At 34.0% G+C, this 144,179-nt stretch overlaps 7 protein-coding genes and 1 long non-coding RNA gene across 39 annotated transcripts in view; 4 read left to right on the top strand and 4 right to left on the bottom strand.

Moving 5' to 3' along the window:
- Nucleotides 1-3,791, top strand: part of LOC131595723 (uncharacterized) — a 5,035-nt gene extending 1,244 nt beyond the window's left edge. Inside the window, exons 2-5 of one of the 2 annotated variants that reach the window (XR_009282027.1) lie at nucleotides 8-149; nucleotides 529-604; nucleotides 1,699-1,876; nucleotides 2,101-3,791. This is a non-coding gene — a long non-coding RNA (uncharacterized LOC131595723). Of the gene's footprint in view, nucleotides 1-7; nucleotides 150-528; nucleotides 605-1,698; nucleotides 2,034-2,100 lie in introns of those variants that run through there. The other variant, XR_009282026.1, reaches the window with a different exon arrangement.
- A 13,350-nt stretch (nucleotides 3,792-17,141) lies between these two features.
- On the bottom strand, nucleotides 17,142-21,433 carry LOC131595722 (abscisic acid 8'-hydroxylase 2). Its single transcript, XM_058868175.1, has 8 exons — nucleotides 21,091-21,433; nucleotides 20,677-20,995; nucleotides 20,432-20,581; nucleotides 19,257-19,514; nucleotides 19,070-19,159; nucleotides 18,786-18,971; nucleotides 18,441-18,559; nucleotides 17,142-17,452 (listed from the first exon to the last, which is right to left on the bottom strand). Exons 1-8 carry the CDS (start codon nucleotides 21,315-21,317, stop codon nucleotides 17,353-17,355), a joined length of 1,449 nt encoding a protein of 482 aa, XP_058724158.1. The 5' UTR covers nucleotides 21,318-21,433; the 3' UTR covers nucleotides 17,142-17,352.
- A 1,656-nt stretch (nucleotides 21,434-23,089) lies between these two features.
- On the bottom strand, nucleotides 23,090-26,558 carry LOC131595721 (uncharacterized). The gene is made up of 4 exons (XM_058868174.1): nucleotides 26,373-26,558; nucleotides 25,144-25,238; nucleotides 24,591-24,865; nucleotides 23,090-23,982 (listed from the first exon to the last, which is right to left on the bottom strand). Exons 1-4 carry the CDS (start codon nucleotides 26,400-26,402, stop codon nucleotides 23,180-23,182), a joined length of 1,203 nt encoding a protein of 400 aa, XP_058724157.1. The 5' UTR covers nucleotides 26,403-26,558; the 3' UTR covers nucleotides 23,090-23,179.
- Nucleotides 26,559-71,152: 44,594 nt separating this feature from the next.
- On the top strand, nucleotides 71,153-72,559 carry LOC131600121 (uncharacterized protein At5g23160). The gene is made up of 2 exons (XM_058872341.1): nucleotides 71,153-71,668; nucleotides 71,963-72,559. The coding sequence occupies exons 1-2, from the start codon at nucleotides 71,345-71,347 to the stop codon at nucleotides 72,374-72,376; spliced, it is 738 nt and encodes a 245-aa protein (XP_058728324.1). The 5' UTR covers nucleotides 71,153-71,344; the 3' UTR covers nucleotides 72,377-72,559.
- A 17,283-nt stretch (nucleotides 72,560-89,842) lies between these two features.
- LOC131595720 (myosin-7-like) lies at nucleotides 89,843-99,967 on the top strand. The gene is made up of 41 exons (XM_058868173.1): nucleotides 89,843-89,983; nucleotides 90,100-90,243; nucleotides 90,342-90,487; nucleotides 90,662-90,818; nucleotides 90,949-91,007; nucleotides 91,106-91,415; nucleotides 91,512-91,654; nucleotides 91,739-91,885; nucleotides 92,000-92,101; nucleotides 92,443-92,500; nucleotides 92,601-92,702; nucleotides 92,803-92,840; nucleotides 92,980-93,106; nucleotides 93,197-93,367; nucleotides 93,460-93,591; nucleotides 93,682-93,791; nucleotides 93,981-94,041; nucleotides 94,199-94,376; nucleotides 94,464-94,669; nucleotides 94,873-94,992; nucleotides 95,105-95,203; nucleotides 95,324-95,524; nucleotides 95,762-95,866; nucleotides 95,961-96,065; nucleotides 96,165-96,269; nucleotides 96,368-96,472; nucleotides 96,558-96,697; nucleotides 96,793-96,895; nucleotides 96,985-97,005; nucleotides 97,128-97,187; nucleotides 97,302-97,472; nucleotides 97,593-97,727; nucleotides 97,838-98,017; nucleotides 98,105-98,203; nucleotides 98,305-98,375; nucleotides 98,471-98,570; nucleotides 98,680-98,736; nucleotides 98,853-98,909; nucleotides 99,114-99,200; nucleotides 99,293-99,375; nucleotides 99,577-99,967. The coding sequence occupies exons 1-41, from the start codon at nucleotides 89,843-89,845 to the stop codon at nucleotides 99,695-99,697; spliced, it is 4,857 nt and encodes a 1,618-aa protein (XP_058724156.1). The 3' UTR covers nucleotides 99,698-99,967.
- A 9,153-nt stretch (nucleotides 99,968-109,120) lies between these two features.
- On the top strand, nucleotides 109,121-123,928 carry LOC131595719 (protein HUA2-LIKE 1-like). Of its 4 annotated transcripts, XM_058868172.1 has the most exons (14): nucleotides 109,121-109,561; nucleotides 110,572-110,648; nucleotides 111,292-113,538; nucleotides 113,638-114,139; nucleotides 115,146-115,254; nucleotides 115,417-115,529; nucleotides 117,553-117,740; nucleotides 119,620-120,226; nucleotides 120,311-120,536; nucleotides 120,678-120,806; nucleotides 121,017-121,112; nucleotides 121,227-121,337; nucleotides 121,660-122,951; nucleotides 123,542-123,928. In XM_058868172.1, the coding sequence occupies exons 1-12, from the start codon at nucleotides 109,451-109,453 to the stop codon at nucleotides 121,295-121,297; spliced, it is 4,476 nt and encodes a 1,491-aa protein (XP_058724155.1). In that variant the 5' UTR covers nucleotides 109,121-109,450; the 3' UTR covers nucleotides 121,298-121,337; nucleotides 121,660-122,951; nucleotides 123,542-123,928. The 4 variants fall into 4 exon arrangements, with proteins under 4 accessions (XP_058724155.1, XP_058724153.1, XP_058724154.1 ...); XM_058868170.1 differs by having other exon boundaries at nucleotides 120,311-120,806; nucleotides 123,690-123,928; XM_058868171.1 differs by having other exon boundaries at nucleotides 120,311-120,806; nucleotides 123,633-123,928.
- A 3,048-nt stretch (nucleotides 123,929-126,976) lies between these two features.
- On the bottom strand, nucleotides 126,977-129,698 carry LOC131595718 (uncharacterized). Its single transcript, XM_058868168.1, has 3 exons — nucleotides 129,372-129,698; nucleotides 128,448-128,578; nucleotides 126,977-128,032 (listed from the first exon to the last, which is right to left on the bottom strand). The coding sequence occupies exons 1-3, from the start codon at nucleotides 129,546-129,548 to the stop codon at nucleotides 127,285-127,287; spliced, it is 1,056 nt and encodes a 351-aa protein (XP_058724151.1). The 5' UTR covers nucleotides 129,549-129,698; the 3' UTR covers nucleotides 126,977-127,284.
- Nucleotides 129,699-135,524: 5,826 nt separating this feature from the next.
- LOC131595716 (uncharacterized) lies at nucleotides 135,525-139,736 on the bottom strand. Of its 28 annotated transcripts, XR_009282022.1 has the most exons (9): nucleotides 139,348-139,736; nucleotides 139,189-139,253; nucleotides 138,300-138,546; nucleotides 137,603-137,672; nucleotides 137,117-137,179; nucleotides 136,639-136,668; nucleotides 136,366-136,550; nucleotides 136,090-136,249; nucleotides 135,525-135,761 (listed from the first exon to the last, which is right to left on the bottom strand). XR_009282022.1 is itself a non-coding variant. In XM_058868164.1 (7 exons), exons 3-6 carry the CDS (start codon nucleotides 138,402-138,404, stop codon nucleotides 136,094-136,096), a joined length of 630 nt encoding a protein of 209 aa, XP_058724147.1. In that variant the 5' UTR covers nucleotides 138,405-138,604; nucleotides 139,189-139,253; nucleotides 139,348-139,736; the 3' UTR covers nucleotides 135,525-135,761; nucleotides 136,090-136,093. The 28 variants fall into 28 exon arrangements, 5 of the variants coding, with proteins under 5 accessions (XP_058724147.1, XP_058724145.1, XP_058724148.1 ...); XR_009282008.1 differs by having other exon boundaries at nucleotides 136,366-137,021; nucleotides 137,117-137,182; XR_009282011.1 differs by having other exon boundaries at nucleotides 136,366-136,668; nucleotides 137,117-137,182.
- Between the last annotated feature and the right edge of the window lie 4,443 nt (nucleotides 139,737-144,179).

The following is a 144,179-nucleotide window of genomic DNA, read 5'->3' as shown; positions in this document are numbered from 1 at the left end:
TTCCCAGATACTCAAGTTGCACTGTCGAGATACGTATCAGCACCAGGCATTGTCCAACAGATATCAGCCCTTCATTCAGATTTAATGACACTTCAATCAGACCTTGAAAATTCTCTTCCAGAAGAACGAAATAGGTGTATTAATGAACTGTAAGTTTTTTGGTAAATATTTATGAATCGTTTGTTATGATATTGTTTTTGGGCTACTTATTCATAAGCTTTAATGGCCTCATGTAATCAAAGTGCTCTTTTATATGCCAAAAGTTATTATTTCTATTGTAGTTAGATGGTTATGGTTGTTGACATGGGTGTAAATAGAAGTCACCTTACATTTATTTGCACTGCATGAGATATTTTCTTTTTCTTGATCAACTGCATTATTATTAAATTCGAAGCCCATGTCCTAATCGTTTCGTATATACAATCATATTTGATATTGTTGCTTGTTTTAAGTGACATAGCTTTCGCTCTTATTTTCCATAACGGTCAAGGTTTGAGTGACATTTTCGTTGTGGATTTTTCGATACAGGTGCGACCTTATTCAAAATATGCAACAACTGCTCTTTGCATCTTCAACAACTGCAAAGCCAATATTGACCCCTCCGGTATGAATTCTCATTTCATCTATAGCTTTGTGCTATCGCTATTACAACTGTTTTTCCTTTTTTCTACTATGGTTTTAGCTGTTACCGTTAGTTGATTGACCCCTTAGTACTAACTACTAAGACCTCTCTTCTTCAAGGTTGGGAAGTAGAGAATCAAATTTGGTAAGTTGTTCGATTCACTTGCAGCATAGTGGAATGCCTGTGTAGTTGTGACAAATTAGGAGATAAGAGTGGGAGTTTTTGGTAAGACATTGTCCGAATGTTTTAAGGGTCTCTGGGCAGAGGGAGGTTGGCAGACCCTCAGATTTGTAGATGTTTCTATCTTTATTTTTTTACTTTTCAGTGTTATCAAGAGAGATTTTAGATTTTCCCCTAGTGAAGAGCTATACTCTGTTGTTCCCTATTGATAGTAAATTAGTACCTATCAAAGTTTTTTTTGCATGTTTATTCAAGGGTAAGAATGGTATTATTCAGTACAATACCTATGTAACTTGTAAGATTCTCTTCTCTGTAGACTTTGAATATTTAGGCTCCATTTGACGAGAACATCTCGGGCTGACTTGAATTTGTATTAATGCCATCGTATATTTGTGTATGAAGGGAAATATAGTTCAATTAAAGGGGGAAAATGAAATCCAGAGAATGCTCTATTTTGAAGCATTAGAAGACGTGTCATTAAATGGTTTAATAAAAAATTGTTTTTCAGTAGAGTTCGGTGACATTGATTGATTCACAGAGCTGGCCCTACCTAGTGGTATAAATGGTTACTGTTATTATTGTAGGGTTATATAAGTTTTTGGCACCTTTTTCCTGTGTTGTTGTATATGTCTTAATTAGCCATTGATGAAAGAGGTCGATGAGATGGAAAAGATTAACGCAAAGTTCTCTGTTGCCGTAGAAATTTAATAGTATAAAATATAAATCCTTGTTGGTTATAGCTTGGATTATGCAGCGGATTTGAAATGTGGCAAAGTTTACTACCGCTGCTGATACATATTTAATTTTATGACTAAAATCATTGATTGTTAAGTCTACTCTGGCCTCTTTACCCATCCAAACAAACTCATTAACATTTAAACTGTTTTTGTTTATAGGCAAGTTAGTTTGTTCGGAGGAGGGGGGAATGTTAGTAGCAGAGATTTAAACCCTGGACCTTCTTGCACATGATTCCTTCAGTATCAAGACCCGAACCACTGGGCTACTCAGTCAGGGACTTTAAACTGTTACTAAAATTACTGAAGAGTAGTTTATGTCTCCGATATTTCTGTTCAGGTGATCACAGGCATAAAGAAAACTGAAAGAATAACCCGGCTTCACAAATTTTCAGTCTTAGTTTACAAAATAGTGTTTTAATTTTGAGAGTGATACAATATACTGTATAATATTTGTTTAATTGCACAATACAAACTTCCTTGTGAGATTTTGAATTTGAACTGGGAATATGATGATCATTTGATAGTACTAACTACTAAGTCTAAGAATTTATGTTTTTGCAGAGTAATTTCAAGTGAAATTATTTGCCACTTTTTGATTGCTTGGTGGCTTTGTGTGAGATAATATGATGTAGGAGCAGGCAAAGAGTTCAGAATTCAAAGGCTTCACTGGCAGACTCGAATACTCGGTCTTGTAGTTGTTGCCCAAAATGTGCTTTGTTAGATGAAACGAAACGACTGTGCTATTGAATCAGTTTATGGAAAGCACAGGTTGTTGCAAAGTGGGTTGGTTTCAAACAAAGCATTTGAAGATGCAACACAATCTTGTCTTGTCCATTGCATTTTGTAAGTGTATTTACCATTATGTATTTGGCTTCATAAGTTTGGAATCGCTAAAATGCATTATATATTGCTAATTATAAGAGATGCTATGCCAGCATGGTTTTATTGGTTGAGTTGCAAAATAAATTTGTGAGTCGGATCTGATATTTGAAATCCATTTTATCAGCTATACTAATCAATAGTTGGTTCCTTAAACGGTTCAGATAAAAGAAGGAAGACTTGTACTACGCTTTTTATTACATGAACTAGTATTACAAATTTTCAATTAGGGACATGGATGACATTTATGTATTATAATTCTTAGTAAGTACACAAGGAGTAGTCAAAAGAGATGTTAGAGAAAGAAGGTCTGATTTCTCTCTAAAACTTTTCACAAACAATCAATCCTAACCATAAACCACCAAACACATATAATCAAATCCTAAGCTCAACATAAGCTATTCACCATGATCTATGATAAGACGAAGAATAGTACAAAGGAATGGATTTAGGTCACGAGAGGTAAGAAGCATCAGGACGGGAGAAAGCATGCATGGGACACAAGCAAAGGAAGAAACAAAGACTAAACGGAGAATAACAAAACGAGTAAATTCTTCTTCACGGAATTACCAGAAGACTTCGGAGCCAAGGAAATGTACATGATCTTCAAGGAGTTTTGTGAGATAGACGAAGTTATCATACCACCGAGAAGAGACAAGAGAGGCAAACGATTTGGTTTTGCAAGATTCTTCAATGTCATGGATGAAAAGTTGATGGCTAAAAAACTTGACAACATTATCATTGGGTCAAGGAAAATTTACGCAAACATACCAAGGTTCAGCCGTGAAACAAGACGAGAAACTACTAGAGAAAAAATCCAGCAACGACTAAATCAAGGTGGTATGGTTGAGGAGATGGAGGGAAATCAGGATAAAAGGAACATAGTTGATGGAGAAAAGCAGCATGGAGAAAAACTTGCAAGATTGAGCCTATATTAACCAATTAATACCATTTTCTGTAATTTAACTTTTTGTATGAAATAAAATTTCTTTTTTATTTATTTTCCGCTTTCAGCATGAAGAAGCACTGCTTCCCTCCCAGTTGTCTACAGGTATCACATGGATTTGAGGTTCTAGTCTTGAAGCTAATGGTTGCTTTTTTTATCCTTAGAGAGAATTCAAATGGAAATCGTGTCGAAGTATGAGATTCCAAAGATAAAGCATTCTGCTAGAGGATTTTTTGTTGTGTGGAAGTTGCTTAGTATTCACTTGTAACGAGAAAGTTTGAAAAGATTTAATCTCTAATCTAATGGTTTAAATTAGATTATTAAAATTGTCATTAGAATGAAACTCGAACAATAAAATCTCATTAGTTACCATTCAATGTCATTCAATTCCATCTTATATCATTAATTCAAACATACTCTAATGTGAATCAACGTGGTTCGGGGTAGCTGTAATACTCAAGAAATGTGGGGATGGATAAATTTTGAAGTTCTGCATGAAAATGATGGATTTGTACTCGGTCTGATGGTTTCATACTCGGTTAATATTTTGTCCTAAGTGGGTGGTGTATCATGTATGTTAAGTTTAAGTGATTAATTAATTATGTGTATGGATGAGAAAAGATATTATATTATATAGCCTATTTTAAAAAAAAAATTCATTTTTTCGAAAATAGACTATATTATTAACCGAACGAAGAAATATAGTCTTTTTGCCTTGTTACAACCTAGCATTTTTTGTGTCGTAGTGAGATGAGTTGTTTGAATATCCACAATTGAAAATGCAAAGTGTCAAGGTTGTGTATCATGTGTGTTTCATAGGTTATCGTAAATTTTAATGAGACAGAACATAATGTCTTATCATAGAAATAATTGGAAGATGATTTATGTCCAAACAATATGTATGTGGAGAACTGATTTATCGTTCAACAAATGAACAAAGCCAAGTTTTTCTCCTCGTGAAAACGAAGGACAAGAGAAATTTGAATAGGTTAACTTTTGTCATTGAACTACAAATTCAAGGAATCTTTTACGACATGGTAAGTTGGCCACGCAGCCTTTTTTAGGTGTTTAGACACTGACCACTTATTACTATGGAGTGATTTGAAAAAGAAAATTAGTTTCGCGTAGGAAAATTTACACATTCTTTTAATGTTAATATAACGAAGGTAGTTTTTCCTTTCTAAGGCTACTAGTAAAGGACCCGTGCGCCCGCACGGGTCACGTAAAGTCGGTATAAATATTAAATAAATATAATATGGTTATGGTTAAAGAATTATATTAAAATATATATTAATTAAGCGAAATAATTTCTTCAATGATGATTATCATATCAATATTAATTTAATTTATCAATTTGTAGTTGTTTTCAATAATGATATTTATGTTGGATAAAAATTAAAATAATATTAGAGATAATTAATTATTATTGTTGATTACAATTTTAACTCTAAAAAAATATAGTTCTTGATAAAAAGTAAAAAAATAAATAAAAATTGAGATAATGTAGTTATTATGTACTATCATTATCAACAATTTTTATGGGCTCCCACCCCTAGTATGTCTACCCGCATTTTTTTCCGCAGACGCACATTATCAACAATTTTTATGGGCTCCCACCCCTAGTATGTCTACCCGCCTTTTTATGAGCATGATTCAAATTGCAAATTCAAATTATCAAAATAAAAAATTGCAAAAAAATTTATAACATCTATATAAGTCAAGAAACAAAAAATAATGAAATGACATATTATAATTCAATGCAACACATTTAAATCTCATTATTTAACTTTAAATATATATATTTAATTTGATTTACCAAAGAAATATTTGTACAAAAGATGTATATTATTAATATTAATGTTACTTATCACATATATGTCGTTAAATTCTCATATTTGTGTTAGCTACTCATACCGAATCAAAAATACTAATGTAATGAAATAAAAACAGCAAAAATATTTAATTCAAATTGCATATCTAATAACAAAAATAGAACATTTATTAAATAAAAAATAACGTATAATTTTATTTATAATCTTGACAGAAAAAGATTTATATACCAACTCTTTCTTTATATTTGATATATTTAATGAAATGAATATAAATTAGAATTAATGTCAAATATTTTTTTTATAGATATTAAAGAAATGAATATAAATTAGAAGTAATGTCAACTATTTTCAATGGGAAAGATACAATAATGCGTATTGAAAGGTGTTATATGCATTTAATTTTTAATTTTTAATTCTATACAAAATCTTACAAAATCTTTTTTGTATGTTTATTTACAATTATTTTATATTGATTCCTCTATTTGAATTTGAATTATGTCAAGTACTATATATTTGTTGATATTGAATGGAAGGTAGAGAGTTATATAAATTTCACTTTTTTATGATTAATTAACCGTAATGATTACTTTTAGATATTGGAATTGATTGGAAAACTTGTAGCATGCAAAAGAAATAATGATTGTTTTTAGATATTGTCAAATATTAAAGACATAAGGCATGCTAATATGAGTTGATGATGAAAAAAAGACAATTGAAGGCATGAAAATCGGATTAAAATATTTGTTTAAACTTGGACATGAAATTAATTTTGGTAGACATCGATTTTCTTATTATGATAGTAGTTATTATAATAGTAGATCAATTATTTCTTAAAAAATATTAATAATTGCAAATGTTAAAAAAGAAGACTAATTATTATCACCTAAAACTACATATTCCCAATGACATTTTCTTCAAACTTCTAATTAAAAAAGACTATTAATTATTATCACCTACAACTAAAACCTACTACAACTAAAATCTACCTCTATTGGGTCCTTTATTGCGATAAAATAAAATAAAACTATTTAATATTTTATTAAATAAATTAGGATTGGAAAAAAAAAGTTAATCGTGTGAATTTTTTTAGCCATAAATAACTTTTAGAGATATTATCATTATTATATATTAATTTTAAAGTAATAATGCATTTAAGACTTGTTAGCTACCATTAACATTGAGAATCAAACTAATTAAATTGGAAAAAGAAACAAAGCATGATTGAATTATTTGAAACATAAATATTTGGCACGTAAAGAGTCACATAATAAAAATGGTAATAATTTAATTGGAACTTAAATATTTGGCACGTAATAATTTAATGCATTTTATAATTATTTGTGTGTAGTTAATTTTTAATTTAGATTGAAATAAATAAATTGAAAAATCATATTTAATTTATGAATTAAATCAAATCCTAATCCTTTTTTAACTCTCCATTGAACTTGAGTGAATCATATATTTAATTTATTGGAATTTAAGATGGTCCTCCGAACTATGAAGACACTTTATTTTTGGTGAAATTTTTATATGAGAGAATCGTAGTCAAACTCTCCTGTGAAATCGTGAGAAAATTGCAATCCCAATTTTAAACTCTCCCGTGAAATTCATATACCCATTTTTTTTCAATTAAATATATTAAAAGTTTTTTTTAAAGAATTAAATATGAGGATGTACACTACTTATATATAATATTTTTATAAATAGTAAATAAATATATAATAGTTGATATCTTGGCCTTTTGTTTTAAATATAAAAAAGAAATAAATTTGTGTCTTTCATAAAAAAATTTGTTTATTCATCAATCATAATTTTCTCATGTTTTTTAATAAAAACAAATATATGTATCAACTTTTAGAATAAATGTTAACATCTTATCATAAATAAATGCTAACATTTTTTCATGTCAATTTTATTTTTATTTGTATCATGTAATAATAATATATATCATTTTTTATCAGGTATATGATATCTTTGCTTAAAAAATTTATAAAAGAAATCATACTTAATTGATTGAAACAATTTTTATAGAAGCAAATTATTGTTGCCTATAAAATTGACACTCTAAATCAAAAACAAATTTGAAAATCAAAATAAAATTGAATTAATTAATTTAACATTTTATTAATAAGTATTTATATGAATTACATATATAAGAAAATTAAAAAAAATATGGATTATACCATATTATATTTTGGTAATGTAAGAATATTCCAATTATTTTAAGATAATTTAGATCAAATATTAAATAAATATTTTTTATCTATTAGTTTGAAATCAAAATTAATCATCAGAAATTCTTATTAGAAGGAGTTAAGTATTTTTTTTCTTGTATTAAGTCATAATATTAAATATAATTATTTTCTTTTAATTTATGATATTTTTTTAAGATAAATTTATAAAAAATCATACTTAATTTATTAAATCCATTTTTATAGGATCAAAATGATCTTGTGATTTTTGTGTATTCACCTATTGTTATTGTCCATGTAAAATATTCATTTATAAAAAATTATTGTCTTCCGATTTCTTATTATCATTGAATAAATATTTTTCTTATTATCATTCTATTAATATTTTCATATTCTCATTCAATTATTGTCTTTTTTTTCATATTCTCATTCATTTTTCATATTCTCATTCAATACCAAAAGACAATTGCAATTTTTGGAAAAAAACAAATAATTAAGAATGTTAATTATATAGCCGTAAAAAGAATCTCTGGATTAATGTCATTATTGATATAGACCCTAAGAATTGTTTAGAGATTAATGAGATAATTAAGGTATGAAAAATGACCTTAAATCGGCTATTGATTTTCTTATATAAATAGTAGATAATTTGATGGTCTTATATATTAAAAATTAATATATATATATATATATATATATATATATATATATATATATATATAATAACACCCTAAATTTTTAAAGCAATATTTAGAAGATAATACTCATTCTATACTCATATAATATAACAAAATATTTAATAAAAATAAAAAATAAACAAAATATATCTCTCTCTCAATGGAATGCTCTGTAATTAAACTTTTCCACTTTCTATTTCTCATATGTTTTTTTCATTCCACTTTCTAATGTAGAAAAATGAAAAGTCAAGAGTTTAGAAAAATAAAGTGGGAAAATTAAAACCTTTCACTTTATTTATTAAAAAAACTAAATCTTAATAATTAAAACTAACGACTCTTAATTAACAATAATAATTAATAAAAATAATCTTAATTATTTTTATATTGAATTTTTCAAATCAAGTAAGAAATGACATTTCACCATTTAATTAAAAATTAAAGAAAAATAAATAAAAGAAGTAACCATGAGGAAGGAAAGAGAATGCAGTGATGTAAATTTTGTGTGCAGCAACGTAAAAATAACTTTTTATCTCCAAAAACACTTATAAAAAGTGCTTATTTCAATCCAAAATCATTTTTTCTTTCTTTGATTTATGTCTTCTCTATTGTAATAAAATCAAGTAAACACCATACTCTCTTTCTTATCTCATTAAATCAACTCCACGTTTCTTTGTGGTCGTTAATATCCTTGATGCAGTCAAATTTTCCACTCTTTGTCACTGCAAAAAAATACATTAATGAATTAAAGGTAAGGAAACTGAATGCAGATGATGGTGCAAATCACAAATCTATTATAAAGCAAAACTTTTGTCTTCACGTATCTGAATTTAAAATCCTGAAACAAACAAAAATTATATTAGAGAATCAGAAATTAAAATTAAAAATCAAATTCGTAGATATGCAGAATAGTAAGATCTGAAGTTAAGCAGAGCAACTGAATGATGGCAGAGCAGTGAATGAGGAGCAAACGAAGAGAATAAAAAATTGAGAATGCAAAGAATGAAGAAGGTGGAAATAAATAACAGAGAATGAAAGAAGAAAAGGTGATGCAAAGAGATAGATGGAGGGACTCATACAATGGTTCAACAATTCCCAATACACTAAACCGTAAAAGCAATAAAAATACTGTTGTGTAGAATAAAGCAAATGGGTTTAGGGTTGAACTTGTGGATGAGAGACGCATTATGTAGTTATTATAGGATTCAAGAGGCAAACGAAATTGAATGAGAGGAATGGAAAAGGTATGCAAATTTGAAATTATGCAGACTTCACTTGGCTCTATGTCTGCATGACCCAATGAAAATGCACCCATGCAATAAAAAAGCATGTTCCAATAAAGAAGTTTTGCATTAAATTGGATGTTGGAATGTAATCATGATTAGATGTAAAATGACGCTCGGGGTATGTAAAACCATGTTTAATTGATTGTGATTAGGGTAATTAAGGGAATTTGGTGGTAATTGATTTTTATATATTAAAATAGATGTACAATGGTTGGCATATTCAACACTTTTTTTCACTTTTTATTCTCCACATCATATTCTCTTTTTTCCATATAATAATTCAACACTCATTTAATTTTTACTCACTACAATGGTTTTGTTTAATAAAATTCAACACCCAATCCCATAATTTTAAACAATCACAACAACCAATAAAATTTTGCAAAATAATATATGTGGGCCCACACTTTCTCATTCAACATGTTAAATGTTTTCAACATATATTAATCCACATCACTTTCAACTCTTTATTCAACACCTCATTGCACCTATTCAACTATTGAATAATTTTTTTCAACACCCCAATTGTAAATGGTCTAAAGGATATAAAACTTTTACGTGTAGAGATAAAGAAATCATTACTAACACCAAACGCATCACTATTTAGGGTAGACAAATTTAAATTGCTCGATTGAAATCGGCCAACCAATTTTTTTTAACAAATGCGTCGGATCAAGTCGGGTGTCGGATTAATACAATTGCTTAATTTGGAAAGTATATGATATTTCGGTTGATCTCGAATGATTCTTTTAGATTTGTCAAAAATCAAAACTGACCGAACCTAATTAATATTTATTTTATTTATTTTTATTACTATCTGACTGACTCAATATTATGGCATTGTGTACTTACAAGAATACATATGCAATATGATATTTTGAATGATATTTCGTTTGTGGTTTAAAGTATGATAATGGTTAAATTAATGTCAATTGATATTTGAAATATTATCACGTAATAATAACTTTTTTCAATAATAAAAAAATAACTTTTCTTTAGGTTATTCTAAAATTTTGATAGTATTTTTTAAAAAAATAAGTAAATGTTTGTGAATTTTATAAAAGATGAGTCATTTTTATAGATTTACTCAATAAATATTAAACTCATTAAACTGGTCTGATTTATCCGTCAAACCGATTTAACCGATATGCTAAAAACAGAAATTTTATTGGTCAAAATTAGGCCTTAAAAATGAAACTGCAATTTACGTCGGATTTAAATTTTGGACCCCATATCAACTGAAACAGGCCGATTGTCCAACCTACCACCACTAACATTTGGCTTGGTTAAGGTCATTACTTGTGGCTAGGTTTTGTTATGTATTATATTTTGGTACTTAACATTTTTTAAAAGAAAAAATATTTTTAAAAGTTGACAGGTCATCCCCTCCGCACATGCCACTATGTGTTTTGCACACGCCTTTATCATTACGCGAGCAAGTATTGTGCACATGTTTGACTGAATCTTCCATTATTTTTAAATTCAGATCGGTCATTGGTCTAGTCAACCTATTGGATAATTAGGTTATTGGTCGGATCACATGACTTCTAATTCAGTTTATTATATATATTCATGAAATAAAATTCTTGGCATAAATTTTATAATTATAAAATCTATAAAAGAAAACCTATGAATTTATTCACGTTGAATAACAATCTTAAATAAAATTTTCACCTTACAAACATAAAATCCAACCATAATAATTTGTTGATGCTCATAAATTAACAAAAGTTGAAAAAATAATTATATGATATAATAATACAATAAACTAATGTAGAATATAAACAAATATTATGCTTTATATAAATAATTAAAAATATATGATAGAGTGGACAAATAAAAATTTATAAATAAAAAAGTTAGGAAAAATAATGTGAATTTTATTTAAAAATAATGATTTATTATGTTTGCGTTCTTCCTAAATATTTCATATTTCACTTTTAGTCCTTCAAAATATTTTTTAAATAAAATTGTTCTTCTAAAATTTTTCATCCACAATTTTGTCCAGAACATAAAAACATTATGATGCAGTTGGTAAAACTACAATCCTAATAATTGTGAAGGTTACAAATTCTTAAAATTTGACAATTTTATTTTTGTGATTTTAATAGTAGTTATTATAAATAATTCAAATAACTTATTTTTGTAATTTTAACATTAGTTATTATAAATAATTAAAATAACTATACATATTAATCATTTTAAAGCACGGCCACCAAAACTTAAGGAAAAAAAAGGAATCAAAATAGTAATTAAACTAAAAAAACATAATAAATAAAATCAACCTGTGAGATCAAGAAATCCATCGGTTCATATATAGACGAAAGAGTATCAAACAAAGTTACACTATCAAGCCAGAGAAGTCATTACTCTAATCCCTTTAAAATTTCAAGCCTCTTATTTATGTACCAAAGAAATTGAAGAATGGTGGTCAGCTTATCGTCTTGATGTTTATGTGGATCATTCAAATTTTCTACAATGCTTAACAAACGTTTTTTCCTCTTTGTAGACTAAATTCAAAAAAAAGTCGAGGTACCCACATCAAGGAAATTCAAGATTTTCAAAACTACTTTGAAATTGTGTATAAGCCATGTCAACTTAGTATAATTATCTATGATGCAACCCTTACTTTGAAACACAATTACATAAAAATCTCAAAACTAAAATTGCCTCCTTATGTGAAAGATTTGTATGATTTTGCTTTAAAGTTTTATTTTTCCAAACTTCCACCATTAACAACATGTGAATTTGGATTGGCTTTTTCGTCCGCTATTTCCAAAATGGTACCCTTGTGGGTCTCTGAGAGCCCTAGAAAATGAATCTAAAAAAACTTTCTCAAAGGGTAGTTTCGACTAAGTATCACACACACAGTTAACGAGAGCACCTCCATGTCAATATTAAACATGTTTGAGTCTTATCCGCCGGTTCAGCAGGTGAAGTACATGACTCTTAGGAACCTCTCAACTTTATTTATGTTTCACTTTATTTACTTATGTCAAACTCTTGTGGCTATACCCTTTGTTCTGAAAGAGTCGAAGAATAAGAAAATAGAAACAACTAACAATAATGAGACGTCTAACCATCCACGGGAAACAAAACAAGTAAAATTTCCAAACCTTGGACCTTTGCCCCTATTTTCAGAGTAAAAAACGAAGAAACGGTTCCACCACTACCCCACTTATTCAGAAGAAGGCAAAGACAAACAAAGCAACTTTCATTCCTGATAGTGAATAAACTCGAGTTTAACCTACTTTCTGACTATCTTTTATTTCTTCATACTTATTTTATTATACTAACAATTTTGTATGCTTCAATCTGAACCAAAAGCTTAAGAGAAGAACCAAGAAATCGAGTCCACTAATTAGAGTGAAGGAAGTTTGATCTCTACTCAACCCATATCTCTCAAGTATCATAAGGACATGGCAGAAAAAGTTGCAGCTTCATATTTTAGATATGCCAATAAGAAGGTTTCTAGTGAAACTTTTGGACTTCAACATGCCAAGAAGAAAAAGAAAAAGGAAACCAGACTTATGAGGATAGTACACAAATCGAGGAAGGAACATGTTATCACTATTGATGATAGAGGAAATGAAGAAGAAGAGGTTCCTTGGCTAATTGGAAAGAGGACAGGGAGTTGAAAAAGGACAGAGCAAGCAAAGTGCACTTTTCTTACTAAAAGCTCAGAAAATGCGTATTCAAGCCCTAGCTTCAAGGAAACTGGGGTATTTGAAGTTGTTTTGCATCTCGTCTTTGACCTTTATCTCATATTTTTATAATATGATTCAAATTTTATCTTCATAGGAACAACCCCGTTCTGTTGTATTTCCGTAAACAAACAATGAGGCACATGTAGACTCGCCACCACCACAAACACCACCTAACAATCCAGTCGAGTAAAACATTGTTGAACCATCTGATGGTCCAGATAATCAAAATCATGAACATCACTCTTCTGATTCTGATGATCCTAACCCTAACCATCAATCGACTAGTCTAGCCAATAGCATTGTAGCAGAAGAAAATCTAGATCATGTCAACCAACCACAGGGGGGTCAAGATGTTGTTCATACCCAAGAAATTCCAAATGTTGGTCTAACCTAAGAAAAGCAAGTTTAAAATGAAGCTCAATGTGTTGTGGTCGAAAAAGAACAACCACATGTGTCTTCTACTCTAACAACTTTGTCAATAGCCAATGAAAGTTTGATCTTGACCTTTTCATCTACTACTTCCAATACTAATCTCACTCAAGAAGCATTTAAAGATATCAAATATAAGAACCTTGCAGAGGCTATTAAGATGCCCATGGGCAGTCGAGGAATTTCGGTTGAAAAATATCCAAGCTCTTCAACTGTTACAGGCAATGAGCCTTCTGGTGATTCTTTTGCTGTGTTAATCCAACAATTGAAAGTGTAAATTGTCGATGTGTATCTATTTCAGACCATCGATATAATCCTACCTCTATCTATGAGATTAAGTCCTTGTTGAAACAGTAGAACAATCCAGACGCATCTGACTCCATTATTGGCTTCATTCTTGAGTTCAAACCAATTCTTGAACAATCCGCTCAAAATATCAAGTTGAAGAAAGAGTTTGTTACTATACTCGAACAACACACCATTGCTATGTCTCAACAATGAGACTTAGGGTCCGTTTGTTTTGGCTTTTTTTAAAATGATTTTTATAGTGCTACATAGGGCCCGTTTGTTTTGGCTTTAAATAAAAATGATTTTTATAGTGTTACCAAATTTTTGTGAAAAATTTTTTTACAAAGAAACTTTTTATAAAAGCTTCAAATGAAAATTTTGTTTGAATAGTTATTCTTAAAATGTGATTTTAGGTATTTCATCTATTTATGGTCAAAAAAATTGGATATCAAAGTTTCAAAAAATCACTTAATTTTAAAGCTATTTCAAATAGATTTTCATAAAAGTCATTTTTGAAATACAACTTTTTGAAAAAATTATGATTTTGACTAAGTTTTGGTCTTCAATTATGTATGTTTATGTTATAAGATGTCAAAATTAATGTTTCATTTTAGAAAAAACGAATATAAAAAAACTTGTAATATTTTGAAAAACGGTTTTAGAAAATCTATTTTCAAAAATACAAAGAAAAAATATATTTTTTTAAAGCTGAAACAAACTGGCCCATAATTTTGTGTAAAAAAATTTACAAAAAAACTTTTTATGAAAGCTTCAAATGAAAATATGGTTTGAATAATTATTCTTAAAATGTGATTTTAGGTATTTCATGTATTTATGGAGAAAAAAAATTGGATATCAAAATTTCAAAAAAAAATCACTTAATTTTGAAGCTATTTCAAATAGATTTTCATAAAAATCATTTTTGAAATACAACTTTTTGAAAAAATTGCGATTTTGACTAGGTTTTGGTCTTCAATAATATATGTTTATGTTATAGGATGTCAAAATTAGTATTTCATTTTAGAAAAAATGAATATAAAAAAACTTGTAATATTTTGAAAAACAATTTTGTAAAATCTATTTTCAAAAATACAAAGAAAAAATCCATTTTTTTTAAAGCTGGAACAAACTGACCCTTAGTCACTCAATCTTTGAGGTCGAATCAATGGTGGGAAACAAAGGCTAAAGATGATAAGGATCAAGAGGCCACTTGCAATACAAGCATTTTAATTTGGATGAAACAAATGGACGAGCTGCAACAAAAAATTGAAAAAGAAGAGCAAGAGAAAGCTGAGATTGAAACTTCACGATTAGCTTCTGTTGAAGAAAAACTGGTTTAGAAAGCCGTGATTGGTATTCAACATGTTGAGGCTCCTCGTGCCCTGGAGAAGGAAGTCGAGAAGCTAAAATCTAAAGATTATATCTCGAATTACTAAGACACGTCTTGAGAAGATGAAATCTGAGTTTCCATTTTGAATTTTTTACTTCTATTTTCTTTTCTGTATGACTGTATTAATAACTATTTGCCATTTTGGAATCTCTTGAGTTTTAATATATGCCATTTTAGCACTCTATTTCTTTATGAATTACTCTCCTGCTATTTAAACCTCTTGCAGCATAAGCTTGTACTTTTTTTTAAATACTTGCCATTTATCCTTAGAATTCGACCTTCAAGAGTCAATTCTTCGATTTTATAGGCGTTATTTGAAAACACCTGGATGATGCGAAATGGATTTTCCCAATTCGGTGACCATTTACCTAAAGTCATATCTTTTTGATCCATAGATAAAATAAATTTCCAAACATAGTCACCAACTTTTACTTTTTTTATTGTAGGCCTCAATTATACGCTCTTTATGTCTTATGAGGACATTTGAGGCATCTAACCTCTCCTCGTCTAAATCAACTAATTTGTATAATATCATATTTCAATGATGGTCATGAGGAATTTCAACTTGTCTTTGAATTCTAGTTGATTACAAATAAACCTCAATGGGCAAGATTGCATCTTAACCAAATGTAAATGGAGTATAGTTAGTTGCCTCTTAAGGAGAATTTTGACAAGCTCATAATACTTGGTCTAAAATCTTGTGTCAATTTTTTAGTTTTGACCCACATGTCTCTTAATTAAACATATTATAACCTTGATGGCTGCTTCGAATTGGCCATTTTCCTGAGCATAATAAGGAATTGATGTTAACAATTTGATTCATGATTATGAAGCAAACTCAACCTTTCAACCTATGAAAATTATACCTTGATTAGTGGTCAGAGTTTTAGGAATTCCAAACCTTTAGACAATGTGATTTTGAATGAAGCTAGTTATTTTTTCTTGATCTATTATTTTTTCTTGATCTACATTGATCAAAGAAACAACTTCGACCCACTTGATAAAATAATTTATACCAAAGAAGATGTACCTATGACCTTTGGACAATGTAGGTCGGATTTCATCAATTAAATCCAAAGCCCAACCTCTAAATAGTCAACGTTTAATAATTGAACGCAACTCACTTGCAGGAACATGTTAAATACCTGCATGTCTTTGACATTTTTTACAGTCTTTTCCAAATTCAATACAATCCTTCAACATGGATATGCCTAGTTTCTACATCGTTTTAAATGCGACTGGTGTAATAAATGGCTATCTTGACACCATCATCATCCTCTTGGGATAACAAACTTCCTATTGCCATTTCAAATGAAAAAATATACAACTTCATAGAGTTGTTTCTTATAGGAGGTAACAAAATAGGAGGATTCATCAAAAAAATTATTACGTCAAAGGCCCTTTGATGTTCAGATTCCCATTTGAGTCCTTCTTCTTTCTTCGAACGCATCAATATACATTTTTCTTTAGTTTTAATCGTGTAAGCGGAAAATTTTAAAAAAACTATTATCTCCTATGGATTATTATGAGAACAAAAATTATATTTAACCCTTAAAAATAAAATTGTATCCAAAATATTATTATAAATCTTTCATTTTGTATTTATTACATTTCTCCCGATATTTTCATAAATAAATTAGACATTCATGAAAAAATTGTGAATAGTTGCATTTTAAGAAAATCATAAATTTTTAAGGTTGATTAGTTGGTGAAAACTCGACTCTTTAAAATATGTTCATATCAAAGTCTCATATTTAAATTATACTACGTCCAGAGATATGATCGATCTTTATAGAGATTTGTTCTAACTTTAAATAAATCCTTGCTAAAAGTGGAATTTGTCTCTTTGAATTAGTTCCTGGTAAGACCAAATATCAAGTGTTTTTTATAAAAAAAATCATGAATAAAATATGGTGTAGCTAATGTGAATTAGATTTGTTGACTTATAGGGAGTGAGGGAGAAATAAGATGTTTAAGAGTGGAAAAAGAAGTCACTTAACATTTATACATTTTTTTCTTCATTAATGTTTTTACAAATACATGGTCATGCATAGTGTGACCAATGTGAACTAAATTTGTCTCATAATGCCTACAAATGGGAAAAGAATCTATACAAGAAAAGAACAAAAGAAAAAGAAATGTAATGAAATGCTACAAATTGGCTAGCCCCACTTCGATGAGAAAATATATCTATCTCTTGTTTATAGTAGTTATTTTTATTGGTAATCCGTTTTTTGGCACAGGAAAAGGACCATATTGAATTCCATCTCCATTTCCCACAACTTCCCACCTAAACATACACCATAAAAATAAAATAAAAAATCATCAGAATTTTAAGAGTAGAGATATTTTATTTTGCATGTGAAAGAAAGTTTATCCTTGTTTGACAAATCATGTTGTGTGTGGTAAGGAGAAGGTGAAATGTAGTGTGGTGTGTGATTGTGCAGAGGTACTTGTGGTGTTGAGTAAAACTTGTTGTTTTCAAATTTTGACTACAAATGTTGGAATTTGTCTTGGTTTTCAAACCGGGTAATCCACACATTTCCTTTCATTATTTTGATAAGGCTTCCTCTATATGGTTACATATAAAGATAGGAAATACATGGCATTGATGTTTTGCTTAAAGGCTCTATGTAATTTGCATTTGAATATAGTTAAACTTTTTAAGATACTTAGTAGTATCAATTAAGTGTAATGCTAACATGTGTCCCACTTGACTTACTGGTTAATAATTTTAAATAAAAAAATATCATATATTCAATGTTTGAATATATATTATATTATTTAAAAAATTAATTATTTATATTTTCAATACATTAATACATATATTTTTTATAAAATCTTTTAAAGAGTACCCTCAAAGAGGGCATTTTTCTAATAAATAAAAAAACAAATGTGTATACTATAGCTAGCCTAGAGAAACAACAACTTAACAAACTTCATGTGCAATAATGTTAAGGAATTATTAAGGAAACAGTTACATGCATGTATGCCACGTATGCTTATGATCATTGATAACGGTTCCTACTCTACTCACTTTTTTCTTTTTTTGAAGGACCAGTTCCACATTTTAAGGAACACCATTAGGACCACCATTGTGAATAAATGTTACTAATGTGGACCGTCATAAAGGGCGTGTAAGACAGAATACCATATACCATATATCGTCTTAAATTTGTCACGATCAATCCATGGTTAAACTTATATGATTGAATAGTCTCTTTTAATGATTAAAAGATTAATCTAGACAGAATCTAAAAAAAAAAACATGATATTACCTGTATTTAAGGGTGAGATGATGAAGAAGAACAAAAACCTCAAGCTTAGCAAGCTCACTACCTGGACAAGAGTGGACTCCACTTCCAAATGGCATATATGTGTTTGGTCTTGGTGGAATCTGAACCATCACATAATTAAACCAAGTCAACCACAGTACTATATAACAAAAAAGGATACAAAAATGAATTATTGTACTAGCCTACAAATGTAAATCACGTGCTCTTGATTCCACTAAGATTTTTAAAAAACACAACACTGAATCATCACCGAGTTTGGTAGTGTAAGATTCAGATCATTCATCTACAACCTTATGTTTCTCACATTAAGGATAAAATATTCTTTACCTTGAATCTTGAAGGGTCAAACTTGTGTGGTTGAGGGAAGAAATGAGGTGAATGATGAATGGATCTAAACAGTGGAAGCACTTTCCAACCTTTTGGAATTGTGTAGCCTTCAAGTTCCACATCTTGTACTGCTTCTCTAAATGTGAAGGATAATATACTTGCACTTCTTAATGTCTCTTGAATTACCTGAACAGAGAAAATTGAATAATCAATGTATCTGAACGAAATATAGAATGTATCTTAACGAAATGTAGACCAGAGAAGAAGAAAATGTACTATTTTACCATGTTAGTGAAGGGCATTTGCCTTGTATCCTCCCATGAAAGACCGCGGTTTTCTCGAACAAGTTTGTTTTTTATTCCTTCATGTTCTTTCTACAAAAATAAATAATAATAATAATAATAATTAGTCATATAAATTAAGATAAAATCACAACATTTATAAAAAGAAAAATGTTGTATATTGTATTACTCTGACAGTTTCCAAGAGATTGACATTGTCATGCAAGTACTTAAGAACCCATGTTAGAACACTGGCTGTGGTATCATGTGCAGCAAATATCACACCAATGAGATTGTCAGCAACCTGAGAATCAGTCAGTTGTTGTAGTTGTTGTTGATCACCTCTGCCTCCTCTCAACAGAATGCCCAACAACCCTCCTCCATAGTTCCTGCTCTCCTTCCTTCTTTCTATTATCTTCCTTATAATCTCATTCAAAACCTTCCTTGCCTTCATCAATATTCATTTCACAAATAAATTAATAATTTATTTATTAAATATAATTAACACGCAAAACAATATTTTAAAACCAGACCGAATTATCTGATTCAACTACTTGACCTAATAGACTTATTCGTTAGTTGGTTAGTTGGTTTGATCCTGATTATAATGTAGTATTGTTGAACCAGATTAAACTGCTGGTCGAACAATATTTTCAACCCAGTTCAATTTGGTTCAACAAATCAAAACAGATTACCAACGAGATTTTTACTGAGGGACAGAGGTATTATTGTTGATGATTCTGATTCTGTGTGTGTATTCGGCTGCCAAATGGGGGAAGATATTCATCATTTGTTTTCGGGGTGTCCTAAAACTCGTGTGCTGTGGGATTTGATTCAGTCTTGGTTAGGAATTAACATACAGTTCAATGCAAATTCTGTATCTTTTTATTGTAACTTTATTGAGGCCATGAAGAGCATTTGCAAGGAGAAAGCTGCTGGTGGAATATGGGGAGCAGCTTGTTGGGCTATTTGGAAACAAAGAAATAATATTGTCTTTAATAATGCTGTTGAGGATGTTGATGAAATGTTCCAGGATGCCAAAATTCTAAGCTGGCAGTGGCAGGTTCTTAGCACCAAGGGGGTTAGATTGTGTGCATTCTATGATTGGTATCACTATCCTAAAGAGGTTTTAGTTTTGTAATTAGGCTGGGGCTGTTGGAAAAATAGGCTAGGTGGTGCATAGTTTTAAGTTCTTTTTTATGAGTAATTCAGACTTGAACTATCTGTATGTTTGCATGCCTTTGAAGCTTCTTTTGAGCTTCACTTGTTATATAATAGTTTGCTTATCAAAAAAAAAAAAACTTCTCCATCACGATTTTTCAAAATAATTAGTCCTATACTATAAAACTAGAATATTAAATTTACCTTGATTGCCTTCCAATACGAAGTTCCGGGAAGATTTAAAGGATAAGAATTGTAGCCCTTCTCCAAGCAATGATACAACACTCTTATTTCTTCCATTTCCATTTCCTTTATTTCACCAAAAGCTGAATTTGCAGCCACTTCAAAAGCATACTATATAACAAAACCAACACAAGAAATTCATTTTATGTTCATGAATGTTACACTAATTAATGTAAAAATGAATGTGTAATTATAATGTAATGAACCTTTTTCATCTCTTCCAATGTGTTGATGGTTCTGTTAGTCCAAGATGGGACCATTTTTTGTACAATTTGGTCCACAAGAGAGACAGAGTTTTTAATTGTGGAAGGTAAAAAAGAGGCTTGAACCATTTTCTTGAGCATGGAGTGATAAGCACCTTGTTGAAAGAACAAAGCTTCTGGTCCTATCATTTTCTCTTTGCTTGGAGGGTATGTTGGTTTAAAAAGATGTGCTTGAGTCACAAGCACTGTTCTTGTTGCCTCAGGACTAGATATCATCACACAAGGACAACCTAGTATGTGTGTCTTGAATATGTCTCCATACCTATGTTCCATTCATTCAAAATCATCAATATCAAATATGCATATCTAGTTACATAACTAGTTACATGTTAATATGTAACTATGTATTTTGTATACCTTTTCTGCCTTGTGGAGAAGAATGAATTTGGATTTTGTGTGTAGAGTTTGAGGGTCTCTCCAAAGTAAGGCCAGCCCATTGAACCAGGGGGTAAATGTTTGTTTTTATGTCTATGGTGTTTCCACCATTGAAGGAGAAGAGAAAAGGAAGAGAAAAAGAGGAGGAATATAATGAAGGGGAGAGAAGAATTTAAACAAGAATTAAGAAGTGATGTGAACATTTGCATTGTGTAATGGTTTAAGGTACAATGCAATAAGGCAAGATATGGCGGTTGTGTTAGGTATTTATAGAGGGAAAGGGAATGAAAATTTGAGTAGATAGTGATGAAATTGAATATATTGTAGAAAGAATGGGAGTATAGATAGTGATGTATTTATATAATGTATAGTGAAAATTAAGGGGTGTAGGTGTGGGAGGAATAGGATATTTTATTACATGTGTGATGGTGTTGATTTAGGAAGAAATGTTTTATAGAGTGGCAAAAGGAGGTTGGGACATGCGTCATAAAGTTCCTTCTCATGCTATAAAAAAATATTAAAATAATAAACATGTGTGCTTATGATGTACTTGAAAGAAAAAAGAAAAAATTGAGAAGATTATAGAAATTTTATTACCATCTCTCCATTTCTTGCATGTCCCAAATTAGGTGGTTAGGTGTATTGAGAAGATTTTGAAACATTGGTTTGATCTTTTAAAGAGTTTATATAAAGCCGTCTTTCTATAAAAGACACTATTTACCTTAAAAAAAAAATTTTTTTAAAATGAGTTTGATCAAATTTTTATATAGTATTTAGAGTTTATCGATTAAATTATGAGTCGGCCACATAGCATGCACATAAAATAATTTATATAAAGAGATAATTCACCTCCCAAGTTTATTTTATATTTATAATAGTAGGTAGATGATACTTCTTCGTCCCAATTTATTAATATTCATTACAAATTTTACATATCTTAAGAGATTTTAATATTATGGTTAAAATGTATTTATTTTGTGTGGGTAGGCATCATAATGGGGCGTCGGGGACAATTTTTACCTCTTTCAAATCTAAATTCGAATCTTCAATCAATCCCCGTTCTCTGCTCCAAACCCAAATAGGAATGGATAATTAAAACCTAAATTCGTCTCAAACGGATTCGGTTTGAATTTGGGTATTCCCGCCCACCACCATCCATTTAATAAAATTAATTTTTTAAATAAAAATATTTACTTTTTTTTAAAATCAAATTACATAATAAATAATAAAATAAAAAATCTCAAAAATTTCCATACATAAATTTCAAATAATAAACACAAATCAAATTATCAAAACTTCATCCACATATTTAATAATATAAATTATAAATTATAAATATAAATAATAATATACATAATAAAATAAACGGGGATGAATTCGGGATGGTACTAATGTCCTCATTACCCGACTCGTCCCTATATTTTATAATCAGAAAAAACCTAAGCCTGAACCCAAACCCAGTCAAAACAGATTTTCTCCATCAACTTTGAGACGGGTTCGGGTAGATACGCGAGTTTTTTTGGCCATGCCTATGTGAGGGATGACTAAAGTGTTATTTTTGTATAAAAATATTCAATATTAACTTTTCCTATCCAAGATAAATTAGTAATATTAATTAGAGTTGTGTTTGAGAGAAAAAAACAAATGTATCTAATAATTTGAAAAGAAACTTAAACTTTAAGACAAATTTCTTTTCAATAAGTGCTTACAAATATGACCTATTACTTTATGAAATTACTAATAATTAATACTACAAGAAAAATCATAAAAAATAAATAAATATGATATGGATTATAATGGGAAAAACAACATTGATAAGACAACAAATTATTTTTAGCTAGAATGACTTTATATCCTAGGAAGAATTGAGGATATAACCTCACTCACACATACTGTTATTAATCATTATTCAGTCTAATTGAACTTGGATTCCAGCACATCTCTTTGAGTTGAATTTTGATGTTTTAAAGAACCAAAATCATAATAAGAAAGAGTAATAATTTCAATTTTCAAATAAGTATTGCAAATAAGCTTTCTATGAGTATGAGACAAAACAAGAATGATGGATTGGCTAGCTCCATCTTCTCCTATCCTCTTCTTCATCCACGGGAAAATACCATTCCGGCCTCCTCTTAGTGTTGCTCAGCCTGTAATTCAGAAGAAGTTCCTCGTCTTGAATGGCTCTAGTAGCTACTAAAACAAGAGATTTCAGTGTTGGAACATTCGATCCGCTATTCTTCGACCCTCCTGATTTGAACCAAAAGCTGCCAAATCTCCTCATTTTCACCTCTGCATTTCCAAACAATATATTTGGGATGTAAACTCTTAAGTTGTTTTCAGTCAATGGAAAGTCATAGGGGCAAATCATGACATTCGGTAACACCCCTTTTGAAGGGTGATTCGCAAAATGAGCTAATGCTAATGGATTTCGTCGCTCAATTACTTCACTGTTGTCTCCTTTCCCTTCCAATGGCTTACTCAGCACTTTCCAAACCCTGTCCGAACCTTTCTCTGCGACTTTTGTATCAGGCTTCACTTCTACGGTATTTCTACCATTCCATAGTTCTCTCTTGTCCCCTCCAGAACCCCAAGGTTGAGCATTGATTACATTCCCATCGTATCTTGTAATCAAATAAGGGTTCTGCGCACCAACCTTCGGATACCCTGGAATATAACGATAATAAGCCGGAGAGTAGACTACACCAGGATAAAAGGCCACCACAGAACCAACATCCGCGGTACCGTCTAAGAAAAGACCCTGACCAGCATCCTTGTGAGGTATTTGAGAAGGTTTAATATTGAGCGTGTAGCCGAGTTGATCCTTTAATTTCTGAGAAACTTCGGTTTGGCTTAATGGTCTTGTTTGAAGGCCAGCTGCTCCAAAAGCATATCAATGACAACGGCTACATTGAACAGGCTAAAGGGAGAAAATTTCCCAATAACATGAAATTTAAAATAGATAAATAAGCATAGAAAAAGTGTTACTAGAACAGGATATTTTCTGTGCCAGTGCAAATCTAGAAGAAAAGTTTTGCAAGAAAAATTATCACACTGCTATGAAGCACCAACGCTTCATTGAAAGTGTGTCTGGTGTTTGATACAGACACAACGTTGAAACGTGGTTGCATTCAATCAATTCCGTTTTATCAAAGGATTATTGGTGTTTACGTGTCACGATGAAACAATAGTACTATGTTTGTGGCTGTGTCAGTGCTTCGTAGCTAAGCTGATATTAAACGATATATTGTGTTAAATGAGTTGGTCCTATAGTGGTTATGTATGGAATTTAAAATATATAGAAGTTTGAGTGCATCTTAATTCTTGAAGAGTAAAATTTCCAGTATAAGATAAGCACAAACAATTGCATTTTGTTGGCTGCTAGTTCCTATGGTTCCTTCCAATCACATTCGAAGTAAACAAGAAAAGTTTCATAAAATAAAAAGATTGTAAAAGGAAATTGAAAGAAAGGGCTGAAAACTCACCGGAATTATCAGGAGATGAACCATTCCTACCCACAGCCAAACTAAGTCCACTTCGACGAGGCAAAACACTTTCTTGTTGAGATAATCCAAGAGGATCATTCACTGTCTGTTCATTTGGAAGAAGAATTTCATCCATGAATGCACAAAATGTCTTAATTTGTGAGTGAACATTTTCCTGCACTTGTATCGTTTGATCAGCAAAAGAGGTTGTACTGGCTTTTTCAATAATCTTTTCAGCATCTGATTCATCCGCACTTTTCCCCAATTGATTATAACTGGATATTTAAGTATTCGCATGAGCAAAACAATTGGATATGTTACAAAGGAAAAACGTCACACACACACACACACACACCAAATTTGAAACAGTTGGCATGACATCTATGTAGCTTGAACTGAAAAAAGCATGCAATATACAACAACAACAACAACAACAACAACTCATCTATGTAATGTTAGCATTAAAGATCTACCATAATAGTAAATTTCAAACTTTAGTTAATAAATTCCACCTCTGCATAAATATGAATGCAAACAACACAAGACTACTAACCTGGAATAAAGGAATAAGCGGTTAACGTCAGCTTCAAATTGCAATTGTCTCGGATCCTTACTCAAAGAAGGGCGTTTTGCAAGGGTTTTCACAGCCTGAAAACAAATTCAGAGTAATATTAATAAGTTTAAGATGCATTGCATTTTAGCACAGCATAAAAATTAAAGATCCCTACAAGAGTGCTTCACAAAATCCATCACATAAAGAGTCCGTCCTTTCAAAACAGAAATATTCTATCAATCAATATGAAAAAAATGGAATGAACTCTATCAACTAAAAAGCTTACTCTTATAAGCTATAGTATACAAACTAGATATGAGTTATAGCAATTTAACTTTCTAATTGGTCTTTTTTACACCATCTTTTGTTCTGTTTCATAAAGAAACATTAAGGCTATGTTTGGATTGATGGAATAAATAGAGTAGAGCGGAATGAAACGCGATGGAATGGAACCTAGATTTCATTCAATTGTTTGTGTATTTTTTATTATTTGACGGAACGAAACATAACAAATTAGTTCATTCCATTGCATACACCCCAAATCCGATAGAATGAAAATTGAAGAGTTGGATGGAATGGATTACATCATGTTCCATTCTGCTCCATCAATTATTTGCAAATCCAAACAATAGAATCTCATTATTTACCACTCTATTTCATTTCATTCCATCTCATACCAAGAATCCAAACATGCATGTCTGGAATTTGAATTGGTGGAATGGAATGGAATAGAATGACATATAATCAGATTTCATTGTTTGGATTTGCAAATAATGGATACCGAGGAATGGTACATAATGAAATCCATTACATCCTATTTCATCCAATCCTACAATGTCCATTTTTACCAAATTAGAGAGTTTCCGTAAAATTATAAAAAAAAATAAAAATAAATAGTCCATCAATCTAAACATAGCCTAAGATCTATTAGAATAACCAATTTAATTAAGCTACAACACCCAACAGAGTAGCATCCTTTCATATAAGCTATATAAGATATAAGTTGTTATCATAAGTGATACTAGAGAAATAAGCTGAAAGTAGGTTATGAAAATGTGATAAGCTCTTCCAAACATTCTCACAAATGCTTATATGATACACAGAAATACATGAATCCAAACAGACCCTAAGTTATACAAGTGGTTGGACGAAATGCAAGTAGGTCAATTAAGGTCAAATAATTCAGGCAGTAATCGAGTTCAATCTGTAATTGATCTGACATTACTTACCTCTCGACATTTGCGGAACAAAGATGCCATTCAGTGATTTTGGTGCTGAAAACAAATCAATTCCAAATGTATATACAAGTTTAGAAATCGTAAGAGAGAGAGAGAGAGAGACGCCGCAGAAGTTGATGGCTGAGGCAGTGAGAGTGTGAGGGGAGAGGACGGCTGAGTCCATTCACCGACTGTTGGTTTGGGCTTTGGACGTGTTACTTTTTGTACATCCATTTTTCTTATACACGCCCTTGGACTATAAAATGTGTTTTTTATACTAGTGTGATAGTGTCCCATGGGACATGTCACACTACTACAAAATATATCTTTCATAATACCATATTACTACGGATATTTAGTCGGCCATAATAATATCTCATTTTTAACGTTCTTGATTTTTTTATTTTAATAAAAGACTTTTCATCACGGTTTTTAATAACAATCATGGTCATAGATTAAGGGCTACAAACTTTGAATCCCATCATCAACATTTTACCATTTTTCGGTAAAAAAAAGTGTGTCCCTTAACATGTATTATTAAATAAAAATTGAAAAACTTTTAACTATTGTTGTTTGTATCAATTGTGGTTATGTGACATATTTCACTGCGGTTTGTATTTGCAACGGTTGTTATATTCTTTTCTACAAAATTAAAACAAAGCAGGTTCTTTATTTCCTTCATAACACATGCCCTCTGTAACGCCCATAAATGTGTTTTTCTGATTAATTGTGATGTTGCTACATTTTCCTAATTTTATCGTTTTCGAATCGAGTCAGTCGGTAAATATTAATTATGTTAATATTTTACTTATTACTTTCTATGTGTGTAATTATTATGTTTTGGGTGTTAATTGGTTAGAATTAAGGTTTAGTGACATTTGGGCCAAAAGTAGAATTTATGAAAGTTGAGTGGGGGAAAATGAGAAGTAGAGAAATAGAAAGATATTTTGATAAAGAGAGAAAAAGAGATATTTTGAGATAGTAAGAAAGAAAGAGAACTTGGGGGAGAGAAGAGAAAGAAGAGAAAAACAAAGAGAAGAAGAGAGTTGTAGAATCCAAACCAAGCTAGAGCCAAGAATCCAACCAAGGTAAGGGGGATGAATATAGTTTATCTTGATTGTATGATTCTTGTAGTTTTGTGTGTTTTGTTCTTGTTCTTACTCTTTTCCAAGCTTGTTCAACAATGGCAACTTGTGTGTTTTGTGAGTTTTGAAGATATAAACTTGATTTTATGGTGTGTATGTGTACTATGATGATAGATATTCCCATGGATCATGTTTGTTTTTCATTTCTCCATGTTTTCTTGCTTATGAAGAAATTTAGGTCAAAGATGATATGTGATGATCCAACCATATGATAATCATGGATTAGGTGTATATATAGCATGTTTGTGTTGTATTGGTGTTGGGATGAAGGTTTAAATGGGTTTTGAATGGTTTAGAGGGGGCTGAGACGGTCTGTTGCAGAACTGGTTTTTCTGGGTTTACGCAGGTCCGCTGAGCGGAGGGGGTCCGCTGAGCGGAGGTTCTTTTGCAGGAATCTCTGTCTGGGTCCGCTGAGCGGAGGTTCTGTATTTTCGTTTGGTGAATTCTCTGTTTGGGTCCGCTGAGCGGAGCTCAAGCGGACTGTGTAGAATTTTGTTTTTCCAAACTTTGTTTTGTTGTATCTTTTGAACCGTAGGTCGTTTCTACGCGCCGTTTGAAGTATTATGAGAACCCTTGAGTATGCTTTAAGATAAAGAGGAGTGTGTTGGTGGTTGAATGATTTTTCATAAATGTATTTTGTGAAATGATATTTGCTAATCAAGTATGTTTTGACGGTATACGTGTGCTGTGTGAATATGAACGCCTGAGTGGCAATTTTGATGATGTATCCGTATAGAATAATATAACCGGTGTGATGTAGATATGTGACCGAGTTATATTGTTGTTGTTGTTGTTATGTAATTGAGTCGTTTGTATGCACAGCATGACATTTCATTACGTTAATGGCGGAATGCTATTAACAGGTGGCCTGAATTGGCAATTATTACCAGTGGGAGCTTAATGCTCGGTAAAAAGGTGTATTTGCCCGAGTGGCAAGAGGTCATCAGTGGGGGCTAGATGCTCGATGACGGTTAGTCGTAGCTTACTGCTCGACAAAGGTGTATTTTCCTTAGGGAAAGAAGTCCCAGCATAATGCTCGGCAAGGTGTATTTGTCATAATGACAAGGAGGAGTTTTACTCCGGATTTGGTACCACATGCATACGCATAGTCGAGTCTCATTCATCATCTTCGGTCTTTATAATTTATGTTATCATCCATGTACCGCATTATTTATATATTGATTGTGGTTGACTTATTGGATTATCTTGTTATATGACTCTTAATGATATTGTTGGAATTACTATATTGATCATGCTTTCATTATGAATTGTATTCTCACCCTTCTGCCTTAATGTTACCTACTCGTGGGTAATGTGCAGGTGATCCGCAAGTGTAGGTGCTCTCTTTGTAGTCGTCCGTTTTGGTGTCGTCCGCTCGTGATACGTAACACCTAAGGGGGGGGGGGATCGAACACTTATTTTGTAGATAATGCTTATAGGATCCTTTTGATGTATATTTGATCCTTTTTATGTATTCGTATTATGTATTTTAGATACCTTCTCATGCGATGTATTTTGGAAGGATGTTGTGGATATTTTGTTTACCGATGCATTTATACAAGTATGAATATATTCAGGTGTTTATGTGTATCCGTCCTCTTGATTATTTGTGTTACGCATCTTTTGCGAGTATGTTATGTTTGGTTATGTGGTTACTTAAGTGTAACGCCCTAATTGTTTTTATGAATTTAATTTTTATACTCTGATATTTGTACCTATATGCCTGGGTAGAATTGGGGTGTTACACCCTCCTTCATAACACATTCCCTAGCGAACCAGACGATGGCGATAGCGGAATCTTCATCTTCACCATCTTCATTAATTTTTTGGAACGTCCAATCTTCACCATCGATCTTCATTCATTTATTGGTATCTTCCTCCTTTTCGAAGTATAGTATGACACCTTTCTCTGTTTGTTGTTTATTGTTCATTATTCATTTCTTGATCTCTATCTCGTGTTATGGTGAGGTTTTCCGTCATGTGGTGTGGATTTTTCATTTTGTTGCAATGTGATGTCGTCATGTGTCTTGTTCTCACGCTATGATGATTTTGTTGTTGTAAGGATATGTTTTTATTTTTCGTTTTATTGTTATAACTCTATTGCAAATGAAGAAATAAATATGGATATGAATATGCTTTAAGTTTTGGTGTCCCAAATGAAATTATTGAGTTGTTGATTGATGTCATGAATTATAGAGGCTGGTTATGAATATGCTTTAGGTTTTGGTGTTATATTGTTGTGATAGATATATTATTATGCATATATTAGTATGTTATGTGTGTAGCATTAGTGTGTCTTTCACATTAGTCTTTTGATATAAATTTTAGAATTTGTTATAGATCGTAGTTAGATGAAAGCTATTAGATTAGGCTCGATGTATGAGAAAGGAGTTTTTTAATTCCATGAATCGTGGAACAAAATCCCGGCAATAACAATCTCTTTTATTGTCCTTGTGTTAATTGCGGGAAAATAAAAAAGTTCAAAGGAAGAAATATTACAGCACCTATGTTGTGATAGAATATATCAAAACTATACAACATGGATGTGGCATGGATAAATGGATACAAATTGAAGTGTGTCGTCACAAATGCATGAAACTAATGAAGATATGGATGATCGACTAGAAGATATAATATGTGATATTGGAGAACTTTTATGAAAGCCCATATTTATGATACTTTATGTAGTGATAATGACACGCCTTTATATAAGGGATGCACAAGTTTTACACGATTATTTGCGTTGTTAAAACTATTTAATTTGAAGGCAAAAATTGGGTGGCCGGATAAAAGTTTCACAGATTCGTTTGATTTGTTGAAACAAATGTTACCAGAAGATAACACTTTGCTAGATCATTACTATGAGGCAACCCGAGAGGGTTGGCCTAGTGGGAGGGTGCTTGGGTCTCAAGGATTTGCTCCCCTAAGGTCCTGAGTTCGAATGAGCCTAGGACCAACTTTCGGAGGCTACGTGGGGCAGTAATGCTATCGAGTGGATTAGTCGGTACGGAAGGAAGGAGACCATTCTATAAAAAAATTGCTATGAGGCCAAGAAGATATTGTGTTCAACGGGTTTGGAGTATATCAAAATACATTTATGCCCTAATGATTGCATATTATACAGGAAAGAGTATGAAAATTTGGATCAATATTCGGAATATGGTGAGTCATGCTACAAGTTGAAGGACAATAATAGTGATGACAATGACAATGTTAGCAAGAAGCGTCATCCAGCTAAAGTGTTATGGTACTTGCAAATAATTTCAAGGTTCAAGAGACTTTTTACTAATGTTAATTATACAAAGAATATTATATGGCATGCAGATGAAAGAAAATGTGATGGAAACATTCGTCATGTAGCTGATTCTTTGCAATGAAATAAACTTGATTTGTTGTTTCTGGATTTCGGCCTTGAGCCAAGAAACCTTAGACTTGGGCTTACCACATATGGATTGGACCCTTTTTGTAATTTGAGTATCAACCATTCTTCGTTATGTGTTCTTCTCACGATTTATAACCTATATCCTTGGTTGTGCATGAAGTGCAATCAACGACTTTCCGACATATGGTAATTTGATGGATGCAGTGTTAAAGGACATAAATCATGTCATATATGTGAATATAATACATGTTTTCACCACTTTAGTTTAGAAAAAAATTATTTACCTTGGGCATCACAAATTTCTAAAACCTAATCATCCTTATCGTAGATTGCGAAAGGCTTTTAACGGAGATCAGGAGTTTTAAATTGCTCATAAACTTTTAATTGTAGAAAAATGTGTACGATAGTTTGATAGGAACACTTCTAAATATTCTAGGAAAGAGTAAAAATAGTAAGAATTCTCGTTTAGATATGGAGGAGATGGGTATACGACAATAGTTAGTTGCAGAAGATAGAGAAAAAAAGAACTTATTTGTCTCCGGCATGTCACACTCTATCTAAAAAGGAAAAGAAAAGTTTTTGCGAGTGTTTGCATGGTATCAAATTTCTCCAAGGTTATTCATCAAACATTAAGAAACTTGTATCAATGAAAGATCTCAAGTTAACTAGCTTAAAATCTCATGATTGTCATGTCTTGATGCAACAAATTCTATCAGTGGCTATCTGTTGCATCCTTTCGAAAAAAAAGTAAAAGTAACAATAACTAGATTGTGCTTATTCTTCATAGCTATATGGAATAAAGTTCTTGATTTCAAAAAATTAGATGAATTAGAAGATGTGGCTGCAATAATCTTGTGTCAATTAGAGATGTATTTTCCTTTGTCATTTTTTGAAATTATGGTTCACTGATTTGTTCATCTAGTCAGAGAAATCAGATTTTATAGTCTAGCTTATTTAAGGTGTATGTATCCAATAGAGTGATAAAGATCGTTAAAGGATGTACGAAAAATCATCACCGATCAGAAGCTTCGATTATTGAAATGTAAATCACAGAAGAAGCTGTTGAATTTTATTCGAACTATTAGTCAGAAACAGAATTTTAGGAATTCCAAAGTCTTGTCATGCTGACATATATAGAGGTAAAGGTACTCAAGGTTTAAATGTTAAGTCAATGACTCAAGATGTAGTTCTTTAAGCACATTTCGACATTTTTAATAATCTTGTTAAAATTAACCCTATATATCTACTCACAAAAGAGTTATGAAGAAAAAATATCCTCGAATGAGTGACAAGTGGTTGTTGACAAAACATAATAAGAAATTCATAAGTTAGTTTAATCAAAGGATTTCTAATGATGATATTGCATCCAGGATAATTAAATGGTTGTCGTACATGTCAAAATTTAATGTGATAATTTGAACTGCATACGACATTTCTAGTTTTTCCTTTTATACAAAAGAAAAAGTCATAGTACAATGCAAAATAGTGGGGTTATGGTTGAGGTTGGATCTATGTATTTCTCAAGTTCGAAAGATAAGAATCCTATACTAGCATATAAAGCGTTCTATGGTGTCATTTAGGAGATTTTACAGATTGATTATGTTATTTTCAAAGTGTGTTTATTTAAATGCAAGTGGATTTCCAATAACAATGGTGTACAAAACTAATGAGTTAGAATTCACACGGGTTGTTCCTAACAAGGCAACTTATATGACCGAACCATTCACCATGGCTACCTAAGCAAAACAATTTTTTATGTGACAGGCCCTTCGGACTCATCGAGGAGATGGTCAATTATTTTCCAAGGAAAATACATTCCTCATATTAATGAAAATTTTGATATTCCTTCCATTCCTTCATACACAACACCAGTGCCTACTTCAAATGAAGAAGTTGATAGAGATGATGGGCATGTTATTCGTAAAGATCATCAAGAAGACATATGGTAAAATTACAAATAAGTAGTTTCTATTCTTAGTTGATAATTTATCGTAAGTTATAATTTCTAAGGTTAACAAATATTATTATTTGAAAGTATAGGTGTTTAAAGTCAAGACACCAAGAGACAAGACACCAAGAAGTTATTAGTTGATGTAATGATGGGTAAATAGTATGTTGTTTTGTGTCATTTTAGTTTTGATGTAATATAATTTCTGGTCTGATACGATTCACAAATGGGTGTGTTATTGTTTTCGTTCTGACACGACTCAAAAAAATTCAGGTTAAAATTGGGAATTCTGTAAAATAAGAAAATATATATTTAAAAAAACAAATAATTTTACAATAGTTATTTAATACCACCGTTGTTATAGGAAGCGCGCTTTCCAGAATAATAAACGTTAAAAATGGCGTTGATAGGCATATACCCATGACTTATAAATAACTTCACAAAGATTGTTTAATACATGTGTGGTTACAGATAGCATGCTTTCTAGTTTAATACAGTAGGCAATTGATCGTGGTTGTAAAATACACACTTACAATCACACCCTACCTCACCACGGTTGGTCAAACGTGATGCTATCCCTTTTTCAACCATAGTGAAATGACTTCTATATAGTAGTGTCATAAGTCATAACTCTTGATTCACTAAAAATTTAGACACAAGATAAGATTTTGAAGTCAGTCGAAGAAAAAGGATGAGTTTGCGGTGACCGACTAAGAAACCAGTTTCAAACCAAAAAAAAATATTTTTATTCTCTATCTCTTTCGCTTTTGTTGACGAATTAGAAAATAGTTTGTCGTTACAAACAGACCAAATAGTCCACACCACTTAATATCAAATCATAGCAAAATCTCTCTTTAACTTAGCTTTAGATCTTATAAAAAACTCAAAAAGACACATAGGTTTCCTAAGGATATCTGGTTGGACCGCTAACCCTTTGGTTTTATATAAAAGAAAAGGGGACAACTTCTCTACCCATCACAAAAAGATGGGTAGTGTACATTCCACCAATCAGATGACACCATTTAATTTGTATGTATTTAATTATTTATCATATAAAACAATTATTTAATATTTTCAATGCATTTTACACTAAAGGTAACTTTACCCACCTTTCTGAGATGGATAAATAAGAATTCACCAAAAGAAAAAGTTTATTTTTAAATTCATTTAATAACTAATGTATTTGAAAGATCAAATACATTCATTACCCAAAATCTAAAAAATAATTTTTTTTATAAATAGAATCAAATAAATCTAAAAATTAAACTTTTTTATAAATAGAATCAAAGAGAATATATGTGCAACAAATTAGTTAATGTTATTTCATTATATATTATTGTATTATATTTAATATTTATTAAATTATTTAAATTTGCATTTTTTACATGTATTTTAATATATAGTTACGCGCCTTTTGTGGTGAATAATTAAGAATTCCCCACAAAATTAACATATTTATATGTATATGGGTTGTTTCAAAATATATTCATATTTATTCTACACCAAGTGTTACAACTAGTTATGCAAAATTTAAAATAAGTTTTCAAGCACATTTTTTCCGATTGGTGATATACTCATATAAAATTTGATCGTCCAAACGAGACATATAATAATATATGCTCAATCCATTCATATTGATCTCATGCATTACGTACTAATACTATTTTTTGATGGAAACAGGTTAGATCTTCTGTTTTAAAAGTTTGACAGGATGAGGATTTTGTACAAATAATGTTATATATTCATAGGAGTATTACATATGTTCATGAATGTCTCAACACTATCTGATTTTGAGAAAACTTGTTTTGTCATTTTACATTTTTATAATCCACTAATTATGTCTTAATCGACAAGGCTATTCCTGGATTAATTGTTGTCCAAGTTTGAGATTAGAATTACAATAATTTAATGTTTTGGCATAAGCAACCAAAAGAAGCTTTCACCTATGGGAGCCGCCGCTTTCCTTTATCAAAACGAATGTTCTAATTCAAAGAGTTTTTTTTCATTTACAAATATTCATATTCATATGTTCTAATTCTTTTTGTCAACTAATCTGGTAGTTAGAATTTACTTCTTAAAGTTGAATAAATAAGATGTCGCAAATTCGCACAATCAGTGACATATTGCCTCCCAAATTTTTAGATGCAAATAAATATATAATATTACTTGCAAAATTTAATTAGTGCATATAATAAATATAAACGTTTAAGTGGATCAGACCAAAAAAACCGAACAAATCAAAACTATAAATCAAGTCAAATTGAATAAAATTGATTTTATTCGGTTTAGTTCAAAAACGAACAAAAAATCAAATTGAACCCATAAAAATCAAATTTATACTGTTTGTTCTCGATTTTCATTTTTAAAAACCACAAATTTGATGGATTGAACTGATGTGTATAATCATCTCGTGTTTAGAGTCTATAAATAGTTGATCCAACACAACACACGTGTTTTGCTTCACAACACTATGTTCATTCACTAATTAAAACAAATCCAATGATGAAATTTGACGCCCGCCACAAACTTTAAGTTTTACCATTCACCGTCTCTATTCTGGTCTCATCTGTCATTCCATTCACCACCATCATTCTTCTAGCTTCCATTTCAGTTTTTGTCTTTGTGTTTCATATTTTATTGATTAATTATTTATCTCTTTTCATCTCTTTCCTTTTCATTTTCATATTTGAAAATGAATTAGAATTTTATTTTAATTGAATGTTTTGTGGTTAATATTTACTCTAAATATTTGTTGTATGATAAAAGAGTTATGTGGGATGATCTTTGTCTTTGTATGTCTTCTTAAAGCGATGAGGTTTGGTGTGTTCTTGGAGACTTTGACTTAGTCACCTCGCCCTCTGAGAGAATCGGAAGTAATGGTTCTTCTAACCTCTCCAGTAATGATGAGTGTGTAGTTTTCTCCTTTTTTATTTCTCAGGTGGATCTTTTAGATATTCCACTTTTAGGTAGGAAATTTACTTGGTTCCAACCTAAAGGAGGGTTGTTAGCAGGCTTGATCGGATTTTGATTTCTGATGGTTTGTGGGGTTATTGGAGATTTGTGGCGCGATGGGCTCTCCTTAGAGACGTGTCTGAGCATTTTCCAATCATTATGAAGTATGATAATCAGCTATGGGACTCTAAACCGTTATAGTTTAATAACCATTGGTTGTCTCATGCTGGTTTCTTTGAGGTGGTTTTGGAGTCTTGGTTTGCTTCCTTTGTATCTTGGTTGGAAGGCGTTTGTGCCCATGGATAAGCTTACATCTTTTAAAGGCTTTTTAAATGCCTAACGTAAGGAAGTTTTTGGAAATCTTGATTTCCAAATTGATTCTCTTAGAGAGTTCATTAGGAATCTTGATTCTTTAGCTGATTAAAGAATCCTTTCTAAAAGGGAAGTGGAGTATAGGCCATCTCCCTTTGTAGACCTATGGGCTCTTCTTAGAGATAAGGATTCCCAATTCTTTATTGTAAGATTGAGTCTCTTTCTTTTAGGTGTCTAGGGTTTCTAGTTGGAGTTAATCCTAGGTCTGCTACTACTTGGAAACCTCTAGTAATTTGATCTCGAAGAGACTCCATTCTTGGAGCCATAGGTTTGTCAGCTCAGAGGGATGAGTAACCCTTTTCAACTTGGTCCTTAATGTTATTCTTGTCTTCTTCCTTTCTTTCTTAAAAATTCTTGTGAAGGTGTGGAAAAGTTTGGTAAGGATTCAAATAATATTTCTTTGGGGTGGGGTGAAGGGGGACACCAAGATCTCTTGGGTGAGGTGGGCTAATGTTTGTAAGTCTAAGAAGATTGGGGGATTAGGTGTTAGAGATCTTCGGTTAGTTAATCTTTCTCTTTTATCCAAATGGAGAAGGAAACTTCTTTCGAGTGGTTCGAGTCACTGGTTAAAACAAAGACAATTAAAGAGAAGATATTTCGAAGAAGAGACATGAAATCCAACTTATAAAGGGCTATTCGAAATATCATTTATTTGAAGTAGTTTTTATCTTGTCGAAGTACTATCAAAGGTTATATTGACTTCGAATATTTTGGAGCTTTTTAGAGAACAAGCTTCGACAACCACGTTGGTTGAGTTTGGCGCCTCAAATAGGAGAAAATTTAAAATTCAAATGATGTGTCTTATCCAAAAAGGACGCATGGAGGCCTTAGAGACCGAGGAGCAAGCAGACGAAGTATGTGGCATTCCGTTAGGAAAAGGCTGTTAAGGTCGAATTAGTATAAATTAGAATCTTAGCATTAGATTTTAGTGTGTTTAAATATGTACAAAACTCTATCATACTCAAAGTATCAAAGTGTATCGAGAAACGAGTGCTGAAAAATGTACATATGAATTACCATTTATTTTCAATCGAATTACGAAGTCTTTTACCACTTTACATTTATCTTCATTAAATTCCTTTTTTTTTACATTTCTTTACCTTTTTGAGTCAGAACCTTTAAACGTTTATGAACTGTACTTCGTATCTTTTAAACACATTTCCTGTTTACATGCAAATTAGCCATAAACAAAACAAAGAATGAACACAATACAACATCAAAATCTCGAAACTTAGACTATGTCCTAGGATCAATCTAGCGCTTGTTTATGAATTTCCATTGTAAACAGTATGGTGCCTCTATTGTATCCTTCATGCAAGGGGGAGGTCCTTTAGTCTTCGTTCATGTTCAACATGGTGAAAAGGGATTTCCCTTCTTGGTTCGAAAAAGGATGATCCCCTTAATTGGTTTGAGTTAGGTTTTATTAAGAAGGTGGGAACAGGTTTTCAGACTTCTTATTGTGAAGATCTTTGGCTAGGCGAAACTCCTCTTAAAGTCAGATTCCCATGTCTCTTTTCTATTTCTCAAGTGCAAAAAAAGACCGTTAGTGAGGTAGGGAGGTGGGAATATGGGAAATTTGTGTGGGATATTAGGTGGAGAAGATCCTTCTTCATCCAGGAAGAACCTCTGAACTCGGCTTTTTTCTTGGCCCTTTGAAATGTTCAATTTAGTGAGGAGAGTGATAGGTGGATTTGAAATCATTCTAGGGATGGGATTTTATTTGTGGCGTCATCTTATCAAGTCCTTCATGTTCTTTGTCAAGGCTCTAACTCTTTGTTAGTTAGGGATTTCCCATCACTTCCCCTCATTCGGGATAGTGGGACTCACTCTAAGGTTGTGATCTTCTCTTGGAAACTTCTCTTGTATAGGTTTTCTTCTAGAGAGAATATGATCAAGAGACTACCTTTTGCATCCTTTGCAGAGATTGGATTGAATCCGGCTCCCACTTATTTGTTACTTTTTCTCAGTCCTCTAATGTTCGGTATGAGATTTTTGGGTGGTTTGGGATTTGGATGCCTCTTCCTAGGGACTTTAGGACTCTCTTTGATTTTTTCATATCTTTAGGAGGTAAGTCTAAATCTAGGAGAGTTTTTGCCATGATTTATCATGCGGCCATTTGGTTTATATTTGGTTAGTGTGTAATGAGAAACATTTTTCTGGTAAGATAACATACGTGAAAGAGTTGAAAGTGAAGAGTATTATATTGGATTGGAGTTGATTTTGTAGTCATGTATGTGTGAACTCCTCCCTTTTCTCCGACTGGTTTTAGAATCATATCTAGTGTCTTAACCAATAGTGGTTCAAGAGGTCTGACCTGCTTTGGTGTGTTCAATGGTTCTGGTTTAGCCATGGTATTTTAGGTTTGTTGTTTGTGGGTTTAGTGGTCGGAATTCTAGCCAGTGTGCGGTTGGGTGGAGGTTTGTAGTGCGACTATTATTTTAGGGCTTTTGTTTTTTTGTTTGGTGGTGTTGGGTTTTTCTGTGTAACTTATTTTACCTATTTCCTGTTTTGTTGTCCTTTGGTTGATTTTTTGCTTTTTGATACTTCTTATATCAGATAGACTTTTGTACTATTCCGAGGTCGGGTTTTTACCTCCTCGTTATTGATATATTATCTCGTTATTGATATATTATTTTGCCATTAAGAAAAATTAGTTACTATAGATTCATCTCCCTATTAAAAGAAGTGATATATTTTGTTTAGGATGTTAATGTTAATGGGACATTTAATATGAAATTATCCATATGACTGGTTCTTATGAATTTATCAATTATCTACTGCTCCATCCATTTAAATTTATCTCATGTCGTGTAATTGTCAACTTAGCACAGACTTTTTTGGTGAAAGCAGGTAGGGCTTCTGTTCTAAACGTTTTGCAAAATGGAGATTTACATAATGCCAAAGCAAAGGATTGGATACATTGTTCCATATTTGAATACCTCAGCTACAATCATATTTTTTGGAAATTTTTTTGTTTTTCTATTATATTTCTTTATTTTTGTTGATTCTTAGGTCATCGTATTAAATTTGAAGGAAGTAAAACGTCGCTTGATTGCATTCTAAATCCATGTTTGAAAATAAGTTCTTCTTAGACTAATAATAATTTAATTGCTTAACTAGTAAGAAACCCATGCTATCGCACGGGTCCCGTTTGGATTTATATTACACGTCTATTAGATCACTATTTATAAAGTATAAATTAATTCTTCAATTAGTTGGCATTCACATAGTTACAAATATAAGGCTAATAATATGCACCAACTTTTAAACATTGATTCGTACTTACAATAAATCGTACAGTCGATTCTCTAACTTCAATTATATAATACAACAACAAGAGAAATATTTATAAGATGAACATTAAAATGAGCAGTTTACAGTTGATATCTCATAGATACGTTTACATCTACCCGTGAATCTAGATGAGTTAACAAAACCCAGTTGATTCTATATGAGTTAATTTTAAAACTACATATTTGAATAAAATCGTTTTTCCAATTCAAATAACATTAATTTTTAGATATTAGTCAATTTTTCCAAACCTAAAATTTATAACAGCTTCCCGTCAAATATCAATTTTAATTCCTTCTTATTATATAATATTTATGAATTTTACAAACCTACAATATATGACAACTCCTCGTCAAATTTCAGTTTTAAATGAATATCTCCACTACAGCTGGTATCTCATAGATCCATATGAGTTAATTTCAAAATTACATATTTGACTGAAATAATGTTTTTAGTTTAAATAATATTATTTTTTAGATATTAGTCAAGTTTTCCAAACATAAAGTTTATAAGAGCTTCCCGTCAAATATCAGTTTTAACTTTATGATTATTAACTTTTTAAGATTCCATTATGTTTTATTTTAGTAATTTTATAAGTTTTATGATTAGTATTTTATAAGTTTAAAAAAAATTAATTTTAATTAAAAAATTAAACGTAGTATAAAAAATTGTTAGTATAATTTTATATATGTATAAATTTATTAATATATATTTAAGAATATTTTTAATAGTACAATTTTTAAAAAATTTTAAAAATATTTTGAGTTTTTAAAATATTAGTGTAAGCAATTTTTATTTTTACAAAAAATTTAAATCATTAAGCTGATTATTAATTCTATGTTTAAAAAATATTATGTATAATGAAACAAAAAAAAATTATATAAAACATATAAATTTATTATGTATAATGCCTAATGCATTTATAAATATAGAAACTAATGATGAATAAAAAGTGATAAATATTGATTAAAAAAATATGTATAGGTTAAAAAAATTATTTTATGACATAAATTTATTCTATAATCATATCATGTAATTATAAATGTAATTATAAAAGAGATTAATTTTAATTACTAAAGGAGATTTTCTGGATTTTTTTATAAAAGGTTTTCTATATGTTTTATATTTTAAAAAGATATCAACACTAATTTTGATTTATCTTTTAAATATACTATATTAATAAATTTTTTTGAAACCCTCTCTTTATTAGATATGATTAGATGAAAATCAAATAAATAAAAAATATATATTTTAGTTAAAGTTAAATTATGTTGGAATCAAAGTGGAGCCATAAAAATCTCATCATTCAACGAATTTAATTATTCCAGCAACCAATATTAATGTTCAAAAATCATAGTAGATTTTTCCATAGTGTCCATGAAGTCTAACAGATACCTAAAATTTAAATAGAAATTAAAATTAGAATATAAAAAGAGGAGTTTGTTTTCACATATTTGTAAATATTCTAAAGACATCTGAATTTTCAGAGAAAAAAAATCATATCTTAAGAAATTAAAAATAGTATAAAAAATTGTTAGGATACTTTTATATAAGTTTAAATTTATTAATATATGTTTAAGAATAGTTTTTATAGTAAAATTTATTAAATTTTTTTATAATATTTTGAGTTTTTAAAATATTAATGTAATCAATTTTTATTTTAACAAAAAAATTTAAATCATTGAGATAATATCTGATTATTAATTCTATGTTTAAAAAATATTATGTAGAATGAAACAAAAAAATTATATAAAACATATAAATTTATTATGTATGATGCCTAATGCATTTATAAATATAGAAACTAATGATGAATAAAAAGTGATAAATATTGATTAAAAAGGTATGTGTAGGTTAAAAAAAATTATTTTATGACATAAATTTATTCTATAATCATATCATGTAATTATAAAAGAGATTAATTATAATTACTAAAGGAGATTTTGTGGATTTTGTTTATAAAAGGTTTTCTATATGTTTTATATTTTAAAAAGATATCAACACTAATTTTGATTTATCTTTTAAATATACTATATTAATAATTTTTTTTGAAACCCTCTCTTTATTAGATATGATTAGATGAAAATCAAATAAATAGAAGTCCGTGAAGTCTAACAGTAACATTTAACTGAAAATCAAATCAAATAAAAATTTCATCATTCAATGAATTTAATTATTGCAGCAATCAGTATTAATGTTCAAGAATCATAGTAGATTTTTCCAAAGTGTCCATGAAGTCTAACAGTAACATTTAAAAAGAAATTAAAATTAGAATAAAAACTAAGGAATTTGTTTTCACATATTTGCAAAGATTCCAAAGGCATCGAATTTTCAGAGAAAAAAATCAATTATTGCCCAAAGAAGTCCGTCCAAAGATTCATGAGTAAGTTGCATCAAATCATCCAAAAAGATAATCAATAAATCTCCATAAATTTCCAAGTTGAATCTTCTAAAATCATCAAATTAGGATCCTCATTAAAGATATAAACAAAGTAAAATCGGATTAAAATCTACAATGATCTCAATCGAGTAAAGATCCTCAAATCCTCTCAATCAACATAAAATAAAATAAAAGTAATCTTTTCATTATATAAAGAACACGAATTTCACTTAGAAGGGACCTCATTGGCCAGTAAAAACTTCGCAACAACCTTCATAACCTCTTTCTAATGCATATGTTAAAAAAGCTACTTCAATATCACCATCTTCATGGAACCCCCCACCACAAAAAAATCAAAATAATAAAAAATAATATGAAAAAAAACTTGAGCTTCCAATACTTCTTGCATTAGACCAAAAATTATGATATGCCAAGACAATGTTGATTGAAGCAGCTCCAACGACCAACAGCCACGCACGCCACCATTATCTTCGACCAGCAGCCACGCTACCGCACAGAGACCCCGCACAGAGACAGTATATGGCTCTAACCAATTCCATAGAATCTTCGGATAAATATAACATCCCATATAGATAAATTCAACCTATTAACAACATAAAAAATTAATTTTGATGAGAAGAAAATAAAAGGATCAAGAAGGATTGGAAGTGAAACAGAAATAGAACAACACTATAACATTTAAACAAATCTCTTGCTAGTGAAATTCAAGTTGCTTACGCTGCTTCCACAAATCTTTTGCAGCCAACGCCATTTCAAAACCATCGACAACGACAATGCTTGTTTTGATATTACCAACGGAAGATGAAAGAGTGTGCTTGCTTTGGCAAAAATTTTACGGTTAATTTAACAGATCCATCAACTGAGACGGCTTTTGGTGAAATGGAGAAGGTGATTTAAATAGTCCAGCAACTAACTTCCCACAACATGTGTTAGTCCAACCTTCAATGTGGCCTTTGAGTCCTGTCTGCATAGAGGAGAGTGAAAATTCAAATTTTCATTGAAACATGTAACATGGCTATTCATTTTTGCATTGAGAACGTGAAAGCAGCAAAAACATTAATTGAGTTTAGACGAAAAATAACTCTGTAATTAGGAGAAAATGAATTTGGATTAAAAAGGCTTAGATATACACAATATTATGATAATGCTTTGAAACTAATAACTCAAATTGGCCACACACCATTTACTAATTATGTTTGATAAAATTAAATTAAAAATGTAGGAAAAAATAATGGTATGACACATCAGCCATATTAAATGCCAAATGCATGTAAATGCAGCATTAATGCATTAAGACTTATTTGTCCTTGAAATTAGATTAGTTTAAACTTTTATTAGTGGGGTTAAACTTGGATTTTCCAGGTACTTTTGTTTTTATATATTTATAATAGATATAATAGATATAAGAAGTTGTCCATTAATGAGATAATAGTCCAACTCTTGTAAAAATATTAAATTTTCACTAAACACGAAGAGAAATTATGACTGCATACTCAAAATGAATTTTAACGGGAGTTCTTTGTTCTTTTAAGTGTTTTTAAAATCTGTAAAGAGACGGATAGACATATTATTTGTATTCAATTTTAAATATAGTGTCCATTGTCCAATGTTCAAATAACATAATTGAAACTTAAATGTCGTGGAGGAACAAATCTTATATTCCACGTGTTAATATTAATTAATGAGAATGAATATATCTATTATCTATTATAATATATAAAAAGTAAAGTACCTGATAATTACACTTTAAGCCCTCTGATTAAATAACTAAAACCGTTCAAATTCCATGGGTAAATTTGTCCTTTTGATAAATAAAGCCACCATATTCATTTGACATTAAATGCTATCTATTGTGTCACTTTTTGATTGGTTGATTTCATTTTTATTTATTTGGTTTTTCCTTTTTTTAATCTATTTTATATAATATTATTTTATATTATAGGTGAAATAATGTCAAAAGTTGCATTGAGAATATAATTGGGTTTAAATATCTAAGCAACTTAATGATGCATTGAGGACTGAAAGGTCTCATTGAGCTGAAAAGTTACACGGGTAATTGAACTATTCTACAATTTTAAGAAGCAAAATTTTATTAACCACAAAGCACCAGAACTATTCTCTCTCTTTGTGATCCTCCCCTTTTCTCTCTGAACCCTTTTATTAACCACAAATTTGTTTTAAGCTTTGAAGCTCTGAATCCATAACCCATGGCTAATCGAGAAAGGTGAAGGATGGGACACAAACCCTAACGCAAAAACACGAAACCGCACTGATTCCATCACCAACTTCAAAAGCGAAGCCGTTGCAAGGTACTACACCATATTTCACTCTACTTCTCTTCTTTACCATAGTCACCGATTCCTTTTCTCTTTCCATCCCAAACCATCACTCTTAGATTCACACTCACACTCTTATTCTCAATTACAAACACAACAACAACCTTTCTCTTTTGCAAAATCAGTATTTCTTTGACACCTCTGTTGCAAACCACCACCGTCGGAGCCGCCGCTGTAAAAAATAACACCTATGCCTCCGTCGCCAACATATCCGCGTCAACTGCCGCTGACCATATGCATCAAGGCCCCTCCAATAAAATGCAAGGTTTGTGTTGTGAAAGCTACAACCAGATCTGAAACCACAGAGTATAAGTTTGCCATTTTTTATCGTTTCTACACATAAGTATAAGTTTTCCGTTTCAGCACATGAGTATAAGTTTGCCATTTTTTTTTATCATTTATACACATGAGTAGAATTTTTTAATTTAAATGTGAATCTAATATCTATCTTGATTTGTATGAGTTTTATGATTTTCTTTACAAGTTTCTCTTTTGGAGACTCACACAAAGATATTTTTTTATGCAGTTGGAAAGGGCTTATTATGATGGACTGCTCAATCGCCTCCGTAAACACGCATTAACACCGCGTGACTCTAACCAAACTGTTAGAAAATTTATAGGCTGAAAAGTTTTTGTCAGGTTCTATTTAGCTGCATAATTCTAACTTGGATTATTGCATGGTACATGTTTGTATTTTTGCTTCAACGAGTCTCTTGCAGGAAAATTATACCCTGTCCATCTACTAATCCGGGTTGCTGTTAGCTGAAGATTTCGTTTTATATTGTTTGTCCTTCGAAGGAGTTGAGAATCGAAGGAAAGATGGTTACTGATGGCCATCCCTTAAGAAGTAAAAGAATGGCTACTGATGGTCATGCTTCGAAAATAAAGACTTCTAAGTTCGATGAAGATAACTGAACGCTGAAAGATTAATGAAAGCATATGTCTTCGGGACTTAGACAAAATTCATAGAATATGTATTTAAGTATTACTACTTAGCGTGTTTTCGTAATGTTTTTAATACACTGCCACGCGTCGAAAACGGACTCAGGCGGGAAGATTTGAAATTCGAAGACGGTTTCGTAACCGTTCAATAACAGATGGCTTCGCTGGAAGTTCTGATGAGAAACGTGGCAGCAGATTAGTATAGGACCGTTAAGGTCGAAACTAGTATAAATAGGAGTCTTAATGTTAGGATTCTGGGTGTTCATTTTGTACAAATCACTCACATATTTACTCAAGTATCAAGCGTTAAGAGAAAGAGTTCGCTGAGAAAATGTACGTATGACACCACCATTTTAATACATGCGTATTATCTTTTGTTTTTATCTTCCAGAATTACTGCATTTCATTTACTTCTTGCCATTTACATTTCTGTATCTTTATTTTAACGTCATTTATTTTCGAATTACTTTCATGCTATTTACTTTCAAAGTCTTTTACATTTCTGCAGTTTAAGATTCTTTACGTTTCAATAGTCTTTTTAATTTTCTATATTATGTTACTTATCTTTCCATTGAAGTCACATTTATATATAACAAAGTGATTGTCAAGACTATTTGTTCTTTAATCGAACAACGCTTATTGAAGAAGACAAATAATGAATATGGTTCGAACAAACATTGATAACAATCTTCTTGACTATGTGTCCTAGGATCAATCTAGTCGATCCTGCAAGTAACCAAATCATATTTATTATAGTTTGGAAGACTAGCGGTTGTTTACCGGAAATCACCGTAAACAAATTGGCACGCCCAGTGGGACAGTGTCAAGCAGATTGTTTTAATCAATTGCTTTATTTTTGTCTAGACAATATCAAGATCTTGTATGAACCTTAGGAACGGTAAATTAAAGAACAGTGCACAACCGATTCCCAAACGAAGGTACAACAGGAAAATGGTCGTTACGGCCAGTGCAAGGGGTAATCAAGATCCCCCACAAGGTTCAGGATCAGGAGCGGAAAATTCGACTTCTACTCAAGAAACACGAGATGCAACGGGTCCAAATGGATCGAGACCTGCAGATAATTCCCAGACTATGCCTGAAAATAATACAGGACCCTCAGGGACTATTCCAGTTTCAGCGTCGACAACCGCACCCTCATCCACAAGCGCAGAGGACGTATTGTTTGCCTCGACAAATGCTGCAAACAATTTGTTTGGTCAAGGCGCGAATTCTGCTTTCGAATGGAGACCAAATAATCCATACGGAATGCCATACCAATATGGAACAGGCGTACGAGGGGCAGGACCTATATATGCCCCAACTAACAATGCGACATTTTCACCAAATGTTAGTTCAGTGGGTCGAAGTGCACATAACACTGGTTTCTCTACCCAGATGCCTCACTTTACCACAAATAACCAAGCAGCATTTCGACAAGAAATGGATGCAAGCAACCATGATATGGTAGGGGTTTTGGCCAGAGAATTGACTTCAGTTTTAAGCCCACTAATGGCAAATGTTACTACTACAAATAGAGAAAACATGGAGACTTTCCAAAAGATATCATCTCAAATGAATCGAATGGCAGAATTCATGGGAGTAACGCCACCTAAAAGGAAAGATAAACAGCCTTCGAATCAGGAAGAGAGGCCCATTTTAGAACGTGTACAAGACATAGTTCCATCATCTAGGACGGCTACTAGGGATGTAGGCCCCTCACGAAGAACGGAGGTGTTCGAAGGAACTCCAATAATTAACTTAGAAGCTTCAAATCAAAGAACCGTCCCCGTTCGACAAGAAACGAAGGAGGAGCAACCCAGATTAAGGATTGTGGGTAGGAACGAACACCCAGATGAGATTGTTCAAAGAGTCAGAAGAGAAAATCTGGCTACAGAAAATAACTTAACTGCCATGATAGAAAGGGTTATGGCTAATAATGGCCTTAGTACTAGACTTAGACGTCCAAACTATACATCCCCAATATCAGATTATATCATGCAGACAGAATTGCCTAGGGGCACTAAGGTACCCAAATTTACAAAATTTTCAGGCGAAACGAACGAGTCAACGGTGGAACATATTGCTAGATATTTGACAGAAGCAGGAGACTTAGCGGGAAACGAGGATTTAAGGATCAAGTATTTCCCTAGTTCACTGACAAAAAATGCCTTCATTTGGTTTACTACTTTGCCACCAAATTCGATAGATGCATGGGCATACTTGGAAAGACTTTTCCATGAGCAATTCTACATGGGTCAAACTAAGATAAGTTTGAAAGAATTGGCCAGTGTTAAAAGAAAATTCACAGAAACAATTGATGATTATTTAAATAGGTTCCGTCTGTTGAAATCAAGGTGTTTTACAACAGTCCCAGAGCATGAACTTGTTGAAATGGCTGCAGGTGGTCTAGATTATTCAATAAGAAAGAAACTAGATACCCAATACCTTAGGGACATGGCCCAATTAGCAGATAGGGTTCGACAAGTCGAACGCCTGAAGGCAGAAAAAGCTAGGGCAAATAAAAGTTATAAGAAAGAAAGAGTGGCATACGTCGAAGCCAAGGATGCTGAGGATGAGTCTTTCGATGACTCATATAGCCCTGAAGAAGTCGAAATAGACCTAGCTGAATTGAAAGAGGCGCCACCTTATGCTTGCAAACTGCTAAATCCTGCCAATGGAAAAAACCCAGTAGAAAACGATAAGAATGATAGGTTCCCTAAGAAAACTTATACATTCGACATTACCAAGTGTGATGAAATATTTGATTTATTGGTAAAAGATGGCCAAATGATACTACCTCCAAATTCAAAAACTCCTCCGTTGGAACAACGGAAGAAAAGAGGTTTTTGTAAATATCATGGATTTTTAGGCCATAAAACTTCTCAATGTTTTCTTTTCAGGGATCTAATTCAAAATGCTCTCAATGATGGAAGGTTGAAGTTTGCTGACAAGGTAGAAGATATCAACATGGTGGAGGTTTCTGAAGTCGAAGTTGTGGAGACTAAAGCAATGTTCAATGGAAAGCAGGCTACTGAAAGCCTAAATGGTGACATAATCTTCGATACTGATGTTGAAGAATCTTCCAAGGCAGAGATAACTGAAGCCTCGAAGGAAGAAAACAGCGAGGCCACTGATGACCTCAGGATGAAACTCCAGAAAATTCAGATCTCTGAAGTTCCTCCAGCAGCGGTTAACATGGTTAGCGCCAGACGACCAGTGTCTGAATTTGGCGAACTAGAGACATGGTTGACGAGGCGAAATGGGGGCATCGAAGTTCCTCCAAGAACCGAAAGCCTCAAAGAATATCTCTGGAATTGCCACGAGAGAAATGGTGGTAAGCAATGGATGTTTCCAAGGTGTTCGATCATGCTGAATCGAAGGGTCGAAGCCAACTTCGAAAGGGTTCGACGCGAAAGGTGGGATCACCCAGGAAGAGAGCCAAATCCCCTACTACAACTGTACCCAAAGATGGAGGAAAGCTTGGTAGGATTTTTGGTCAGATGCCACAAAGAAAACACTGAAGTTGCTCTCTGCCCAAGATGTGGGGCAGTCTATGACGAAATGCTAGCACGATCATTCGAACGTGTGTATTGCTACATGAGTCAAGAAACTCAGGGGTTGCGTCCCAACCTGTACGGTTTCGACATTTGGACTCCAACAAAGAGGCCTGATAGCCCACATCCTAGGACTCGAAGGGTGACGTTCAAAGTCCCTGCAAATGCACCCAGGGATAGGTGGGTACAAGCTGATGCAAGAACCAACAAATGGCGAAGTTGGGACCAAGGTGGAAGAACTGCAATGGCATATAGGAAGCAATTCCAAAGACCAAATCGAGAGGCGTATCGATTGGAGAATTATAAAGGAAAAAATCCTATGTCTCGGTCCCAGTGGAGAAGGCATCAGAGAATAAAAAAGGCTCAGAAGGAATACAGGCCAAGAGAAGCTGGAGACTCTAGTAGCAACCAAGTCCCATACCAGGGGGCAAAGTCGAACAAACCTCCGGTGGAACGCAGACTATTCGAAGCTGAAAAACTCTTGGATGAAGAAGAGAAGATGCGTTCAAATTCTTGGAAAGAAGAGGAAAGAATGACAAATGATTTTGACTCTGATGGAGTGTCATCTATAAACTTGAATTGCAATGTTGTCTCTGTACTCCCTCACGAGTTTAATCAGGAAACTGAAGTAGAAGACTGTGAAGAGGCTGATATCGAAGAAATGGCAAAACACAAACCTGTGTGTTACTATGTGCTGAATAACGGTGCAGTAGAAGAACAGAATGCTTTCTTCGAAAGGCCTGATGAGGGTATGCGAAATCATTTGAAGCCACTCTATATCAGGGCTAAGATTGAGAACGTGGGCATAAATAAAGTCCTAGTTGATGGGGGAGCAGCAGTGAACCTAATGCCTCAATACATGCTAAAAAGAATTGGTATGTTCGATACGGATATAAAGCCACATAACATGGTTTTATCTAACTACGAAGGCAAAATAGGACAAACTCTGGGAGTTGTTCAAGTCAATTTGACAGTAGGCTCAGTTACCAGGCCAACCATGTTCATGGTTATACCAGCAAAGGCAAACTACAACCTTTTGCTTGGTAGGGAATGGATTCATGGAGTAGTGGCTGTGCCCTCAACAATGCATCAGAGGGTGACAATTTGGAGAGAAGATGGTATAGTGGAGAATATCGAAGGTGATCAGAGTTACTACATGGCTGAGGTCAACCAGGTGAACAAAAACAACTTCGATAGGAACTTGGCAAACATAGGCCCTTGTCATGCTGCAGAAGAGATGTATACCCCAAATAAAAATGCATTATACTATTTAACTTTACACCCAAATGGATTCCAATGGGATAGATAGATCATGGATGGTCCACCAGATACAGCACCATTGGAGAATTATCCGACAGTATGGCCAACAGGCTGGGACGATGACATTAATCATGTCTGAGTCTTCGTTCTTCGAAAAGATTTCGGCCTATGTGGACGAGAACAAAAGAAAGGCGGCTCTCGAAGCCGAACTATTAGATACAAAGATAGATGCAGTTTCAACCAAAGAAGGAATAACAGAATTGGAAATACGTACGAGTTTCGAACTCCCTGAAGATACGGTTCCAGTTGAAGAGATCATAGGAGAAGAACCAAGTCAAAGGTTAGATGCAATATACGACGAAGAACCTTTGGGATTCGAAAAAGACCCGATTGTTAGAACAAGATTTGTTCTGATCAATTATCTTAGTTTTGATGATAACAATAATATGAATTTTGCTTAAGATAATATGGTACTCTAATCCAATGCAATTTCCTTTTCAGGAAATATATAAAGAGTACGCATAATTCAGCGCTCAGAAGCTTTGTCTCAAAGGGTTCAGCATGCAACATCAGAACATGGTCTGGCAAGACATCAGAAGATGGTCGAAGCAGAATCAGAACATGGGTCTATAGAAGCATCAGAAGAACAAGAGAACAGAAGCACTGAAGTACTGATGGTATCACGCTCAGAAGCACTTCAAGGTCAGAAGATCAGAAGATGCTATGCACCAAGCTGTTTGACTCTGATGATATTCAAACGTTGTATTCACAAACATCAGATCAGAAGGAAGTACAAGTGGCAAGCTACGCTGACTGACAAAAGGAACGTTAAAAGCTACTAAAGGCTACGTCAGTAGACACAGCGTGAACAAGGCTCGAGGTAGTTGACAAAAGCGTATAACATTAAATGCGATGCTGTACGGAACACGCAAAGCATTAAATGCACTCAACGGTCATCTTCTCCAAACGCCTATAAATATGAAGTTCTGATGAGAAGCAAGGTTAACGATTCTGCACCAAAACAACTCAAATCAACTTGCTTAAACTCTGTTCAAATCAAAGCTCAGAATCTTCATCTTCATCAAAGCTCACTACATTGCTGTTGTAATATATTAGTGAGATTAAGCTTAAACGTTAAGAGAAATATCACAGTTTGTGATTATCGCTTTTAAGAAGCATTTGTAATACTCTTAGAATTGATTACATTAAGTTGTAAGGAACTAGAGTGATCGTGTGGATCAGAATACTCTAGGAAGTCTTAGAGGTTATCTAAGCAGGTTGTAACTAGAGTGATCGTGTGGATCAGTAGACTCTAGAAAAGTCTTAGAGGGTATCTAAGCAGTTGTTCCTGGAGTGATCAGTGTGTGATCAGAAGACTCTGGAAGACTTAGTTGCTGACTAAGTGGAGAACCATTGTAATCCGTGCGATTAGTGGATTAAATCCTCAGTTGAGGTAAATCATCTCTGCGGGGGTGGACTGGAGTAGTTTAGTTAACAACGAACCAGGATAAAAATAACTGTGCAATTTATTTTTATCTGTCAAGTTTTTAAAGCTACACTTATTCAAACCCCCCCCCTTTCTAAGTGTTTTTCTATCCTTCACCGATGGCGTCGAATATAAAGATGTTGGCCCAAGATCCACTTGAAGAAGTAAATCTTGGAGACAGTAATCAAAAAAGGATAACGTATATCAGCGCGAAGCTAGAACCGGAATTGAAAGCAATGGTCATCAAAATGTTGAAAGAAAACAGAGATTGTTTTGCTTGGGACTATGATGAGATGCCTGGTCTAGGAAGGGATTTAGTCGAATTAAAATTACCAATTAAAGAAGGGAAGAAGCCCATAAAGCAAACTTCCAGAAGATTCGCGCCAGAAATTCACTCGAAGATTAAAGCAGAGGTCGAAAGACTCTTACGGTGCAAATTTATCCAAACTACAAGGTATGTTGAGTGGATTGCTAATATAGTACCTGTAATTAAAAAGAATGGCTCATTAAGAGTATGCATAGACTTTCGTGACCTTAATGCAGCTACTCCTAAGGACGAATATCCCATGCCTATAGCAGAAATGTTAGTAGACTCAGCCGCAGGTTTTGAGTATTTGAGCATGTTGGATGGATATTCGGGATACAATCAAATTTTTATAGCGGAAGATGATGTATCCAAGACAGCATTTCGTTGCCCAGGGGCAATAGGCACGTACGAATGGGTTGTGATGCCTTTTGGTTTAAAAAACGCTGGGGCAACTTATCAAAGAGCAATGAATTCTATATTTCATGACTTTATAGAAACATTCATGCAAGTGTATATAGATGACATTGTGGTAAAATCTACCTCGGGTATGAGTCATCTGGATCATCTGAGCCAATCATTCGAAAGAATGAGGAAATATGGCTTGAAGATGAACCCCCTTAAATGTGCTTTCTTCGTGCAGGCAGGTGATTTCTTGGGGTTCGTAGTCCATAAAAAGGGATAGAAATCAACCAGAACAAGACGAAAGCCATTAGGGAAACCAAGTCCCCATCCACGAAGAAAGAACTACAATCATTATTGGGCAAGATAAACTTCTTAAGGAGATTTATCTCTAACTTGAGTGGACGTACGCAAGCTTTCTCACCTCTACTTCGGCTTAAGCAAGGAAAATTCGAATGGCGTGCTGAACATCAAGAAGCTTTCGATCAGATAAAGCAATACTTGACTTGTCCACCAATTCTATCTCCCCCAAATGGGAAGAAGCACATGCGCCTATACATTTCAGCATCAGATAAAACAATAGGCAGCATGCTTGCCCAGGAGGATGAGAATGGCATCGAAAGAGCCATTTATTACTTAAGTAGAGTACTCAATGATGCAGAGACTAGATATACTGATATAGAAAAACTCTGCCTTTGTTTGTATTTCTCCTGTATCAAACTTAAGTATTATATAAAGCCAGTTGATGTTTACGTTTCATCTCATTGTGATGTTATTAAACATATGTTATCTAAGCCAATACTACATAGTCGAATTGGCAAATGGGCTTTAGCCCTTACTGAATATTCATTAATATTTCAGCCTCTCAAGGCAATGAAAGGTCAGATTGTGTCAGACTTCATTGTTGACCATGCAGTGGTTGAGAATCATCAGCATTATGTGGACTTAAAACCTTGGAAGTTATATTTCGATGGTTCAACGCATAGAGAGGGAACTGGTATTGGAATGTTGATAATTTCTCCTGATGGAATTCCAACAAAGCTCAAGTATAAAATCGAAGGTCCATTATGCTCCAACAATGAAGCTGAATACGAAGCATTAATTGCTGGACTTGAGGCTTTGTTAGAATTGGGGGCAACCAGAGTCGAAATTAAAGGAGACTCCGAATTGGTCATCAAACAATTGACAAAGGAGTACAAGTGCATCAAAGAGAATTTGATCATGTATTTTATCATCGCAAATAGGTTGCTCAAGAAATTCGAATACGTGGAATTAAAACATGTACCAAGGGTGAATAACCAGGAAGCAAACGACTTGGCTCAATTAGCTTCAGGATATAAAGTATCAAAAGAAAAGTTGGAGGAATTGATTGAAGTAAGAGGAAGAGCAATGTTTACTAAACTTTCGCCAAGTGATCTAGAGAACTCACAATTGGGTTATGCCAACAAAGAACAATTCGAAGTACTAAATATAGACTCATTGGCAGACACAGATTGGAGGAGTCCAATTATTAACTATCTGAAAAATCCTTCGACGGATACAGACAGAAAAATCAAGTATAGAGCCCTGTCATATTTTCTGATGGGAAACGAATTGTTCAAGAAAACTCCTGAAGGGGTATTGTTGAAATGCTTGGGAGAAGCAGAAGCATACTTGGCTCTGTCGAACGTACATAGTGGGGCATGTGGTGCACACCAAGCAGGGCACAAAATGAAATGGCTCTTGTTTCGTTATGGGATGTATTGGCCTTCGATGCTAAAGGATTGCATAGAGTTCGCGAAAGGGTGCCAAGAGTGCCAAGAACATGCAGGTATCCAACACGCTCCAGCAAACGAACTAAGTACAATAGTAAAACCATGGCCTTTCAGGGGATGGGCATTAGATTTGATTGGAGAGATTCACCCCAAGTCATCTAAAGGTCAAAGGTACATTTTGGTAGGAATAGACTATTTCACAAAATGGGTCGAAGCAATACCTTTGGCAGACGTGGACCAAGAGGCTGTGATTGAGTTCATTCAGAAACACATTATATATAGGTTTGGAATCCCAGAAAGTATAACAACTGATCAGGGATCAGTCTTTACTGGACGAAAAATGCAAGACTTTGCCAGAGAAATAGGTTTCAAGTTATTTACTTCCACACCTTATTACGCCCAAGCAAATGGACAGGTTGAAGCAGCAAACAAAATAATAATTGGCCTTATTAAGAAACATGTGGGAAAGAAACCTAAGAATTGGCATAAGACTTTAGATCAAGCGCTCTGGGCTTGTCGAACATCTCCAAAAGAAGCTACGAATACAACTCCTTTCCAGTTGACGTTTGGACATGACGCAGTACTTCCAATTGAGATATGTTTGCAATTAGTAAGGATACAAAGACAAGCAGACATTCCTCCCAACGTATACTGGGAGTTAATGATGAATGAGTTAGTAGATTTGGACGAAGACAGACTTCGAGCACTGGAAATGATAAAAAGGCAAAAGGAAAGAGTGTCCAGAGCTTATAATAAAAAGGTGAAAGGTAAAACTTTTGTTAATAATGACTTAGTCTGGAAAGTTATTTTACCTATAGATTGAAAGAATCAGACACTTGGTAAATGGTCCCCACATTGGGAAGGACCCTTTCGAATCTTAAAAGTATTCTCGAACAATGCTTACGAAATTGAAGAATTAGCAGAAGATCATAGGATCTTGAGAGTAAACGGGAAATATTTGAAGAGATATAAACCTAGCATGCATGAAGTAAAGATTGCAAAGACGTAGATACTCAGGGTACTACGAAAAGCCAAAATGGTCAGGCATGTGTCAAAAATATACTTCACATTGATCAAAATGGCTTCACAATCAGAAAGAATTATGGAAAGAAAAATCAAAGAAGACACCAAAATATTCTTTTCATTTCAAGCGTAGAAGTACATTCATTACAAAAAGATCCAAAGAATAGGATCTGAGGTTACAAAAAGAAAGGAAGGCATATATATATAAAAAGATTAAACCTAAGGTAAAAACTTGCTAGTCAATCCTTTGGTTTAAATTGTCCAAAGACAACACAGGAGAAGGTTCAGCCTCGAACATATCTCTGGCTCCAGAATCACGCATCCTTCTCACTACGCCTTTCTTAAGAAAAATGTAACTAAGGAGTCTCCCGTAGGGAAGACAAGTCACACTCCCTCGACGGTCAACACCGACAGAGACAGCTTTAACAAGTCCCTTGAAGATCATCAAAGGTATGTTAATTTTCCTCCCTCGAAGACCACAGAGGATGAACTCCAAGTCTTCAACCATGATGTTGTTTTCGTCAATCCGCCGAGGTTGGAAGTTCCCCACGAGCATCTGGTGCCAGATCCTGATGACTTTGGCACTGAAGCGATCATTGTCCATAAGAGTTCTCAGCATGAGATGAGTAGTCATGCTGAAACTGTTGTCATCAAAAGTTTCACCAGAGTTATTGCATTTTATCAGATTGGCAATAGTGGTGGGAGTAATGCTGAGACGAGCGTGTCGAATTTCAGAATCAATGGTGGTCCTACCTTCAGGATCTATGCGTAAAGACGCATTCATCCAGAATTCTGCCACCATGTTGGGGTAAATAGCACCCTCCAGGACTTCCTCAAAGTAGAAGTTTAGTTCCTGGTTAACAAACAGGGTTTCGATGGTGATGAAATGGCGAACAAGTTCATCCTCAGAGAGTCTGAACTCGCCTCTGATGAGGGCTTTGATGTCGTTAAAAAAGAGGGGTTCAACCATTACAAGACAAGAAAGTTGTTCTGAAAGAGAAGTTGTGTGTTTTTCTTTTTTCTGTGTTTGGTTTGGAGAGAAAACGCATGAATGAAGAAATAAAGGTGATATTGGACCCTTTATATATAGAAGGGGAATACTGAAGGGTGGGTTTCAATTTTTAATGAGTGATTGGACTGCGGTTGGTTTTCCAAAGAAAGAAGTTATGGCTTCCGCCGTTTCCCGCCCTTGGAAGTTGAGAAGTAATCATTAAACTGATGCACGCACGTCTTAAAACCGACGTTTTGGAGAAAGTGACGTCACTTTTTAATAATGATTATGGCTAGAAGAAGTGGAAACGTCAAGTCTAGAGGCAAGAGTGCTGCGAAGGATGTTCAGGTTCTACATGTTGCATTTAATAAAAGCACTGTAGGAAATCTAAAGATATATTTTGACAAGAAATTGAAAGATTTGCTAAATCAACACTGGCAAATATGATAGAGATAAATGGGAGTCAAGCGTACAAATATTATATGTCTACAGTGGTCTCGATTACAAAATAAAGGTGCAATAAGTAACAAGATCGAAAACATCTAGTTGAAATCCTCAGGGAGATCCTTTTTGATCTTCAAATATTGAGTCTCCCATGAAGACATGCGAAGTTCAATTAGTGCCCGGTGTTTCTTCAACCTTTCGATTTCTGGCACTAACTTTTGTGCAGTCTCGAAATGTTTCATTCCTGACTGCACCACTTCGAGCAAGTCTTGTTGATTAGACTTTTGTAGGACTGCTTGACAACTTTCAGCCTCCTTTATCTTGCCCTCGAGTACTTTGATTTCTTGTTTCCAAGAGCCGATTTTCTTCTCATAATCATCAATGGCCTTCTGATTTTCTGAATGTTTGAGCCTGAGGGCCTCACCTTGTTTCGTTGCGTCCATAGCAGAATTCCATGAAGAGTCACGAGAGGCCTTTGTCTCAGATAGCTCTTTTTCGACATTTTGCCTTCGAAGGATGTTAGCTTGGAGTTGCTCGAGTAGAGAGCCCAGCAGAACAATTACCTCTGAAACTTCTGTGGAAACTTGAAGCAAATCTACTTTCTTTAGAAGTTGATTTAAGTTGTGGCTCTTAATAGGGTCCCGGTTGAGAACATCTACAAGATTGACCCCAAAGAATCTTTCTTTTATTTGTCGAAGAAGACTGGGAATATCTTCCTTGTCACTAGAGTCTGCAGTTACAGCTGGTGAGACATTAAGCTCCGGAGGCGAAGGAGTATTCACATTCATAATGGCCTTTAAGAAACTAAGAGGATCAGTTTGCTTAAGTTGTTCAAGCTCTGAAGGAGTAAGCTTTGCAGGGGCAGGCGTCGAAATCGTCTCAGGAATGGTTTTTGCGTCAAGAGTCGAAGTTCCATGAGAAACTGGTTTTTCAGGCTGAGAAATCTCTTCCATTTCATCTTTCTCCGACGCAGAATCTTCGTTGTCATGTGATTGCTGGTTCACATTGTCGCTGCCTGAGAATGGATGATCCTCTTCCAAATTTTTGCCTTGATGGGTAGGTGGGGATTCGTCAGTAGCGTGGCTTTCTTCGACTGGTTCATTAGGCAATATGGTAGCAATTGGCCTAACGTCTTCAAAGACTGGCGAAAGAACACGAGTTTGATTTTGAGAGGTACCTATGTTAAACAGAGCAAAGTTAGTCATAAAAATAAACTTTTGAGGAGTTTAGTTAACGAAAGTTAAAGTTTGACAATTACCATAAAGTTTGTCAACATCAATGGTGAGGCCAGGGTCTTTAAAACCGGAAGTAGCAGTGCCAGCATCATCCTGCAATAACAAGGTAAAATGTCAGTACAATTATTTAGTTAAAATCACAAGATAATATGTGGGACAAACCCAAAATACCTTGGGTGGAATATTGTCTGGACTTGAATTATGGCTTTCCACAACGAAAGCATTACTAGCAGCTTTCAAAGGAGACTCTTCAGAGGACGCTTTATCACCAGGAGAAACAGCTTTGGAAGGACTTGCCTTTTTCCCTTTTCTTGAAGGGGTAACAGCTTTGTGTTTTTTCTTCTGTCCTTGTCTAGTTTGAGGAGGGGATTTATCTTCGCCATCCAAACCAGTGGTCGAAGAAGCTTTACGCTTCGAACCCGTTGGGGGTTTCGAACTCTGGCAAGTGGAAAATGAGAAAGATGAGTACTAATCACAGATTGTACAAGATTGAGAGTATGAGATAAGTATGTACCGTGGGCTTCTTATCAGTGACGAGGGAGTCACTCCCACTTGGTTTATTGCTTTTAGATGTCCCAGAGTCTTTTGGGGCAGAAGCTTCCTTAATCTTCCTCCTTCGTGCAACAGCTGTAGTTGAGACTGAAATCAGTATATCAATAAAGAAAAGATAAGTCAGTCGAAAAGATTGTCTTAATCCAGACCTTCAGGTATTGGAGTCAGGACACGAACATGTTTAAGATCTATATGAAGATGTCCTTTGAAAGTATCCAAGGTATGCTTAGTCGGAACCACTCGTTCAGCGCGTTTTTTGGTACTCTCTTGAAGAATTTTGAGAGCATTCCCACACACGAACCAGTCTGGGAAAGGAGGACTTAGAGCCATACCAAAATCAGCACTTGGTAGTGGGGGGAATTTTGGAGGATTGAGTTTGAAAGCCACTTCATAACGTAGTTCTGGTCGAACATACGAGGGCAATTTCAACTTATTTAGTTTGGCGGAAAACTTTTCGCGCAAAGTAACTGCAGCCTCACGAACGGTCCGACTAAGATCATCAGGCCTATAAATAGTTTCAAAGAATTTTTGAAAAGCTTGGATTTCTTTAATATGAGTGGAAGTACCTTTTTGGAAGTTCTCCTGCACATCATTGAAAGCTGCAGTTAGTTCCTGAGCAAGGCTATCAGCATCAAAAATTTGAGAGCTATAATACTCTGTCCACCATTGATGAAAATCTGGTGTAGAGTAAAAAGAAGGTTCAAAAGGAATAGGAGAAAGATTGGTGACGTCAACGTATTTGTCGATTTTTTGTTCACATTCTTCTTCAGTCAAATACAAAGTGTGGAAACACATATGGTTCCTCTTCTCATATAAGCACTTGGGTGTTATTTGGGTTAGCCCAAACTGTCTCGAGACCAAATTTGGTTGATAACACATGAGGATACATTGACCCTTTGATGGTCGAAGACGGTGGGAAAATAATCTTGGAGTCAGAAAGGCTTCCCAAATTTCCATAGATTCAGTTTGTTGATCCTGAGATGTTGGTGGAAATTTTCGAGTAAACCATTCAGGACCTATTGTTCTGTGTACAAATGGGGCCATAGAAGGATCGAACTGGTCATGCCGAGCAAACATCATCGAATATGCCAGGAAATGTTCATGAAGCTTTCCCATTTCCTCTTTTGGAGTTAGGTAAGCTAACCTGGTCCCCTCTATAGTTCGATTTTTGATTGTGCTATCCTCCTCATTGACATCTCCTCGAAAGGGAAGATGAGTTTCGAATGTAGCATTAAGCCACAGTTGCAATAGCCAGAAAGGACCAGCGTAAAGTAAACTACCAGATTTGAAATTCTTGGTAAGGTTTGCAGCTTCACTAAGGTTTTCATAAAGAGACCCTAGAAGTAGTTGGCTGAGGTTGAGCTTTTTCCCAGCATGCAATTGATTAGCCATGCAAAGGTACCTTTTCGCAACTTGGATAGACCTTGAACAGAAGGCACATCGTGAAAGCCATAATGCTAGAAAAGCAATATGCTCTTCATCAGATACTGTCGCTTCAGTGGTAATATGATGCTTCTGGATGAATGCCGTATAAGTGATTTGCGAATCGTTAAAACCAATAGTGTCATTATCCATTTCATTGGGATCGAAGGTTTCACCAGTTGGTCGAAGTCCTGTAATAGCGGCCACGTCGAAAAGCGTGGGGGTAACCATTCCACATGGGAGATGGAAGGTGTTGTGAGAAGCATCCCAAAAATGAACCGCTGCTACTAACATGGGTTGGTTGTATTCTAAACCCGTTCTTGACAGTTGAATCAAATCGTATATTCCTAATGTTTTCCAGAAGGATCCTTTTTGTTTCTCTACCTTTTCTAGCCAGGCATAGTACAAGTCAGGATCTTTGGCTAAAGGGATTGACCTAAACACTTTTACAGAATTGGTCATATAGTTTAACCTAATTTTGGTTAAAGCTAAAGGGGTTGCGGTTGAAGTTTCCTCAACATTAGCAGATTTGCCTAAAGGAGAGCGACCGTCTTCATCTATCTTAACTTTGCTAACTAATGGTCTAGTCTTGTAGTAAGCAGGAAAAAATTTATTCACAGATTGGATACTTTCACTTAGGGGTGGCAAAACGGGCCGCCCGCCCCGTCCGCCGCCCGCCCCACCTTATGCCCGCCAAAAAACGAGCGGGGCGGGCATGCCCGCCAAGTAAAATGGGCAACAAAATCATGCCCGCCCCGCCAAGATGGCGGGTTGGCGGGCGGCGGGCTTACCCGCCTATTTTTATTTATATTTTTTTAATAGATTAATATGCTTTTTTTACCTTTTAATTAAACTTTCCACTTATTTTTTAAAACAATTTTTTATAAAAGTAATTTTTTAACAAATTTACTCTAAAAAATATTAGATATATTTATAAATAAATGTATAAAATAAACCATCAAGAATTGCAATTACTATAATTAACTAAAAAAAGAGTGAGTTTTGGAGGAGGAGCGGGTTTTGGCGAGCGGCGGGCTTTGGCGGGGCGGGTATGGCGGGCGGCGGGTTTTGGCGGGGCGAGCTTTGGCGAGCGGCGAGCCTAAAATCCCAACCCAACCCGCCAATTTTTGGCGGGTGCGCGGGCGGCCCGGCGGGCCCCGGCCCGTTTTGCCACCCCTACTTTCACTCGGTAACGGACCCATAAAGGCAAGAGTTTTTCCAGAGAGTTCAAAGGGAATGATTACCTGGGAAGCGTAAATAGCGCGTATTTCTTCAGTGTTAGGGTTTGGAACGAACTCTCGTTCCCCAGAACGTGTTGTTGATTGGAGCTTCAAAGCGGGTTGAAGAACATTTGAAGATGAAGCCATGGAGAAATTTTTGATTAAAAGAACAAGATTCTAAAAAAGAGTGAAGATGTTTCAATTTTTCGATGAAGAAGATGAATGAAAGGCGGTATAGAGGCACAAGATCAAGTATTTAAAGGTTTAACGGAAACCTTTTTAAATCTTTTGGGTAAAGCCCGAGAGACACGTGGCGGCTGGTGATTTAATCCAACGGCGGTCGAATGAGTTAGCTTCACTCCTAGTATGTAGGAGTAATGATCAGGAAGGTTAAAACGTGGGAATGTAAGTTATGAGAAGACATCTTTGAAAATGACAAGACGTTTCGGAAACAGTGTTATCAGTGATTATGACGCTAGTCAGCAGTCTTGGAACTTTCAAGGATCATAAAAACGAAATCTTATAATGACAAGAAACGCCTATTTCTGTTGATTCTCGAAACAGGCATTTATTGGGGGCAATTTGTTAGCTGAAGATTTCGTTTTATATTGTTTATCCTTCGAAGGAGTTGAGAATCGAAGGAAAGATGGTTACTGATGGCCATCCCTTAAGAAGTAAAAGAATGGCTACTGATGGTCATGCTTCGAAAATAAAGACTTCTAAGTTCGATGAAGATAACTGAACGCTGAAAGATTAATGAAAGCATATGTCTTCGGGACTTAGACAAAATTCATAGAATATGTATTTAAGTATTACTACTTAGCGTGTTTTCGTAATGTTTTTAATACACTGCCACGCGTCGAAAACGGACTCAGGCGGGAAGATTTGAAATTCGAAGACGGTTTCGTAACCGTTCAATAACAGATGGCTTCGCTGGAAGTTCTGATGAGAAACGTGGCAGCAGATTAGTATAGGACCGTTAAGGTCGAAACTAGTATAAATAGGAGTCTTAATGTTAGGATTCTGGGTGTTCATTTTGTACAAATCACTCACATATTTACTCAAGTATCAAGCGTTAAGAGAAAGAGTTCGCTGAGAAAATGTACGTATGACACCACCATTTTAATACATGCGTATTATCTTTTGTTTTTATCTTCCAGAATTACTGCATTTCATTTACTTCTTGCCATTTACATTTCTGTATCTTTATTTTAACGTCATTTATTTTCGAATTACTTTCATGCTATTTACTTTCAAAGTCTTTTACATTTCTGCAGTTTAAGATTCTTTACGTTTCAATAGTCTTTTTAATTTTCTATATTATGTTACTTATCTTTCCATTGAAGTCACATTTATATATAACAAAGTGATTGTCAAGACTATTTGTTCTTTAATCGAACAACGCTTATTGAAGAAGACAAATAATGAATATGGTTCGAACAAACATTGATAACAATCTTCTTGACTATGTGTCCTAGGATCAATCTAGTCGATCCTGCAAGTAACCAAATCATATTTATTATAGTTTGGAAGACTAGCGGTTGTTTACCGGAAATCACCGTAAACAGTTGCATATCTATAAATCCAAAGTCATTTTCTCCATACAAATCATGTGTTTTTGGTTTTTACTTTCTGAATTATTAATTTGAAGTAGTATTTATTTGATTAATTAGTTGATTTAATATGTTGAGGTTAATTTGTGGTTTGTGATTGTAGTCAATTCTTGCAGGGAGTAGCTGTCTTTGTAATAATCTGATAAAATGAAAGTGATTCAATGGGTAGCAAGAACGAAGTTGGTCAGAAAATGGACAAAGAGTTATACCAATCTACTCGCACCTGGCAGAAAAAGGTATATATATTTGTATTTATTAACTTATCTATGTTGTTGTCTCTAACAGAACTGTAGTAACTGTTAGTAATAAACCATTGTATCACATTTCCATTAGTAATAAAATTTTATGCGACAGTTAGTCTGTTCTTTATGCAGATTGTTTTTTATTTCAACTGATGTTTGTTTAATTGATTAAAAATGATGTTTTTATTTGATGGAGATTTGATTGTGTCTCTTATTGATACATGAAACAATGGCAAATTTTACCTGCAAAAAGTTTATTCTTTTGTTATGTTTCAAAAGCTTTTAAAGTTTGTTGATTGAGAGTTAATTTATGGGTTTTTGATTAGTTTGAAGGTATGTCTTATACATTTGCTGATGCAGTTTTTCTTCTAAGAAGTGTGATAATGTTTGAGTCAATAGCAAATGTTGGTCTTTTATATTTTCTATTCTTGGTTGGAGTATGGATGGATGCATCTACAATAAGAATGAAAGGTAGAAAGTCACTGTAGCAGTTTAAGGTATGGTGTTACCATTCAGAACGAGAGCGCTATTCTCGACCGTTTCTTTTGTGTTAATTCTTGGTGATGTTCTTTAGTCACTGAATGTCCTGTTCTTTCTGGAATCCTTGCAGAGTTAAAAGCGGACAACTCAAAGTTGGGAAGGGTTGCTCTTTCAGCTGCAATCATTAACGATGTTCTGTCATGGATGCTTTTGGTTATAGCTATTGCTTTGATAGTATATGGAATAATCTACGTGGCTTCTATAATGGTTGTTTTGTTTTTGTTGCCTTTAATGATTTTGTTGTGCTTTTGCTGTAAGACCTATAATCATGGGGATAATAAGGAAAACACCAAAAGTCAAAAATCGTATGGTGATTTCTACTTATGTTTAATACATTGTTCAACTTTTAACTTTGTTTTCATTTTTGTATACATGGGACATCTTTTGATTCTATTTTGATTATTTTTAACTTTGTTTTCATTTTTGTATACATGGGACATCTTTTCATTCTATTTTGATTCTTTATACGATTTTTCCTCATTATTTAGAATATTCATGCTGTAATTAATTGAATGAATAAATATTGATCCATTGTAATTGATACACTATTGATTGATATGGCTCAATTGTAACTGTTTTCTATTGAAGAGCATTGAGTGAAGAACCAATTAAATGTAAAGTGGCAAACCAAAAAGTGACAGACCAACCAAATAGCACATATAGCTTTCTAATAATCAACATACTTAGTGGTGTTAATGTTTAATAATTTGATAATAATCAACATACTTTGTGATAATAATTAATTTGATAAATATTTGATAATAAATAATCGACCTATATAGCTTAGTTTTTTTTATATATTTGGCTTAATTTCAATGTTTTTATTGAATCAAAATGTTGAATAAGGAAATCTTCAATTTTTTGTTATTTTTAATTATACATTTTGTTCTTTAATTAAATTAAAAAATTTAATCTAATAAAAAACTTATACAATTATATTTTGTTATTTTTAATCTCAAATAGGTTTAATAAATTTTATTCTCTAACTATGTTTAATTTCTTAATTAAAATTATATTTTTAAAACTTATACAATATATATTTTTTATATTATAATAATATACTTTAAATGTAGAAACTCTTAAGCATTTGACGGGAGTTGTGATATATTTTAGGTTTGAAAAAATGGACTGATATCTCACATAGGTTTAATAAATTTTTAGAATTAACTCATTTGGATTTAACTGGAATTGGTAAACTCATCTGAATTGACGGGTAGATGTGAACGTATCTATGAGATATCTGCTATTGACTGATCATTTTAATATTTATCTTTTAACTATTTCTTTTGTTACTGTTTTATAAAATTGAAGCAGGTCACGTGTCAAAAAAATGTACTTGCAAAATTTGGAAGTGTAAACAATAATTTAGTTTTTCAATTTAAAATATTTTTCTAAAGTAATTTAAGAGTTGTATTTTTAACTTAATGTAATAATACTTACTAAGGTTAAATATTTAATTTATCATTATATTTAATAAAAGATATTTTGTAATTATTTAGATCCTTATTTGAGATATAATATATTTTGAAATTATTTAGATTTTTATATAAAGGTTAATAAAACAAAACAAAATCAATTGAGATTTTGTAATTTTTGTAAACTTATGAAATAACTAAAACTTCTCAGAATTTTTTCAAATTAACTTCATTATTGTAATCATGTTAAAATATGTTAATCGATAGTCATGAAAATTTAATGATAAATGGTAATCATAAAAAATAATGATAAAAGATAAAGATTTATTAATATAGTTAGTTTTATAAATTGAATAATCTACGATTGTTTTTATAAACGGAAATAAGTTACAAAGTATTTTAAATTTGAGATTTTATATTTATTACACTATCCAATTGAGACTACTTAATGTGATTATTTTAAATATATGAGAATAAATATATATTATTTACGATACATAGATTTTAAATTTCTATTTTTTTATAATTGTACATATTCAAGATCTAATTACTCTATTAACATACTCATATTTTTATTATTTGTTTAATTTTTAAATATTTTAAGTATACATTAAAACGTAGAAACTTTTAATATTTGACGGGAGATGTGATACATTTTAGGTTTGAAAAAATGAGCTAATATCTCAAATAGGTTTAATAAATTTTATTCTCTAACTATGTTTAATTTCTTAATTAAAATTATATTTTTTAAACTTATAAAATTATATATATTTTTTATATTATAAGAATTACATTAAATATAGAAACTCTTAAGTATTTGACGGGAGTTGCGATACATTTTAGGTTTGGAAAAGTGGACTAATATCTCAAATAGATTTAATAAATTTTTAGAATTAACTCATCTGGATTCAGCTGGAATTGGTAAACTCATCTGAATTGACGGGTAGATGTGAACGTATCTATGAGATATCTGCTATTGATAGATTCTTTTATAAATTTGAAGATATAAAATAATTGACGGGTCGATGTGAATGTATCTATGAGATATCATTTATTGACTGATCATTTTAATGTCTATCTGTTAACTATTTCTTTTGCTACTGTTTTATAAAATTGAAGTTATAAAAATAATTGTACGATTTATTACAAATATGAATCAATGCTTAAAACTTGGTACATATTATTAGTATATAATTGAAATTACGTGAATATTTATGAACTGCAAAATAAGTTATATTATATTTGATATTCCAAACACATGAATTAAATTTTGATAAATGATTATAAGTTATAAATATATTAATGTTATCTAACTGAAAATATGATGTCATATTTAATAATTTATATATGGTTGATTTATATAAAAGAATTTTACAAGTGATATTTGGATACATGTAATGTGAAACCTCGACCAGACCCGTGCGATAGCACGGGTTTCCTACTAGTTATAAGAGAATGTAAGAATTTAGGATTTTTTTAATTTTTTTATTATAAGTTGTTTTAAAAAAAATATATTTAAATATAAATTGTTTTACAATTTCAATGAATAATTAATGATATTTTTTTATTATATTTTTAAATATTTATGATTTTATTTTATTTTTAATTATGTACATTTATCTTCCACACATCTTTAATGATGGATAATTTTGTAAAAAATAATTTCTCATTTTCATACAACAATTATCAATTTGTGTGAAAAGTCCAAAGTGACTTAGAATAAAAAACGGAGGTAGTAATAACCATTGAATTTATATTTAATTGTTGAAATTAAAAGATATTTTTAAAATTTTATTAATGATTTCTTTTTCTTTTTAATGACACATGACTTAGTGAAAATAATAATTTCATCTCAATTTTTTCTTTTTAAATTTGATGATTCTTATTCATTCTTGCATTCTCATATAACTTACACATTCTCACTAGATATGTCCACCATATAGCAACATATCAAGCGAGAATGCTATTTTTATGTGAAAACGATAAGAATAATTATTAATCCTTTGATTAAACATAAATGGTTGAGATTATACGTTGTTCTCTTTTATGATTTATAAAAAAGTCAAATAAAAATTAAATGATGAAAGAGATTTACTAATGTTTATTAAGAGAATAAATATATAATTGTTGAGAGTCAAAATTCTTAATTATAATGATAACTAAATTTTATATATTTAAAAATTGTATGTATATATATACACAATTAACTAAAATTAAGAAGCTTCTATGATAGTTTCGCCTTTCCTTATCGTACACACTAAATGAACGTTTCATTCAACGATTTTTGTTTGATTTAAAAATTAAAAATTGTTATTGAGCTTTGAATAACGTTGCCTCCACAATTTTTGTATGTTCAATTGACTAATTTAATTATATACTGTAACTCCTTTTCTTGTTTGTAGCAGTGACTTAGTGGCTTAGTTTTTAGGATTATGGAACTCAAGTCTTTACTTTGCGTTGGGTGGGGACATCCAATTTAATTTTTTAGTATGCAGATAATACTCTGATTTTGGCAGTCCTTACTATTGAGAATCTATGGAATGTAACGGAGGTTCTAAGGAGTTTTGAGTTGGCATAGAGTTTTTCAGTTAATTTTTTCAAGAGTAGTCTAGTATAAGATTAATGTGGACAGTGTTTTTTTTTTTTGCCTTTTGAGGATGATTTCCTCTACTGTAGGATTGAAACTCTCTCGATTAAGTACCAACGCTGGCCTGTGGGAGAATATTTTAGACTTGAAACTAAGAATTCTTTAGCCATTTTGATGATCAAGTGACTCCAAACACATATATGTTAATTTGGACGGTTAAGTGGTTCTTCTTAACTTAATGATTAATATTATTTCCATGTTAAGACATGTTGCTCTTTAGGATTAGAAAGTTAACATGAGTTATGTAAGTTAATATAGTCCTTACTAATGGGGCAAATGTTTTTTCTTTACGATTTGGCGAGGCGCTCGCTAATCTCCTCTGAGGAAATCTTGGACATCTTCTTTACAACAAATACAAGAAGAAACAGTTAACATGATTTATGTAAGCCACAATAGAAGACAACATCACTAAAACTTACTTATATATTTGTCTAATGGTTCATTATCCCTTTGATCTAGAATAATCACGGTACGGAACTCCATGACACTAAAATCATTCAAGGTTTGGACCACTACAGCCTCGTAATTAATGAGGCAAATGTAGTTGTATCCATTGATCACCTCGAGATTATCAATCCAGGCGAAAGGAAACTTAGGGGCATCATCCGCCCCATTAGTAACTAAGGAGGAAATATTCCACCCGTTCATTTTCAAAAATTTCTCTTTCCAACCTTTGAAATGGTTTGAATAAGGCTCTCACAGGCAAGCTGACCAGGGTTACCCAACCCCAAGGAATAGACGCCTTGGTACAGTAAAAAGAGAAAAACATTTTGATGGTTGGGTAAACCCATAGCCGTTGGCATATAATCTTAAATATCTTAATCAAGCTCCAACCGTTAGGTGTGATTTAGAATAGGATCATGTTGAACATCATAAGTTGTAAAGGAAGAAGATGGGAGGTGAACCTCAACCTCACGAATGGTGGGTAAGTAGAAGTAAAAGGAAGAAGTAGAATTGGCGTCAAATGCGACCATGTTTGCCTTCTCCTCCAGAGAGCATTCATCCAAAACATCTTCTTCTTCATCATTGGTGGAAGAAAATGCAAGTTGCTACCGAATGGAGTCTATGTGGTCATTGATAGTGTAAATGGACCCAACTTCCTTTACATCCTTGGGATCAGGGTTAGAGGTGGCCATAATCTTCCTGTTTCTTGGGAAAATAGAAGGAAAAGAGGAGTCACTATCACTTCCACCACTAATATCACTTTCTAAATTAAGAGAACTCTCACAACTAATAAACATTCCTAGTTCCACTTACCTGCAGTCAATGGTACCATTGGGACGCCTTGCATTCCTATCAAAATGCTTCCATAGAGCTATACGCTCGTCACGAGTTAAGGGTTCAACCAAGTTTCCATCCCCATCTTAATTTCTAATAATATCCATAAATAAAAAGTGGGAAAGGGAGTGTAGAACTTGTACATGTGTAAAGTATGAACTTGAGCTCGTGGAGATGCAGAAGTATCGAAGGTAGAAGGAATGTTCTACAAGCTCTAGCAATAAAGTGTGTAAAAAAATTGAAAATTTGGGCTTCTTCTTAAATGGGAGAGGGAAACTAGGGGTGATCAAAGGTCCCCTAGGTTTTCAATTAGATGTGAAAGGTTTTGTATGCTTCAACACGTGCTAGAGGAACAAGCCCGATTGGGCGTCCCAATGTTAAGTCATCATTGATAACATTAAATGCCTCAAACAATTTTCCCTCCAACAGACACTTTGGAATTTTTCAACTGACTTGTGACACATAATCAGACACAAGTAAATATGTTAAAGGGTCTCAACTAGCCTATCGCCTGAAAGACTGAACTAACTTATCGCTCGAGGGACTCAACTAGCCTATCTCTCCTGAAGGGCTCAACTTGAGTCTCATTTGGGATCTTACTAGTGCCTCATATTAAGAGCTCAACTTAAGGTTGTATCGCTTACAATTGTCACACATTTCTACTTTTGGTGAATACAAACACAATTTTAGAAAACAAGGATCAAGATAAAGATCTAGATCAAGAATAAAACCAAAGTCTAAATCAAACGGAAATCAATAAAAATGATGAAACAACCAATGACCATCGGGATCTACCTAAGGAATGAAGTATCACAAGAGATCATTCAATCCATAATATCATTGGAGATATTTCTAAGGGGGTCACAACTCGAAACTTCCTTAACCAAGTATGTAACTTTATAACTTTTGTTCCCCAAATTAAGGCAAAGGACGCCAATGAAGCTCTCATTGACGAACATTAGTTTCTTGCTATGCAAGATGACTTAAATAAATTTGAGAGTGATTGGAACCAAATGGCCCTTTCGTAATAAACTTGACGAAAATGAAAATATTTTAAGAAATAAATCAAGACTTTTTAAGAAAGGATACAATCAACAAAAAGACATAAATTTCAATGGTACTTCTCCCATTTTATCTAGATTATAGGTTATAAGGATGCTTTTAACTTTTTCATGTTATTTAAAATTTAAACTCTATCAAGTGGATTCAAATAGCACATCCGTGAACGATTACATCAAATAGGAAGTGTATGTTGATCAACCTCTCGGGTATCTAAAACTCTCTTATCCTAATCATGTCTTCAAGCTAAAAAAAGACTTTTTATGATCTAAAATAAGCTCTTAGAACTTGGTGTGAACGTTTGAACAAATTTTTGCTTGAAAACATTTTTCAAAGAGGGAAGGTTGATACAACACATTTCATAAAGAAAACAAAGCATGACATTTTACTAGTGCAAATATATATCAATGATATTATATTCAGTGCTATTAATAAATTCTTGTTCAAGAATTTTTCTGATATGATATGATGCACAATGAATCTGAAATGTGTATGATGGAGTACCTTTGATAAAACATTCGACGAGCAGAATAACCAATCCCTAGGTCTAAAGATTCAGACCCAATAAACCTCTATAAATACCTCAACTGCATGGTTGAAAAAGAGAGATTTCTCACCACTCTATGAGCTTACTCTAACATCATCAACAAGCCTAAAACATCACATACTACCCTCAAATACATGGCTATCCTATTGTATGTTTTTAGCAAATACACATCTCTATATAATGTCTGACCTTTTTCTAAATCTCGTGTAAGCAATGATGCTACTTTTTTAAATTGTTGATTTATAAATAAAAATTTATTTACATTAATACATAAATATAATTAATTATTTTTGTCATAGATTAAATCCTATACCAACAACTTACATCTATTTAACTCAAATAGTACATACCAAGTGAGAGCTTCCTCACTCCCTCCAATGGTGTTATTCTTTCATTTCATTTTCATGTAATTTTCTCCTATTTAAATGTAACCACCAAAAATATTAATTTCAATTAACTTAAACTAATCTAAAATTTCAATAATATTTTATCCTCTTAAAATGAATTTTAAATGTAAATTTAGAGAGTGCAATTATATTTTTTATTAATTTTTAAAAACAATTCAACATTAATGTTGATATAGTTAAGCATGAATGGTTTAGTCACAAAACGGCTATAAATTAGTTGAATGATATTGAATTATGGATTAATATTCCTTACGCTTTAAGATTTTAAATAAATATATAGTGTTAAGCCTTAAGATCTTTTAGTAATCCTGATTATTTGTTTGTTGTTACTTCCGCTCACGAAGGTTTTGTAATAAGTAGTATCATATAATATTATATTTTTTTTTTTCTTTAGCTCTCATGTTCAATACGACGAGGCATGCACGTAAACTAGAAATACCTTGGAAAAGAATCCATAGATATTGAAAAATAGAGCGAAAGTGGAGAGTAACTCAACAAATAAATCAGATTCGAAACGTGATGAAGGTGTAAACGTGTAGGAAAAATTAGACTAGAATGACAAAGTCCAAGTCTTCAATAAACCACAATATGCATCAAAACAATTAAATCATCACATTCTATATTAGGAAAATACATTTAAACAATTTCCTATACCCTACCCCTCAAATATTATAATCAACCATGCTTTCATCACCTTCAAGAACTAACCCATTCATAGTTCCACGCTCTCAAAAATCATGTTCATCTCTCATTTCTTCCTTGCTAAGTTGCTAACTAGTATTAATATTCTTCATCTCTCTCACCTTCTCTAACTTTTTCCATGGCCAAAACCAAACCTCCGAAATCCAAAACCTCGAATTTTTTTCTATGTTGCTTTCGATCAACTGATTCTCCAACCGTTAAAGAGTCTAATCGAATTCCGAAGAAAAAGAGAACTAGTTGGTTTTCATGGAGATGGATTCGAATCAAAACAAAGTCAACGTCCAAAACAGTGCCCCTTGAAACCTCATTCACCAATGTTAAGGCCTTTTCAAAGTCTCGGTCAACTCTTCTTCATAAATCTAAAACTCCACCCACCAATTCTCCATCGTTAGCTCCACCGTCTATGGCACTCCCGGCCACCCCGTATCATTCACCCACACAGGTACATATCTATAGAACCGTCTTAAGTTTTTGAAAATTTTGTGTAGTAGTAATTTAACCATGACAAAACAGAGGCCATATTTAAATATGGTTAACTGACACATAAATTTTAACCACAATTTAACCATAACAAATTTTAAATTATGTAGAATAGTTCGTCTTGCACAGTCTCAAATATCACCGTGTAAAGATGTTATTTTTTTCTAAATTTTTTTTGATAAAATAATAATTTTGATACTACATTTGTTTTTATTTATGTTTTTAATGTTATTTTGTTTGCTAATGTTTGGTTCAGACAAGGCATGGTCCAAATAACAACGCTATTATAGAAGAAACGCGTGAACAAGGTAGAGCAACTCCAACACGACCAAAACGACAAGAGCGGAGGGTGTCGTTGGCAACGCAAAACCAAACGACAAGAAAGAACCGCCAAAACGCAAGGGGTTGGTATGATCCTATAGTTGGAATGTCCGTACTCGTTGTGACATTAGTTATAATGATATTTTGGGGTCGTTTTTGTGCGATTCTTTGTACTTCTGCGTGGTTGTATTTTATACCGCGTTTTAGAAAGAGCGGTGTTGTAAATGTAAACGACGAGGAAGAAGCGAAATTGGAGTTGAAAAATGATGTGGATTTGGATTCTGAGGAGTATAAGAAAAGAGTGATTATGGAGGGACTTCTTGGGAGAAATAACAGAGGTAATATTTGATGTGAAGATTATTTTTTTATTTGAAAAAAAGAAAGAAAGAAGAAGAAGAATCTTGGGATTTTGTTTAAGGTAGGACAGTAGGTGGGTTGTTTGTAGATCATGTCGTCTATTAGTGGCTGCTTGAAATTTTGTCTAAATTGGTATATACTATTATATATATGTGACAAAGAAATTAATTGTAAATTAAGGAATTTATGTTAGACTCAAATGTTTGGTAGAATAAATGTTGGTTAGACTTTGTATATCTTAAAGTTGAATTATATATTTTTAGGATTAACACAAAAACAAAAAAAAATTGAAAGGAAAAAAACACTCCTATTAGCCAACATGACAAGGGAGACATTGTGTCAATACCAAAGTAATCGAAAGTATCATCAAGAGTCAAAAATTTTGTTATTTGTCAGAGATGTTTAAGGAATTAAATTTTGACAGATCTCGATTAGATGATGTAATCTTCTACTCTATTGCGTGATGGTAATAAGAGTCCCGATCTTGATAGTTTTTATGTCTCCTTTATTATGAGGTTTTGGAGTCTCTTTAGGGATGAAGTCAGGATTATGTTTGATTAGTTGTATAGGTTTGTTTTATTACCTTGTTCTTTGCATCTTACTTTGCAACCTTGATTCTTAAGGGTTTTTCATAGGTTTGCTTTGTTACCTCGTTCCTTTGCATCTTTTGTATGTTTTTTTATAAGTTAGTGGCTAAAGTGTTGACTGCAAGACTAGGGGAGGTAATTGAAAAGCTTGTTTCTCCAAATGAAATTGCATTTCTTAAAAGAAGAATGTTGATGGATGGGGTGTGGATGTATATGAAGTTATAAATCTAACTAAGAAATCTAGAAAACATTATCTCATTTTTAAAGTGGATTTTGAGAAAGCTTATGATTCAGTAAGCTGCGAGTTTGTGGAGTACATGTTTGTGAGATTTGAGTTTAATGATAAGTGAGATCTTGAATTAGAGCTTGTCTTTTTGCTAGAAATTTGGTGGTGATGGTTAATGGTTGACCAAATCAAGAGATAAGTAATCAAATGAGTCTTAAACAAGGGAATCCCATGGTTCCTTTCTTGTTTTTTCTTATGGCTGAAGGTGTAAGTGGTTTAATCAACATAGTTGTTGAGTTGGATCTTCTCTCTGGCTTTAGGGTTGGAGTCTATGATTTGGTGGTTTCTCATCTCCAGTATGCAGATTTTACTCTTATCTTAGCAGAACCATTTGTTGAGAATCTTGGGACTATAAAGGCTAATCGTTCGAGAGTTTGAGTTATCATCGGGTCTTCGGGTGAATTTTTCTAAGAGTAGTGATATGGATTTTTGTGGATTTAATTTCTTGGAGTCTACTAGTGATTTTCCCCATTGAGAGCTGGAGACCCACTACTACAGAAAATACATATAATGACTGTTACAAAACACGTATAATGACGGATGTACGTCAATTTTTAGGTAAGGTGTGATTGTATTTATGCTGGTTTCCACAACGGGAGTATGGTCGTTGTGATAAGTTAAGTAGTGTGCTACGTATTACTATGTTTGAATTTTTCAACCGTTATGAAATAATTCATAGGTCATGGGTTCGAATCATAACAATGCCATTATTAGTTTTATTAGTCTACTTATAACATTAGTTGAATAACACAACCGTTGTGATATTATTTGTTTTTTAAAACCTGAATAACCTAGAAATAATACTATCTTGTTGTCTTGTCTCTTGGTGTCTTAACTTTATACACCTATAATTCCAAATAAAAATTGTTGTGAGTGAATAACCTTAGAAATCATAACTTATAGTAAATTATGAATCAAGAATATAAAATACTAGTTATTTTTCTCATACTCCTTCTTGATGTTCTTCATATGAAGTAGGCACAAGAATCTGTTAGAACAAGATTTGTTCTTATCAATTATCTTAGTTTTGATGATAACAATAATATGAATTTTGCTTAAGATAATATGGTACTCTAATCCAATGCAATTTCCCTTTCAGGAAATATATAAAGAGTACGCATAATTCAGCGCTCAGAAGATGTGTCTCAAATGGTTCAGCGTGCAACATCAGAACATGGTCTGGCAAGACATCAGAAGATGGTCGAAGCAGAATCAGAACATGGGTCTATGGAAGCATCAGAAGAACATGAGATCAGAAGCACTGAAGATCAGAAGATGGTATCACGCTCAGAAGCACTTCAAGGTCAGAAGATCAGAAGATGCTATGCACCAAGCTGTTTGACTCTGATGATATTCAAACGTCGTATTCACAAACATCAGATCAGAAGGAAGTACACGTGGCAGACTACGCTGACTGACAAAAGGAACGTTAAAGCTACTAAAGGCTACGTCAGTAGACACAGCGTGAACAAGGCTCGAGGTAGTTGACAAAAGCGTATAACATTAAATGCAAAGCTGTACGGAACACGCAAAGCATTAAATGCATTCAACGGTCATCTTCTCAACGCCTATAAATATGAAGTTCTGATGAGAAGCAAGGTTAACGATTCTGCACAAAATCAACTTATATCAAACTTGCTGAAACGCTGTTCAAATCTAAACTCAGAATCTTCATCTTCATCAAAGCTCACTACATTGCTGTTGTAATATCTTAGTGAGATTAAGCTTAAATTGTAAGAGAAATATCACAGTTGTGATTATCGCTTTTAAGAAGCATTTGTAAACTCTTGAATTGATTACATTAAGTTGTAAGGAACTAGAGTGATCAGTTGATCAGTATACTCTAGGAAGTCTTGGCAGTTGGCTGAGCAGGAAGTCTTGGCAGTTGGCTGAGCAGGAAGTCTTGGCAGTTGGCTGAGCAGGAAGTCTTGGCAGTTGGCTGAGCAGGAAGTCTTGGCAGTTGGCTGAGCAGAAAGTCTTAGGAGTGAACTAAGCCTAGAGTGATCGTGTTGATCAGTAGACTCTAGAAAAAGTCTTAGGAGTGAACTAAGCAGTTGTTCCTGGAGTGATCAGGTTGTGATCAGAAGACTCTGGAAGACTTAGTTGCGGCTAAGTGGAAAACCATTGTAATCCGTGCGATTAGTGGATTAAATCCTCAGTTGAGGTAAATCATCTCTGCGGGGGTGGACTGGAGTAGCTTCGTTAACAGCGAACCAGGATAAAAATAATTGTGCAATTTATTTTTATCGCCCAAGTTTTTAAAGTTACACTTATTCAATCCCCCCCTTTCTAAGTGTTTTTCTATCCTTCAATTGGCATCAGAGCGCCGGTTCTAAGGTGCAAGCACTTAACCGTGTTTAGAAAAGATTCAGGAAGAGAAAAACGCTTCATTTAAAAAATGGTTGATGAAAGTGAAAGGACTATACCTACACCTGCATCTACATCTGGCTCTGCTGAGCAATACAACGGTAACAATGGTTATACTAGACCGCCGGTATTTGATGGTGAAAACTTTGAATACTGGAAAGATAAACTGGAAAGTTACTTTCTGGGTCTAGATGGTGATCTATGGGATCTTCTGATGGATGGTTACAAACATCCAGTAAATGCCAGAGGCGTGAAGCTGTCAAGGCAAGAAATGAATGATGACCAAAAGAAGCTTTTCAGGAATCATCATAAATGTAGAACTGTTTTGCTGAATGCTATCTCTCATGCTGAGTATGAGAAGATATCTAACAGGGAAACGGCCTATGACATATATGAGTCCTTGAAAATGACTCATGAAGGAAATGCTCAAGTCAAGGAGACAAAAGCTCTTGCCTTAATCCAGAAGTATGAAGCCTTCAAGATGGAGGATGATGAAGACATTGAAAAGATGTTTTCGAGATTTCAAACTCTGACTGCTGGATTGAGAGTTCTTGACAAAGGATACACCAAGGCTGATCATGTAAAGAAGATCATCAGAAGCTTACCCAGAAGATGGGGTCCGATGGTGACTGCATTCAAGATTGCGAAGAATCTGAATGAAGTTTCTCTGGAAGAGCTTATCAGTGCCTTGAGAAGCCATGAGATTGAGCTGGACGCAAATGAGCCTCAAAAGAAAGGTAAGTCTATTGCATTAAAATCTAATATCAAGAAATGCACTAACGCTTTTCAGGCTAGAGAAGAAGATCCTGAAGAATCAGAATCTGAAGAAGAAGATGAACTGTCCATGATTTCCAGAAGGCTAAATCAACTCTGGAAGACCAAGCAAAGGAAGTTCAGAGGCTTCAGAAGTTCAAGGAAATTTGAACGTGGAGAATCTTCTGATGAAAGAAGATTTGACAAGAAGAAGGTCATGTGCTATGAATGCAATGAGCCTGGACACTACAAGAATGAATGTCCAAATCTTCAGAAGGAAAGTCCCAAGAAAAAGTTTCATAAGAAGAAAGGTCTTATGGCAACCTGGGATGAGTCAGAAGATGATTCAGAAGATGAGCAGGTCAACTGTGCGCTGATGGCGACAGAAGATGACGGATCAGAATCTACATCAGAATCAGATTCTGAAGAGATATCCTTGGCTGCAAGAAGGACAAAGCACAACATGTCATGGTACCTGGATTCTGGATGCTCGCGACACATGACAGGAAGAAGGTCTATGTTCCAAGACCTGGTACTTAAGTCTGGAGGAGAAGTCAAGTTCGGAGGAGATCAGAAGGGCAAGATAATTGGCTCTGGAACTATAAAGTCTGGTAACTCTCCTTCCATCTCTAATGTACTTCTTGTAGAAGGATTAACACATAACCTTTTATCTATCAGTCAATTAAGTGACAATGGTTATGATATAATCTTTAATCAAGAGTCTTGCAAGGCTGTAAATCAGAAGGATGGCTCAATCCTATTTACAGGCAAGAGGAAGAACAACATTTATAAGACAGATCTGCAAGATCTCATGAGTCAGAAGGTGACTTGTCTTATGTCTGTCTCTGAAGAGCAGTGGGTCTGGCACAGAAGATTAGGTCATGCTAGTTTGAGAAAGATCTCTCAGATTAACAAACTGAATCTTGTCAGAGGACTCCCTAATTTGAAATTCCAATCAGATGCTCTTTGTGAAGCATGTCAGAAGGGCAAGTTCTCCAAACCTGCATTCAAGTCTAAGAATGTTGTTTCTACCTCAAGGCCATTAGAACTCTTGCACATTGATCTGTTTGGCCCAGTCAAAACAGCATCTGTCAGAGGAAAGAAATATGGATTAGTCATCGTAGATGATTATAGCCGCTGGACATGGGTAAAATTCTTGAAACACAAGGATGAGACTCATTCAGTGTTCTTTGATTTCTGCATTCAGATTCAATCTGAAAAAGAGTGTAAAATCATAAAGGTCAGAAGTGATCATGGTGGTGAATTTGAGAACAAATCCTTTGAAGAATTCTTCAAAGAAAATGGTATTGCCCATGATTTCTCTTGTCCTAGAACTCCACAGCAAAATGGGGTTGTAGAACGAAAGAATAGGACTCTTCAAGAAATGGCCAGAACCATGATCAATGAAACCAATATGGCTAAGCATTTCTGGGCAGAAGCAATAAACACTGCATGCTATATTCAGAATAGAATCTCTATCAGACCTATTCTAAATAAGACTCCCTATGAATTGTGGAAGAATAGAAAGCCTAACATTTCATATTTCCATCCTTTTGGATGTGTATGCTTTATTCTGAACACTAAAGATCATCTTGGTAAGTTTGATTCCAAAGCTCAAAAATGTTTCCTTCTTGGATATTCTGAACGCTCAAAAGGCTACAGAGTATACAATACTGAAACATTGGTTGTAGAAGAATCAATCAATATCAGGTTTGATGATAAGCTTGGTTCTGAAAAACCAAAGCAAGTTGATAATTTTGCAGGTTGTGATATTGACATATCAGAAGTTGTTGAGCCAAGAAGCAACGCATCAGAAGCAGAGCTTCTCAGAAGCAAAGAATCTGAAGATCAAGTATCAGCTTCTCTGGAGGATCTAAGTATTTCTGAAGAACCATCTGTCAGAAGATCATCCAGACTCATTTCTGGTCATTCAGAAGACGTCATTCTTGGAAAGAAGGATGATCCAATCAGAACAAGAGCATTCCTTAGAAACAATGCAGACTGTCAATTAGGTCTTGTATCTTTGATCGAGCCAACTTCTGTTGATCATGCTCTAGAAGATCCAGACTGGATAATTGCTATGCAAGAAGAACTAAATCAGTTTACAAGGAATGATGTTTGGGATCTTGTTCCTAGACCAGATGGATTCAATATAATTGGTACAAATTGGGTCTTCAGAAACAAGCTCAGAATGAGAAGATGAGAAATTTTTACCAAAACAGCTGTAACTGGCTATCCAGATGGTAAACACGTGTTCACTATTCCTGGACAAGCGTGCGTGCAGTTGAGGGGACGTCTACTTAGGTAACTGTGCAAATCACGTCTTTTGTCATTATTATCTCTCCTCACGTCACATAACATTAAATGCTTTTCATCATTTACTCTCTTTCAGTTTTTTTTTATATACTCTTCAAACGTTTCTTTTCCCTCTCATATTTCTCTCTCTCTGCATTCGGTTTCTTTTTCATCTCTCTCTTTTCATATCATAAACCCTAGCAGTTTCCAATATCTGAAAATTCATCATGAATCCATCGTCAAGCTCTGGGAATCAAGACAATGATAGGAAACAAAAGAGAAAAGCATCTGCTGAACCAGAAACCAAATCTAAAAGAGTTAGGATCTCCTATGACCCTCTCAAAGTGTATCAACCCTTTGACGGTTCCCGTCAATCACCTCCCTCTTCAAAGACCTCCACCACCTCTTCCTCCTCATTCATCCTCTCGGAACCACCTTCTTCACCATCTGATATCTCCTCTCCTTTAACCCTTCCTTCAGATATTTCTTCATCCCTCTCATACCCTTTTCCCACCAGAACACCTAATCCCTATAGTGTTGTTCTTCCCGACTCAAGGATTACTGTCAACCCTCCAACCCCTACCACTCAAACATATCTGGAGCTTTTACATGCTGATGTAAATGGCTGGTTGGAGATTCTGGGTGCCGCTCACCTTAATCATCTGGATGAGTATGCTACAAACAACCTCTGGAATACCTTTCGTCAGGATTTTCTGGATAAGGCTACAGACACTCAGAGAAGGATTATGTCTGAAGCCCCTGGTGTTCGTGGTCTCCGGTTGGAAGTTGGTGAGAGCAGCCATCACTGTCTCATCAGGAACAGAAGAGTTCTTGAAGAGAAGATACCTGCAGATGAGTTGGAAGAAGAAAATCTCTGCAGAGATATCGTGGTGTGGAAACCCCGGTCTTCTGTGCTCTGGTTTCCTGTGCTGACTGGAGATTTTCAGTGGCTGTTCAACTGGTTCAGAATGAACCCTTCTGAAAAAGCACCTCACATGGTCTTTCCAGTAGTGGTTTATCGTGCTGATGTTGCTGGTCCTACTCCTCCAACAAACCTAGCAGCTATTCTTCAAGCATTGGAAGATGGAACTTCTGAGCTGCCTGAACCAGAATATGCCAAGGCTCCTTCTGAGTCAGACTCAGATGAGGAAATGGGAGATGCACAAGCTGAAGATCTTCCAGAAGATCACCCTGCTGAGATTGCTGTCCCTCTGGGCAGAAATACTGGTGCTTCTTCTTCTGGTGAAACCTCAGCTCTGATGGAGACCTTGGAAACTCTTCATCAGAATCAAGCTATGCTGGCTTCTCGTTTGGACGCGCAAGAAGCAGCCAATGCTGAGTTTCGTTCCTTCATGACGAGGCAAGCTACAAGCACTGACGGGATTCATGATGTTCTGGCGCGGATTTTGCGTAGGCTAGGATCTTAGTCTTTTGGTCTTTGTAGTTTCCTTTCCTTGTTGCATCTGTTTTCCTGCATTCTTCTTGTAATCCTCTTTTGCTGATCAATGAAAAAGCTTCCTTGTGTTTTACATTCCAGTAAATGTTTTCTTTTGTCGTTTTATACATCTGAATCGTTTTAAATATTCTTTTTGATGTTATGACAAAAAGGGGGAGAAAGATAAATGATAAATGATTTGATTAAATCTATCAGTTGCTGGGTAAAGGCTCCCACACATTCACTAACAAGAACTGCAAGTTCTATATGGTTTAAGTGTTTTGCAGGTACAGAGAAGTGAAGACACTAGAAGCAAAACCATGGAAACTGAAGCAAGCTGAGTGCTGTCAAGCTTCAGAGATCAGAAGCAAGAAAGAAGAATGAATCAGAAGCACTAATAAATAGAATTTGAATATCATTGTCTATCCTGTTCTGACAAAATTCTATTTGCCCTGATACATATAATGTTATGGCTCTGATACATTATTTGCTCTGATACATGTTTTTAGCCTAAATGCTCTGATACATTTGGCTCTGATACATATCATGTATTTGAATATACATTTTATGTTCTAACTCGTTCATGCTGACTTTTGTCGTTTAGTTTTTTTGTTCTGTAACATTTCAGGATGTAGAGATGCTCAGATGATGCTCTGGTACATTCAACAATGTTCTGATACAAATCTAGCATGAAGTGATGTTGGTAGACATTCAAAGTTCTGAAGCTATCCGAGGGAAGCAGAAGTCAGAAGCTGTGAATGTTCTGAAGATCAAAGAAATTCAAGTTCTGAAGCTGTCCAATGGAAGCAGAAGTCAGAAGCTATGAATTCTCTGAAGGCAGAAGCTTATATGATCGTCTCTACCGAAATAATCAGGGAAGTCTTTTATCAAAGTTCTTCGAGTATTTATTTCAGGGGGAGATTATTTATCTCAGGGGGGGATTGTTAATCTCAGGGGGAGACATATTCATATGCTTATGCTATAGCTGTGTAATTTGTCTTTTGCCGTCTACTCTTTCTGATCGCAAATTCATATCATTTATATATGTTTTTGTCATCATCAAAAAGGGGGAGATTGTTAGAACAAGATTTGTTCTTATCAATTATCTTAGTTTTGATGATAACAATAATATGAATTTTGCTTAAGATAATATGGTACTCTAATCCAATGCAATTTCCCTTTCAGGAAATATATAAAGAGTACGCATAATTCAGCGCTCAGAAGATGTGTCTCAAATGGTTCAGCGTGCAACATCAGAACATGGTCTGGCAAGACATCAGAAGATGGTCGAAGCAGAATCAGAACATGGGTCTATGGAAGCATCAGAAGAACATGAGATCAGAAGCACTGAAGATCAGAAGATGGTATCACGCTCAGAAGCACTTCAAGGTCAGAAGATCAGAAGATGCTATGCACCAAGCTGTTTGACTCTGATGATATTCAAACGTCGTATTCACAAACATCAGATCAGAAGGAAGTACACGTGGCAGACTACGCTGACTGACAAAAGGAACGTTAAAGCTACTAAAGGCTACGTCAGTAGACACAGCGTGAACAAGGCTCGAGGTAGTTGACAAAAGCGTATAACATTAAATGCAAAGCTGTACGGAACACGCAAAGCATTAAATGCATTCAACGGTCATCTTCTCAACGCCTATAAATATGAAGTTCTGATGAGAAGCAAGGTTAACGATTCTGCACAAAATCAACTTATATCAAACTTGCTGAAACGCTGTTCAAATCTAAACTCAGAATCTTCATCTTCATCAAAGCTCACTACATTGCTGTTGTAATATCTTAGTGAGATTAAGCTTAAATTGTAAGAGAAATATCACAGTTGTGATTATCGCTTTTAAGAAGCATTTGTAAACTCTTGAATTGATTACATTAAGTTGTAAGGAACTAGAGTGATCAGTTGATCAGTATACTCTAGGAAGTCTTGGCAGTTGGCTGAGCAGGAAGTCTTGGCAGTTGGCTGAGCAGGAAGTCTTGGCAGTTGGCTGAGCAGGAAGTCTTGGCAGTTGGCTGAGCAGGAAGTCTTGGCAGTTGGCTGAGCAGAAAGTCTTAGGAGTGAACTAAGCCTAGAGTGATCGTGTTGATCAGTAGACTCTAGAAAAAGTCTTAGGAGTGAACTAAGCAGTTGTTCCTGGAGTGATCAGGTTGTGATCAGAAGACTCTGGAAGACTTAGTTGCGGCTAAGTGGAAAACCATTGTAATCCGTGCGATTAGTGGATTAAATCCTCAGTTGAGGTAAATCATCTCTGCGGGGGTGGACTGGAGTAGCTTCGTTAACAGCGAACCAGGATAAAAATAATTGTGCAATTTATTTTTATCGCCCAAGTTTTTAAAGTTACACTTATTCAATCCCCCCCCTTTCTAAGTGTTTTTCTATCCTTCAGAATCTACACATAAAAGATTTAAAAAAAAAAAAGATAAGAGAGAATCTGTGTAAAAACATAAATAGACGTTTGCAAAAACACAAACAGAGATAATCTAAGCAAATTATCCACAATATCTAAGATAGTCAAAGTTAGATTCTTGATGCATAGTCTTCAAGGCAGATTGTACGTTATCCAAGATTTTTTCTTATAAAAACAGACAGATTGTAAGTCGAAAATGGATTAAGATATTTGTTTCTAGAAATGAATGAAGATGGTGAATATTTTGCTATCGATGTTGTCTCGTTCGCTAGGGCACCCCTGTGTGTTATGAACAAAATAAATTGATTGTTATATTTTGATTAAGTGAAAAGAATTTCAAAACGGTTGCAAGAAACAATTGTAGTGAAATATGGATCGCATAGCCATGGTTGAATGAAACAACCATAGTTGTTATACTTTCAATTTTTAAATAACAAAAAATGTTAAGAGTCGCACACTTTTTTTTTGAATAAATGGAAAAAATTTGATACTGGGATTCGAAGCTTGTCACCCAGTTTCTATGACCACGGTTGAATTTAATAACTCTGTCAAAATGTTTTATAATAAAATTAAAAAAATAATGGGCGTAAAAAATAAGATATTACAACAGTGAATAAACGGTGGTGGTAATATATCTTCATCATAAGTATGTTTTGCAGTAGTGATCTATCCTTTTAAGTATATGAGTTCGCTTATGGGGACTAATCCTAGCCGTGAAGCTACCTGGGACCCCCTTGTTAATAAGATATCTAATAGGCTTAATTCTTGAAAATATAGGTATATTAGCTTGGGGTTCAGGTGATTTTGCTTAACTTTGTGCTTAACGTTATTCATATCTTCTTCTTGTATTTTTTGAAAATGCTTGTAAAGTTTGGAGGAACATAGTCTGGATTCAAATGAGGTTTTTGTGTGGATGGTGTTAAGATAGACTCTAAGATCTCTTGCATTAGTTGGGGTGTCATTTGCAAGCCTACGAGTAAAGGTGGTTTGATGATAGAGATCTTCGCTTGGTTAATTTAATTCTTTTAGCTAAGGGGGGGGGGGGGGTGGAGGCACATATGTGGTGCTTGTGGTCTTAGGAGAGGTATCCTTGTTGCTAGATATGGTGACTCAAATGTCTCTTCCTTAACAGGGGGTAGAGTCTCAAGCTGCTAGAACTCTTTTGCTTGGTGGAAAGGAGTTTCCCTCTTTGGCTATAATAAGAAAGACTTTTTTAATTGGTTTGTGGATGGTGTAACACCCCATTTTCCCCGTTATTTATTTATAAAACTACTTATAAAATTAATAGAAAAATAGTAAAGCAAGATGCCACATCCCTTAAAACTCACGACATAAAAATATTTCATATAACATCTCGTTATAAAAACATGCAGTGAAATACAAAATTAAAACTAATTCATGGCACTCAGGCCTTAACACAACAAATTCCACCTCACTATGGTCAAATGTTAAAATTAAGTATGATACATAACAAATCAGATTAAAATGAAGCATAATAAATTATCGTCCCCGTAGTGTTACGTATCAGAGCGACTCTTAAGATTCAACCAAATAGCAATGCTAGCATCCAGGAACTACTCAGGTACCTGATCACCTGTACTTCCCAAGGAGCACAGACACAACAATAAAGAAAGGGGTGAGAAATCATTTAAATAAATAAATGGTATAAATCACATGCTAAAGAGTAGTATTCACTAACAAACCACAACGATAACAATTCTCATTATACACAAATATCATCACAATATAAATCATCCTCACTGTACACAATCCACATCATATTGATGTATGCAATGTGACTCAACCATCATGATTCTATGCATACGCTACCAACACAATTCCTAGCGATTTGATCCGTTTCTTCACGTTCTAGAGAATTCCCCTATGATCCCTAGCCTCTTCTTTGTGTTCTCCAAATTCTACGATCGTACAGAATGAATCCTTCCTCTCTTATTTTCTCTTTTATTTTGTTACCCCTTAGACCCCTATTATGTTATTCCCATTATGCCCTAACTTAACTCTCTTTAACTATTTATTATTATTATTATTATTACTAATCTAAATACTATAAACTTAATTATTTAAATCTAAATGATTCTAATCACCACGTTAATCCACTAATACCCCACAACATACCCTACACATATCATTATATGTCACCCAAATTCACCATTAATTCACAAATTATCAATTAAATAATTTAATCTAAAGTTTGGGGTGTTACAGATGGTATTTTTAGGAAAGTTGGTTTAGGGTTCCATACGTCTTTTTGGATTGATCCTTAGGTTGATAGTTCCCTCCTCAAGGATAGGTTCCCTAGGTTGTTCTTGTTCAATGATTATCTTGGAGAGAGTGTGGGAGAGGTTGGTAGTTAGGTTATTGAGTACCTCATTCGGGACTTCAAGTGGATGACGTATTTCTTTGTTCATGACAAAGCCTCTTGTTTTTTATTTCACTACTACGAAAAAGGGTATTTACCTTAGATGAAATAGGGCTCTTACCTCGGTCGGGTAGGCGAGGTAACATAGGGTACTTTGGAAAGTGCGTTACTTTTCCTATCAGGCAATCGACTGAGGTGAAAAATTGAAAGCATTCTACTTTTCCCCTCGATTGTATATGTGTTTTGGGATAACCAAAGGCGAAAATAGGTGGGGTCTAATTCACCTCAAATCCACTCCATTTGAACCAAGGTATAAAATCAGTTCACATGAAAATCAAGGTAGATTCATGGATCTTTACTTTGCACTATACTCATCTTGAATCTTAAACTAACTTGGGCATTGGAGTGTTAACCATGCAGATCTACCCGCACAACCATACTAGAGATCAGCACCACCTGTTCAAGATTCCACTTCAACAAGTTGTATCCATTTCTGTTCTATAACGGAACAATGACACCGTCTATGGGAAACGACTTCTTATTCGTGCGAAATTCCATTACCAGATTGTTCTCATTCTAAAATCAGATCTCTATTGGAGGTAGAAGAAGCTGAGACAGTAAATTCAATATTTATGTCCAAGATACTCAGTTATCCTTTGCATCAATCGTTCATAATTTATCATTGATCGATGAGTTAATTGGTGTCACGTCATCCAACACCTGTCTTTTGCCATATTTCCTTCTACTCATGAAAGACGATGGTGTTCAAAGAAATAGAGATCGATTAGAGTTAGAATTTCCAGTTCCTAAAAAGATCAATGTAATTCCAAACTTTTATCTACCTCTGATTCTCGCGATCACCATCTTTGATCGAGTCATGACAGGATTCCTAGTGGATGATGAAAGCTCTTGTAACATCCTTTACACTGGCATCGTGGAACTAGGTTGTGTTCTGGATCGACTTAAATGGCTATCGCCCGACCACCTAGAGGGTTATAATTCATTTAGAATATTTACTACACATGGGAACTACCATACAGATTAGTACTGGCGATCCAGATCCAAGATACATCCAACAGTTCCATATTTCGCACGCCTAAGAAATAGCGGATTATTATAATTGCTCCAGTATATAAAGGATACGTGCGAAGAATCCAGGTACACAATTTCAATTTCAAATTTTATTCACTCATTTCCTTCACATACTGACTTGAGCGTTGGAGTGTTAACCTTGCAGGTTAGCCCTTTTCCGCTTCATCGGAAGCTAAGGTCCACCTTTGTTTATCGCAACAATCGATTCTTTAACCAATTTGGCTTCCGTAATAAAACATGTTGGATTACCTCTAAAGAGCCAATGTTTGGAATTCTTGGTTCATTATTCTAGTAGCGAAGAAATATATATATATATATATATATATATATATATATATATATATATATATATATATATATATATATATGGGTCAGGATCAAATGACACAAAGATGAAAAACTTAATATTATGATAGCTCTGATAACTCTTTACCTCATATCCATATAACAAAATCCACCATTGGGTTGAAAGATATCATCATATAAATTATGTTTATAAATAGAATGATAAAAATTAACGATTTTTATAAAATTTTGTAAGGCATTAATTTTTGTGCATTTCATTGATATGTCAAATGACTTTCATTTGATGTTAAATTTTATAGACATGATCTATATGGTAATAACTTTCAATTCAACGGTGGATTTTGTCATACAAATATATGGTAAAGAGTTATCAGAGGTGTCATAATATTAAGTTTGACACCTTGATATCATTTGTAGGTACATCTCCTATGTTGATCTTAACTAAAATTATAAAAGGAGAAGAATAAACTGTAAATAAGATAGAGAAAGATGGTACCAGAAGGAGTCGAAAATGGGGATAACAATAAAAAGAAGGCGACTCACAAGGTACGCTGAACCAGAAAATGTACGACCCGAAGAAGGAAAGAGGTTGATCAAATGGGTGTCGTCAGAGCTTAGAGAAGAAAATCAGAGTTTGTAGAAGAAATGAAGTTGGCGGTTTGCACAAAAGGGCAAAAAGAGTTTTGGTAACGCTAAGTAACCCTTTATATAGAAAATAAGACAAGCTAATCAATGATCCATAATAAAAGAAAATCGGGTGGTAGAAAATAATTGTTGCATTTAGCCTTGGGACACACAGCGACATTTGAGTGCGCATGAGCTTCCTAGGAAGAGACGTCATACTTTAGTCTAGAAACCTAGGGCCATATGTCAAAAAGATTATGTGAAACGTCTTAATGATGAGACTAGCATTTAAGGTACTTGTTCTTTAGGTTATTCACGGCTATCAAACTTCTTCTATTTCTCCAAGCAACAACCGCAATACATAAAACCTGACCCAATTCTCTAAAAGGCTTCTTGTAGCTACGCCACAGGAAGTCTTGGGTGAAACTATTCTAGGTCGGCCAAAGATCCAATAAGAGAAAGTTCCACATTTGATCCAGGTATTGAATATCTAAACGAATTCTCATATATAAGGTATCCACGTGAAGAAAAATATATGATTCAAATCCACTATTTTCAAATTACTTCTTATTCTCTCATTGATTTAGGCAATGCTAACCTTGCACCTCAAACTATGGGTGGAAATAGGTTAGGCTAGACTAGGCTTTATAAGGCCTGTGCCTGGCCTATGATAAACTTGAAAGGCCTGAGTCTGGCATAAGGCCTATAATAGGCTCTCTTTTTTGGCCTGGTCTGGCCTTTTTTATTAAATATGATTTTAAAAAAGCCTAAGCTTGACTAGGGCTGTTATTGGTCCGGTCTGGTCCGGATATTTACTATCCCGAGAACCGGACCGAAACAGTAATCGGGTAAATCCGGACCGGACCGAAACAATGATGGATCATTTTTTTGGACCGAAACCAGACCATTACTTCGGATATCCGACCAAAGTATCCAATAAGTATCCAATATAGTATCCATTTTTGGTATCGGATAAAAAAAATATTCATTCCTGGACCGATAATATTTCGGCCGGTCCATTGGTCCGGTTTCCGGTCCGGTTCTCGGATCCAGAGATCCAAATACAGCCCTAAGCTTGACCTTTTTGTTAAATAAGTCTGACCTGGTCTGATCTTATATAGGCTAGGCCATAGGCCCCTGTAGGCCGGCCTGGCCTTTTCCCACCCCTAACCTCAACCCCCCTTCGTCGCATCGAAAATACAAATTCATCAAAACATAGTATTACCTCGATCATTTATAATTCTGAACCGAACAAATTTAATTTAGAAAATATATTACTTTGCTTACAATATAAAATTAAATTATTTAAAAAATGGTCATTTAAAACATTCAATTTAGGAAAATTTTAAAAAAATTGATTAATCGATGATTTTAATGTTTTTTTTTTTTACAAAATTCAATTTAATGGTGATCTATAAATGCTTGGTTATGTGAAATGTTAATAGATTAATTTTAAGTGAAGATCAATTAAAGAAAGAAGATAAATATTCTTTTGATATATCATTGTTATTGCAAACACAAGAATAAAAATAGGTCATAGTGTAGATGTAAGCACGTCAGAAAAGTTAGTTGAATCTCCGGTTTTTCCTTCATATATCTGTTAACGTGCCACCATTGAACCAATTGCACCAATACAATACAATATACAACTAATAAAAATTCACATTTTCTAAACCATTAAATTCTGCAAATAAAAAAAATTACATTTTTTTTTCTATCAAAAAAAAAATTCAGATTCATTTCACTGGTTAAAAAACAACCACACTGGTAGGATCATTCATGATGATGGAGGCTGGGTTTTTTTTATTGAAACAAAGGTGTAGATTTTAATTGTCCCCAACAATTAATTATTTTTTTTCTAGAAATTCATTCATCGTCATAGGATCATCAACAACAAGACAAGACAAGACAACACATGATGTTTTAAGATTTTCAATTCATAGGAAATGTTATTTGGTGATGATGAAGATTTTGGATGTAAACGACAGAAGGGTTTGCATGGAATGGTTTTAACAACGTTGTTCAGTGACACGTGAACATGAGCATGAACATGTCGGAAATAATAATGTATCATGTTATCATCATGTTGTAACACATTCATTGTTGTGGAACATACAGAGAAGAACAAGAAGATTTTTGTTGTGCTTTAGAAATAAACAAGGAGGGAAATAATTCAGGGGAGATAGTTGCAGAGGAGGGGTTTAATTAACATAAGGTTGGAAATTATTCTTCTTGTGTGATTGTGAAGCCTCTTCTGCAACGACATTTTCCCGCGCCGACGACTCGTATAGTTTTTACAGTTTTCTTCCAACAATTTTAGCAAGTTTTTTTAAGTGAAGAGATTGAGAAGTTGTTATCAGCAAGAAGTTATTACTCGTTGCGCGTTGTTTAAGCTTGGAGATTGATTGAGTAAAAAGAAAGAAAGGTTGGAGATTGAATAGTCCTAGTTGGTTGGTAGATTCTGTTGATGGAATTTCAGGTTTGAGCAGCTGATTTTGGTGCATAGTATTTCATTTAACAATGGTAATCATCTACTTTCTTTAATTATCTTCAATTAGGGTTTTTTACACAAAATATATTCAGCTTGAAACCATCTAAAATCAATTCGACGATAAATGTGTCTAAAATCCGTTTGAGAACTGGTCTGAAAATGTTATATTTCTAGTAGTAGAAAGTATACATGGTTACATCTGTAACAACGACACCTCTGAAAAAATGTGTGTCTATGTCGATACTTGTGATTACGTTTAATTTATTTATTTTTTCAAATTATTATCAGTGTCAGTGTCGTGTTTCTAGTGTCCGTGCTTCATAGATGGTTGCACTATTAGATAAGTTATTTTTAAGAATTAGAAAGTGTGAAAAAAGCACTTTAAACAAGTTTCTATTTAGAAGCACTAATTTTCTATTTGAATGTATGTACAGGCTGCTCAACTCACTTATTTTGTTGGATCTCATGTTTGGGTTGAGGACCCTGATGAAGCTTGGCTAGATGGAGAAATCCTCGAATCTAAAGATAATGAGATCACCATTAGCTTTGAATCGGGAACAAAGGTATGTGCTTATTTTCAATCTACGTGTCAGGATCGATGTTGTCTCCAGTATCCGTGTCTGTGTCAGTGCTTCATAGTTTATGTTGTTCAGATAAAAATTTATAATGTGTATTGCAGGTTGTTAGCAAATCAGCTAATATTTACCCGAAAGATCCTGAGTTTCCACCTAACGGTGTGGAAGATATGACAAGACTTGCATATCTGCATGAACCGGGAGTACTTCAAAATTTGCAAATTCGTTATACCCTCAATGATATATATGTAATAGATCACATCACATCACACTCGTGTTTTGTGCTTTCTGCATTGACACTTACAATCATTATGATAAACTTTTGGTGACGGTGTCTTGTATGCAGACATACACAGGAAACATATTGATAGCAGTGAACCCTTTTCAAAGGTTACCTCATTTGTATGCAACTAGTACAATGGCAAAGTATAAAGGCGCGGCTTTTGGTGAGCAGAGTCCACATCCTTTTGCAATTGCAGGTTATGCATATAGGTATCTTGTTGCTTTTTTTCCTGCATAAATGCTCTGAGTATTACTCAAGTTTTTCTTTATAATCCGTCTCTAATATGTAATAGCTTTGGTTAATATCCGAAAATCGTTACAAATGATACAACATTATGAATAAGATGCGAGAGCAGTAACTAAAAGAGATAAGTATATATGCAGGAAGATGATAAATGAAGAAAAAAGCCAAGCAATTTTGGTTAGTGGAGAAAGTGGAGCTGGTAAAACAGAAAGTACAAAGATGCTTATGCATTATCTTGCCTATTTGGGAGGGAGAGCAGCAACCGAGGGACGGTCTGTGGAGCAACAAGTTCTTGAGGTAAGAAACTGAATGTTACACGCCAAACACGCCCCTGACACTAACATGTAACCACGTGTGTCAGTGTCAGAGTCATGTAATCACGTGTGTCAGTGTCTCGTGTCTCTGCTAATCATATGCACTTATGCAGTCCAATCCTGTTTTAGAAGCATTTGGGAATGCAAAGACAGTTAGGAATAATAATTCAAGGTATTCATTTTGCACAAACTTTGCAATCTCTACAATAACCTTCTTTCTCTTGATTGTTATTTTAAAGACTGTCCTAAGCTTACATAGTATAATTTCAGTCGTTTTGGTAAGTTTGTGGAGATTCAGTTTGATCAAAAGGGGAGAATTTCAGGAGCTGCTATCAGAACTTATTTGCTAGAACGATCACGTGTTTGTCAAGTTTCTGATCCCGAGAGAAATTATCATTGCTTTTATATGCTTTGTGCTGCACCAAAAGAGGATGTTGAACGGTTCAAAGTGGGAAATCCAAGAACCTTTCATTATCTTAATCAATCAAATTGCTATGAACTGGATACATTGGATGACTCAAAGGAGTACCTTGATACTAGGAGAGCCATGGAAGTTGTTGGAATTAGCGCTGATGAAACAGTACGTTAAAATTCTCTATTGAATAGTTCTTCCATTATTTTTTGTACTTTTTTCATTCTTACGATAACTTTTCATATGATATCCCTCTCTTATCAGGATGCTATATTTCGAATAGTAGCTGCTGTACTTCATTTAGGAAACATTGAATTTGTTAAGGCAATGGATGAAGGGATGGATTCCTCTAAGCCTAAAGATGAAAAATCTTATTTCCACCTAAAAACCGCAGCAGAGCTTTTGATGTAAGTGAATTTACGCTTGAAGTTTTACGTTCAACTTGCTTTTAACGAAAATCAATTTCACTGATGTGGAACGCGTTATGGTAGGTGCGATGAAAAGTCCCTTGAAGACTCTTTTTGCAAACGCCTTATGGTGACTCGTGGTGAGGCTATAACAAAGTGCCTTGATCCAAATTCTGCAGCTCTCAGTCGAGATGCATTGGCTAAAATTGTTTATTCAAGGCTTTTTGACTGGTAATTCGTGTCAAGTTTATGAAAAAAGTAAATTAGTTAATACATTGTTATGAAACCTCGTTTCGATGTGCATTGGCTAATGTATTCGATTGATGAAAACAACCGTTGATTCAGGATTGTGGACAAGATTAACAACTCTATTGGACAAGATCCAACTTCGAAGAACTTAATTGGAGTTCTAGATATATACGGATTCGAGAGTTTCAAGACAAACAGGTTCTTAACCACCCTCGTGCCTAGTTTTATATGAAATTTATCGAAAGTTTTGATAGGTAGATTCTTAATGTATTTTCTTGGATTGGTTTTCTTTTGTGATTGATTACATTACTATAAGTAAACTGGATCGTAGCATTTAAACACAAATTGTAAACCTTTAAACTCTAAGCCTAAATAATAGTGAAGTACTACAACCGCTCTGTAGTCGGAGACGTATGCACATTTGGCCAATCTCTGTGATCGAATTTCTTGAGTTCTCTATTTATGTTTTTCGTATCTATTTACTTTTGAACCACGGTTATTGTTCGAACAGTAACTAACTTTACATCAACCCTGTTCAGCTTCGAGCAATTTTGTATCAATTTGACAAATGAGAAGTTACAGCAACATTTCAACCAGGTTTGATTTTTGTGCTATCTCCATCTTTGTTGGATATCATTATCTGGTAAAAAAATTCTATGGACTCAATTAACTAACACTCCATTATTTCATTATGCAGCATGTTTTCAAAATGGAGCAAGAGGAATATACAAAGGAAGAAATTGATTGGAGTTATATAGAGTTCGTCGATAATCAAGACGTTCTTGATCTTATTGAGAAGGTGCAACTCACCCTTCCATGCATTTTGTCAGTTCAGGAAAGTTCTATCAGTTTGTCATCTCATTCTTATATTTCTAATTGATATTTGTTTATAACTCCAGAAACCCGGCGGTGTTATTGCTCTTCTAGATGAGGCTTGGTATGTATTAAATGATAATGGTTTGTTTATGTCATTTTACATCAAGTAGAGTGACGTCAGCGCATACATATATATACTTTGAACGATAACTTTGTTTTATAGTCATTCTTTTATATATTGTCTTGCTTATTCTTTGTAGTATGTTTCCAAGATCAACGCATGAAACATTTGCTGAAAAGCTATATCAAACACTTAAGGACAATAAGCGATTCAGCAAACCAAAGTTGTCGCGAACTGACTTCACCATCAATCACTATGCTGGTGATGTGAGTAAAATACATTTTGGTCTATGCAGTTCTATCAACCATAAAACATGAAGTTAAAAGCTTAGTATATACGTCGATTTTCAATTTCAGGTCACTTATCAAACTGATCTTTTCCTTGATAAAAACAAAGACTATGTTGTTCCGGAACACGCTGCGCTGCTCTGTGCTTCCAAGTGCTCCTTTGTTTCAGGACTTTTCCCGCCTTTACACGAGGAAACTACTAAATCAACAAAGTTTTCTTCTATAGCCACTCAGTTTAAGGTCTGTTTTCTTTAAACATGCATATGCTTGCAAATTATAAGTCTTTTATAAAACTACTGATCATTGTTATTCTTATTTCTTATGGAATGAAGCAACAACTGCAATCTTTGCTTGAAACGTTGAACGCGACTGAGCCACACTACATTCGTTGCGTAAAGCCAAATAATCTTCTTAAGCCAGGGATATTTGAGAACAACGATGTGTTACAGCAGCTTCGATGTGGAGTGAGTTCAATGCCATATTGGCCTTGTTCTTTATTATGACATGAATATTTTTGTTTCGAGTTACTTAAACTTTGTGGATACCTTTTACAGGGAGTAATGGAGGCAATTAGGATTAGTTGTGCTGGATATCCAACTAGAAAGAACTTCGATGAATTTGTTCAGCGGTTTAGTATTTTGGAACCTAAGGTTCTAAAATCGTGGTATTTACATCTCCTTTCTGTGTTTCCTTTTTCTAGTCTTACAGATGAATGTGATTGTACTGAACATAATGAACCACCTATTTGAATTGTGTTAACCACCTAGATTATTGTCGCAAAATTTGTCCGATTTTAATTGTTCAAATAATACAACTATGTATGAAATATTTAATAATAAACATGTATCTGCAGCCCTGATGAGATGACTGCGTGCAAGAGGCTTCTAGACAAAGCAAACCTTCAAGATTATCAAGTACTAATTCTTCCCATACTGGAATATAAGTTAATGTCAGTTATAGCATTTTGCTAGATGGTTACATTAAATCACAGATGATGGTGATAAGAAATTTCGAACACATTATGTATGATAATATGGATTGGAATAAATTGCTGTTTGGGTTTCTTTGCAGATAGGAAAGACAAAAGTTTTTCTGAGAGCGGGTCAAATGGCAGAACTAGATGCATGTCGTGCGGAGGTCCTAGGAAGATCCGCAATCGTTATTCAGAAAAAAGGTCGCACATATATTTGTCAAAAACAGTACAATTTATTGCGATTCTCTGCCATAGAACTACAAAGGGCTATTAAAGGTATCAATTATTTGAATCCTTCAAAAATGTATATATTTGTTTAATACCATGTATAAATAATTTACGTATCGTATTAACTTAACATAGGACAACTTGCAAGACGTCGGTATGAATGCTTGAGAAGGGATGCCGCATCTTTGATAATTCAGAAACAAATCCGCATGTATCTTTCGAGAAGTGCTTATAAAACTAAATATTCCAAAGCTGTATGTATTCAAACTGGCATGCGAGGAATGGCTGCTAGAAATGAACTTCGATTCAGGAAGCGGACACACGCTGCAACTGTTATTCAGGTAGGAGTTAGCCTATTTCAAAATTCACTCTCTTTACTAACTAGATGTCTCAACTGAAATTCAAGGTTTCTTTACCCTTGCTTTCAATGTAATAAGCTTCATTATTTTATAAATCCGTCGTATATTCATATTATATGATATTTGATGAATTGTTATACATAAAGTATGTTTAAATTAATGTGTGTTTTTTTTTTCAATCTTAGGGTTACTACAGATGTTATTTAGCTCATACTTATTTCAAAAGGCTAAAGAAAGCAACAATTGCAGTGCAGTGCTCCTGGAGGAGAACAAGAGCACGAAGAGAACTTCGAAAGCTTAAAATGGTGTTATTTTTTTTTCCTATAATATGTAGTTCTATATGTTTCTTAAATGTGAATTTTATCATCTTCAAAAACAAAAAATTCATTGAAAATTTTAAATTTTAAATGCCTGTAGGCGGCTAAGGAATCCAAGGCCCTAGAAGCCGCGAAACTTAATCTAGAAAAGCAAGTTGAGGAACTATCAGAGATTCTAGAGACGGAGAAGAGAATGAGGGTAATTTATTTATTCATCGTAAATGAAAATGCTAAATTATGAAATTAAGTTCCTCATGTATTGTTTGGATATTATTATTTTACTGACATTCTAACTGTTTTGGTTCATTATGATATTGAGGAAGCCAAGACACAGGAAAATGAAAAATTACAATGTGCTTTGGAAGAGATGGAGATTCGGTTCAAAGAAACTAAAGCGGAGCTCACTCAGGAACTCGAGGCTGCAAAGAAAGTAGCTGAGCAAACTCCTACTATTCTGGAAAATAATGCTGCTGATAATGAATTGATCAATAAGCTTACTGCGGAAAATGAAGAACTCAAGGTAACCAATAGTCAGCAATCTGACACATTCATGCAGTCAACACATTGATGGGAGTTGGGTTGAGATCAGACAGTTAGAGTTCGATAAAAAAATAGAACTTTAAATATGGACTGTTCAATCTTGGTCCAATGGCCCTCGATATGCTGAATGTGTGAATGCATCGGCCTTGACTACATGCATTCCAAATCCACCTGTGTCATAGTTTTCAAAATTATTGGAACTTTTCGTGCTTTGCAGGAGCTTGTTAACTCATTGGAAAAGAAAACTAAACACGAGCTTTCTGATAATGTTACCGACAATGAACTCGTGAATAAGCTTACTACAGAAAATGAACAACTCAAGGTAAGCTTTATAAAGTGTTTAGAAAGTTTGTCATTTATGCATACCGAGATGTGTCATAGAATCCGAAATAATTGTATTTTTTGGTGCTTTACAGGAGCTAGTTAATTCATTGGAAAAGAAAACTAAACAGCAGATTCCTGCTAATTTTACAGAAAATGAAGTGATTAATAAGCTTACTACAGAAAATGAACAACTCCAGGTAAGCATTATATAGAAAGTGTTTGGAAAGTTTATCATTTATGCATACCGAGATGTGTCATAGTATCCGAAATAATCGTATTTTTTGGGTACTTTACAGGAGCTAGTTAATTCATTGGAAAAGAAAACTAAACAGGAGATTCCTTCTAATTTTACTGAAAATGAAGTGATTAATAAGCTTACTACAGAAAATGAACAGCTCAAAGTAAGCATTATCTAGAAAGTGGTTGGGAGATTTATCATTTATGCGTATCGATATTTGTCATAGTATCCGAAATAATTGTATTTTTTGGTTCTTTACAGGAGCTGGTTAGTTCATTGGAAAAGAAAACTAAAGAGGAGTTTCCTGCTAGTTTTACCGACAATGAAGTGATTAATAAGCTTAGAGAAGAAAAGGAACATTTCAAGGTATAAATTTTGTCAAGTGTTCGAAATTTATTTTTCTCGGTTTGTCCTAATATCCATAACTGTTTTTACTTCTCATACTTCGCAGGACCAAGTTAGTTCATTGGAAAAGAAAATTGATGAGACAGAAAAGAGATATGAAGAAAGTAGCACGATTAGTCAGGAGCGGATGAATCAAATTATAGAAACAGAATCAAAGATGATTGAGCTAAAGACGAATATGCAAAGGTATTAGAACAACTTTTGTGTCTTCTATTGCTAGATTGAATTAAATGCGTATTGTGTTTTATTTTATTTGATATGTTTACATTATTGCATACCAGGCTTGAAGAAAAACTTTCTGATATGGAAACCGAGAATCAAATTTTCCGGAAGCAAGCGCTGTTGACCTCATCGTCCAAGAGAATTACACCTGCAACAATTCCGGTAAATACAAAAACATTGTTTATTAAGTAAGAATGTTGGTACTCTTAATTGGAGATTTATATTAACTTACTTCTCTCTTATCATTACAGCCTTTGGAAAACGGTCATCCGGTAATAAATTGTTTTTCGAATTGAATCCCTTTGACTTTCCTTGTAATCTATATCAAGAGAACAAAAAAAGTTTTCTTCGTATACTTTTGTCATGGTTTTGAAGAAAAGTATATTTTCTATAGATTGCAGTAAAAACACTTGGTTCAGAAGCTGTGAGGAGATCTCATATGGAGAGACATCAAGTAAACTCTAGCAAACCAATTTTTGATTTTTAACATATTGATTTAAGTGACATTGTTATATAGTTTCAAAGCATTTAACCGAATTATCATTTTTATTGCTTTGTTTGAATGTAGGAGAGTATAGATGCTCTTTTCAAGTGTGTGATAAAAGATCTCGGGTTCTCTGAAGGGAAACCTGTTGCGGCATTTACCCTTTATAATTGTTTGCTACATTGGAAATCTTTTGAAGCAGATAAGACAAGTATATTTGATCGTCTTATTCAGCTGATCGGTTCTGCAATAGAGGTAACTTCTTGTTCACTCAAATGACTTTTATTTTCTTAAATTTTCTATTTTTGTATCATTACATTATCTATGCTCACTTTCATAAGGTCTGACATGATATTACATGCGACGTTTTTACAGGATCAGGATAATAACAATTGTATGGCGTATTGGCTGTCCAATACATCTGCTTTGTTTTTTCACCTTCAACGATGTTTAAGAGCGCCAGCACGAAAACCACCCACTCCAACAGGGTTTTTTGGGAGGATGACTCAGGTGCTAAGTTTAATTATACCTATCTAATTTATGCCTCATATTGTAATCAGTGATAATAATTACATATAATAACATTAAACTCAAATACGAAATACAATGATGTTTCTCAGGGTTTCCGCTCATCAAATAGTCTTTCGAGTAGTTCGTTTGATGTAGAACATCAAGTTGAAGCAAAGTATCCAGCTTTGCTTTTCAAGCAACAGCTTGCAGCTTATGTGGAAAAGATATACGGAATCGTTCGAGAAAATATGAAGAAAGAATTGTCCCCTCTACTTTCTACTTGCATAGAGGTATGCTGGTTACATTTTCATATGTCTGATAGCAGTGTGCAGCAACATATATGCTTATTCAACTTACATGTTATTTTCTTACTTCAGGAGCACAGAACACGAAACGACAACAGCCAACCAGCCGGTTCATGGCTCAACATTATTGAATGCCTTAATAAATTTCTCAAGATTCTAAAAGAAAATTATGTATGTAAAGGTTTGATAGTGCAGTGAATTACTTGCATCATTTATGTTTTGAGTCCTTCGTTATAAGGTTGAGCCAACTGTTTTTTCGTGCTTTATCTCAGGTGCCTCCCATTCTAGTTCAAAAGGTATTTAATCAGACTTTTCAATATATCAACGCAGAGATATTTAACAGGTAAGTGTTTTGTTTCATTCGGCCCAATTTATCAGAAAATACTAATGGTTAAATATGTTTTAGTCTCTAATGATCTCGAATGTTTTGTCCTCTAGCCTTCTATTGCATAAAGAATGCTGCACATTCAACAATGGGGAGTATATAAAATCAGGGTTAGCTGAACTAGAATTATGGTGTATTGAAGTAACGGAAGAGGTATAGACTATCTTCACACTTTTCTAACTCGCATAGCTGCATTGAAATCATATGTATTGTGTGAACAATGATTCAATTTTTATTTAGCAACTAACGGTTTCTGTTGCAGTATGCTGGCTCGTCTTTGGATGAACTCAACCATTCAAAACAAGCAGTTAGATTCTTGGTATGCCTATCACTTCTGCGGCAAACTCTTTCTTTATAATGAAATACAATAATTTTCCTAAACCCTTGAGCCCGCGTTTCTCTCCTGTCTTAATTTCGTTGTAATTGTTTCTCCAGGTTGCTCAAGAGAAGGATGAAATATCCTATGACGATCTTACAAACGACATCTGCCCGGTAAGTGTTTCCCTCTAATACGAACAAATGTTATATAACAAGTGTAAGATAAAGTGTCGAACAAAGACTCGCAACGTGAATACATAAACATGCTTATAGTATCCACTAGGTAGGATCGGTGACATAGGTAGGACACTATTGGACTGTATAATATGTAACACGTTGGTTTAATGTTTCTCTAACATCTACGTATGCTGAATTCAGGTCTTGAGTTCTCAACAGCTTTATAGACTATGTACACTATCCTCGGATGAAAATGAAAACGAGAACACCAAAAGTGTATCAACAGATGTAAGTTGTACAATATGATAAAAGTAAAATGAAATTCCTTTTTTCTCTGAATATATTTTGCTAATAGTAATTACTACTATATACTTGTGCAGGTAACTACTAGATTAAAGCTGCTAATGACAGATGATGATGTAGGTGATGATGACAAATCCTTCTTGTTGGAAGACAATTCAAGGTAAACATCATGTAACACACTATACACTTTATTTTAAGGAAATTGCTACTATGAAAGGTGTCGCGTATGGTCTACAATGGACCGATTCTTTGAAATTGTTTAAAACATTTACTACGCCCGACGTCTCCACCTTTAAGTAGAAATTTAGAGTCTTTGACGTCTTTACGCCGAGACACTGATCAGATCGTTTTGAAACTGCAGTCTTCCTATTATTGTTGAAGAGGTTTCTCATTCGCAAAAAGACAAGACAATTCCAAAAGTAACTCCTCCTGCAGAACTACTCGAGAGTGCAGCATTCCAATTTTTACATGATTATAGTTAATCCTCAATGCAGCTCTGATTAATCACCATGTTGTAAATCCATCCACTCCTTTTTTTTTTCTTCATTTTTTCAGTGGCATCCATATTTGTATTGGTTATATAGTAGCAAAGGGCAGGGTAGTTTCCTATTTCTTGTTAACATTTTCTTTTGACATTTTTCATTAGATTATCTTATATGGATGTTCACTTGAGGCACAAATCTTTGTATTAGTGAGAGAAGAAAAGTAACATTTGTAAAATGATAGAAGTTGATTCCATAGATTGTTGTTGAAAGAGACATATTAAAATTGGTCATTCATGAAAGGACATCATCCTTTGTAATATTGATACAATACACTACCTAATAACCTAATATAATCCAATCAAAACTAACAAAATTTATTGACTTTTTGAATAAACCTAATTTCACATCTAACGACTAGGTTTTTTTCATTTATTTGTTATGAATTTTGATTTTGACCTAATAACATTTCTAACAACTTAGTTTTTCATTAATATGTTAAACAATTTGTATTTGATCTAAAATACCCTTCTAAGTTCTAACAACTTACATGATGCTATATGTATTTTCTATGCACAAGATATCAAAAATTCAATATTCTTAAAGATTCAATAGTGTAATACTTCCAACCTTTAATCTCTTCTCGAAGATGTTTAAGATTCTGCTCTATACTAATATGCGTCTTCCACGTAGCTTGTATCATATTATAATAGGACTCATCAAGGATTCATGCACTTTCAAATTTAAATTGTTGCCGTGCCACAAGATGGGAACCGCAGCCAAGGCAATTAAAATAGGGCGATGATCAGAAAAATTCATCCTAGTCAAAACTTTGACATATGCTTCTGGAAATTCTAGTCTCCATATCTCATCGTTCAAAGCTCTGTCAAACTTCTCATAAATACGTTGTCCACCATGATAAATAGGTTTTCTCCAAGTGAACTTTGGCCATTGTACCGAGGTCTAGCAGAATGCAGTCGTTTATTCTTCCTATGAATATATTGTACCTCCCAATAGAGACTGAAGTTGCACCTTTCTTATCAATGACAATAGTATTATCATTAAAGTCTACGACCATTAACCAAGGATCATTCATATTCTCATCAATGGCTAGCATATCATCTCATAACAGTATTTTATTCTCTTCATTCGGACGGGTATATATTTAGGGATGATAATGGGTAGGGTTTTGGCAGAGTACTATAGTATCTGTCTCCAAACCCGTGATTTTGAATAAATCCAGTACCTAAGCTCATATCCACGTGGGCACCAATGTTCCTACGTGTACATGTTTCTTCTAGGTATCTCAATACCTGTCCCCGTGCCCGTTTATCCGTGTTTGTGGTAAAATTCACTGGCGGTTCTATGGCCCAGCCAGCCCGGGCATGCGCCCGGGCTCAATCCCTATGTTCTTTGTACTCTTCCTAATTTAATGACCAATTTTTAAATAAAATCAGGGGCAAAATTAATAAAAATAAAGTGTAAAAATTAAAACAGATAAATAACTAATGGTCCAGACCCAACCCAATTAATTATTTATGAATCAAAACAGAAATTAAAAAAAAAAAACTCCCTTAAAACTAAATAAGGATTATAACAGAGGTTCTTGCTAACGAGTGTCCTCAGGGCTCTCGTTAAGATACTCAATAATTTTTTTTTTTATAAAAGTTAATATTTTAATTTCTAATACATTTTTAATGGATTAAATACACACATTTAAAAAAAACTTACTATTTTAATTACCGCACCAGTTAACATTTCCTTAATATATAACACTTGTCTTATATATTCCTACGTCAGTATTATTTTTTATTATTAGTCATGACTATCATAAAAATAAACATATATGAAAATTCTATAACATGAATGTATTGCTTCGTTAAAACATATATAAAAAAAGCCCAAAAATATTTAATGCATATACTTAAATCAAAATAAATAAAAGCAAAAACAAGTCCCTTTTAGTTTATTAGAATTAATTTATTTAGTCTTTTGTCTAATTTACTTAATTTATTCTAGTGTTAAAAAATATTTTAAAAAACACAAAAAATATTTTCTTTTATTATTATTAGATTATTTATTTTATTAAAAAAATAGAAAACATGTAATTTTATTTGATTAGGTTTTTATTATTCAATAAATTTTTTATTTAATTTTGTTTTGCTATTGTTTGTTTCTTTTTTTTAATTACTTAATTTCTAATAATTTATATCCCCTATATAAATTAATTAATAGAACAGTCTAATAAGGATATGAGGTTTGTAAGCTCCTCCTAAGTTAAACAGTCCATTAAGATAAGGTTTGTAAGCTCTCCTCAAGTTCTTTCTTAGTTAAGTTTATTATTAAATTTAAGACAATTAAATTCATTCATAAATTAAATAACTCAGAACCTTCTGAGAGTTCATGTTCACATGCATTCCAACTGCATCAGTCTCTCCTTAAGTAATCTATTAGTCTACAAATTTATTGAGTTGACTTTGATATTACCGGTGTCGACAACATCCATTGAAAGAGTTTTCTCAGCAATGAGGATTATCAAGTCTAATTTGCTCAACAAGATCAACAATTTGTGGTATCCATTGAAAGAGTTTTCTCAGCAATGAGGATTATCAAGTCTAATTTGCTCAACAAGATCAACAATTTATGGTTCAATGACTTGATGATATGTTACATCGAGCGGGAGATATTCAAGTCAATTAAAGATGTTGATATTATTCGAACATTCACCGCAAAGAGGTCTTAGAGAGGGCACTTACCTCCTATTTTTATTTAGTACAATATTCGCATGTTAGGTTTCATCTCTCTTATGTAGCACACTTTATGACTATTTATATATTATGTCACATGTAATTTGCTGTTAAATTTTTTGCCCAGGCTATCTAAAATTCCTGGCTCCGCCACTGGTAAAATTAAATCGATTAATTATAAAATATCATATAATTTTAAATTTTTAACAATATTAAAAAAAATATAGATATTATTGTTAAGTTCAAAAATAAATAAACATTTTTATTAAAATGTTTATTAGCAATATATTTTTTTTAAATTGATGAACATGCATTTTTATAACATAATATAAATGATATTATATAAATATGTAGTGCGGGTATGAGGCGTGATGCGTAGTAAGATACTTGTGTCCGCACTCATACCCGCACTACATATTTATATAATATTATTTATATTATTTTATAAAAATGCATATTTATCAATTTAAAAATAATATTTTTATTAAACTATTATACATTTTAATAAAGGTGTTTATTTATTTCTTAAACTATTACTTATTTTAATGGGTAATTACACGTGTCCGTACTCGTATCCATTTTGTGGGTTTTTACCTTATCCATTGTGGTCATTTTTTACGGGTACCCATAAGGTATGAGCTAAATTGTCACCCCTATATATATATTTACAGTTCTTTGTGATTTGATCCTTTGGATTGACTGCATTTTATAAAACAATAACATGGAGAAGTGTTCAAGTTGATCTAACTATCTTAAGCTGTATGGAACTGCATATATAAGAGACACATTTTGGACACGATATCTACGCATGTAGTACGACATCTGTCCCTTTGTTCAACAGGCCATACTGCTGTATTTTGGAGTATGTTTTGTCGAAGATTTGTTAAAGATTTTATTGTTATTCATTTAACAATATGATTAAGTGATTTGTTTGACAGCTGGATGAAGATTAATTAAGATTTAAATTTGAACTTAAAATTGAAACAAACCATCTATTGTTGGATATACTTAAGGAACTAATAATATCCAACAGATTCTGCACCAATTCTTGACGAAATCAAATCAAATACCCTTGAAGGAAAGTCTAGGAGAATTATGCTATATAAGGAGCTCTTTCCTAACTTTGGAGACACAGATCATAAATTGAAAATCTATAGAGTTTAGGGTTCAAAAGAGTCTTTATTTTGTGTACACCACTATGTTTTCAGTAACTTGGCATACTAAGTTTCTTTAGTTGAGTTGTAATATTCAACATCACCCATAGTTGTGATTGAGGTTGATCACTAGGGTTTAGTGATTGTAAGTTCAAATACTTAGGTTAGTATTTGAGAGAAATTAATATGAGTTTCCATATTTAGGGGGAAACCTAAGTAGAAAATTATTGGGTACTGTTAGGAAATGCATAAGACAACATATGGTTTGTTGTTGCTTTTAAGACTGACTGTATTAAGCTACTAATAGTGAGTTTCCTTTCTTGGGGTTGAAGCAAACACTCTAGACGTAGGTGGATGTTTCGTCGAATTGAGTTACCAATTAATTGTGTTATTTAGTACTTTCTTGCTTCATCGTCTTATACAAGTTAATTACGGTGATTCTGGTTTAACTTATCAAACCAGTTTCTAGGACATCGCGTGCAACATCTATCTCTTGAGGAACATAGTTTTATTTGGCATAAAAGCATACACCCTAGCTTGTTGGGTGAGCTCCAGGGAAGATTTGGAAGATTGGACTTGCATTAAAGATGAAGGTTCTAACATTATGATTGTGCATCTCTTGATGTTGATTCTGGTGACTTTGTTCATGTTCTGGTTGTGTATGTTCTAACATACTAATCTTGCATGATTGACCTTTTACACGCTATCTTCTATGTATGTTGTGTGAAGGTAAACTTGGTGATTATTTACAACTGACTGGTCAGGAAGTACTAATGTTATGCTCCATGTTGGAGCATCAAGTAAGATATTTGTCCCTCGTCTCTATGTAAATAGATTTAAGTGTTAGTATACTTGTGTTTGTAGATTTTACACATCCTAAGTATTAACTACTAACTATTTGTGTTATGGATGTCTAAGTTGTGAATGATTGCATGCTAATGATTGTTAGTTAGTAGGATTGTATGCTATTAACTATGTGCTAACTAAATTCATGTATAACTAAGTATGTGAATGATTGCATGAGTGACTATCTATTTGGTTTAGAGTGACTAAATGGATTATGTGTAAGCATTTGATCTTGATGCTACTGACATTTGTTGCTGCTGCTACTGGTACTTAACTTTAATATATGGAAGAATGTTGTTGTTATTGATTGGATGCTCTTATGAACTATAGTGAATCTACTTATTGTCACTTGTTTTGATCCGAACAATGTGATACATCTTGAAGAGTTGAACAAAGTGTTATATCTTGAAGAGTTGTTTTGCCATAATTTTCCAAAGGGGGGAGATTGAAGTTCTTTGTGAATTGGTCCTTTGGATTGGTTGCATTTTGCTAAACAACAACATGGAGAAGTGTTCAAAGTGTTAAAGTTTATATAGCTTTCTTAAGTTGTATGGAACTGCATAAGGGACACATGCTGGACACGATGTCTCAACATGTGGTACGACATCTGGGCCTTTGCTCAATAGGTCATACTCTTTCATTTTAAAGTATGTTGTGTAGAGGATTTGTTAAAGATTATATTGTCATTGATTTAACAATATGATTATATGATTTGTTTGACAACTGGATGAAGATTAATTTAGATTTAAATGGAGATTTAAATTTAAATTGAAACAAATCATATCTTGTTTGAGAGATTTAAGGAATAAATAATATTCAACAGATTCTGCGTCAATTTTAGACAAAATCAAATCAAATATCCATGAAGAAAAACCCAAAATAAATATGCTATATAATGAGCTATTTCCCAGCTTTGGAGACATGGATCATACATTGAAGATCTATAGAGTTTTAGGTTTAAAAGAGTCATTGTTTTACATACACCACTATGTTTCGGTAATTTGGAATAATAGGGTTGTCTAGCTGAGTTGTAAGATTCATCATCACTCATAGTTGTGATTGAGGTTGATCACTAGGGTTTAGTAATTGTAAGTCCAAACACTTGGGTTAGTTAATGAGAGAAAGTGATAGCAGTTCTCATATTTAGGGGAAGACCTAAATAGAAAGTCATTGGATAATGTTATGAAATGCATAGGATAACATAGGATATATTGTTGCTTGTAAGACTGATTGGGCTAAGCTACTAATAGTGAATTTCCTTTCTTGGATTAGAAACTAACCATCTAGACATAGGTGCAGGTTGTATCGAACTGGGTTACCAATTAGTTATGATATTAATTTCTTTTATGCTTCATCATCCTGTACATGTTAATTATGGTAATTCCGGTATAACTTATCGAACTAGTTGCTAGGACATCACATGCAACATATGTCTCCTAAGGAACATAATTTCAATATTGTAATAAAAAACCACTTTCTACCTTGCGGATAGTGAACACACAAATGTATAAGCTGAGGTTTCTTATAAGATAGTTGTAGCTTAACAAAATTTTCTCCTTCACCCAAGCAACAACAATATCTTGCATATCCTTGGTTGTTTATAGCAAGAAAACCATCATAACCCAACAATTAGAAAGTTATGTCCAACTTGCTAGGATCACACTATGTCTCAACAATAACAAGCATAACTAGTTTATGCATTATCACATATTGTTTACAATAAAGGAAAAAACCTGATTGGTTGCACCTCTACAATTCTACACAAAAGTTTTATTTCTTGTACTCATTATAAGAAAGTTTTCTAGCAGGAGTAAACCACAACTCCAACCACTTATTAGTTGTCCTTAGGTGTCTTTGGCACCCCTATCCATATATGCTTCATAGGATGCATTTGGTCAATGATCCATAATATCCATAAATTCTTCATTCTTCGTACTAATCTCCACATCTTTATTGGTCGCACTGACGATGATATTAGCAACAAGAGGTGTATCTATAAAATTTGGAGGTCTAGGAGTATTTTGTGGAGTAACCTTCATACGACCCACAGAGTGAGAGCCCACAAGAGTCGCCTTATACTTATTGCTTTCTATACCCTTTATACTTGAATGATAACGCAAACCATTTTCCATGCTCTCATTCTCCTCACATCTAACCTTCTCATTATTGAGCCTTTGGAAATGGGCATCAATAATTTTGTCCACACTTTTTAATTTCATTTTTTCCACCATAATTTTCACCCCTTTTTACTAATTGCACATGATTTTCCTTTAAATGAGTTTGTTCAACGTGTAGCCAGTTTACTCCATTGATTGGTTTTTCCTAATACTTTGTCCTTTTGAATTAACCGTTACAAAACTCACTTTTTCACCTTTAATACCTTGCGTCATTTTTTGCATGGGCATATATATTGCTATCACTATTCATAATCAAATCGGTTCCCCTCATTTAAATGTCATTTCCTTATTTTTTTTATCTCCTTTATTAATAGCCGAGTTTATATTAAATTATAGAATTTCCTCGATTAAGAAAACAAATCTCGGCCCTTTTAATGCCATATATTCATTAATTTGAGTCGATCCTATGTTCCTTTGCCCGTCAGCCACCATATGACCTTACATTGGTTCTAAACAACCTTCAAGGGCCATCGATCTCACCATCAGCCAGCCTTCCTCACGCCATCCCTCATAATACCCCTTGTTCATGATTCATTAACATTTCGCCATTTCTTAACTCTTGGAGTTTAGTTTTATTGGGACAACCTTCTTTATAATGACCAAACTTTCCGCAAGTTATACACATCAAATGCAATCCTTCATTCTCAGTATTATACTTTGTCCATTTTATGGTATACATTGCTAGGAATGGCTTCGTGAGGTTAACTACAACACATAACCTAACATATTTCCCACACTCATATTGTAGCCTGTTTTAATCGATTTTCATTGATCTTCCAACGCGATTACCAATGAAAATAACATATTTTTATCATAGTTCTCTATTGGGAATCCTGATGAATTCAAATAACATTCTCAATTGTACTGTTGGTCGGATGGAAAGTTGGACTCTATTTCTTAATTATTATATAGTGATCGTAGATGAATCAAGGGTCATTCGAAAGTGTCACATTCTTATCATCTTCATGCGTAAAAGCTACAAGATAACAATTATTACTCAAGTCAATAATATTGATCACACATTTCCAGACCTAGATCTATGGATGATGAATTCACTTTTCTTCTAATTTATAGAAAAGAAAGAACATGTAATTGTAATCCCCTATCTAACACTCCTCCATCTTCATACCTTCTATATACTCGTTATCCCCTTCATCAATATCTTGCTTTTGGAAGTCAGACTCTCCCACCATCCTTTCATTCTGCCCCCGTAACCATATCCTTATATAATTTTCCACTTTCAGTCTCCTTTACTTACATATCAATCACCTCAACATATTTTTCAGTTGAGATGTGGCCTCTAAGAAAGCTTGGTTGCCTCCTTTGATCTTCTTAGCACTTCACTCTTAAAGTTTTTGTTCATCTTTCGGCTTCCCATTGATCATAATCATTGGTTCAACAGTCAACATCATGTCTTCAACTTTCAAACTCTATCTAGTGTCTTCCAATTCCAATAGTATTTCTTTTTTATACTAATTTGTTATAAATTTAGAAAACATTAATTATCATTATGACTCTTTTATGCAAAGAAAACATGACTTGAAAGAAACTATTAAACTAAATTTTTTTCTTAGACATGAAAATTTAACGTGTCCCTATGCAAAGAAAACATGACTTGAAAGAAACTACTAAACTAAGTTTTTCCATAGACGAGAAAATTTAACCCATCCCCATATGAAGAAAACATGATTTTAAATAAACTACTAAATTAATTTTCTTCATAGACTTGGAAATTAATTAATGCGTCTATATGCAAAGAAAACATGATTTGAAAGAAAACTACTAAACTAAGTTTCTTTATAGAAATGAAAATATAACACGTCCTTATGCAAAGAAAACATAATTAGAAAGAAACTACTAAACTAAGTTTCTCCACGTGGAATTATAAGTTATAACGCGTCACAAAGAAAACGTGATTTTAAAGAAACTACTAAATTGAGTTTTCCCTAGGCATGCAAATTTGACGCGTCCATATGCAAATAAAATTTGACTTAAAAGAAATTACTAAATTAAATTTTTGTGCAAACATGAAAATTTAACGCCGTTCTTATTAAAAAAAAAATTGTAAGTAACTGCTAAACTAAATTTCTCCGTAAACATGAAAATGTGAAAATTTAACCCAGTTTTAAGCACACTTGAATCCAATTTTAAGCACACTTGAATCCAATTTTAAGCACACTTGAATACAAAACATATGCTCAATCATTTTACTATCCGAATGGTTAGAGATTTAATAAGACCCTGGCCTAGAAGCAACATAATAGATAAATGAAGTAAAGGAAGAAAGATAGTTATAAAAAAAAGAATTCTTTGAAAAGATGTCTTCTAGTAAAAAGTGGTGTGCCAATAGCAACTCCCTTCCAACATCACCATCACATGCAACGCAACGCAACGCAACGCAACGCAACAAAGAAAAAGGTATGAAAGAAACAAAGAGAAGTTGAAAAAACAAACGATTCACAAAATATATAAAAATACGAATACAAAATAAAATAAAAATAAATAATTTTCATTTGGTTCAATTCCATATACCATACTCCTTCTTTCCAAAGCCACCCACGCTCGAAACAACAAAATCTTCCATTCACCGCTTCAGCGATTCTCTCACTCTCAGATTCTCTCTCTCCCTCTCTCTCCGCCATTGCCAATGCCGATACCTCCTTCTCTTCCTCCTTTACCGCCGCAACTTTCGCTTCTTATCTAACCGTTTCCACCGGAGATTCTCCTCCGGTGATTCTCGCCGACGTTCCGTAACAATTTCTAGGGTTTTCTATTCGCTGTTACGCTCTCGTTTGATTCGTACTTATTCGCCGTGGCATCGCCGCCGAAATGCCTCCGTCGCGTAAACGTGCAGCAAACAAGGCCAAAGCCAATGCGAACTTGAGGCTCGGCGATCTCGTTCTAGCTAAGGTTAAGGGATATCCTCCTTGGCCTGCCGTTGTACGTTTTCCTTCATTGAACTTGTTTCTTTTCTTTGTTATTTTCGTTTATATCTTGTTAATCGTTTTGTTGTTACGATGCTGTGCGATTTGGTATTGGTATTTGGATTCTACGTGTTAAGAGTTATTTCTTTGCCGAGTTTGTGAAATTTTCTATACGTGACGTTTTGCATTCGTTAGTAGCGGTTTTATTCCATTTAAGTGAGTGCATAGACGATTGAAGTTCAGCAATGTTAGGATTTTTGGAGATTTGATTGATCTTTGAATATTTTCGTTATTTTGATTCATTGGAGTATCACATTCATGTTCTATCTACTTTATTTATTTATTTAATTTTGGTGATCGTTCTCATTGCTAGATAGTTAACCTATGGTTTTAAATTGCGGTTGTTGGTGTTGCGATGCGCATTGCGGTGTGAATTTTAATAGAGAAGTGTTTGAACAGACTCTCGTAGTTCAACATTGTTAGAACTTTTGGAGATTTGACCGATCTCTGAATATTTTCGTTATTTTGATTCATAGGAGTATCACGTTCATGTTCCATTTACTTTACTTATTTATCTTTGGTGATAACTCTCATTGCTAGATAGTTAACCCATGGTTTTAAATTACGGTTTCGGGTGTTGCGATGTGCATTGCGGCGTGGATTTTAATAGAGAAGTGTTTGAAATACAATGTTACATTTAATGTTGATTTTTTTCTTACTTTTGAAGTAAATTGAGTTTTGGAGTTCTAAAATTTTGAGATTTAATGAAAATACTTGAAAAAACACGAGTGAAACTGTCTGATGTGGTTTATAATACAGAGTTGATGTGGTCTATTATACAGCCAGACGTGTGATCTTAAATCACACCGCAATTGTGGTCCGATCCGGTTGCGGAGGCTACCGCATCTGCAATATTGCGGCTGCGGAGTGATTTAAAACCATGAGTTAACCCATTAGTTGAAGTGGTTGAGTTTTTGATTGTTTATTAATAGTGGGATACTGATTTTGTTGATTTTTTGTCTTTAGATAAGCAGGCCTGAAGATTGGGAAAAAACCCCTGATCCGAAGAAGTTCTTTGTTCAATTTTATGGGACAGAAGAAATGTAACTCTCTTTCTCTTTCCTGTTTTATTTCCACTATTGATAACACTAATTCAGTTGCCATAGTCACTACAAATGAAAGCGTTGGCTTAACAGTGTAGGAATGGCTAGTTGTCATATAATTTAGTGAATATATATAAGCTCTTTTAGTAATTGTTATATTTTTGATTTGATTTAGTGAATTTATAAGCTCTTTTAGTAATTGTTATATTTTTTATTTGATTTAGTGAATAAATATAAGCTCTTTTAGTAATTGTTATATTTTTATTTGGTGGATTTGTTATGTAATCCAAATGTTATTTGTTGGAGGAATCATATTCATTATTTTCTTCCATGTAAAAGTGAAGTGTTTTTAAGCATATATTTTGTTATTGACTTTCAACCATAAGTGTCGCACAATTTTGGAAAATTTGGCAACCCTCTTTTACTGTGATTCAAAAATTATGTCTCGAGCTGACGATTATGATGGTATCACTAGAGTAAATTCATAGTAATTTGATGTTCTTTTTCTAAATAGTAATCCAATTCATATGATTTTGTGATCTATCTTTTCTACTTTTTACCTCTGTTTTTTCTGTTCATTAGATCGACTGCTTTTCTTTTCTTCTTCTTAATATCACCCTTGATATAATCTTTTCCTTCCCAGAGCTTTTGTTGTCCCTGCGGATATTCAGGCATTCACCAATGAGGTCAAAACTAAGTTGACTACTCAGTGTCATGGTAAGACTAAGTGCTTTACCCGAGCTGTGAAAGAAATCTGTGCAGCATATGATGAGTTAGAGAAACAGAGAGCTGGTGGTTTGACAGATGGCACTGATGATGCACATGTTGGTTCAGAGGCCCCTTCTTTTGATGGGGTAGCGGGTGGCATTAAGGATGCTACTGATGCTGTGGTATTGAATGTAGAAAAAGCGAAGACTATTATGGAAGATGTTGGCTCACATTTGGAGCACTATGAACAAAGATGTGGAGAAAGTGATTGCCAAGATGAAAAGCCTTCTGCATCTGGCCGTCCAACTGACAGTTCATCTCCAGTTTTGTCACCTGTGTTGGAAAGTAAATCATCCATTGGTACAGAACTAAACAAGCATACTATCAAATCTGACCTTGAGGATCAGTCATGTCTAAAAACTGAAGTTTCTGATTTTATGGATGTATGCGATGTTAGTGACTTCAAGCAAGCTGATAATGTACAGAGTGTTTCTATCGATAGGAACAAGACAAGAAAGCTTGTTACTGACTCAAGGAGGAGAAGTGAAGCTGCAGCTGATAAAGAAATAAGTGGATTTAATATAGCATTTTCGAAGGGTGAGAAATCTGCAGGCTATGCTAATCTTTCTAGGTCTAAAGAAACAATGGAAGATGGGAAAAAAAGGAAAAATGCATTTTTTGTCGATTCTGCAGATGGTTGTATGTCAGACCCTGATACTAAGAGTGGAAATAAAAATAAGAACTTGCTGAAAGCAAAAACAAGTCTTAAGGTAAAAAATGAGTTGCAGGAGAATTTTTTGGATTCTGAGGAGTCTGATAGAAAGAATTCTATTAAGAAAAACAAAAATCAAATTCAAGGAAAGCGTAATTTGGGAACAAATCAAACTTTGCATGCTGCAAAAAAGTTCAAGCGTATGGATGTTAAAGACAACAAGACTTTAAAACCTCTTCCTGGTGATATTAAGAGTGCTTCCCCTGGCTTTCCTGTTGTCAAGGACAAGGCATTAAAAAAAACAGAGTTGAAAAGGTCTTTGTCACGTTTGAAAGCAGAGAAAGGGTTGTCATCAAGGGCTCAGACCGCAATTTTAGGTTCCAGTGATTCTGTTTGTGAAGTGCTGAATGGTACAAAACATCATAACCAAGTACGGAAAGCTACTGCTAGTCTTTCTTCTGGTGAACATGCAGATATGAGTTCTCCTAGACTGAAAGGTGATGCAGATAATCCTGCAGTTAAACAAGTACGCAGGAGACGCAGAGCGGTTTGCCTTTTTGATGACGATGATGATGATAATGATGAATCAAAGACTCCTGTTCATGGTGGAGCTTCTAAAAATATTAGATCATCCTCTAATGTTTCAGAGGTTGTGAAAAGCAATGATCCATTGGTAGAGAATAATGATGTTTCTCAGCTATCTACTAAGGAAAATCCTAGTTCACTTGAGGATAGCCATTTGGAAGGACACTTCACTATATTACGTAATGACTCTTTGGATACAGGGCATCCTCAAAAAGAGAATGCTGATGAAGTTGTTGCTGTCAATTCACCTCGCAGTCCTGAGAAATTAGATCCAAAGCGTTTTCCTTCAAACGTAGAAAAATTAAGCTCCACCTCTCCAGTGAATTCTCCTCAGTCTCTTCCTACAACAAAGTCAAGTGCTGAGAACCATAATTCTTCCAAAGCTTTGCCTAAAATAAGTTCCATCTCTCTATTAAATTCTCCTCAGTCTCTTACACCAAAGTCAAATGCTAAGCGGCTTAATACTTCCCAAGCTATGCCTAAAATAAGTTCCATCTCTTCGGTAAATTCTCCTCGGTCTCTTCTTACAGCAAAGTCAAATGCTGAGCGACATAATTCTTCCAAAGCTATGCCTAAAATAAGCTCCATCTCTCCAGGAAATTCTCCTCGGTCTCTTCCTATATCAAAGTCAAATTCTGAGCAGCATAAATCTTCCAAAGCTTTGCCTAAAATTATCAGCAATGCTACTCAAAAGAAGGCTGATAATGGGTCTTCTAAGAGTTTAATTAGCATCAGCACATTGCAGAGTCAAGTTATAACTCCAAAGAAGAAGTCTGTGTCATATGTGGAAAGGTCTAAAACTACCCCAAAGACATTGTCACAGTCAGTTAAAGTTCATACTACCACAGAAAGTTTAAAGGAACTTGATGCTATTCATGTTGATAGGTATATATGCTTTTGCCTCTGTCTTTAAACTTTATGTTGTCTATTTATTTTTTTATTATTTACTGATTTTTTTCTTTATGACTTGTTTATGTTTCATAGATTAGAGTTGGACGCAGAAGAAAAAAGTAGCCTATATGTTGACTATGGGTCTCCAGAAAATGCCAAAACTATGAAGCATCTTATTGCAGTTGCCCAGGCAAAAAGGAGACTAGTAGCTCAATTTCAGTGTCATCCTTTTGACCTTCATAATGTACAAGTGGGAACACCTAGTCCCTCTACAGTGCAGCCATTTCTGTCCGTGCCTAGCAATAATGGCCGGGCAGATATGCTGGGAGTTTATGAGCAGCCGACATTAGCTTCTCCATCAACCAATGAGTATCATTCCACTTCTCAAAATCAACTTGATGCTGAAGAAAATGAGGAGAGAAGAGTTGGTTCGGGGCAAAGGGCTGCTGAGGGATCTCTGAGTGGAGGTACTGAGGCTGCTATTGCCCGTGATGCCTTTGAAGGAATGCTTGAGACTTTGTCAAGGACCAAGGAAAGTATTGGGCGCACAACACGTCTTGCCATTGATTGTGCCAAGTATGGTATTGCCAATGAGGTATGTTTTCTTATATTAAAGGTAGTGAGTGCACTGTCAGTGTAAACTAGTTTTACACCATCATCCAATAGAATTATAACATTCAGCCATGTCATATCAGTATTTTAAAATTAAAAGTGTGACTTGGTTGGATACACACCCCTGATTGGTTGACAGTGTAAAAATATTTTACACTGTTAGTGCATACTCTTTTTTCTCTTATTATATACTCCCTTTGTCTCACAATAGGTGTCCTCTTTCCTATTTTTATTTGTGTCAAAGTATTTATCCATTTAGAATACCAATGTGATATTTATTATTTCTTTCCACTAACTTACCCTTATTTATTGTATTTTAATTCATTTAAGTACTCTACTACCTATTATTAATAAGGTTATTTTAGTAAATGAGGCTCATTTTATCATCAAAATCAACATAATTAATCATTTTCTTAAAAAGTGTAAAAATCTCAAAGAGGACACCTATTGTGAGACGGAGGGAGTAACTGTTATTTCTTATATAACTGTTATTTCTAAAGTTATTAATTGAATATTGGCTTTCTTCCTCATCTTCCACTCCAAGTATAAACAATTTAAAAGCTACCATGTTGTTCAACAATACAGTCGTAATTGCAATTGGAACACTTTGATGTCTTGTAAATTTTAAATTCTGATGAGTTATGTTGAAGTGTGAAACCAGTTCAAATCTCGAAAACCATTGTTGTGACATTGTAGGTGTAAGGACAAGCTCAGCTTTTGGAGAAATCTAACTTTTAAGTTCTATTGAAATTTAAGGGTTTTGTAATTAGTGTGTTAGTTATATTTCACTTGATTTGTAGATTACATACTTCAACTATTAGTTTGCTTGTATGCCTTTTGTATTTAGTTCTGACTTGTAGAATATGGCAATGCATTTTGTTTTGTTCGTGTTTAAGAGATGTTATATTGTGATATGAATATAATTTATATGTTACTTTTGCAATTAAATTTTTCATTTAATGAACTTAATCCAAAGTTTATATGTTCAGGTTATTGAACTTCTTATCCGAAAGCTAGAAAGTGAAACTAGTTTTCATCGTAAAGTGGATTTGTTCTTTCTTGTTGATTCCATAACCCAATGCTCACACAACCAAAAAGGTGAGAGCATTTAGTTCACAGAATTTTGTTTTGTAGCATTTATTATGAACTCTCTGTCTCTCTCTCTGGCTCTGTATCTTCTATTTTCTGTGCTTAGGTTGCAAGTCTCTAGTAGAGTTTTCTTCATGGCATCTTCAACTCTAATTGTAGAGATATTTTCAGGCATTGCAGGGGCTTCCTACATGCCTGCAGTTCAAGCAGGGTTGGCGCGTCTTCTTGGTGCTGCTGTCCCTCCTGGGACCAGTGCCCGTGAAAATCGTCGACAATGTCTTAAGGTCAGTTCTTGTTCTTTTTGTGATAAATAAATTTTATTTGGGAGAAAGGAAGTATGTAAAGATGATAACTCCAATATAGAGATGAATGGAGGCCTATAAAAAAAAAGAGATGGATGGGAGTAAGAGGGAAAACAGAACGATGAAGATTCCAACAATGGTCTCAATTTCTACATACTATTAATAATGGCAATTTCCTTGAAACAACCATGGATACACTAGATAGAAGCTATAAAGGCGTGAATACTGCCCTGCCCCATTTGAAAATAGAGATTATTAGAGGTGTTAAAATACACGTGGATTTTACTCCAACTAGGTGAACAGTAGAATTGTTAAAACTTAAAAGCACACACTACCACTAAATTTTGGCGGGTTAATTCCAAAACCTGTCAAACAAACCAAAGTGAAGCAACTTCAGAGGGAACGGGCAATCCCCTAGATTCTAGCACACAAAACTAGTTTTCCCAAAGAAAGTATTTCCTTGGAATGTAGAATTAAAAAGGATGCTATTTTTAAGTTTAGGCTGAAAATTACACAAATATGGGTATGAATCTTAAAGATGTGCACACTAATTCTTTTGAGTACAATGTTGAGATAAAATATTTGCTCTCTCTGTTAGTTTTAGATTTTCACAAGGCTTTGTTCAACTCTTATTCTTGGGAAGTGTACAACAAGAATAACAAAAACTGTTTCCCACTAGGTAAAGTTAGCTACATACATGGATCAAATGAATTTCGTTCTGTCATGTCATAAACATGCTTTCCGGAATTGCCATTTTGATCAAGGTTATTTTAGACTATTTCTCTTGTAGTTTTCCTTGTTCTTCCTCCATTTCTGTCTACTTGGGTAATAACTCTTCTTATTAGGGCCACTATTATTCTTTTCACACAAGCCACCCATCTTAATTAGTTTTTGTCATTTTGTTTTTTTAATAGGTGCTACTCCAGTTATTTATAGACGTATATTCATGGTCATATTGTTTCTCACATGTATATGACCAACGCAACATTTTCATCTCCACAACACTTGGCTTATGCTCGTCTGACTTTTACTGTCAAACATTCACTACAATAAAGCATTGCTGGTATTATTGTTGATAGGTAAAAACTTCCTTAGAGCTTAAGAACCACACTTTAATCACAACTGGAAAGTATGTGGAGCTTAAAATAGGACATGCAAGTAAACACACCAGAGGGATCAACAATGCAAGTTATGTTTTAATTATTTAAAGAAAATTAATAATTATTAAATAAAAGCAAAAGAAAAAACGAGTCTTAGTATTTTCCCTTTCACCGAGGTCCCAACAAAAATGAAATCCCAATAAACATTTGAGTATGCAATGGGTAAAAAAAATATAAACTAAACAATTCGATACTCTTCCCTATCTTTTCCTGCTTATACTTCCTCCTAAAATATGATACTAGAATCATCTCAAGGCAACCAAGTCTGTTGAGATTCATATGATTGGCAACTATCACCAGACTGTCATTTGACTCCTTTTGAGATTGAAACAATACTCCCAACCAACAAATAGTTCTCAGCTCTCCTTCTTTCCCAATGATAGGAAATGCCTAATTTTTTATCCCTAGAGTGAGTCACTGTAAAATGAATCGGAAAAAGGTAAAGATGGACATGATACAATAGGACGGTGTTCAAACTGGCTTGTTTAAGTGTGATATGTCTACAAAAAGAATAGTAGGATTCTTTACGACTATCTGGATGCTTAAGAGTTTTTTTTAAATGATTTGAACCTAAAAGGAAAACCCCGAGAGTCACATCACTACCAAAATTTCCAAATTAGTGTGAAGGCACTGAAAATTGGCATACTTCCAAAGCAGTGGAAAGGGTTGATCTTTCATTTAATTTATCCCACTCACGGGAACATACTTAAATTTAATATGTAGTTGTGGATAATCATTTTGTTTACGGAGGTTTATGACTCCACTTTTTGTTAGTCAATATGCTGTGTGCTAGTGGAATGTTCTATTATATTTCTGTTTTCTTTATTATGCTGTGTGAATTGCAGGTTTTAAGGTTGTGGCTTGAGAGGAAAATTTTTCCTGAATCAGTTCTTCGCCGTTACATGAACGATATTGGAGGTTCAAGGGATGATATGACAGTGAGCTCTTCTTTCCGACGTCTTTCTCGAACTGAACGATCTGTGGATGACCCAATTAGAGAAATGGAAGGCATGCTTGTTGATGAGTATGGAAGGTGCGGTTATTGAGGTTATCAAAATTTTTAGAATTAAATTTAATGTGCTTGTTTTCATTATTTTAAGTTATCCTTTCATCAGTCATTGGCCATTTTTATGCTAAATAGTCCATCTTTACCCAGGAGACTGATTCCATAAATGAGATACCAAATACAGCAGCACACACTGAAACATAACTTTTGAAATCATCTATGTGGTAAATAGCGCGTGCCATAGCAGAATAGCATAGTGGCGGTAAGGTTTGGCGCGGTGCTATTGGCCTGGGAACCGCCGCTGTCAACAATAGTAGTTGTAGCGGCCGCTAACTAAGGCAAAATTGCGGCCCCAAACTGCTATCGCAGCCGCTATTGCCTCCACCCTTAGAATTTCGGGGATAAATTCCTCAAGCATGTTTTTTTAAACCGTAGTCTTTTTTCAGGGTTTAAATTTCAATCCAAATTTGGAGAGTAATGTTATGTTATTGCTCACAAATAATCGTTTTATTCTTCATACTTTTAGTCCAGTTCTGTTTTATTCTTCTTCTTTGCTTAAGTTTTATTACTCTATACATTAGGTTCTTTAACTATTAAGTAGAATGATCTCTTTAATTTTGTGTATTAGTCTATTTTTGAGTATTTATGCTACTCTATAAACTGTTTTTTAGTCCTTGCAATAGCGGCTATCTCGCTATAACATTTTGGGCGTCTATGCTAAACAATGCTTTCCGAGATTAACAACATAGGAAATTGTTATATCACCTATGAGGTTGAGATTATAGAGTGAAGACAAAAATAATATAGTATGAAATAAAGTTTGTAAAGGGAAAAAAACTCGAGGGAGAAACATATTTCACATTTTGGTAATTGTTATGTCAATACAATAAAGCAATTGAGTGGAAAAATTCAGAAAATTCAAATCATGGCTAATTTTTTTATGATAAAACTAGATTCATTAATCCACATGAGTTCTAAACTAATTTCAAATCATATTTTTTGAAAAAACAGAGCTAATTTTTTAATTTAGATTGACTTATGTACTGATTGTATTATATCATATTTTTCATTTTCAAGTGATTGTCAAAAGACACAACCCATTAGGTTACAGTTCTCGGAAAGTGAAAAGGAATTGTTACTGGACAAAGTTGAATCATATTCTAGTGCCTACATTGTTGCGGTTTCTGGTAATAGGACAATGAATAATATCAACCATTGATAATATCAACCATTGATAAACAAATCAATAGTTGATGTTATATGCACATGCATAACAAATCATGGATTGTTACTACATCAACCCTTGATTTTTTTCACTTTAGAGGAGCCAACTCCCCAGTAATACTATGTGAGTTGCTTTGCATGGTTTTTGCAAATTGAGACACGGAGAGAATGAAAGAATTGGCAATTTGTTACTCTAAATGATCTAGTATAAGTATTTTCTCTCCCTGCTCTGTTCCAAAAAAGGAATAAGAGGTGATTTATTTTTTATGAATACTACTATAGAAAGATGGAGAGAAAGTGATTTCTCTTCACCTATTACAGTCATCATACTATACGTCAGTTTCTTCTCAGTAATTACTTCTGATGAAAATGAAATATTTGAAAAAAATGAAATGGTAGAAAATAACGTAGGGAAGATTAACATACTACTGTCCATGACAATTAGGACTAGGATTTAGTTTTGTAACAGAGAAAAAAAAGTTGTAGATGGAAATATATTTATTTGTGTCGGTTTGCATTTTCCTATTTTATTTGGCAGGGATTTTAATTTGCAGCACGAAGTTATTCATTTTATGAATCACAACTGGTTAATTAATTTATATTCTTGTTCCATTTTGCTTGTTTTCAATTTCAAAAACTATAAATTCTGATTCTTGTTATATATCTGGCTGTTGTGTTTCAGTAATGCTACATTTCAGCTGGCTGGCTTTTTGTCTTCACACTTGTTTGAAGACGAGGACAATGATTTTCCTAATAATGCCTCTCCAACGAATCCTACTCACATTCCTGTGGAGTCAGAAACTTCTACTGTTACCCCTAGTGACAAGCGCCACTGTATCTTAGAAGATGTGGATGGTGAGCTAGAAATGGAGGATGTTTCAGGCCATCTAAAAGATGAAAGGCCTGTATTGTTGAACAGTACCTCAGAAATGGATTTTCAACTTCAGGGCTCAGATAGGACATTGGATCCAGCATCAAACGTTTCTGGAGAGCTACATGTTTTTCCCGAGGGTTCTCCTCCATTACCAATAGGCTCACCTCCTACTCCCCCACCTTTGCCCTCTTCACCACCACCTCCATCATCCCAACCTCTCCCCCCACCCCTGCCATCCACATTGCTACAACCTTCACCTCCTCCTTTACCACCTCCCGTTCCTACTCCACCGTTGATTGCTCAATCATCTGGAACAGCTCAGTCTTCCATTTTTACCCAGGCGTTAGTACCATCACACCAGTCATCGCCGCTATCAGGGTATCAGCAGCTTCATAACTGCAATGGCGCAACTAGTGTAAGATGTTTTTGCTTTGGTTCTCAATGGTTTGTTATAATTTTTTTGCATTACTGGTTTTGAAAAAATGTGTCCACTATACAGGGCGTCCAAATAGTTCAAATGGCTGAAAATTCTTTTCCTGGAGGTCAAAATAGTTCAGTTGTGAAGAATGAAATATTGCCACAGCCATCTGCTTGCTTTCCTCCAATGGCAGGTTGCAGCTCTCAGGAACCTTCTGATTTAAACCCTACAAGGCAGTTGGAATATGGACAGAGTGATATGCATCCAAATTCTCAAATTCCTCAACATAATCAGCAATTTCATATGGGTAATCCTCATTTTACTCCAAGACACATGCATCCTACCCCACCCCAAAATCCATCTAACCAGTATTCATATGCAAAGCCTTCAGTTCAGCAGCATCTTCCACATTCTTTCTGTCCTCCTTATGCGTTGACATCCGTTCCAGATGGCCAGAGGCAATTTGTTGCAAATGAGCAATGGAGGATGCCAACAAGTGAATTTAAATTAAACAATCAACATGGTTTATGGAAAGGGATAAATCCTTCATGTCCTGGTCCACCCTTTGGGCAGGAAGGTGTGTGAATCTATTCAGCTTTTTTGACCAAACATTTTTATCACAGTAAAATGTTATTGGTGTTTTATATTGCTAATTACTTGTGCACCTTTTATCCAGAAGTCTGTCTTTAGTTTTTTTGTAAAGCTGTTCATCCAGTCACTTATTTTTTTTACTTAGTATTTGTTTTGAGTTAAATCTGAATGTTAGTTTTGATGGTCGTGACGACAGATTATTTTCGGCCACCACTGGAAAGACCACCAATGAGCAATGTTGGTTTTCAACATGCGAACCCCAACAATATACCTGTTCCTCCTTCGAAGTCAGGTAGTTTCTCCAATTTGACACAATTTTTTTCCTAGTTTCTGGTTGGCGTTCCCTTTGAAATTCCACATGTTAAGAAAATATATTTATTCATCAATATCATTTTTCCTTCATCAGGATATGGTGTTCCTCAGATGTTCCCTTGTAGGCCAGACATTCCTGCACTTAATTGTTGGAGGCCTACTTGACGATTGAGTTTTTTTTCCAATTCATCTGCAATATTATTATGTAAGGATATTGGTTATTAAATTCGTTATATGTGGCCTGTTTGATATGTTTATTGGTTACACAGCTTATTTGTCATGTTTGCATCAAAATGAATTTGATTTTGACATGATGATCATTAAACCTGCCTTTGCTCGGTGTCTTTTTTTTTTTTTAAATTAAAAGGTTTTAGGTTGATATACATACCTAGAGTATATAGTGTTCAAGTGTGCTTTTGTAATTTGTTTTGTTCAATTCTTATGGTAATTTTTAGTCTAAAGAAAATAGTATTTCAAGCTTCTCTCTTTTATTTAGTACTGAATTATAACTGCTTTTAACCTTTCAGTGCTGTTGCTGATGGATCAACAAACAAGGTTACATAGTGTCTCCTGACGATAATTCACTTGTGTAGTACGTAAGACTACCCCCGAAGAAAATTTTGAAAACTTGTGGAGGCCTTTAGCAGGACTGTATATTTTGATTTTTCCTGATGACAAATCCCAAGAACATTTGCTCCCAAGTTTAGTTCCTTGTTTTGACATTTTTAGTTTATCCGCTTCTCTCACCTCTTGTAATTATTACAAAAGATCTACACATAGAAATCAGTTTATACACTCAGTTTTGAATACAATAATTAAATGTTGATGTTACTATCTAGCCTTTGGTTTCTTTTTCAGAATATTTTTCGTTAGCCCTTTCTAGTTTTTCATTTGTGATATTTTAAAGTTTATTGGAAAATAAAAAACAAAAATGGATTAACTGATGGCAGGTAGGGTTAACATTTTATTTTAATGGAGTTCTTCTCATAATGCTAAATCCTAGCTCCATAAAAAAGTTAGCTATGCATTTATTTCTCATAGGCTCCATGCAAATGCCATCTTAGATGACCTGAACATCTAAACTTCATTCTAGTTATTATATTTTTAATGATTTTTAAAATTTGTTTGTGTTTTCCTTGTAGCTGATTGGATTATTTGGGTAGAAATTAATGCTGGGTTAAATGTATTGTGTTTTGTCCTAAAAGTTGCTAAAAAGATAATTTTAAGGGAAAAAGTGAACATTGTTTGATAGAGAGCTAATTGGTTGTATATGATTAGCTAATGTAAATGGCACTCCTCCTAATTGTATAGAGTAACAAAAATTTGGTTATTTTACTTTGACAAGGATATAGTGTAAACTGAAAATTCAATATGTTCAGGTTATGGTGTTCACATTTAAACCAGGCAGAAAACTAGTTTCGTGTGAGACAGCCTGGTTGTTATATTTTAGTTTTCTAATTGAGCTGTTAATAAAGCTCTTCTTTTCTCAAGAGGTCATGAATTGATTGCTTTTTGATGATTTTTTTTCTAAACTGTGTTGACATTATTTTATTTATTTCTTCAGAGTTCAGAGTAATACTGACATTGTGAAAAGGCCATGCGTCAAACGCCCTGTCTGTGTCATACAGTGTTTGAGAAATCAACTGATGTGGCATGCTCCTGATTTTGAATTAGTGAAAGACAAATGAAGTTTGAGAATGACCGTCAAAATTGCTGTCAAATGATCTCACTGAATACTGTCACATGCTGAATAAATGGAGTATATTAAGCTCAAAGCAACACAAACAGGTCTCAGGCTAATACATTTTAGTTCACTCTGGTAATTCTACTATTTGTCTCGCTCCTCGTTTTTTGAATTCTAGATTTTGAACTTGTGTGCTTTTTCTCACATGTATTTCCTCTCTTTCTTAACACTGTCACAACTTAGAATCTAATTCAAGGCTAAAGCCACTGGAAATTATGAATTGTGAATCATGAGAACCTTTAAGCTGTTTTTGTGCCTTTTTGTTATCAATTATGATATAGAGATTCTAAAGAACGTACAACATTGGCAACAGTCTATTTTACTTTTGCATATTAGAGTAGTGAAGAACTGAAAGAGAGGTGTTCTAACAAAGGTAATGCAGAGAAAATGAAATGATCTTTTGTTTACTGTATTCTGTTACAATCTCTTATTTCTGTCATAGTACAAAGACTGTTTAACATTGTGAGTTGCTGTTACAACAACATTCCCCCAATCCACCTGCTGCTGCTGGTTCAATCAGTTTTCTTTTTTTACTTTTGATTTATTTGTTAATCGTCCAGTTCAACTATGATTTGAACCAATTGAACAATAAACCAGGAATGCCACCTGTTTGATTTTGTGATCTGGTTTTTAAAATAGTGTTATGTGTTGTGTTGTATATACAGGTGTACTCCAATTTTTATATCAAGCATATAATAATGCGAGTTGCATAACACCTATATTGTTGAAAATGAATAAGTAAATTGACCATTTCAGGTTTTTGCAAAAGCAAGGAGGATATAGTGATTACTTTTTTGTGTGTTTTCAATGCAGTCACTGGAAAAATAAAGAATCATCTCATTTGGAACTGTAGATTTTTGATCTAAATGTTTGACAGAGGAACAGAGAATTGTCAGTGACTTGAAATTTCTATAGAAAGATATTTAAAATTGTAAAAATAGTTGTGATAGGCCTGACAGTACATTTTTATGTTGTACTGTATAATACAGATTGATACCTGCATATCTTCATGCACTTGGTGTTAGTTTATATGTATTTTCACAGAAGAAACATCTCTGATAATGACTTTCTGTCTCCCCCCATCCATAAAGACGGATGGTTTACATTCATTTGCATCGAGAGCAAAAACAAAATAATCTATATCAATCCTGGATGAGTTTTTAGTCTAATACGTGCCAGGTTTTTTCTCTTTTCCATTTTTAGCAAAAACACATCAAGTACTTAAGTTTTTCAAGCTTCTCTAAAACCCCCAAGTGCTTTATCAATATGAGTGTTTCTTCTACTTCATTCAATCCAAGTGATTCTCAACATCCATTCAATTTAAGTGCTTTTTAACTTCGACTACACATTTGATAAATTTGATAAGTTTGTTGATTCAAGTGCTTTTTTATTTATTATTTATTTATTTTCTCTACATCATTAAGAAATAGAAATATTAGTTTGTGTAAGAAACATTACTATATACTCCATCCGTTTCAAAATGAACTTCGTTTAATGTTTTTGCACACAGATTAAAAAAATATAAAATATTTTCATAAAATATTATAGTTTTACTAAATTAAGCTTATAAATGTATTGAAAGTAGTGTACGCGTAATTATTAAAGCACGCAATTGGAAAAATAGCTATGATTTCTACATTGAAAAGTGAGAATGACATTCATTTTGAAACAAAAGTCATTTTGAAACGGAGGGAGTAGGTAGTTACACTCATTGTTAAGTAGTTTATTGACCAATGCATTTTGTACCAATTTTGTTCTTCACGTGTTTTAGGAAACTATGCATGTGCACTCCTTTTTTTTTAGAATTCGATTTTCCATGAATACGGAAGTGCACTTTTGTATTATATCTGTCTGCATTTTTTGGTTTTATTTTGAATGTCTTTCAAAATTACAGTGAAGTTGGATGTTTGATGTATGTTATGATTTTCATTAGACCGGATTTGGCACAAACAGTTAGTCAAGTGTGCAAGTTCAAGTCAAAGCCAGAGAAGCAGCATTGGGAAGCACTAAAGTCGATCTTAAGGTACTTGAAAGGTATACTAGATTGTGGTATCATGTTCAGAATGGAGCATGGTGTTCCATCAGTTGTGGGATATGTGAATTCTGACTATGCAAGTGGTCTAGATGATAGGAGGTCTACAACGGGGTATTATTGACTTTTGTAGGGGGACTTATATGCTGGAAGTCATCAGTTCAATCCATAGTACCCATGTCTACAACTGAGACAGAATACATGGTAGTAGTTGAAGTTGCCAAGGAAGTATTGTGTCTTACAATGTTAGTGAAAGAGTTGGGTGTTAAGCAATATGGAGTTCAATTGCTTTGTGATAGTCAGAATATCTATTTGAAGAACAATCAAGTGTATTATGTTAGGACAAATTATATTGATCTGAGGTTCCACAAGATCATATAATTGTTGACGTGTATATATATATATATATATATATATATATATATATATATATATATATATATATATATATATATATATATATATATATATATATATATATATATATATATATATATATATATATATATATATATATATATATATATATATATTACTTCAGAAGGTTCACACTTCAAAGAGTGTCGTTGATATATTGACCAAGTCAGTCACCAGTGATAAGTTCAAACACCGTTTAGACTTGTTACATATTTCTCAATGTTATGTAAGAACTACAGACCACCAGTTCCTAGGATATGACATTATGCAGTTAATCTTCATAGAGGTTTGATAATTGCCAAGGTGAATATTGTTGGGTTGGCTTATGGGATTATTGTAATTTGGATCATTAGTATCTCCAGTATACTTGTAACATTGAAACCCTAATTTGTGTAATTCATAAGAAATCAATAAGACGCAACTATAGTTGCTCTATAGACGCAAACATCTGCAATTTGGTCAAACTGTGTGAATAAAGCTTTTGTGTGTTTCTCTCTACTCGGAGGGAAAACGGAAGTGAATCCTAGTGTGGATCAAGACTAATGATGTGGATGGCTCACACTTGTGGGGCTCACCCATATCTCCATTGCCTAAAGGTTTTGGATGGATATGTGGCGTCAAGATCTTTTGAATCGCCAATGTTTGGTCCATCGACACTTTCGGACTTCACTCCCTGAACTCTCCAATACTTTTAATAACCTCGTCAACACGAATGTTTTCTTTCATGTCTCCAACTAGAAAAGAGGAGAGCCAAACTCTATTTTGATGATCTTCCTCAACTACTAAATGGTGATGCATTTTTGAAGAAGGAATCGAATAGGAAGACCCACCATTCTCTCTAATCCTAACCACATCTCTGAATGAGAAACCAACCCCCACCGCATTCTTTTTAGCATATAATTGCCATCCTACCAACACCTACATGTTCAGTTGGCTTTCCCGACCTAGGATTAAAATGATCATTCCTAACAAATGACTTCTCAACTTGATGGTATCAAACCACACATCATTGAGATAATATTGTAACATTCTTCGCTTCAATAAACTTCACAAAATCAAACCTACTTCCATTCTTATTTCTTTTTCGAGAAATAAAAATCTCATGAACATTACCAAACTTAGAAAAACATAAAAGCAACAGTTTGGTAGAAATATCTTCAGAAAAGTTTGTGAAGAAGAAAGATTTGATATCCTTTTGTTCATGTTTAGGAGAAGGAGAAGGGATTAACCAACCAAAACGATCCCGAGAGACTAGTACCCATGAAGAACCATGCAATGCATGAGATATTTAAATGAATGATAGATGAATGTACATGTTAATGAATGCAAAAAAAATGATATGACCTCAAGTTGGTGCACTCATAGTGTCGTATAGATGGGGTAAGCATGCAGTAAAGAATTGTCATGTCATATATATGGGTAAGCATGCAGAAAAGAGTTATGGATTTCAGTTAATGCACTCATAATCCATAGAAAGAGAAGAAAAAGGTGAGTTTAACCTTAAAAAAATGCAAATGAGTCGAGCAGTTTTATGTAAATGGTTTAATGCAAGAGATTTCAAGAATGTTTGACGTAACTAGAATTTCTCTCTCTAATCTTAGTTTCTCAGTTATTAGGAAAAAGTAGTTATATCTTACGTTCTTTTGAGTCGTCAAAAATAATGTTCCGATGCATATTATTAAACACATTGCTGATTTATATACAACCATGTAAAAGCTTAGGCAGTTCAATGAACACAACAAAATAATGTTCATACAAAAGTTTGCCTGTCACAATGATTGCTAAACCACAGATAATCTGTTTCCTAAAAGTTTCACTATGTTCATACAAAAAAATGTTGAATGATGATGTTCAAGACCCTGCTACATTGTTTTACTTCTCCAACCTACCCATTAGTGTGGCAGCTAATGATTCCATTACTCACAAAGGATCAAAACTGTTGTGATAAATTAAGATATATTAATCAAGTGCAGCTTTATTCCTTCGCCCAGTTAATGGCTTTGGCAAACCATCAAAGATCGGTTTTCCAATAGCTGCAGTAGAAAGGGCCTGTAAATCGGGTTTCAAATTCCACATTGAGGATGGCCAAATGGATGAGGAGCTGCAGTTATCCTGCTCTTGCAAACAAGATGTACTGGACGATTTCCTAACACCATATGAACTATCGGTTTGAAAACCATCCCCCGTAACCATTGGCACAGGAGTAAAACCATTTGATTCAGAATCATTTGTCACTGCAGTTCGGCTGGCTGCTTTCTGTCTCAGAGCTAAACCCTTTCCTGTTCTTGAAGGAAGACCGCCATTGCTGCCAATATCCTCCCTCAGAATCAACTCAGGTATCCTGGTAAAGTCAGCTACAGATTTCTGACGTCTCTGGGAAAATTTGTCATTCCATTTATCAGAGTTAAGTTCCCAGGTTTCTCCAGCTGGTGCTGTACCATCCTTTTCCATAATTTCTTCCAAAATGACATTGACTAAACTTTTGGATTTTCGGTGACGACTCAAGGGTCGGTCAGACATAGGCATGTTCTTGGATGATGAACCGTTTTCTGAGGAGATAGGGAGAACTTGAAGTCCATAATAACCCTGTAATGAGCTCATAGCAGGAGAGACCTTCCGGTCAGGACTCTTAAATCTTACGGACTGGAACGATTCCAGCAATTCGCGTGGCGCATTAATAGGTGGGCTGTTAGAAGAGTTGCCATGTCTGATGGAATAACATTCATGGTCATCAGTGATTTAAATGCCAATGAGAAATAAATCAATCATGTGATATTAAAAAGAAATCATGTATTGTAACCAACATATACAAGGAAACATTATGAATCTATTTTCTTGCATTACATTTCTCTTCAAATTTTCATCCATAGCTATTTATATGGTAACAAATTTAAGACAAAAAATGACAATTGTATCATATCATAGTTACAAAAACCCAATGATACCTATTGCAGCATAATTACTTCAGTAAGATTCTTAAATTGCAATTTTGAATGAAAGCAACATTTAAGAGCAGGATGCAAGAAACACAGAAAAAATCCAAGACAATAAAAAGGATGTGTTCTAATTTCACAAATAGAGTGCTTTTCCTTAATGGCTAAATCAAATAGAGATGAACATACCCAGGAGTACTGGAACCATTTGATAAACAAGGAGACGGAGGGTGTCTTCCGGGTAATGGAATTTGAACTGTTTTAAGCGCAAATATCTGATGGTCTGTAACAAGGCTATTCATTCTTTTGATGTCAGTAACCTACAGTTTCCCCAAAAAAAACATAAGGAGCTGAAGAAATCACACTTCATCACACAACTCATTTTGAAAAATAAGAATAAGAATTCAGTACAACGTTTTCCTTATTTCAAAGTGGTGGAGGAGACAAGTAACCAACAAAAACAACAATGATAACAACATATCAGTGTAAACACTTGAACGAAACTAAAAAACAAAAAGCACATCTTGGAAATAAAGATAAAGGTAACAAAAACATCAAAACCATTTTAAAACAAAAAGACTTGACTTGTATTAGTAGATGTTTAGATTTACCATAAATTTTCAAAATCACAATCAACTGGCATAATTTTGAGATGTTTGGTTTCTGCCTCCAGAATCGATTCTACTTGAAGCTAAAATTTGTAGCTTTTGAATTTAATCGTGATTTATACATTGAAATTTCCTGTTCAACTTAATTTTGCATAAAATTATACAAACATAAATCATTTAACATTCAAGTTTCACTCACTTTTTTTCCTTGAATTTCTTATCAATTAATTTTGTCCCTGCATGATTCATGATTACAACAACAAATAATCCAAAAAGCACATGATCATATCAGAAAAATCTGCACCCACATGCACCACCCACCATCAAAACAACAACAACAACACAACAAAAATTTCACGAATTCAACTCATACATCATCATCTCATACTTTTAGCATCAAATTTCCAAAAAATTATTTCTAAAATTCAAAACACTTTACAACACAATGAAAATAACAAAACTTGACACATTAGATAACGAAAAGAAAAAAGAAAACAGAAAGTACCTCAACACCATATTTGATTGCAATGCCAACCAAGGTATCGAATTTGGAGACATGATGTTCAATATATCCAAGTTTAGGCGGAGAAGAAGTCATGGAAGAATGCATCGTAACTGATTCTCGACCATTTTCACACAACAATTGATTCTCATAATAACCATTGTTATCCCTTTCCATCATGATCTGTTGGAATTCACATATTAGAATCTGAAAAATGAGAATTTGGTTGAAAAACAGAGTAACGAAGGGATTGAAGAATTGCGATGAATGCAATTTGTGGATCTGATGGTGTTCTGGTTTCTCGGGAAAATTGAGAAGGAAAAATAGAAAACTTTTTCTCATTCTGTTTTTCTTTTTATTACCCGCAGTCAAAAAGAGTGGAAAAGCGCGTGGCCTTTTCCGTAATTTTATTTGCGATTATCCCCTTGTCAGCACTCCGGTACCCATCAAATTTTATGGGGTACCGGTACCCATGTGACATGTAACATTTTGATTGGTCTACTTAATTTATATTATTAATATTATTTATTATAAATAATTATTATATTAATAAATATTATACCATTAAATTTATGAATTTGTAATATTAACCCAAATAACTTCAGTTTCTCTTTTCTTTTCTCCTTCCTAATTTTCATTCTTTTCAAATAGACTCTTCTTCGCAACCGCCGACTAACTTCCTTCTTCCTCTTTTTTTAAAGTTCTCTGCAATCGCACTTCATTGAATACCATAAGAGAATCTCTTGCAGTTACCGGCGCAATCACACTTTATCGAACGCCAGAAAATAACCCGCAGTTACCGGCGGCACATCCTTCTGTCACACCTCTTCTTTATCGAATCGCCCCCTGTGGTTCACATGTCTGAGCATTTCTTCTGATGCCAGTAAGTATCCATCATTTTCTCTTCAATGCTTCTTCCATTGAACCCCTAGAAAGTTGCAATTTTTTTGATAAATAAAAAAATTATAACATTGTTAATCTGTTTTGTGTTTGTTGGCGTTGATTGATTGTAGGAATAGGAGTTGAGGAAGCTGTTGAAACCAAAAAAGGACTAGCAGCATTGGACCATATTCCTAAGCAAACAAAGTCAATAACTTTCTCTTTGTATCTGGTGCTCTTCGCCTTGTTCTAAGGTTTTCCTTGTAGCACCATCTTTTAATGCATACCATATGTTTGTGTTTTTGTGTGTAAAATTGCAAAAGATTTATATGTGTGTGAACTTTGTGATGTGTGAACACGTGAGTTAGAATTGCAGGCCATATGAATTTCATGTTAACAACGAAATTGCAGGCCATATGAATTTCATGTTAACAAGTGTTGTAGCATAGTAATAACTTACGCTTAGGGGTGTGCATGGTTGGTTATTTTCAAAAACTAAACCATAACCATTTAAATGGTTTGAATTTATAACCATAACCACATTTTAATCAAAACTGGTTATAAATTTGGTTATGATTATATAACCGGTTTAAAAAAAATCCAGTTTTAAAAATTATTTTTTCCGAAAATATTTTTTTTTCAAAAAAAAATTAATATTTTGAGAATTAAAATATTTGGATTTGGATAATAACCGGATTATAACCGAATCCAAAATAATTTAACCGGTTAATAACCATTTAATTATGAAAATTTCTTTATAGACCTCCCAACCTTCTAGGTCACCTCTGGTGAAAAACCCAAACTACCCCTGACTTCGGAAATGCATTTCCGAAATGCAAGAAAAAGGTGTTTTCGGAGATGCATCTCCGAAAGCGTTTTTTTTTTTGAAAAAATTGTCTTATTTCGGAAGTTCATTTCCGAAAACAGTATTTCGGAAGTTCATTTCCGAAATACTGCGCGTTTTGCAGATTAAGCACAACCCCAGAGAAATTTTGGAAGTTCATTTCGGAAGTTCATTTCGGAAATTCAACATCAAACACAACCCCAGAGAAATTTTGTGCAAACACTTCAAAGGCTACATCAAAGGATCTAATAAGCTTCCTACACTACATTCAAAAGCCCTCCAATCTCATCAATCGGTAAGCATTTTGAGTTTTAGATCTATGATTAAAATTCATATTAGGGTGTTTACAATTAGCAAAAAATGTATTAGGTTAGGTTGGTACTGATATTTAGGTTGTTTAGAATGTGTAAACATAGTTTTGAACTTTGTTTTGGGGGTCTGCCATGGAAGTTGCAGAAAACTTCTGCGCAGGGGTGTTTCGGAAGTTCATTTCCGAAAACACCTTCATTCCCAGTTTCGGAAATGAACTTCTGAATTGTATCAGAAGTGCAATTTTTTTAGTTCTTTATGTTGTCTCGCATAATAATTGATTTCAATTGTTTTCAGGAACATGTCAGACAACCAAGCACGCATTAGACAGGGTAGAAAGACCCAGACTTCGTCGGCTAGAAGCGAGCGGGCGACGGCGCAGCTGGCGTCGACACGGGGACGGGGGCAGGACCGGGGAAGACGTGTGCGAGTTCCCGTGGAGATGGACGAGGGTACCTCTACATCTGGATCGAGGAGTCGTCTGGCTCGGGTATCTTCTTCCCGCCAGCAAGAGGAGGAGGAGGAGGTGCCGGAGGTGGCAGTATCATACCACGAGGCGGAGGATGTACTGAATGTTGACCCTCCACTCGGGGAGGAGGATGAGCAGGAGGAGGGCTTCCCGGGAGGGCCCAGTGACACTTCAGTGCTGATATCCTACAGCGATCACGTCGCTCGGCGTACCTGGGAGGGAGATGTATTTTTTATAATTTGCCCGACTACATTATTTAACCGTTTATAATTTAGACGTTTATTCAATATTTTATTAACCGTCTATTTAACATACTTTTTTATTTGTTTTTTTGTAACAGGAGAGAGAGCCGTTGAAAATGGTGAACCATGCCCGGAAGATTTTCAGTCTGTTTAAACCGACTGCCGAGTGGTTTAACGACGCTGTGAGAGGTTCAGGGCTCAGTGGGCTCTGCATGACGGGGTATTCCACCATCAGCCACGGCATGCAGGGGGCCTTTTCGGAGCGGTGGCACAAGGAGACGTCTTCTTTCCACTTACCGGTTGGGGAGATGACGATCACCTTGCATGATGTGCAGTGTCTTCTCCACCTGTCGATCAGGGAGGCGCTGTTGACCCACGCCCGGATCCAGAGGATCGAAGCCACAAAGTGGATGGCGCTATATTTGGGTATGGAGCCCGAAGTTCCTGACTATGAGTGCATCACGACATCTGGGCCTCATATCCGGTTCACCACACTGAGCCGCTATTTTGAGCACCACCTGGTGGCGGCGGCCGAGGCCGAGGATGCGGGTGACGAGCTATTTACACATTATCACCGTGGCTGCGCTTTTCGGTGCTGGTACATGCATGTGGTAGGTGCTGCGATCTTTGTGGAAAAGAGTGCGAGGTACGTCGACGTGACCTACCTCCGCTACTTCATGGACTTGACCACCGTTCACCAGTGGAACTGGGGGCAGCTACTCTGGCATACCTATACCAGAAGCTGAATGAGGCCTCAACCTGGAGGACGAGGCAGTTGACCGGATCCTGCACACTACCCACGATACGTTTCATTTTAATTGTTCCGTATTTATTTATGTTTCGTATTTGTGTTTCGTATTTACTTATGTTTCGTATTTATTTATGTTTCGTATTTACTTACGGTACATTACATTATCGTTTTTGTGTTTCAGAGCTGGATCATCTCTTACTTCTCCCGGATCCACGACTTTCACATTGATCCTCAATACGTTGACACCATGCCCAGGGCCGCCAGATACGTTCTCCAGAGGGGGAACAATGCGGTGGGACCATACCGTGGGTACCTGGACCGCACGATGCACGATGACGTCACCTGGAGGCCATTCAACGACTACACTCAGGTTGTCCCCTTTGACGGCATATCTTTATATTCTGGCTGGTTGGCATGCGGGACCAACATCATGGTCCGGTATCTCCCTGAGCGGTGCATGCGGCAGTTCAGATTTGTGCAGATGATATCCAGGTCACCTTTTGAGGCTGCTCCCGACACAGTGACCAGAGTGCATCTCACTTCCATATTTGAGGATTGGGAGCATCATGTGGTACCAGAGGAGTATAGTCGCATTCGGGTCACCCAGGACTGGCACAGTGTGGAGGGGTACGTCACATGGTTCTACTGGGTGTCACATCATCTGCTGACACCCGACGCTCCCGGCGCTCCTAGGCCAGCACACGAGGAGATCCTGGAGAACCAGCAGGCCGAGGATGACCACGCCATTGATCTCCTGCCGATCTGCCAGTGGATAGAGATGCTTGGGCGGGACGCGTTGGATCGAGGTGTCGTTCGTCAGGGTGGTCCACAGGCAGTCGCCGTGATGGAGATGATCGTCACTGATGCGGGTCGTGCAGCGGCATACAGGCGTCAGAGGAGGTCCCAGGTAGAAAGGGTTAGGCATACCCAGTAGTGGTTGGGTTTATTTTTTGTTGTTTTCGGATTGTATCTTTCGTACACTATTATTATTTGGATTTGGATCGGATCGGTTTGTATATATTACTATTCTTATCATATTAGTATATTAGTATTTTCTGTTTATATATCGCTTATTTTATTTGCCGTCTTCCTTTAATTAAAAATACGAGGTTGTTTCCAAAAACATAAAAAAAACACAGTTTCTGCATAATTCGGAAGTTCATTTTCGAAACCCCCCAAAATCTGAAAAAAAAAATGTTTTCGGAAGTGCATCTCCGAAAACACCCCCCATTTGGTGTTTTCGGAGATGAACTTCCGAAGTCTGAGAAAATTTTAAAAAAAAAAACTTCAGAAGTTCATTTCCGAAGCAGGGGTAAACTGGGGTTTTCGCTGGGGGTGACCCCTATAGGGAGGTGGGTAAAGAAAAAACCTTAATTATATCCGGATTATATGAATGGATAACCAAACCATTAATAACTAAACCGATTAATAACCATTCAATTATATCCGGATATTTAAAAGTGGTTTAGGTTTGGTTATGGATTTGGACATCAAAACCGAATATTTTGCACACTCCTACTTACGGTGGCCTCATATGCTTCATGTGAATTTCAATCTTTTTATGAAGAAGAAATTACTGTATTGTATAAGCCTAATACAAAAAGATGTGATAAATCATATTTATTGAGCTTGTGTTGTTGTTAAACCATAGGTGAGGTGAGGTTGAAGGATGGATTCTATTAAACATTTTCAGTTTTACCACATAACAACTACCCCTCATATAGCCTTTGCTTACCCATGGATATGCCCGTCTCAATAATGCATAGGAATCACTTAAAGATGGACAAACACTACAAGAAAATCTACTTTTAGCTACGACCAAAACCGTAGCTAATTTGAGGCGAATCTCTATGGAATAGTGTTAGTTGGAGATTAGAGACGGATTAACTACCATTCATGTCGTAGCTTGGATTGAGTGGCTAATTATCTAGACTAAAATGTCCTAGCAAAATTCAATCTAATTTTTTACAATTCCTAGCTAAATCACAACTAAAACGTAGCAAATTACAGGTCTTTTATTTATGTGTCAAACTATTCAACTACAGTATATCCACAAAAATATCATAGTAAATCTCAAGCTAAATTTGCTAGATTAGATTTTTAATTTTCATATCAAAACCCAATTAAGCTATAAATAAAAGAAACTATTCGTATATCGTAATTGTCGATATTTAAGCATTGACTTAAGTAAAAAAAAATAAAACTATTAATATTTTTTCATTCCCTAAGCATTGATTATGCATTCATTTAAACTTATACTTATTAGAATGAGAACACAACTTGATTATGCATTCATTTAAACTTATACTTATTAGAATGAGAACACAACTTGATTATGCATTCATTTAAACTTATACTTATTAGAATGAGAACACAACTTAAAAGCAATTTCATATTTATATATCTTCATTGACTACACTCAAAAGAATGTTAATGTCATTATAAGAACAATAGTATTGTCAATTAACAACTAAATGATTCATGAAGGCTGCCAAAAACCAAACAAACTTGATCATACAGGGATAGACACACATATAAGTGGCAGAGAATATGATTTGTACACTACAACTTAGTATCCAAAACCAACTCCAAGATGGTTGCTAAAAACCTTTATTACAATATGGCTTCAAAACTGGAAACTAACAGCTTGATGAATCTCATGGACCTCAAATGAAGAGTCATGTACCAACTGCTTTTCAAATCAAACAACATATTTCAGTAAAGTCGATCAAATTGATATTTTCAGTCACTTATCTAACATCTTACAACTAAGATTCACAAAGAATGCATTATAACCTATAGGCAATATGAGAACTCTTCACTGCCCATTATCTTGAAGTGGAGAGTTGGTGTTATGTTGGTTCTTCTCCTCCTCATCTTTATTGGATGATTTATCATCCTAGGGGCAGAAAAATTAACACTATCAATTGACATTGTAAAATCAATCATATGAAAAAAGTTTATGACACATATACATAAACATAGAATAACTGAATAACTGAATAGGAAAGAATCAAAACTGACTTAAATATAGATGCCTATGTCTTCATTCTTGAATGATTTCTACTTGATTAAATTGCATACAAAGGTGCCTAATTATCTAATATGTCATCTCATTTTGAAATATCACAAAGTGGAAATCTCCACGTGGAAACAACATATGGCCTTAAAAATTTACAAATAGAAACTCAAAGGGGATCTATCAAAATGCGTATAAGGATTGTTACCTTTTTAGGGAGACAAATGAAGATTGGGAGGTGCAGTTGTGGCAGGCTCAGCGACAGAAGAAGGAGCAACATCAGAAGCAGGTGCGGCAGAGGAGGAGGCAGGAGCGAAGAATTGCGAACGGTATTTGATAATCTTTGCACCCTTTATAGATTCCTCAACCTATTTAGTAACAACCAATCACAAACTCTTGTTATGGTTGTTTCATTTAAAATTGTCTAAGCTCATATTCTTAAAAAAATTACCACACAACTCCCTTATGGTTTTTAAATAACTACCTGCTTCAGATTAAAACAAGTCGGGAAATCTGTTGTGATTTTAACTTCAACAGACGACGAGTTTTGTCGCAACAAGTCAACTAGTCCATCAGGTATGGGATGTGATTTCAAACGTGCTTTAAATGCCTTTCTTAACTTAGCAACTTCTTTAGGTGAAATGGCATCAGCTTTCTTTAACATGGCATCTTTCAGTAATTGTAATAACAGTCCATCATAAAGAGGTATCAAATCTACTTCCAATGACTTCAACTTACACAAAGAAAAGAGCTTTACCTCCAATAAATCAGGAACTAAGGAGAGAATCTAAGAAACAAAAGTGAATTAAGATCAGTTTTTATGCAAGTGAATTAAATTTTGACAAAAAAATATATCATCTTAAGAAGAAAGTAAGAATAAATAAAGCCTGAAACTTGACGAAGGACCTGAAGAATAGAAGAAGTGACTGTTAATGATTCTACATTGGACATTTTGCCAGCATATCCTTATGGTTTGTACATTAATGATAATTCAGCTTATTGATTTTAGAGGCTACTAGAGATTCAAATCAATGTTAAGGTGTCATCCAGAGCCTTGAGCTTGTAAGCTTAATTGATTTGACATACTGTTAGATGTTCTATTCCAGATTTGAAGTCATTATGGAAATTGGAATAATAGTTCTGGATATTAGACACACCACAAACATCAATACATTGAAATAGTTGAATTAAGCTATTGCGACATGCATCTATGATAAAGTTAACATCAACCGTACCTTAGAATTAGTAAAAATGAATGTTGATACTTTCGATCGCAGAAAATACGCACCTGAGATCAACTGCTGTCAAAATATCACAGTATTATTAATTTTAGTCTTTTAAAAAAGAATTTTTTTAAAGAGAATAATATTTTATAAATTTATGTAATTAAAGTTAAATAGTGGTTTCTTAAATTTATGTCATTTTGATCATAGTATTGTTAACAGGTGAAAAAAAGAGCACCACACTCACATCAGGGGCATATCACACATAAATAAAATAGTTAGCCATTAAACTATAACTTGAGATAGTAATGAAGGACCACACAATGTTAATATAATCTTCTAATTTCTATATCTTTTTATTAATGGCGGTGGGTTAAGGGAGTTCTTATATCAGGCAAAACTAAACATTAATGTAACTAAGAATCAATTCATTAAGAGGCAAAACAATTCTCCACAGAAAAGGTATAACAACGGAGTTGTAAAATTTTTAAAGCTTACATGTCTAAGTTCCTCTTATTGCAAAAAATCTCTTGCCTCAGTCAAATAGCCAATCAATGCAATGTTGCAGCTGTATAAGGGATGGAAAATATATTACACTTTCCCTTTATCCCATTTGTTCTATGAAGTTTCTATTTGTAATTGAAACATAAACCTATACAGCTAATTTAATGCACTATGTGTAATAATACTAGGGTTTTTCTAACCTATGCAACCTTGCATAGGATAAGAGACAATTAATACACCACTTTTTTATATATAAATTACCATATTTATATTTATTTATGTTCATCCATTAATTGGGTAGGAGAGAGAAAATATAAAAGATTACTTTTCAACAGAAAAATAATTAATATGAAAATTTATATGGAAAGAAATAGTTTATTAATTGCCCTTATCATATGCAATGTTGCATAGGTTAGAAAAACCCATACTAATATTGTACTCTAAATGATGCAGAAGATTAATATAAGATATTTATTAAACAGGGGCTTTAATGCACTATGTGTAATATTGTACTCTAAATGATGCAGAAGATTAATATAAGATGTTTATATTCAATCAATCTAGTTTATCAAGTGTCAATTGTCAACTATATTATCTTTGACCTATTTTTCTTAAACATAAAATCTACAACTAGAATCTTTAAGCAAAAAAGGAAAGCCACTAAATAAAAACACGAAAAAGATAACATTACATGTTCTACAAGGGGTGCATTGGTGATAGCAAGAATAACCCAGTCGCACCTTATGCCATCTCTTCTCACCACCAAAGTGTGTCTTGCGCGATCGGAGACAACCATTCCATCATCTCCTCCAACGCCTCGCGCCACCCATCAACATATGAGTGTCTATAACTTTATTTTTCTTCCTCTTTCACCCACCGTCCCTTCAGCTTCGCCCTCATCTTCACCCTCAATCTCCCTGGTGACATATCACTCAACACTAATAGTTCATCAATGAGAAATATCTATAAGCATCCATATGCATATACTACAAATCACTGATAAGAAATTTATAACAGTTACTACAAATCACCAATCTACAAGGAGAAATATTAACAAAAATAACTTATTTGGTAGCACTCTAAATCATGAAATGGAATATCTATAAGCATCCATATGCATATACTTCATGATTCAAATACCATCCTAAAACAAATAGCAGTTTATCAGTATCACGACTCAGAATATGTCACATATTTTGATATACCTTTGCAAAACTAAAATTTGGACTATACCTTGTATCAATTATACCAGTCATCATATACATCTCCAGATTTGCAAAACTAACATTTGCACACCATTTCATTAAAAATATGAGGAATCATTTACATGTTACCTTGTAAAGTAACTAGGCAATTCAATTTAAACCTAAAGCAAACAATAACTTCAACATTAAAGTTATTACTCGTGAATCCGCAAATAGATGAGGATCATATTAAACACCGTTCAGGTCAAATACATAGTGTATGATGAATTTTTTTTGCACAAATGAACATAAAAAGATTAACACATGACAATATAATATCATATTTTCGAAATTGAAAGAAGAAGAAAAAGAAATACACAAGTAATTGATAACAACCTGAGCATTTATGAGCAAAAGTATCCCAAATACAAGGTCCTTTTCCATCTTCAAATGCGGCCCCTCTATTTTGAAAAAAATTCAAATTACATAAAATTAAATACCTAATAATGCTAATTGAAAGTGATAACACCAAAATTGAAAGATAATTATTGGTACCTGAAATGCAGAAGAGGCTGAAGTAAACAAGAGGATGAAACTATGTTCTAGGGTTTAGAGTTGGGGCTTGAGATAAGAGATCGCTCAATAATTTGAAGACTGAGAGAGAGAGAAGGAGGATGAAATAACATAGATCCATCAGACACAAAGAGTCAATAAGGGATCGATTGGAGATCGAGGGGACTGGCCATTTCAATTGGAGAATGACGAAGGAAATATCGATCGGAGATGGATGAACTAGGACGATCGGAGTCAAAAGACAACGAGCACGATCGGAGTTGTAGGAAGACGGTGGCGATCGGAGATGGTGGCTGACAGGTCGGTCGGAGACGGAGAATGAAATGAATATGGTGAGATTGAGAGAAAAATAATATCGTAACCTTAGGTACTTGTTGAATAAAAAAATAGATAAATAGTATATGTAACTATTTTCCGAAAAAGTTGATTAATTATTTATAATTCAATTAAATGATTGTTTTTTAAATTGAAATTAGCTACTAAATTATTTCGCAGTAAAATTATGGTAGCTAATTCTGCATTTTCTTGTAGTGAAAAGAGACTAGATAGAACAAAGGGAAATGCTGAATATAGCGAATATATTTTCGTGAAAAATAACGTATATGTAAACTTTTCAATTAACTTTGTATTCTTCACCAAAAAATGTTGAAAATCTAACCTACCAATTAAAAAGAAACACAAGGTAGTTTTGGGACATTCATATAGCAGTTCCTAAATAAAAAGATCTATCCAAAGTAAAACTCTAGCTAGTCAATTATCTGTGTATGGCTTTCACCGCTACTTCATAGGTGATGAATCCTTGATTATCACTTCCATGGTAGTCTTCAAAGAAGACAGTTATGTGTTGGTACTTCCATGGTTTTCATATTCCATTTTCATCTTACCTACACTAACAAATTCTCATGTTTAAAATACTTTTATAAATTATTTGAGAATGAAAATTGATTGATCTGATAAGAACAGACTGAGTTTGATGATTAATTTTTAAACCAGTTTGATTAACCTAGTTCTAGGACATACTTATCAAAAAGGTATTATTAATTTTTAAGAATTAAAATAAAATTGAGACCGACTTGATTTAAAAGAATAGTAACCGAAAATAAAAAGTATACTTTCGTGAAAATCGTGAAAAACTTTTTCGTTCTATATAGCATCACTCTAGAACAAATGGTATAAACATGCACTGTTTACCCAACTTTCCCACCATTTCTAATAACAACAGAAACAGTAGTGACAATTTTTTATCCACATCTTTCATGCAATTTTTAGTTTTAGAATCTCAAGTGAAAGCCATTTCAAGATTACCACATAAATAAAATAGACATTAATGTCCCCCGCCTCATGCACCCGACTAGACCAACACTATTATTAGCTGCTATTCTTTCCATTCAAGTTCATGGAATATGGTTAGTCATATGCAGTTTGTGATTTCTTTTATTTTCCGGAAATATGATTTAGTTGAATATTATAATAGTGAATTTTAAGATTTGATCTGGTTTAAGAAGATATCGTTTGAGATTGGTTTATATGAGAACAATTAAAGTTAATTTTAGACCAATAAATTAAAACAAAATTAATGGTAGATTTGTAGTAACTGTGCTAATTTATTATCAGGGGGTATGTTGCACTAGAGGTCACTAATTTCCAAGGTAAATAATTAAGTTTTGTTTGTACTATAGTTCTTTAGATTGACGATGCTAGTAGGGACTAAGGAAGTTGTTATGTTCTTTGCACTTTGCTTTTTATTTGCACTACAACGAGGAAGGGCTTTAAAAGCGCTTTTTATAGCCTTTAAAAGCGCTGTGAAAGATGGCGCTGGCGTAGCTAACAAAAGCGCTTCTAAAAGCGCTCTGGTAGGCCCCCCTATAAGAGCGCTTTTCTGGAAAAAGCGCTCTTGTAGGCCCCCCTTTAAGAGCGCTTTTCAGGAAAAAGTGCTCTGGTAGGCCCCCCTTTAAGTGCGCTTTTTCCAGAAAAGCGCTGTGATAGGCCCCCCTGTGAGAGTAAAAAATAAAAAAAACGCAACATACTAAAACGCTTTTGGAAAAGCGCTCTTATAGGGTGGGATTTAAGAGCGCTTTTTCCAGAAAAGCGCTCTTATAGCACCCCCTATAAGAGCGCTTTTACAAAAGCGCTTTAGTATGTTGCTTTTTTTTTTTTTATTTTTTTTGCTTTTTTTATTAATCTTTGGCAGCACATTTACAAAGAAGCGCTTTAGTAGGTGGGCCTATAAGAGCGCTTTTTAAAAGCGCTTTCGTTGCTAAATGAGGTATTTTAATGTGCAGCCTGTAATTTAATCCTCCCAGTCGACCTGTAATATTTTCGACCTGTAATATGTTTTCAGCCTGTAATATTTTCGACCTGTAATTTATTTTCGACGATATTATTTCAGCCATCAGTAAGACAATATATATATACTAATATAATACCATTATAATATCCAAAATTATATATATACATCATTACAACATCAATAATATTATAGTTCAATTCGACACAAATCCTACATGAAAAAGCTCTTAATATAAAAATGACACAAATCCTCTTTTATTTCTTCCAACTTAAGTTTCGGGTATGCAGCGGCACGGAATTCGTCAAGGTACTACAAAACAAAAACAAAATATGAATGATACATTTAGTTAAATGTAATAAATTATATGAAATTATCTTATGTTATAAATTCATACCGTGAGCGGAATCTCTAATTGATTTTCCTGAAGGATTTCTTTCATAAACCTCAATACAAAGTATCCGCAATCGTAACTGTTTCGCTGTTGCGGACACTACATAGAAAAACAAATAAGATTCTATAGTTGTGCATTGTTTTATCAAGTAGCATAAATATATTATAAGCAACATTGTGAAAAATAATGTACCTGCACTTGGATCCAAGTAATGTTGTTAGATTTAGTTCGGGATACCTGTGCGTCCCGTTGACTTCGGAACACTTGTATTGATCTAATTAACAAATATATAAAAGCATATGTTTAGATCAATCCCACAAATAAGTAAATATATATAAATATACACGAATATATATTTAGAACGATCCCACTTACAAATCAACGATGTCCTTCATGGCCGGATAATTGGTCCATTCACCATTTACCGAATTCAGATAATACACGACTTCCCTTATAGGGTTGATAGCAAGCAGCAACCAGTGTGCTCTATAAATAAAAACAATAGGTTATATGAAAATTTTGCTATACACAAAAGAAACAGAGATTAGATGAACAAAGAATGAGAAACTAACCCTACTGGTCGGGTATTATACGCCCAAAGATGCAGACATTCTGTATTGCCGTTGGACATGAATCTATCGACTAATCGCTGTCTAACTGATTCCCGTTCCGAAGCAATTGCCATTCCGCTGCAGTGGGCGGAAGACACGAAACGGAATCTGTTAGACAACGGAGTCCCGCGCAACACTCTGTCATACAACAACCTTAAATAAAAACATAATAAACATTAGATTATTTTCATTGAAATGTGTAAATAAATTATATTGTGGGACTAATTAAATAATATATCGGATGAGTGAATATTACCGGATGTATGAGTGCATGTTAGTGACGCCTAGTTGATCATGCTTAAAAATCTCCTCCAAGTCATCAATTGTAATAAGTGACTTGAATTCAATACCGAAGACACTCTCATCCATAACGATTTCACGTAAAGCACCATCCTTCATATCGGACATATCAACCATTGTTGCGAGCGTCGACCGGTACCGAGGCACAAAAGCACCTCCTTTTTTTCCCGCTGGCTTCGGAGGACCAGTGGGTGGTACGGTACGAACTTGCTGCGTCACTTGTTGTGACTCCCGAGCGGATGCCTAAAAATCATATAAGTTAGGTAAAATATAAAATCATGCAGATTTAGATTCAGATTAATTATTAACACTTTAAATGTACCTCTTTTAGTGATGCAACGGACTCCTCCTCCTGTAAAATCCCTTTACCCTTAACTGTGGGTTTTATAGGAGCAGTCTAAAATTAAAATGTAAAAAATATTTAATAAACGGTTTAGAATTGACATTCGAAAACTAAATGATTCATAATCGTTTTCAATATACCTCATCACTAATGGTAATGAGCTCCGAGGGCCATGCAACAAATGATCCTATTGCATCTCGCAGCAATGTCGTCTCTGAGACCATGTCAGGTACCGGTAGCATCGCATCATGATCTACTACAACATCCACCGATACTTTCAGGTGTCCATCCGGGAGCGGTCTATGGTGAAGTAAATCTCCCAAAGTGTTGTGCACGTTTCCCTTGCCAACTAGTCGATAACTCGGTTCCGATAAGTATAGTTGGCAAGATGAAATGCCCTAAACCAATAGTAAATATAAAGTCATTATCATTAATAAAATAGAACAATTTAAAAGGAAAAAAATTATAATTACCTCGGGAAATTTCCTTTGATAGTTGATACTAGCCTTATCACTAGTTTCTTTCACCGATGAAGTGTTGCACTTTTCTCTCATATACGCCTCTTTATCTCTTTGCAATTCAGAGACTTGTGCTTGCAATTCCGCCAACTTTTGCAACACTTCCTCATTTGAAGGATTTCTTCTCCTAGGACTCTTGTAAAAAGAGGTTGGAGTCACACCATGACCCTTACCCCTCACTCGACCGGGATACTCAGGAGCATCTAGTGCTCTACTAAGTACGCTCCCCTCACCGGTGGATGCCGATTGCGACAAGGTCTCCTGTAATTCATTTACATTAAAAAATCATTTATATAATAAAAAACATTTGATTTAATTAAAGACACAGTATTATACTTACACATTCAGTAAAAACTCTCTG

Source organism: Vicia villosa, linkage group LG4 (assembly GCF_029867415.1).
Source record: "Vicia villosa cultivar HV-30 ecotype Madison, WI linkage group LG4, Vvil1.0, whole genome shotgun sequence".
NCBI classification, from domain to species: Eukaryota; Viridiplantae; Streptophyta; class Magnoliopsida; order Fabales; family Fabaceae; genus Vicia; species Vicia villosa.
Note: the sequence above shows the minus strand (reverse complement) of the source record. Positions and strands in the feature narration are given on the sequence as shown.

Excerpts from the sequence above, each read along its gene's own strand:
- LOC131595722 (XM_058868175.1), bottom strand. The coding sequence starts at position 21,317 with ATGCAAATGTTCACATCACTTCTTAATTCTTGTTTAAATTCTTCTCTC. Across the intron at positions 20,996-21,090 it reads TTCTCCACAAGGCAGAAAAG|GTATGGAGACATATTCAAGA; the intron begins GTATACAAAATA and ends AATGGAACATAG. Across the intron at positions 18,972-19,069 it reads AAATGCCCTTCACTAACATG|GTAATTCAAGAGACATTAAG; the intron begins GTAAAATAGTAC and ends TTCTCTGTTCAG.
- LOC131595721 (XM_058868174.1), bottom strand. The coding sequence starts at position 26,402 with ATGGCATCTTTGTTCCGCAAATGTCGAGAG. Across the intron at positions 25,239-26,372 it reads TGTTCCGCAAATGTCGAGAG|GCTGTGAAAACCCTTGCAAA; the intron begins GTAAGTAATGTC and ends ATTTGTTTTCAG. Across the intron at positions 23,983-24,590 it reads TTCATCTCCTGATAATTCCG|CTGGCCTTCAAACAAGACCA; the intron begins GTGAGTTTTCAG and ends CTTTTGGAGCAG.
- LOC131600121 (XM_058872341.1), top strand. The coding sequence starts at position 71,345 with ATGGCCAAAACCAAACCTCCGAAATCCAAAACCTCGAATTTTTTTCTA. Across the intron at positions 71,669-71,962 it reads CGTATCATTCACCCACACAG|ACAAGGCATGGTCCAAATAA; the intron begins GTACATATCTAT and ends TGTTTGGTTCAG.
- LOC131595720 (XM_058868173.1), top strand. The coding sequence starts at position 89,843 with ATGTATGTACAGGCTGCTCAACTCACTTATTTTGTTGGATCTCATGTT. Across the intron at positions 89,984-90,099 it reads GCTTTGAATCGGGAACAAAG|GTTGTTAGCAAATCAGCTAA; the intron begins GTATGTGCTTAT and ends TGTGTATTGCAG. Across the intron at positions 97,006-97,127 it reads CTTTGGAAAACGGTCATCCG|ATTGCAGTAAAAACACTTGG; the intron begins GTAATAAATTGT and ends TATTTTCTATAG.
- LOC131595719 (XM_058868170.1), top strand. The coding sequence starts at position 109,451 with ATGCCTCCGTCGCGTAAACGTGCAGCAAACAAGGCCAAAGCCAATGCG. Across the intron at positions 109,562-110,571 it reads ATCCTCCTTGGCCTGCCGTT|ATAAGCAGGCCTGAAGATTG; the intron begins GTACGTTTTCCT and ends TTTTGTCTTTAG. Across the intron at positions 115,255-115,416 it reads ATGCTCACACAACCAAAAAG|GCATTGCAGGGGCTTCCTAC; the intron begins GTGAGAGCATTT and ends AGATATTTTCAG.
- LOC131595718 (XM_058868168.1), bottom strand. The coding sequence starts at position 129,548 with ATGATGGAAAGGGATAACAATGGTTATTATGAGAATCAATTGTTGTGT. Across the intron at positions 128,579-129,371 it reads CAATCAAATATGGTGTTGAG|GTTACTGACATCAAAAGAAT; the intron begins GTACTTTCTGTT and ends GGGAAACTGTAG. Across the intron at positions 128,033-128,447 it reads AATGGTTCCAGTACTCCTGG|ACATGGCAACTCTTCTAACA; the intron begins GTATGTTCATCT and ends TTATTCCATCAG.
- LOC131595716 (XM_058868164.1), bottom strand. The coding sequence starts at position 138,404 with ATGGTTGTCTCCGATCGCGCAAGACACACTTTGGTGGTGAGAAGAGAT. Across the intron at positions 137,183-138,299 it reads ATGCACCCCTTGTAGAACAT|CAGTTGATCTCAGGTGCGTA; the intron begins GTAATGTTATCT and ends ATATTTTGACAG. Across the intron at positions 136,669-137,116 it reads TCATTTTTACTAATTCTAAG|ATTCTCTCCTTAGTTCCTGA; the intron begins GTACGGTTGATG and ends TTTGTTTCTTAG.